Here is a 140,637-nt window from a genome sequence, read left to right as displayed (position 1 = left end):
CTCTTCTAGATGGAAACACTGCATCTTCTGACTGTAATTTCAGATCGAAAAATGCAAAACCATAATAGTAAAGAGTTGCTTGAGACATTCTGTGTCATAAATGCCTTCACTTGGAATAACAAGTCTTCCTTATTTGCCTACTTATTCCCAGGGTAGAACTAGTCATTTTTACAAACTATTGTTTTAAAGTCTTTTTTTTTAAGACAACTTTTATTCGATTCTTTGTGGGATTCACATCATACATGCAAATCCCACTTGTCATGCTGACCCTTCATGCCCACCCCCTGCCTTTACAACCTCCCCCGCCCAAAGAAAAAATAGATCTCATTGTGGAAGCTGTAGTGTGTCGCAGCGTTTTCTACAATATACCCTTTTTGCTTCAGGTTTTCATTACAAACTTCCATTGCAAGGAATCATTGGTCCGGTTTGAGGCTCTGGCTTTTGCTACATTATCAATAGTGAAGCCTTACTGGGACTCCTCCTGGATAGCCCGTTGTTGGCCCTGTGTCATGGAGATCCTATCGTTTCTTGGATCTGTAGAATCAGCCCCTTCGTGGAATCCAGCAGTTCATCAGTGGGGTAGATGTTGGGAGTTGGCCAACTCAAAACCCTGAATCTGGGCCTGAGAAGTGTCTGAGCAGGTCAGCCCAGCAGCTCTCCCACACCCACACCACTGGAGTGAACTTGTCGGTCCTGCCCAGGCTGTCATCACGTGCTGCAGCCGGCAAGGGGCAGTGCCAGCTCTTCAGTTCTCATGCCCTCTTGGCTGGCTCACCTGTAACCCCCACAACCAGGGCCAGCTCTACTGTGCTGCCCAAGCAAGGTGCGGGGCCATTCTCCCAAGTACTCCAGGCTGGTGAAGGGGCCAGCTCTCTTGCTCTCTTGGCCTTGAGGCCAGCTCACCAATGATGCCCAGGAAAGGGATTCTACACAGCCCTCAGACAATCAACATGGCCCCAGGTCAGCTTAGACCTGGCCTTTAGTGGTACCAAACCCCTGCTGCTGCAGGGCCACAGACTTAGACCTGGCCCCAGTGACAGCACAGGCCAGGACCTTACCATGGCCTTAGGTGGCATCACTGGCATCATATCGGGTTATTACTCAATACCCTCGAGTCTCCAGCTCTGCCTCGCTTCATTGTGCCCACATCCTTCTGCTTCTCCTTCTCTTCCATCTTGTCACCATTTGCTTGCTCATCTTAGTATTGCTGGGGGCCTCTGGGGGGCTGGGGTAATCTCAGAAGTGCTCTCAGAGTGTTGTTTCCTGCTGTGTGGCACCAGGCAGGGGTCATCTCTGGTGTGGTCTCCCACCCAGGGCCTGTGTAGCACCTAGAAAGGGTCATAAAAACCTATTTTTAAAAACTGTTGTTTTATATTTATTTATCTTATGTTTTGAAAGTAATATTTCTTAGGGGGGAAAAATGCAACCAGGAAGCTGTATTTTGTTCCATGACATTAATTGTCTCCAAGCTATTGATTTTAAACTTATTAACATTATACGATTAGTCTGGAAAGTCCTTCATTTTGAATGTTTACAGAGCTTCTGAGTGAAAACCTTAAGTCCTTCCTGGGGTGAGAACTTTCTGTGGTTAAAAATAGAGATCTTTTGTGCTATTTTGAGAATCTCCTTGGTTAAAGATGTCGAATGAGGTAAGAAAATCTATATACCTCAAACACTCCACTAACAAAGAAGGTCAAGTTAAGGTTACAGGAAGCGTTTCTCCAACCCATCAACCTGAAAACGCAAATATGCTCAAGTAAGAAGAGAAACAGCATTAAACACGAGTAACCAAGCCACCCATTAGGATTAGATTCAATGTGATGTCCTCAATGAACTTCTATGCACACACAGACACTTCCAGAACATAATATAAATATGCCTCTTCCTTGTAAGAACGTGTTTTGTCTGTCTGTTTCTCCTTCTGCATTTGGAAATTCCACCACGCTCTATCAAGAAGGTTTGGGATATTGGGTCAATTTTTACTTCCTCTTATCCCATTGTACACATGGGTCCTTTAGACTTATAATAACCTTTCACTAGCCCGTTCCTCTCCATGAGTTCCTACTGGTTCCAGTACACAGGGACTGCCTGTCCTTCTGTGGTGACTAGCCTTATGTATGGGTCCCTAGGCATATCTTTTCTCCATCCCACCATATATTATGTGCTGTCAAAACTGGCCTCTATGTAGCTGAAGATCACCTTCAATTTCTCATCCTCCTGCCTCCACCTCTCAAACTCTGGGGTTATAAGCAACCATCTACAGGATAGACCTCTCCCCTCAGGCTCTGTGCACTAAGCGAGTCCTCCACCATCTGCATCTCTGGTCTCAGATTAATATCCTCAATGAACAGCTGTGCTCTGCTCACCTCTTTGTTCAAATGCTTTAAAGATTACGAATAAAGTCTAGACTCCCCAAGCCTGGCACTGGAAACCCAGGATGTGACCACAATCTATATTCTCCATCTTCTTTTCCTCTAGTTTTGCAGTTTATTTTAACTTCAATTCCTCTCTAACTTCATGTTTTCCTGTCTCAGAAATGGCCTTGCTTCCTTCCTTGCCTTTGTAGATCTCACACTTCCTTCAAGGCTCAAGGTCTCACTCAGCACACATCCTCCTAAGTCTTCGGTTTATAGGGAAGGAACTGCTGCCTCCTGTGGGGACCTCTGCAGGGTGGTCTCTAAATGTCTTTCCTTTGCTCTACACTCATGCTCTGAGGAAACCCTGCACTTGGTTACTTTAAACCCTCTAATGGATTTCAAAGTAATATTCTGGTCAACTAAAAAAAAAAAAAGGAAGGAGGTAGAAGTGTATGTATCTAGTCAATGTGAAGGGACACCACATTCATTTTTACGTGAAAGAAAATATCGAACACAGAAAAAAATACCGTACTTGATTTTTTTTCACTAGACATTTCTAGCAGGAAAGAGAAAAACAATTTGAAAACCAGGAAATATTTATGTCCAAGCACTGTATAAAATAGAGTCTTTTCTGAGAAGTATCTCCTCGATTTTTTTTCTATATGTACTCAGTTACAGAGTTTATGAGCTGAGTTCTTTAAAATCTACATGTATATGTGTGTGGGTGGGTATGTATGACTGTCAGTGTACATAGACACATGTCGGTCCAGAGCACCCAAGGAGACCAGGAAGGAGCATCAGATTCTTTGGAGCTGGAGCTAGAGATGTTTCTGAGTCCCTTGATGTGGTTGCTAGGATCTGAACTCCCATCTTCTGACAGAGCAATAAACACTCTTAGCCACCGAACCATCTCCCCAGCCCCTCATCAGTGGTTTTTAATGGGAAAACATGCAAATTCTTTCATTTCTACTTCTGTACTCTTAATACAGGACAGTGCTGCTGAAATGGCTATAGGTAGTTCAAATATGAAATATCATCATCTCACAATATTTCCAAAATGATCCTTTCACCTGGTATGCCATTTCCTGAGAAAATAAATAAATTCTGTATTTCACTGTGGAACTCTGAGATCCTTTTTCAGATGTTCAAATTCATTTTCACGTGTTCCTCCTTGGTATATAAGAAAATACAACATATTGAATGAATGAGTTAACCAATCAGCCATCAAGAATGAGAGTGCTCATGGTACCAGTTAGAGAGTCCTATATCTGGGTGATAGACCTGTGCTAATAAACAGAGTTGCTAAAAAGCGGGATGGAAATATATATAAGCTGTTTAATAAATATAATCTTAGAACATAGATAAGATGTGCCTCTGGTCACTGCTCTCTTCTTTGAGTAGATGGTAGGTTTTGCATATAATTAGCAAGAACTTATTTAGTCTTCCTCAATGCTAATTCCTTAATGACAAAGACATCATAGTGACCCACCTTGCCTACCTTCATCCTGTGTGATGCTTAGAAGAAACTCAGATGCTTGCTGACTGAGTGAGTGATTGAGTCTGGGCCTCTGCAGTCTGGCAGGGTGATCATTGGCTACATGAACTAGAATGCGGTAAAAATGTCAATGCAATTCCTTTGTCACATCAGCCACGCTTCAGGTGACCAGTGACTGCTGTCGTCTACAGAGCAGAGACTTCTCCCATCGTTGCACAAGGCCCTACTGGACAGCACTGGTCTAGACGATTTCCTTCATTTTGCAGAACAGAATGAGCTCAAGGAAGCTCTCACTGGCTCATTCAGCCATCAGAAGCAGGGCCAGGACTCCAGCTGGGACCCTAACCCCATCCTGTCGCTCTTAGGTCACCTCCTGCTGAGTATTTCAGAATTCTGACTGGAGTGGAGTGACACAGGAAATAGTGTCCTTGTCTAAGGACTGCTACCGAAGCTATTTTATTATTAACTGAATATTTTAATCAAAAAGATATGTAAAAAGAAAAAATAAAGTACCTGAGAGTCCTGTACTGGTGATGATGAAGGAGACACTGATTTTAAAGACGCTTTGAAGGTATCTAGCTGAGCAACGTATCATGAGACTGGTTTGTGCCAATTTAGCTATAAAACCCATTCATAGAATAGGGGCTGGTGTGATGAGTGCCGTTTTGCCTCTGTTCAGTTTCGTTTAAATCGTTTCTTTATATCAATTTAACTTTTAAAAGAATCATCTGACTCTCATTCAACAAATCAATACAGTTTGCTAAGATTTGGAGTTCAGGGGCTGGAGAGACAGTCCAGCAGTGAAGACTTCCTGCTGCTCTTGCAAAGGACCTAAGTTTGTTGTCCAGCATTCACATCTGGCAGCTCACAACTCCTACCCCAGGGGATCTGACTCTCTCTTCTGGCCGCTGGGGGGCGTTCAAGTGCTCGAGCCTCTACACAGACATGCATGCGTACCTCTAAGAATAAACAATAAATCCTTTCACAAAAGCCCTGGAGTTCAAGGTTGGTTTGGAGAAAACAGCCTTTTCTGACAAAAGGTCTTTCTTTGTTTATGGAATTAGTGTTGAGTGTTCCCAGGAAGGAGAACACCAGTTCATTTGATGGGGCTGATACAATCACAGAGATGCTAAAACAGACTCGTTCCCTAGTCTTCTGCACCCACTGAACAGGAGACTGTGAAGGGGGCCAGAAAGCAAGAACCAAATGGAGATGAGATGATTCCCCAAATGCGCCTGGACTTCTTCCACTTTTTCCACTTACAGTCACTTTCAGCTGAGACATTTTTATACGACTCAGCATATATGGGTACATAAAAATGAGCACGCAAAGCAAGCATTGCTGATAATAAACCTTAAAGAAATGGATTGCCTTATTTTTAAATGCTTTTATTAGCTTATAGGTTTCATTATGAAATCCCCATTCCTCTCTTTCCAGTTTGTTGTTAGTTGCTCTGATAAAACACTGACCCAAAACTACTTGGAGAGGAAAGGGTTCATTTAGCTTACACATCCTAATCACAGTCCGTCATTGAGGGAAGTCAGGACTGGAACTCAAGCAGGGGCAGGGGCAGAGGCAGAGGCAGAAACTATAGAGGGACACTGCTTACTGGGTAGCTTCCAGGAACAGGGTCAGCTCTCTTGGACCTCCCAGGACCAACTGCTCAGGAGTGGCACTGCCCACAGACGGCCAGGCCCTGTCACACAAGAACCATGCCACACAAACATGTCATCCAGCCAATCACATGGTGGTAATTTCTCACTGAGTTTACCACCTCCAAGTGACTCTAGTTTGTGTTGAGTTGACAAAAACTAACCAACACACATGTGTATAATGTCATATGCACCTCCATTACCTTCTTTCACCCCCATTTCCACCGAAACCTTTGTTTGTTTTTTTCTCTCAAGAAGTCCTCCTACTTCTGTGTCTTTTGTGTGTGTGACCTACTGAGCTTTAATATGGCTGTTTGCATGAGTATGGGTGGGACTTTATTTACTGCCATATGGTCAACTTCTCAGTGCCTACACCATCGAAACAATTAGCACCCTTTCCCAAGAATCATTACCCGCCAACAATCCACAGGAATTGTGGCATCTCATAAGGCCCTCCACCATCCATGATAAACCATGGATGGACCCAATCTTGTGCTGGTCACAGCTGTAGTGAATTGATGAGTACAACAGCCATACCATACCCAGCAGATTTACTATTGTTGTTATTATTTATTTGTTTATCTATTTCTTTGTACATGAACATACACACACTTGTACGCTTGTGCTGGAGGTCAGAAGACAACTCAGGAACGTTAGCTCTCTTTGACCATGTGAATCCCGAGGATGGAATGTGGGTCAGCAGGCTGGGCTTGACAGCAAGCATTTTTACCCACCGAGCCATCTCAGCGGCCCCAGAAAACAATTTGAAAGTATCTGTTTTCACAGTTAAGTCACTCTTTCTACAAGAGCATAAAACTTTAATTATGTGTATATATAGTATATTATATAAAATAACACAGGCCATAACACACAATAACCTCAAATCTGAATGGGATGATTCAGGAAGCATCCCTTGGTGTTGTGTAGCATCTGACATGCAGAGTATATGCGTGTTGTGTTTAGAACCAAGGCTGTGAGGAGGGGAGAAATGTGGGTGAGGTACAAGAAACACGCTGGTTGCCTTACACGTCTTACTAGGGATCAACTTTGGTTGTTGCACATTCAGAAAGCTTACTGTTGCTAAATTATTCACAGCCCCCACATTAGTTACACAACCCTGTATGAGTCGCTGGCCACAGATGAAGAAGCTAGAGCCTAGGGCACTTTGGATGCTCCTAAGTGTTCAGTTGAACAACTTTGACACACTCTAGTTAGATCCTGACAGGAAAGAAGTTGAATAAACACTGCTGTTAGTGACAGAAAATTGTATAATTAAATGTCTGCTTTTAAGACCTACAAAGACAGCTTGCCACCTTTGCATAGAAACTTGAACATAGATTAAAACAAAACTACAACGAAAGAGATCAAGCTATAGACATCAGATAGGAACCTCAGAAAGAAACTGTGTGTCTTCCTTCAAAGAAATTGTCCTCCTATCAGGCAGACTAGGACTCAAGACAGTGCAGGGTCATTTCTCAGTCTCTGTGGATGCCTGGTCCACTCTGCAGCCAAACAAAGACAGGGTGTGTGCTGTTACTGTTTTAAAACTTTATTAATTCTCGTGTGTGGACGTGAGGGATGGCAGGGGAGAGCACACATCATAGTGTGCATGTGGAGGTCAGAGGTCAACATTAGGAGTCAGTTCTCTCATTCTACTTTTACCTGGAATCCAGTGACCAAACACAAAGCACCAGGCTCTGGAGCCAAGCACACCTTTCCCCATGAACCACCTTGTCGGCTCAAGACATACGGTTTTCGTAATAGAGTTATTTAAGCTCCTATAGTGTGTCTTTCTATCAAGGCCAAATAGTGCTCTCCCTCCCCTCTCTCTCTCTCCCACCCTCTCTCCCTCTCCTCCTCCCTCTGCCAGACCAGGCAGTCCTCTGCTATATATGTGCCCAGGGCCTTGGACAATTCCGTGTCTGTTTCCTGGTTGGTGGCTCAGTCTCTGGGAGCTCCCAGAGGTCCCGGTTAGTTGGGACTTCAGGTCTTCCTATGGGGTTGCCATCCCTTCAGATCCTTCACTCCTTCCCCTAATCCATTCATAGGGGTCCCCAACTTCAGTCCAATGGTTGGGTGTAAGTACTTGCATCTGTCTCAGTCAACTGCTAGTAGGGCCTCTCAGAGGACAGCCCTAGGCTCCTGTCTGTAAGTACATCATAGCATCAGTTATAGGGTCAGGCCTTGATGCCCTCCCCCCATAAGATGGATCCCAAGTTCGGCTGGTCACTGAAAAGCCTCTCCTTCAGTTTCTTCTTCAGTTTTGTCCCTGCAGTTCTTTAAGAGGGGAACAATTCTGGGTCAAAATTTTTGACTGTGGGTTAGTAACCCTGCCCCTCTACTTGGGGCCATATCTATCTACTGGAGGTGGATTCTTCAAGTTCCCTCTCCCCAGTGTTGGGCATTTTGGCTAAGTTCACCCCCATTGAGTCCTGAGAGTCCTCATCTCACAGGTTTCTGGGACTTTCTAAAGGATTCTCCAACCTCCCACCCCCCAGAAGCTGCATATTTCCATTTATTCTCCTGGTTCTCTGGAATTCTCTCCTGTTCCCCCTTTTCCCTCCCCTCCCCTCCCACCCAGGTCTCTCCCTCCCTGTCACCTGTGATTATTTTGTTCTCCCTTCTAAGTGGGATTGACGTATCCTCACTCGGGCCTTCCTGCTTGCTAAACTTCTGACCTGTGGGTTGTACCCTGGGTCAGCCTGCTTTCTTATAGAACTACCAGCCCCACCCACAATGGGTGGCCCCACCCACAGTGGACTCAGACTTCACACAGTAATCAGTAATTAAGAAAATGCCCTGAGATCTGCAACCCTATAGGTGGAACAACATTATGAACTAACCAGTATCCCGGAGCTCTTGACTCTAGCTGCATATGTATCAGAAGATGGCCTAGTCGGCCATCAGTGGAAAGAGAGGCCCATTGGACACGCAAACTTTATATGACCCAGTACAGGGGAACGCCAGGGCCAAAAAGGGGGAGTGGGTGGTTAGGGGAGTGGGGGTGGGTGGGTATGGGGGACTTTTGGTATAGCATTGGAAATGTAAATGAGCTAAATACCTAATAAAAAATGGAAAAAAAAATTGAATTTGCAAGATACCAAGTGCTAAAGGAGATATATATCACGTTATGAATAGACAATAAATCTGATACTATGTTGACTTTAAAAAAAAAAAAAGAAAAAAAAAAGAAAAGAAAATGCCCTGAGCTCTTGACTCTAGCTGCATATGTATCAGAAGATGGCCTAGTCGGCCATCACTGGAAAGAGGCCCATTGGACACGCAAACTTTATATGCCCCAGTACAGGGGAACGCCAGGGCCAAAAAGGGGGAGTGGGTGGGTAGGGGAGTCGGGGTGGGTGGCTATGGGGGACTTTTGGTATAGCATTGGAAATGTAAATGAGCTAAATACCTAATAAAAAATGGAAAAAAAATTGAATTTGCAAGATACCAAGTGCTAAAGGAGATATATATCACGTTATGAATAGACAATAAATCTGATACTATGTTGACTTTAAAAAAAAAAAAAAGAAAAAAAAAGAAAAGAAACTGCCCTGAGCTCTTGACTCTAGCTGCATATGTATCAAAAGATGGCCTAGTCGGCCATCACTGGAAAGAGGCCCATTGGACACGCAAACTTTATATGCCCCAGTACAGGGGAACGCCAGGGCCAAAAAGGGGGAGTGGGTGGGTAGGGGAGTGGGGGTGGGTGGCTATGGGGGACTTTTGGTATAGCATTGGAAATGTAAATGAGCTAAATACCTAATAAAAAATGGAAAAGAAAAAAAAAAAAAAAGAAGGGGAAAAGTGTCAAAAAAAAAAAAAAAAAAAAAAAAAAAGAAAAAAGAAAATGCCCTGTAGCCAGATCTTATGGGAGCATTTTCTCTATTGAGGTTCCCACCTCTCATGTGACTCTTGCTGTGTCAAGTTAACATAAAAATTAGCCGGCACAAGGGATATGAGAAGTTGCAATGCTCCTCGTTCCTTTTCCACTCCACCCTCCATCCCGACCCTAAGGCTGAGGCTCAGGAAGTCCTCTCCACCCCAGCACTACAAGCCCAGCTACTGCTTGTTCATCCCCAATGTTGTTTCTTTGGTTTACTTTTTAAATTTTTATTACTCTAAGACAAGGTCTTGCTGAATTTGTAATCCTCCTGCCTCAGCCTCCCCATGTAGCTGAGATTACAGGCCTGTGCCACCAAGCTCAGCTCGCCCTTGTTCCTATTGGCACTACAACCTCTCTGGCCTGATTCATGTTGCTTGAAACTGGCAACAGCAGGGATTCCACCTTCTACTGGAAGCACACAGTCAAGAGGAACGTCACACCTACCTCTGTTTCTTTGTTTCCTCCCAACCCCCCTTTCACCACAAGCTTTTTAATGGGGACCATGATGACCCAATGGTGGTTTAAATTATTAAAATTACTTTTTCTTATTTTAAAGATGTGTGTGTGTGTGTGTGTGTGTGTGTGTGTGTAAAAGGTGTCCATGGAGGCAAGAAGGGGGTGTCCAATCCCTTGGAGCTGAAGTTCCCCTGCATTTGTGAGCTGCCTTGTGGGAGTGCTGGTATCTGACTGCCAGCATTCTGATACTGCACCATGTCCTCAGCCTCTGTAATATGTTTTCTACAGTAATATTAAACTTAAACTGAAGTTAGTTGTATCAACTTACATATAACCATAAATCACTACAAAGTTGTAAATTAAATACAACATAAAACCTTAAACAAATATTATAAATTAACAACAACTGAAGGTTCACTTAAGAAATAAGCGTTTATTTGAGAAGTTACTACCCACTCCAGGCACACAATGCATATTTTAGTGGCTTGGAAATCTAAGCGACTCATGAGCATTTTGGACCTGTATACTGTAGAGGCTTTTAGAAGTTGTTCAGCCCACAACTTTGTGTGTGACTGTCCTCTGTTGTGGACACTTTCACCCTCTACCTGCTGCCTGTTAAAGCTGCTTCATGAGAAGGATCTAGAAGGATCTAGAAGTTCCGTGAGTCACCTTTCCTCTCCTTACCACCACTAGAAGAAGTGGTTGGTTCTGTATTTTTTGGTTAGGCTGTTAAACAAAACTCAGTTACATCCCTACCCGACTGTTTTTGTAGTTTGACCAGGGCAACACTGTACATTCCAGATCTTTGCTGAGGTCCTTTCTGGTTGTTCATGTGTTGTTACTGTTTTCAACTGACTATATGAAGAACATTAAAATCCTAAATCATCCAAAAAGAAAAAAGAAAAAGTGTTTAAGCACTGTGGTAGAGTATCATCCTAGCGTGAATGAAGCCCTGGGTTCAATCCCTAGGAAGACAAAAAGAACAAATAAACATTTGACAGAAATAAGCTAGTCACAAAAGGCCAAATACCATTATCCCATTTATATACGGTGGCTAGGTCAGTCAAATCTGTGGAGAAACAATAGAATGGTCCCAGGGGCTGTGGGAGGTACTTTGGTTACTGTTCAATGGATACAGATCCTCCATTCTTCAAGAGTTCTGGGAAGGAGAGTGGTGCAAAATGATGTACTTAGCATCATTGAACTATACATTTCAAAGATTTAAGATGGTATGTTTTATGTATATTTTACTCAATAATAATTAAAGGCCTGAGAATATTTTCAATGTAGACCCATTTTCTTAGCAAACAACCCTAGGTCCAACCTTCAGTACCATTAGTAATAACTTTATTACTATTACTTTAAATTAAATGATAATTAAGAATGATCCTTCCAAACTAATATTCTTGTCTATGGGATTGGGAAAGCAAGTAGGGTCTTTGGGGACCCATGTTGGTGGAGGCTTTATTACCTCGTCTTCCAAGAGTATCCTTGATAGCAGCATCTAACCATCAGATAAACAGAACGGAAGGATCACATGCAAGAGATTTGTGCAGGCCAAGCCCCAAACTGGAAAATGTTGTCAAACTATCTGCTAAAACAAGCATAGTTTATGAATACCCAGAAATGTATGCCATAGGCTATCCATTTGTTCACTAGAGGTAGTGGTTTGAATAGGTTTGACCCCCATAGACTTATGTGTTTCAATGCTTGGCCCACAGAGAGTAACACTATTAGAAGGGTTATCCTTGTTGGAAGAAGAGCATCACTCTGGGAGTGATACTTTTGAGGTCCTATGCTCAGGCTCCACCCACTACAAAAGAGAGACCCTCCTCCTAGCTGCCTGTGAGACAGTTCCTCCTGGCTGCCTTCAGATGAAGATCTCCCAACTCCTTCTCCAACACCGTGTCTGCCTGCATGCTGCCATGCTTCCTGCCATGGTGATAATGGACTGAACCTCTGAATCTGTAAGCCAGTTCCAATTAAATGTTGTCCTTTGTAAGAGCTGCCTTGGTCATGTGTCACAGCAATGGAAACAACAAACTAAGACATTTCATCCTCTTGGCAAAACAAATAATATGCTCATTCCCTCACCAAGTGAGATGGCCTAAACTCTCACATAGTCACTGCATTTAAGCTCAACAGTATAGAACACCCAGGTAATGCCCAAGAGTTTCTCTGAGGTCTCGATATAATCCCACAACATACTGTGGCCCACTTATTCTTGATGGGAGTGAGTTTGTCCCATAGCAGATATTAAGCAACATCTGGAGACACTTTTGACTGACACACTAAGAGTGAGGGGCATGCTTAGAGGCCAGGGATGTTTCTGAACATTCTACAATGCACGGGGCAGTCCCCACAACACGTTGCTCTGGTACAACATATCACTGGCTCATGAGCCATGAGCTAATGAAATACCTTTCCCTACTCCTAAGCAATGGGAGGACACATTATGCCTCTATGATGGCATAATGGCAAGGTGCCTTCTTTGTCCATGGCCCTGTATGGTCATTTTTCTATCCTCTGGATGTTTCTCTCTACTGCTGAATTTGAAGTGGGTGTGAGGAACCACAGCTTCCTTGGGGAAAGCACAGCTTTTAAAAACAGATCCATGGCACACCCAGCAGTGTAGTCCCCAAAACCTGAGACTGCTTATCATTTTGCTTCCAGTCAGTTACACAAGCCAGTGACATGAAAGTATCCCACAGATAATTCTTAGTCTTGATTTCTTCCTTTGCTACTTTGTTCCTAGGGCTTTCCCTTTTGGTTTAAGGTGGCTGCTTGGAGACCATTAGACTCTAATGTGGAGCCACACCCTAATCTAATCTTTACTGTGCGGCTGGGTCTTAATGGGCCTTCATTGCTCAAAAGCTTTTTCAATTTTATTTTCTATTCTTTGAAAAATAGAGCGGCCATTCTTTTTCCCGTCCCCTGAGGCTTCAGGTTTCCAGTACTTTGTTTCCTTTTTTTCTGTGCCTGGAAACCTGCTAATTATTGCATGAGTCCATCTTGTGTTTGTAGTATCTTGTTTAATGCAGCCAAGAAGCATAACCCACCAGCATTCTCATTTTTCCAACATTTTTATAGAGCTGTGGGATTTATAGGCATCATGTGTTCCTTCCAAATCATTGCAGGCAACTCTGGTCAAATGCCCTGTGTTGTGGTTTGAACTGTGTATTGAAATCTAAGCCTTATTATGAAATATTAAGAAGGGGGACCTTTCAGAGAGGATTAGAGCATTGCCCTCATGAATGGATTTATTCAATCATGTAATTAATGGATTGATGGGTTGATGGGCAATCTAGAGTGAGTCTGCTATAAAAGCCAATTTGGCTAGATCTCTTCCAAGTTTCTGGGCTCTTGCCAGGCAAAGGATGGCTTGTACTGCTTTGGTACCGTGTCAGCATTTGACCTTGGACCAGTACCATGAGCCAAAATGAAACTCTTTATAACTTAGCCAATCTGTGGTATTATGCTTTTAGCAACAACAACAACAACAAAAATGGACCAAGACACTTATCAAGGCTTCCTATTTTTCAGTCTTCAATAAGTTTCCTTGTTTCTGCCTAAGCAGTTTGAAATTTTTATAATTATACACTGCTTCTGTAACAGTTTTTGTATGAAGGTATTGCCAGCTGTTTGTTGCAAGAATACTTCAAACATCTTTAGTTAAAAAAAAAAAAAAAAAAAAAAAAAAAAGGTTCTTGTGTTAGTTAGGGTTTCCATCGCTATGAAGAGATACCATGACTAAGGGAACTCTTATAAGGGCAAACATTTAACTGAGGCTGGCTTACAATTTCAAAGGTTTAGTCTATTATCATCGTAGCAAGAAGCATGCAGATAGACATAGTGCTGGAGAAGGAGCTGAGAGTTCTGTATCTTGATCTGAAGGCAACCAGGAGAGACTGGCATCCTCAAGCAGCTAGGAAGAAGCTCTCTTCTGCAGTGGGTGGAGCCTGAGCCTAGGAGGAGATCTCCAAAGCCCACCCCCACAGTGCTGCACGTTCTCCAGCAAGGCCACACCCCCTAACAGTACCACTCCCTGTGGGCCAAGCATATTCAAACCACCACATTTCTTGCTCACATTACAGTTCAATGTAAGCATTAGGGATGGAAAGGGTAAGGTTAATTTCTGCTACACAGTCACCTAGGGACCTAGACTCTATGTAACTTCCAAGGGAAGTCAGTTTCCCTTGACTTCAAAATCCAACCAACAGATGCCAGAAGTAAAGGAAGAACACCTGTGGGAGGTTTCGGTGAAGCCTGGCATTGGTACTCGGATGGGATTTAAATAAGAACGGACTGTATCTTCCAGGAAGCGTTCTCAGGGGAAGAGAACATACCTCTCTTCCATCCACCTTCTTGTCACACTTAACCCACTGTTACTTTTGAGTTTTATTTAAAACAGAACCTAGCTTTAACTTCCATAATTTCCTTGGCTACAGCTACTTTTCTTCAGTCTATCTGTTTGCTTTGAATAGGGAATGTTCTCCTCGGGCTCATGTTGGTAAACACTAGGTCTCCAGCTGGTAGCACTATTTTAGGAGGTGGGGGAACCTAGGAGTTGGGTCTGAGAGGAGGAAATGAGTTTTGGGAAGAAGGGTAGCTTTGAGGCATCTTTTGTCTCTGTTCCCTTCCTGTTTCTTTCCTTCTGCTTCCTGGTCACTGTGAGGCGAGCGAGCAGCCTCCACCAGAAGCTCTCCTACCACAGTGTTCTGTCTTACCTAAGTCCCAAAGCAATGGGGCTGAAATCCCATCTGTGGACTGAAATCACAAGCAAAAATGAGTCTTTCCTTCTTTTAAAACTGTTCTTCTTGGGTATTGTCACAGAAACAGAATGTCTGACTAACACATCACCTCTACCTCCCCTTTCCAGTCACCACCACACCCACCTCATAGTAGAGAGTACTATGAAAACTGTCAACCCTGTAGAGATTGGACGGCCCTTCCGAGTCAATATAGAATACACCCAGACACCAAGTTCTCAGCACAGAAGATTTAGTGCCCTGGAAGGGCATTCGGGGGCGGGGACAGGAGCTACATCTGGATCAAATAAAGGCAGACAGCAAGCAGCAGTAGCAGCAAGGAGTGTTTTTGTTTGTTTGTTTGTTTGTTTTGTTGTTTGTTTGGGTTTTTTTGTTTTTGTTTTGCAGGAGTGGGTTTTTAAGGAAAAGTGAGAGTCTATGATAGGGTGAGTTGGTAAGCCTGATTGGATGTGTTAACCAAATAATGAATTTAATTGTTGAAACTTAATGTTTTGTCTCAGGAATGAGCCAGTGGCCAAATAAGGAACTGGACCTTGGGGACTAGCTTTAGGAATGTAACCTAACGGTTTTTATCCAAAGAGAGGGAAAGGGGGAGAAGAGCAAAGCCTGCTGGCTCTGTGTCATGCTCGAGTCTGTTAGAGAGCAGGCCACAACCTTTGGCAGCAAACAGTCTGGGAATGTATCTTGTAGCTCTGTTACTTCACCTAAGGAGAAACACAGCTTATGACTGGTTCATAAAGCCAAGAAATGTCAAGAAACACTTATTGGCTATCTATTAATATCAGATATACCATATTTTGCAGGAGATATGAAGATGACTAGCTGACCTAACCATCTCTGCCTTTGAGGAACCTGCACCACAGAGGCTGGAGTGCTCAGGCTTGTTACTTCCTAATCTACCGTGCTATTAGAAGAGTTTGGAAAGGTTTTTAAAAAAAATTACACCCTTGGGATTCCCTTGGCATTCAAAGTACAGGTTCAAATCAGTTCTGCAAATGAGATGATAAAAGATAAGATAAAAATGGGTGTAAGTAAGTATGGGCTATCTCCTGGTATTTGTGCCCACTTGCAAGCAAGTTATGATGACATGAATGTGATATGTAGACTCCTCTTAAGGTCCTCATGATGGGAGAGTCAGTAGGAGTTTCCTATTACCCGCTCCACATATGCCTTCTAATCAAAATAGACCTACCTTATGTTATAACACACACTCTCCAAATCTTGCTGGCCTGATACAAATCTCTTGCTCAACTCAAAATGTTTCCTGGAGGTGTGGCCAGTTTCTCTCTTTGTTCTTACTCAGAGGTCAGAGTTCTTATGATTGTGTGGCTCTTCCTTCTTAGGTCAAGGGCTCCTCCATAACTACTATGGCAGGGGAGAGACGGTCCAGGAAGCTGCTCAAATATTTGCTCCATCTCATCCTGGATGTGGTGCCTTACTTCTCATAGAGAAGAGGCTAAAACAGTGTTTCTCAACCTGTGGGTCGTGACCCCTTTGGCAAACTTCTCCAGAAATATTTATAACACAATCCACAACAGTAGCAGAACTACAGTTATGCAGTAGCAACAAAAATAAGTTTATGGTTTGAGGGAAACCACAGCATGAGAAACTATATTAAAGGGTCACATTAGGAAGGTTGGAAACCACTGGGTTAGAACAGGACACATAGCCATACCTGCCTACAAGCGAACTGAGAAATGCAAGCTTTGATAGGTCAGAAAATGAAGGTGGACCAAACAGGTGGTGTGTCTTGACATTCTATATCCTACAGATTTCCAAAAGAAATTTTATAGATTACACACACACACACACACACACACACACACACACACACACACACTTGTATTGGATTCCAGTAGGAAATGCTGGCTGGATCAATTGTGAGCTCACAGCTTTCTGGCCTTTTGCTTGGCTCTGTTCTCACCCCTGTATGCCCCACATGTCTGACACGTCTAAACCACATTTCTCAGGCTCCTTTACTCTCAGTGTGGGCTGGCTTGGGATCATGGGAAGCACCTGCAGGAGATCAGAACAGAGGAGGCGAGGGGTGGCGGGGCTGTTTCTCCCAGCCTCTCTGCCTGGGCTTGGCACAGTTCAGAATCCTTTCATAGAGCCTTCCTCTTGTAAATACTGGAGTACTGGACTGCTTCCTGCCTTCGTCCTGACTCATGCCAGGTGTTTAATCATCAAACTGTAGGCTGCCTTCCAGTGTCACTACAGCTGGAGATCCTTATAAAATGCAGATCTGAATATGCCACGCCTCTGGTTTAAGACAACAATGGCTCTCGATTATACCGGTTTCCAAGTAGGACTCTAAACTGCACACAGACAGAACTAATTTCGGTTCCCTCTGCAACATAGTATCTCTTCCTCTGAGCCTCTCAGCATGAGAATAGGATAGAAATTGAATTGTTCCCCACCCGTCAGGCCTCAACTCTAAGGTCACTAATCCCAGAAAGCCTTTCACAAGCTTACTTAACTCGGCTAGCAGGTGTTATCTTTCTTCTATCACAGCCGGCTCCCTTCTCCATCACTTACAGATCACTAGCTGTTACATTACACTACAACTCTGCTCATTTTTCCATGTCCTCCATAGGATGTAGCATCTGCGATGCACCTCAGATCTATTAGGTGTTCAACACGTAATAGGAGCTCAGTAAGTACTAGAAAGTTCCTGGATACTGCTAAAAGGTTTGAACCCTCCTTGGACTAATGTCAGCTCTCATTCAATGACAAAAATCAGAAAAACCCTTTTAATCATCCTTGCTCATAGCTACCTTCCGCTCACTTGCAGGACCATTTTAAAATCGCTTTGCTAAGATGATCTTTTATGGGAAATTCTCTTGCCAAGGTTACCAATGACCTATGAGCTCTTCAATTCTATAACTTCTTTTCAGGATTTGCAGTGCATGTGTGTGTGTGTGTGTAGGCCAGAGGTCAACATCTGGTGTTTATATCAATCGTTCTTCAATGCCTTTTTGAGACAGGATCTCTCATTCAACCTAGAGCTTGCTAATTTGGTTAAACTGGCTGCCAGCAAGCCCCAAGAATCCTCCTGTCTCTGCATCCAGTCCCCCAGCAGATCTTAACTAACGTTACAGGGTTTGAATTCTCTCTTGGCTTTCAGGCCATCTCTCTTGGTCTTTCTCTTTCTCAGGCTGCTTGTTCTTGGAAGCCTTCACAATCACCTCCCCCTCCATCTGCCCATTAAATATTCTCCAGGGCAGCTCACTCCTACCCGCCTTTTGGGCTTCCGCCATCAGTGACTACCACAATTCCCAAATGCATATTTTCAACCTTAACCTTTCACAGGCACGAAGGCTCAGCCTTGCTCCCTGTAAACAGCACAGATTCTCATTATTTCCCCTATCCCCAGCCTGCCCTCCTGATCGCAATGTTCAGGCCCTCTGCTTCTGCAAGCTACAGACATCAAAGTCCACTAACACTTCCCCCATCTCTTTCTGACCCACAAGGCAGCAAAATTCCCCTCGCCCAAGTAGTAGTCTGAATCTTTATTTCTCCTACTTCTTCACCTGGAACACCTCCTACTTTCTCCCAAATCCTAGGTAAAATCCATAAAGCCATCACTTTATTCATTCAGTTCATCACTTCTTATTCCAAGTTGTACTTCGTTTAAATTTAGGACTTTTTTCTGTCTTAGGTTTTGCCTTTTTTAAATTGTTATGTAGTGTTATTCTTGTGCGGGGTGTGAGAGGTGTGTGTATGTGTGTGTGTGTGTGTGTGTGTGTGTGTGTGTGGGTGTGTGTGTGTGTGTGAAAGCATGCATGCCATGGTGGTGTTCGGGCCTCAGAGGACAACTTTGTGAAGCTGGTTCTCTTTCCACTTTTCCATGGCTTCTCAGGATTGAAGTCACACTGTGGACGCTCCTGAGGTCCGGCTTGCACTGAGGCTCTTTACCCACCGACATTTCTCTGCAGTCCAGTTTTGTCTTTAAAAGGTCTAAAAAAATACATTTATTTATTTATTTATTTATATAATGCAAGTGTATTTGTAGGTGTGCATGCCTTACAGTGAACCTATGGATGGAGGTCAGAGGCCAATCTGCGGGATTAGCTAGTTGCTTCTTTCTGCCATGTGAATTCCAGGGATGAAACTCATGTCCTGCAAGTTCCTTTAACACTGATCCATCTTGGCCAGGCCAGGACTTTAAAATTATTACAAGCAGGTTTTGGGTTTTGGTCATGGAATCTATCTAGCCAGTAACTGGTGGTTTAGGCAATTAAAATATTTTATATGAATAAATAAATAAATGGGCTGGAGAGATGGCCCAGCAGCTCCAAAGGGACTTGGTTCACTTCTCAAATCCACAGGGCAGCTCACGACTGTCCCGTTTAAGAGTATCAGACACACTTTATGGTCTTTGCAATTACCAGACACACATGTAGTTCACAGGCCTGTAACACAGGCAAGAGACCCAGACACATCAATTGAATTTTTAAAAAACGTAAAGGAATGATCTACAAAGAGGATTCTTTTGAACTACACCTTTTCAAAAATTAAAAAGGCCAGATGCCAGGCTGGGGATGTAGCTCAGTTGTGAGGTAGCTTGCTAGCATGCATGAAAGTCCTGGGTTCGATTCCTAGAACTGCATAAACATGACATGGCGGCACATCCCTATCACCCTGACATGGGGATCACAAGTTCAACATCATCCTTGATTACATGGGGAGTTTGAAGCCAGCCTGAGCTAGAGACCTTGACTACAAACCAAACCAAACAACAGTACCTAAAAACACCACCACCCCTCAAAAACAGTACGCAATTAAATTGATAACATACGTTTTAACAGTAGATACTGTGTGGGGGGGGGGGGGACAATTGATATTCATCTAAAAAGAATTTTTTAAGTATGCCTTTAGAATCTGACTTCATGTGTTCACAGTATGTACAGATTTTAAAGGGGAAAGTATTTTAACTCCTCTGGTCCTTTTTCTTTCCTGGGTGACAGAAATTAAATAAACAAGCCATCAATGACGGGAAACACAAGGCACAGCCCCTTGCTTGGGCACTTGGTGTGGCCACAGCAAATTTTAATCTTTTCCTTTCTCCTAGCTGACTTTCATCTAATGTTTAAGAGCTAGTGGGGTTTAGAGACCCTACAGAAGATTTTTAGGTTTGGGATTCTATTTGTCTCTATTTATCTTCAAACCCAGAGGCCGTGAAATCACTGGAGGGGGAGGGGAAGAAAGGGGGGCGGTGCAAACCCAGAAAGGAAAGGCGCAGAGGAAGCTGCACAAGGAAGCTTTTTCGGCTGGGTTTGTCTTTTTTTAACCCCGGGGAGGCGTGCCGAGCTCGCTGCTGTCGCGTGTTAGCTTGCCCAGCTTCCCCGGCGGGGCGCGCGCCCGCCCGGAGCTCCTCCGCCCTCCGCGGACCGCCCGCTTCCGCGCTGGGTGCGCTTCCGGCTGCGGCCGCTGGGGGCGCCCCGGGCAGGGAGGCGGCAGCGACCGTTCTCCTAGCGGCGCCTCTCTCTCTGCTCGCGATCAGACGGGCGGCGGCGGCGGTACGGAAAGGGCGCCCACTCCCCGGGCGAGCTGCAAGGCGACCGCTCCTCGCGGGCGGCCGGGGTCCGCGCTGCAGCCGCCGGTGCTCTCAGGCCCGGGCTGCCGCGACAGGCGGCCCCGGCTCCCGCCGACTCGCGGCGCCCCCCGGCTGCGCCCCCACGCGCCGCTCGCGGCCCGGGCCATGGGGCTGGGCGGATCCGAGGCTCGGCCGAGCTGAGGCGGCGGCGCCCGTCCGCGCAGCCCGCTCGCCGGCGCCTGGCCCTCACGATGATGAAGAAGAAGAAGTTTAAGTTTAAGGTGGACTTCGAGCTCGAGGAGCTCTCCTCGGTGCCCTTCGTCAACGGGGTCCTCTTCTGCAAGATGCGGCTGCTGGACGGCGGCAGCTTCACCGCCGAGTCCTCCAGGTAAGGAGCCTCGGGAGCTGCTCTCCCGCGGCTGCCCGCAGGCAGGGGCTTCTTGCACGGCCAGCATCCCTTTCTATGCTTGGCCCCTTTGCTCTGTCGAGCTGCCAGCTCGGTGAGCTCATCGTCCTCCAGAGACGAGTCTGAAATCAGCCAGAGCATCGAACAAACGGCACCAAGTGCTTCGCAGTGGGCTGGGCTGGTTGTCCCGCGCGCCTATCTTCAGGTGGCCCCTGAGTCTGCTTTCCCCCCAGTTCTTCAGGAACGGTGGAGACACAGAAAGGATGCTTCTGGTTTGTCCAAAGACATTTCCCATATTTGCAAAATCCAAAGTAGACCGTAAACCTTAGAGAAGCGAAAATGACCCAAACTGTTACAGTCCAAGAGCTCCCACTCGGAACCGCCTGTGGTTGACGTAATTACTGAGACTTTACTGGGACTTAGGGTGGCCACGATAGAGCTTGGGATACGCCTGGTCGGGCTTGTCTTGAGTCAAGCGTTCCTGGCAGACGAGACTATGTAGTCTTTGGCTTGCCTTAGAGCTATGTCTCCAGTTAATGTGCTTATATTCTCAATTACCCATCTTCAAGTGGCCACTAGTGGGTCTCAGTGAAAGACTTAGAATCAAGAGAGCCCAGACCTTATCCTCCATGTCCTTTTAAAATGAGCACCTAGACACTGGGAAAGAATCTGACAGCAGGTGACAGAACGCAGCCATGTATGGCAGGATTCCTTGAGTAATTTAAGGGCAGGTTACACATTGATAGATTTGCTCTTAGATATTTTTCTCTACAGAAAAACAAGATACATGAAAGAAGTTTTGGAATGAACTTTTAAGTTCTTAAAGTCAAGGAGAAGGGGCTAGTCGTCAATATATGTTTTGTCTACGTAAACTTCATTTTTACCCTAAAAAATATTCTTTTTATCTGCTGTTCCATTAATAATGTAAAGGAAAAAATGTCAATGGGTTGTGGGACGGAAGCCAGAAAACTGCCCTCTCTGGCAATAATGAATCCCGTGGAAGCCAGGAAACGCCAAATTGCCTAAATGAACAGATGTACGCGGCACTATTGATCCTCAAATTTATTTTTAAAAATCCACTGAGGATAATTTTCAATATTTAACTGTGATGACAAACCTGTAGACATTCAGCTAATTGATTATACAACCATTTTAACACTGCTGTCAGAGAACAATGAACTGTGGAGAGGAAAAAACTACATGCATACATACATACACACACACACACGCGCGCGCGCGCGCGCGCGCGCGCGTGTGTATGTGTGTAAAACTTCCTAGCTCTTGCAATGGAAATCCTGAACACCATGCGGGGGTCAAGTGACAGCCTTACTCTGAGGCCTAGACAAAGTTTTCCTGGAGGGTTCTTTTCCCCCTCCCCCAAGTTGGAACAGATAGACGTAAGCCTCTGCCTCAATGGTGCCACCTGGTGGTCAGAACATGGGCCTACCTACCTTCTTTCTTTTCTACCTCCTTTTCTGCATGGAGTGTTGATTTGCCTCACAAGTCAGTCAGTCACAAGTCTGACCATTTCCCCCCCACACACACCTCACTCCCAGTACACATGTCCACTGGGCCGTTTAAACATATTGATTACTCTAGGTAGGGCTATGAGGTGGAGAGTTTTACTATGCTAGTAAGTGAATTGAGTCTTAGGAAGCATACCTTCCCAAGACCCCCTCCTGTCTGATCGCGTGATGCCAAGTTTCTGGCCCAAGTCTAACTTCAGACAGCGTGATGTCAGACAGAGAAAAAAGGTGTGTGCTGTTGAGGAGTTTCTGAGTCGGCAGCTGCCTAATAAGTTAAGGTATGAGGGCTATAATTGATTTCTCCACACAGGAAAAAATAAAAGTCAGGTTGCTTGTGTTAAACAAACCTTTCCTCCAACTAAAATCTGGATTTATGAAGAGAATTGAGGTTAATAGTGCCCTAACCAGGGCTTAGCAAACCTCAGTCCCACCGTGATGACCCTGCGTGGGTTTACTTAGGCATTCACAGCTAAAATTTGGAAAACTCAGCCAGTGATTTAAGGCCATCTTGAGGGTTTCCTCAGACAGTGTGCCTGAAACATTGAATGTATTTTGGCATTTGGTGATGAAGACGTTTGCTTAGATTTTTCTACCAATTCCTTTATCCTACCAAAGTGTGCCAGGTACAGTGGTGCAGATCTCAGTCTCAGAACTTAATGTAGAAGCAGAAGGATGCTAGCCTAGAGTACATGAGGCAGCCTTAAAACACACGTGTGTGTGCATACACACACTTCAATAAAAAGAACATACCTTCCTTTACAGGGAGAAATAGAAAACCTGAAATAATCAAAATTGTGTAGCCTGAGTAGCAGGTACCAATCTAAAGAATAGATCATCTCTGGCTGCTAAATTTTAATATAGAAAATTATTCTAGGGGACCGTTTTGAGTTGTAAGTGGTTGAGACTAACATTTCTCCCATAGCGATATGAAAAGACTTCTGCGTAAAAGGGTTAAAGCGGGCTCGTGACTGTCATCCTAGGAAGGCCTGATGTCAAGAGTGACCTTGATGAGTGTCCTGATCTTCTTGCCTGGATGACAAGCATGCCTTACAGTGCTTAGACTGTTTGTACACCTATGTGGTTCATGCTAAATGCCTTCTGAGAGCCTGGACTTTGCATCCTGCTGAGGAGAAGACAGCTGCCTAAGCAGCCAGTCCTAGTTAAACCTGATAAGTGTCCCTGTCAGACAGCACATCTCCCCCAATCCAATGTTGGTGTCGCTGTGAGCGGATGCTGCTGCGAATTCCGGAACCGTAGTGTCTTCAGCAATGAGTACAGCTGTATGCGGAGTCCATTGAGTTCTAAGGTGTCTTAGTCAGGGTTTCTATTCCTGCACAAACATCATGACCAAGAAGCAAATTGGGGAGGAAAGGGTTTATCCAGCTTACACTTCCATACTGTTGTTCATCACCAAGGAAGTCAGGACTGGAACTCAAGCAGGTCAGAGAGCAGAAGCTGATGCAGAGGCCATGGAGGGATGTTCTTTACTGGCTTCCTTTGCCTGCTCTCTTATAGAACCCAAGACTACCAGCCCAGAGATGGTCCCACCCACCAGGGGCCTTTCCCCCTTGATCACTAATTGAGAAAATGCCTTACAGCTGGATTTCGTAGAGGCATCTCCCCAACTGAAGCTCCTTTCTCTGTGATAACTCCAGCTGTGTCAAGTTGACACACAAAAGCAGCCAGTACATAAGGAATCACCAAACCTTAGGCACGGTCTGAGGGACCCCACACAAAATAATGTCTGTATTGTTGAAAAAGGGTCTTAATGGACACACATGTTACACACCACACACACACACACACACACACACACACACACACACACACACACATCCACACATCCCTTGCCTTTGTTCACAAACTAAACGTGCAGATGAGTCATTGCTCACCAGATATCACTTAAGCACTTAGCAAGTTTCTATCTCCCTGCCGAGGGATGTGGGAAGTAAAGCAAATACAAAGTCCATGAGGGAATTGACTCTAATTAATGAAATTAGATCATAGATGTCCAGTTGCTAGATGGTGGGAGACACATGGCTTACTGCTTCATCAGTGGGTCAGACGCTATGAGAGTTCTGAAAAGGAAAAGTCTTTTATTTACAGTTATGATGGTTGCTGAAATCTGCATTGGTATTCCAGCTGAACACACCTAGAGGATGGATTTGCACTGAGAAGAAAGAGGTGAGAGGAGAGCCCGCGCAAGCCATTAAGAGGGTTGGTGCTGCATCAGCCTGATGGGAGAGTTCCCACGAGCAGAAGCAGCAGATGATGTTAGAGAGGGGCTTTGAATGGCATTGTAGGGTTTGATTTCCCTACTCAAAGGATAGAATTCAATATTGTATTCTCGAACTGCACCGTAACGTGATTAAAGTGGAATTTGAGCCAGCTGGCTGGCTGGCAGTCTGCTGCTGTTTAGATTCAAGTGGCAAAAAATAGATAGATTAGCGATGGAGAGACAAATGAGAGGCTGTGAGAACCTGAATGCAGGCTTTTTCGCATCAGTAAATGGCAGGTGATAATGCAGTGGTCAATGCCTTATGTCATTGACAGAAGTCAGGAAGTTGAGGTAATGCCCTTTCAGTTCTGTTTGGGGTGGGGGAAAACATTGGACGTGGCTGTAAAGCAAAGGTTCTCAACCTGTGGGTCATGGCCAATATCCTGCACATCAGATATTTACATTATGACTCATAACAGTAGCAAAATTATAGTTATGAAGTAGCAACAAACATATATTTGTGTTTTGGTTTAGTTTTTGAGACAGGGTTTCTCTGTGTAGCCTTGCTGTCCCAGAACGTCACTCTGAAGGCCAGGCTCGACTCAAAGTCAGAGATCTACTTGGCTCTGCCTCCCAAGTGCTAGGATTCAATGCAGAAGGCATGCTCTCCACCACACCCAGCATAATGAATTAATCTTGTGGTTGGGTGGGGGGTGTCACTACACCATGAGGAACGGTATTAAAGTGTCATAGCATTAGGAAGGTTGAGAAGCACTGCTCTAGAGAAGAGTTAAGCTGTATGCTTAATATATTTCATCTAAGGGGACAGTGGACCTGACAATTGATCGAAGGCACAGTTATTTCAGTGCATGTATTTCTTATATTCTTGGCCTCTTGGGGCCATACAAGCCTGTTTATTCCCATTAGAAGGTCCATATACTGGTTTCCCTGTTTATAGATGATTAGTGAAAATGAATTTTAGAAGGATCTAGATTCTCCTGTGAAAGTTTAATCGGTAAAAAGAAGTTAGAAAAAAAAATATCCAACTCTTTATTTTGAGGAAGTGACATTAAAAAATGGTTAAGGCAAGTGGTTAGGTCTCACCACAGTTAACAAAACATTTAGAAAATACATTGCAATGTTACAATGGTCTACTCAACTGAAGCCAAGCGGCTGCCTAATAAAATATTTTTGAAGACCTTTCAGAAAAACAGAACATTGTATTATTTGAATCTTTCCAGAACTCCCCTTAATAAAGTATGTAAGTCACTTTTAAAGCTTACTGCAGTTATGAGGACATGTTTAATTCTGGTCTGTTTAAGCAAGGAATGATGGGAAGGGACTCTTCCTACATATCTGTGATTTCTCAGTTTGCCTTGCCTCTCTCTCTCTCCCTCCCTCCCTCCCTCCCTCCCTGTGTGTGTGTGTGTGTGTGTGTGTGTGTGTGTGTGTGTGTGGTGTTTGTGTTGGTAACTAATACGTTTCCAAGTTTCTCATGAACTTGTGGAAAAACCACATGTGAACTCAGGGAGTGTCCGGGAAGCGAGGCGCACATCTGTGTATTGTATCTCTGACTCTGTAAACAAGCTAAAAGGATTTCTTTTTTGTTTTTGCCAAAGAACATCTTTGTTTTCAGGATTTTAATTCACTGGACATCATGTACTTCTTTCCAGTTAATTTTTGCCATATTGCAAAAGTAAAAATGTTTTCATGTTAGAAAACTTAGAGAAGCAAAAATAGCAAATATTTTCAATAAATTAATCATGCAGAGCTTACCACCATTATTAATATTTTGGTATATAACCTAGCCTCCATTGGTCCCTATGCATACCTACCTACCTACATACATGCATACATGAATGCACACATATATACATACTACTGCCTCACAGTGATCAATGATACATATTTATTTGTTCATATATTTATTTATTTTTAGACAGGGTCTCACCATGTAATTCTGGCTGGCCTGCAACTCAATATGTAGACCAGACTCCACACAGATGCCTCTGTCTCCCAAAGGCTGTATTTAAAGGCATACACCACCAGACCTGGCCTTTTGAACCAAAATAGTATCATGCTGTATTTTCAGTTAATTTTTCATGTTAGTAAGTATTCAACTACAAAATATTTCAAATAACTACATATTATTCTTTTATGTTAATTCCAATGATTGAACTAAATCCCTTAGAAGTAATTTTCTTCCTGCCTTTTTAATTAATAAACTATAGTAAGCATCTTTGTTACCAAGATAGTACACATCTGTTCTTATTTAGGCTATTATATAGAAATAGTTATCAAATTTCATGAGTTTTTTTTTAAGATTCATTTCTTTTCATGTGCATTGATGTTTCCAACTTCCCTACCATTGCATTGAGCTGATTTTTAAGATGAAAAGGCACTAAGAAGCAGCACCTATAAAAAATAACCAATACTTATTGTTTGGTTTGGTCTGGTTTTTGAAACAGGGTCTCACTATGTAGTTTTGTCTGGCCTGGAACTCAAAGAGATGCCCTGCCTCCTAAACACTGGGATTAAAGTTGTGTGCCACCAAGCCTGGCTAAGGTTTTGATTTTTTTAAAAACTCCTCTTCCACACTGAGATCACAAAGTAACCAAAAGTCACCAATATTCTAACATACTATCTGCCTACAAGCTGGAAACTCTATGCTCTGAACCCAGCAGTCCCTCTTCTCAGTATATATCCCATGACAGTGAAAGCAATATGCTGAAAGATCCCTATACTTGGTAACCCAGATAGTGAAACAACATAAGCATCTACACACAGGTGACTGAATAAAAGAAATGTGGCGTATCCAATGGAGATTTATTCTGTCTTCAAAGGCAAAGAAATTCTGTGTTTGTGGCAAGGCTAATGAGACTGGAGGACATTATGCTAAGTTAAAGAAGCCCTGGGTAGAAAAACAAACGCTGTATAACATCACATCTGTGAGTGAGATAGAAAAGGGCAAGGTTGGTTTTTTTTTTTTGGAGGGGGTTGTTTGGTTGGTTTGTTTGTTTGTTTGTTTGTTTGTTTGTTTTATCTCCAATTGAGGCAGCCTGTTCTATATAGTAAGATCCTGTCTCAAAACAAAACAAATTGTGTTCATTCAAGGGTGTTCATTTAGCATCATTTAGGGGACACTACCAAATAGACACCCAGAGAGGATGCTGAATTCTGAGGAATCTGGAATATTCTAATAACAGAGGACTTGGGTTAGTCTTAAAGTTAGTGTCTTCAAAGACTAAAATTATGAGCGTGTATTTTTATATATCTTAGTTTCTTGTTTTTGTTTAATTCTTGCAAAACTACATCAATAGAGATGGGAAGTCTATGTTTCTCCTCTTGGCTCAGGAGATACGTGCAGTTTTGTTTTGTTTTGTTTTGTTTTGTTTTGTTTTGTTTTGTTTTAAATAAGTGACTTAAATAAAATGAGTTCTGTCTCGTATGAAGTCCAAGCTGCTAGTGTGGTTCTCCCCAGGCAAATTGTCAGGTACCTGGACTCACTTTATATTTCTGCTCCCGGGGTATTGGCTCATCCCTGGAGACAGTGGCTCACCCTGCATCCCAATCCCAGCCATGGGAGAAGAGAAAAGTGGGGAGGACCCGTCTGTTCAGTCTGTAGGCCTGATCTTAAACATGTCTGATTGTTAGGGAGGCTGGGAAATGTCATCTTTATAGGGTATCATTGTACCTGGCAATAAATAAGATAAATAAGTAGAAGGGCAGATATCAAGGGGTTAGGAATTTTCAACTAAAAGAGCACAATAGAGAAACGCTACCACACTACAGCTAACAATTAAATGGCCTTGTCTGTTTGTCAAAACTGGTGTTTTTATTTTTTAAGATTTCTTTTTTAAATATGTATTGATTTTATTTTTCATGTGTGAGTGTTTTGCTTGCACGTATACATGTGTACCGTGTGTGTGCATTGTACCTGCAGAGACCAGAAAAACAAAACAAAACAAAAAAGAGTATCAGGGTTCCCTCCCTGACCATCTTATATAGCCCAGGCTGGGCTGATCTTCCCGAGGTTCTGAGTTCAGTGCCGAACAACCACAACTCCCAGCAGCTCACAACCATCTGTAATGGGATCTGATTCCCTCTTCTGGTGGCCGTGAAGACAGAGCACTCATATACATAAAATACATGAATCAATAAATCTTTTTCTAAAACGTTTTCACGGAATGGGATGGGAGAGGAAGCTGAGCAGAGGCGAAGAGGCAGGATGTGAGAGCTTGTCAGCCGGGGTCAGGGGTTGGGGCAGAATGGCAGGATGAGTTAGGAAGGAGAATAGTACCTGGAGAATGGGTCACCGAGAAATGGTGAGCTGGAGGAGAAGTGACGAGGGTTTCACTGCCATCTTTTTCTGTGGCTTGTATGGGTGAAAGGTATAAGCAGAAATGGGCTGTGGGCCCTAAGATCCCTGGGGGGAGAGAGGGGAGAGATGTCATGCTTCACTGTGTCCCACCTCAGGCCCAGGATGTGCAAGGCAGTTAGTTCCTCCAGTTCCCAGTTCCTCCAGCCTCCTCATGGGTTTTGTGTGTATGAGTGCTCCATCTTCATGCACACCAGAAGAGGGCATCGGACCCCATTAGAGATGGTTGTAAGCCACCTTGGGGTTGCTTGGATTTGAACTCAGGACCTCTGGAAGAGCAGCCAAGTGCTCTTAACCAGGAGAACAAGTGAGGTCCCTCGGGCCCTGTCTACTTCCTAGGAGGTCTCGCCTCCTCTTATTGCTTTTGCTCTGAGGTCACCATCCTCAGCAGCAGTCTCATTTCCAAGGAAGGAATCTGCCTCCTCCTGTCTCTCTCCACATTCCTGCGCCTCTCACTCTGCCCATGCCTGGCTTCCAGCTCCTCTCTGTATACACTGCCAATCCGCACTTTGTAGGAAAAGAAGAATAATCCATTTGATCTGTCTTAAGCATTCCTCTTCTCCTCTCAACCCTGTAGTGTAAGTTATGCCCCACCACGTGACTGAAACTGACTTTCCTAATATCAGTCATAGACAAATTCTATGTTTTCTCATTTGTACTCCAACCAAAGCTGTGGTAAGTACCTGCCTCTTGAAAGTTGACTGTTTCTGTCTCCTTGAAACCCCCCAGCTTTTACCTCTCGGGTCTCTGACTTCCTTTATGAGTTCTCTGAGGGTCTCACTTATACCCATTTCATTAATAGCCTTTATTTTTAGAGCAAACTTGAGTAGGTAGTATAAAATTCCCATATGCCTCCTGTTGCTCACACAGCTTCCCCTCTGTTAGCCCCCAGCACAGTGGTACATTTGTTACAGAGAACCAGGAATCTACCTTTACACACCATTGCATCCAAGGTTCATAGACTATCAAGTTCACCTTGGTGTTGTGTATCATACGATGGCATATACCCACCATCGTAGTACCCTATGGGATACAGGATAATTGCACTGCTTTAAAAACATGAGCTCTGTCTATTCATCCTTCTTGCTTTAACCATTAATTTGCCAACTCTCTTCCCAATGTTGCCTTTTTCAAGCATGTGCCCAGCTAGAATTACAGTGGATAGCCTTCTAATTGGCTTCTTTCACTTAGTACAAAGAAGGCCTCTTCCATCTTAGCATAGATCCATGACGTTACAATTCCTTCCCTTTAAAAAGAAAAGCTTTTTTTTTTTTACTTTGTTTTAAGATGAAGCAGTCCTTTGTCTTTACACATTTTGATCAAGCAGTTTTCATTAGACAACCTTTTCAGTAGAAAACAGAGAGCATGGAAGGCAGCCTCCGCTGCTCTGCTCAGGGCTGGGGTTCCCCTTGCCCACATGGTAACGTAGAAGGCTGTACTTCTCCGCTTTGATTAGCACAGCCCATTGCCTCTTGATGTCTTAGGGTCAGTATTGCTGTCATGAAACACCATGGCCAAAGCAACTCGGGGAGAAAATGGTTTGTTTAATGTACACTTCATTCATTGTTGAAGAAGTGAGGGCAGGAACTCTAGCAGGGCAGGAAGCTGGAAACAGGACCTGATGGAGAGGCCATGGAGGGGTGCTGCATACTGGCTGAATTAATAGCCTCTCTTATCTTAAAGAAACTTCTTTTGTAAATGAGATTCCAGGGTGGTTTATAAAGGGTAGATTTTTAGATTTATTTTACATGTACGAGTGTATAGTCCCCATGTATGTACATGTACCCTGGGTGTGCCTGGTACCACAGAGGTCAAAATGGGGCACCAGATCCCCTTAATCAGATGGTTGTGAACTACCATGTGGGTGCTTAGAATCGAACTCGGGTCCTCTGCAAGAGCAACAAGTGTTCTTAACCACTGAGCCAACTCTAGAGCCCCGGGTTCTCTCACTCTTATTATCTTGTTTGTTTTGATTTTGGAGACAAGGTCTCACTGTGCTGCTCTGGCTGGCCTGGAACTCACTGTGGAAACCAGGCTCACTGATTGGCTAGACTGACTGGACAGGGAGCCCTGGGAGTCTTCCCATCACTTCTTCCCCAGTGCTGTGAAGAACACACACACCACCATGCCTAGTTTTTACACGAGTTCTGGGACCCCAGATTGAGGTCCTCACGTTTGCACAGCAAACCCTTTCCTGACTGAGCCATATCTCCCAGCCCCTAAACAGAGGCCGAATTCTTCAGGAGAATTCTTTAGGTTGTATAGCCAGAAACATTAAGTACCAACTTTCACTGCTAGTGGCACATCTATATATTAGGAATACAGAATTGATGGGTGTTAGAGGTTAACTAACATTTCATTGTGGCTGTATACTTTAGTTGTATAGAACGTGTTCCTCTATTGCTATGCTAAGGTTATTTCCACATCTTGGCTTCTGTGGGTGCAGAAACAATAAGGAGTGTACATGTTTACCAACTGTAGCTGACAATAAAGTAGTCTACACAGTAAGACATACGTAGATGAAAGTGGTTACTCATCAGTTCAGTGTGAAAAACGCAGGACCCAGCTCCACTGAGTCTAAAACTCATTACCTCTATTCATGACCTGGGAGAGGGTTCAGTGAGGACCACACTTGGCAACCCAAGCATCTAAGGGTGTGGGTTCAGATTCCTGGAACCTACATAAAGCTACACAGTAGCACACATCTGTAACATAGTGCTCCTGTGGCAAAATGGGAGGCAGAGACAAGGGAATCCTCTGTTAGGCTGGCACACACATCCTCAAACTCCAGAGACCCTGTCTCAAACAAGGTGGGAGGTGCACCTGAGGTTGTTCTCTTACCTCCACCCCTGCACTGTGACATCCTACACCTGTACTCACACGAACGTGCACACATGCACACTCGCACACATGCACACTCGCACACATGCACACTCGCACACAGTAGTGAAAAAAGAAAGCCTGCCTTCTCTCCTGTATACCATATGGATGAGGGTTACAGGCATCCTAATGAAAAGGAGGAACACGAGGGTAGACCTGCCGATGGATAAGGTACAGTGGATAATTCCATTAATGGAAGAATCAGAAATCAAATTTTTGAGATGGTGTGCAGAGCCAGACCTGGTGGTATAACTACTGTAGTACCAACTACTTGGGAGTTGAAGCAAAAAGATCATGAGTTCAAAATCAGCCTAGGCTATACAGAGAGGTTATAAGCAGATGAAGGTTTGACCCTTAGCCTACATAAAGGGTCATATATTTCTTTTATATGTGTGTGAAGAGGGGTATGGATATGTTTATATGTACACACATGCAAGTGGGGGTCAGAGGTCAGTGTTGGATGTCCTCCTTCACTGATCTCCACCTTAGTGTGTGAATGCACATGTTCATGTGAGTGTGTTTGTGAGTAGGTGTGTACCTGTGGAGGAAAGAGGTCACCACTGGGTGGCTTCTTCAGTCACCCTCCAGTTTGTTTTGAAGACGGGGTCTCTCAGTGAACCTGGAGCTCACCAATTAATTCATCTAGACTGGCTGGCCCCCAAGTCCTATGGACCCTGCTGTCTCTGCCTCCTCAATGCTGGGATTACAAGCATTGGCTGCTGCTACATGTAGCTTTACACATGTAATAGGAATCCAAACTCAAGTCCTCAAACTTTTGTAGCAAATACTGTTTACTGACTGAGCCAACTCTGTAGCCCTGAAGCCATAAACTTCTTGATCTAAAACTGGCTCATTGGATCTGTAACTTTAGAAGCTATTTGTAGCTATTTTTCTACATTTTTAGAATAGTCACAAACGGCAACAACAACAAAAAAAAACATCTTTTTTGTTTAAAAGTCATAGCCTAGCCAGGCGTGGTGGCACACACCTTTAATCCCAGCACTCGGGAAGCAGAGGCAGGTGGATTTCTGAATTTGAGGCCAGCCTGGTCTACAGAGTGAATTCCAGGATCAGCCAGGACTATACAGAGAAACCCTGTCTCGGAAAAAAAGAAAAAAAAAAAAAAAAGCATAGCCTAGTAATTCAGTTGCTACATTTTTATTCTTAAAAATCTAAGTTTTGTAACCATTCCCACATTTGCATTCAGAAAGATATTTGTGTGGTGAGGGTTATATTTAAGTGGTAGTCATATTTTTTTTCTCCATTTGTTTTGATCTCTGAAAGAGAGATTTCATCTTTTCATAGACAATGCAAAGTTTTGGCCGTATTTTGAATCTGTAGTTCACAGCAACTCCTAAATTCTGTAAAGTTATTATTCCTTTGTTTTAAGGGATATGGAAAATGTATTTTTGTTCCTATACATATTGTCAGGTTTTGATTAGACTTTAGTTTTAGAGCAGTTTTAGTTTCACAGCAGAATTGAGCAGAAGGCACAGACATTTGTCATGTGGCCTCTAGTCTCCACAGCATCGTCTGCTGTTCCCTCTGGACTACAATGCACTCATCTTAACTGATGCACCTATAGGCAGGCAAGTCACCACCCACAGTCCGTGGTTTGGTGCTGTGCATCCTTTGGAGTTTTACACATGTAATGGTGTCTACTCTATAGAATGTGTAGGATGCCTTGCACCCCAGTGATTTACCCCTTTCTCCTTCCCTCCAGCCCCGGGCTTTTTATGGTCTGCATACTTTTGCCATTTTCAGAACACCATAGTCTATGAGTGGATTTTCATTTCCTTCCATGATTTTTACTTTATTGAATTTGGGATTTCATATTAAGTTTTCCTAGACTATGATAATATATTCCCAAATTCTCAGTGTGGGATCTTTTCTTAGATTATTATTATTATAGAAATGTTTTCCTATTGTATTTTTTGTGTGTCATCTGTATCTATATTGTTCTATCTAGAGGTAAATGGAATTAATAGTTTCAGAAAAAGAAATGTACTTTCTTGAATGAATTTGACAAATTTTAGATTACACATGTAAAAGGTGTACAAGAAAGAGATGCATTTCTCTTTCTTGTCTGGGTATTTTCACTTAGCATACTATCTTTCAGGCCTCATTATAAATGGGTAAATTTCCTTTTTAAGAAATAGGTGTGTGTGTGTGTGTGTGTGTGTGTGTGTGTGTGTGTGTGACATTTTCTTTACTCTTTCATCTTCTTTAGGTTTTTTCCAAATCTTGGCTATTATTAATAACTCTGAAACAAACATGGGATTGCAAGCATCTCTTTAAAATACTAATTTGAAGCATTTGCCCATAATCCAAGCACTTGAAACCTGAGACAAGAGAATTAGGAGTTCAAGACCCAGCCTGAGCTACACAGCAAGACCCTGACTTCAAAACCCAAGCCAAACATAATCAACCAAACCAAAGCACTTGATTTTGTTTGCTTTGGATACATACCCAAAGGTATATATGGTTGCTGGACATGTCGTGGTTCTGTTTTTAATTTTTTTGAGGAACCTCCATACCATTTTTCATAATGGCTTTACCAAAACCACATCCCAGAGTTCTCTTTTTTCTACATCCTATCAACACTTGTTCTGTTTTAACTCTTTAGTGACAGCACTTTAGTTAGAGGGGGTCCATCTTGCTTGGGTTTATGTTAATAGCTCCCTGGCACTAATGGTAAGCACCTCTACATTAACTCACTGGCCAATTGTACAAACATTTCAGAAATGATCGCTCAAGCCTTTGGCCCAGTTTTAATCCAAAAGCTTTTTTTTTTGTTGTTGTTGCTATGATTGAGTTGTGACTTCTTTACATATTTTATATATTAACACCTGATTACATGCATGGGCTATAAATTTTCTTCCATTCCATACAAGCAATGTGTGTCCTCATATGTGTGTGTGTGTGCAGTGTGGACATGTGTATATATTTTCACATGTATAGGGAATGAATGTGTGTCTTCATCAGGATATCTGTCGGCCACTAAATGCAACTCTTACATGACACTGTTGAGCTCTTTGCAATATTTGTAGCAGATTTTAAATAAGCTAGTATTAGCAAACACCTACTATGTGCCAATGAACGCTACCTTTTATATGAAATTTCTCTCACTAGAACAATTTAGGACAATAAAGAATTATCTGATGACACCTTTGTCTCCATTCAGTCTCATTCTTTGTCTCTTGGTAAGAGGTGACCCCTTCTGCCAAGGGCCAGTCCCTAACTATAGTCTGGGTTCTATTATTTCTGATATCTCAGGGATCAGTCTTCTCTGATAACACTATTCATACCCAGCCAAATGCTCACTTTGGTCCCTACACTATTTCCCCCTATCAGTACTGAAGTGTGCTTATCTTTCCTTCGTGTAGAAGTGAAATCATCTCTCATGTCATGTGCTCGGCTGGATGCAGCCCTAAGTTTCCCTACTGACTACTTCATTCCTAACAGATCTGAAGCGAGTTGCCCACATCTCTGTATCTCTTCTCCATAGTAACATGCTTCAGGCCCTCCTCGTGACCAACACTGCACTCAGCAGCATCATGGGTGGCTTTTTGTTGCTAAACCCAGTGACCCCTTTTAGGTCTCTACCTTACCTGACCTCACTGCTGTAGCTGATGTTGCTGAATAGGCTTTCTTAAAACTTGTACGTTGCTGTTGCAGATACCCTGGTTCTTTTCTTGTCCTGTTGAGAGGCCACCTCCTTGCCTTTTTTAACCTCTCTCCTGCTCTGATATTGGTGGCCCTGCAGGCTGTCCCCTTCCCTTTCTCCTTTACCACTCTCCTCAACTCAACTGGCCTCATCCTTTCCGATGGTGAGGACTTTTGCTCATGTTTTCAGTCCTCACCATTCATTCTCATTCTCATTCTCTCTCTCTCTCTCTCTCTCTCTCTCTCTCTCTCTCTCTCTCTCTCTCTCTCTCATTCTCTCTACATATCTGTCTGCAAACTGAGCGTTTCCAAGGAGAAGAATCTGAACTGGGATTCTGAACAGCATTTAGTGGCTGACACATATCCTGATGAAGACACACGTCTATTCCCTATACATGTGAAAATATAGACACATGTCCACACTGTACACAAACTGCCTGACCCACTAGAAGAAATGAATCAGTGAATGAGTAAATAAAGCGAAGCCCACTGCACAGTTTTTCATGATGATGTTCCTGCCGAGCATTTACTTAGGTTAAAAATGCTGCTGGAGTTGGCAGATGCATGTATTCTTTGTGTTCTTTAAAAGTCAGTCTTATAGATCTAGCCAATCTTCACAGCCTTAAAATACTTGTTTTTGCTTGGATTCACAAAATCTCCTTCTTTGTCAGAATCTACGTGTCTTTTAAAATAGACAGATCTTCAGTATATCAGGGAAAAGATCTCTATAAAGTTGGCCATTCTTTCACTTTGTGAGCAAATTGAAACAGACTCACAGGTGCGTGTAGCCTTGAGTATAACATTTATTATCAAGCTACACTGTACCCCAGGCACTGTTTGGGGCCATGTGGAATGATTTACTTCATCTCCCTGGGTTCCCCTGAGGTGTAGATCTCATGAGAAGGCACCGTACAGATGACAAATGTACCAGAGTGGCAGCTGGCAGGTAGCTGAGGCAGGGTTTGAACTCAGAGACTAGCTACGGGATAAGCACCTAACCTGCACACTGTACTTCCTGGCCAAGAGCTCACACTCCTCAGAGCAGATTTTCTTATATCGCTGCTTCTGAACAGTCGAAAGTGTCTTGAATAATCAGGACATGGTGTAATTGTAAATACGTGCCCAGAGGACGCATTCGCTGGTCCTCAGGAAATTGGTGGCATTGATATACTACTCATCACAAAGACTGGCTCTGTCAACTTCCACTGCAGTTTATGTTTAAGTTTTCAACAGCATCCTAGATTCCTTTTGGTTCTCTAAAACATAAACAGTGGCCATAGCAACTTTATCTTCTTCTGAGTCCTCTGCTTGTTTTGTGTTCGTTGCAACAGCTTTATCATGTCATCTTTGAAATGTTTGGCTTTCCATAGTGGTAACACAAATCACATTCCTTAGTTTTCTTTCTAGACAGTGGTTAAGCAACCGTCCAAAACTCATAGGAAGTCAGTGACTCACCCAACAGAAAGCAGTTAGTAATGTGACTTTCGTCCCCGGTGCCAAGTAGTTTTGTGTGGGTTTCCACGGTAACCCATCAGTATAACAAATGTCACAAACTAACTTTGCAGCCTTTTGGATTTGTTTAATTTGGACAGCTTTTTCCCAAGGTCTATGTGTACACACAAAAGATTACCACAGAAAACTCTGACTAAAAGCTTTAGGGACATAATACACTTTTGTTTTGGTTTTTTGGGACAAGGTCTCTGTAGCCCAGACTGGCCTCAAAAATCTCACTTAAACTCTTTTTTTTTTTTTCCTGCCATGTTTACCCAAGTGCTGTGATTGCAGATTACAGATGTGAACCACACTCTCAGGTGGAGATCTGAGGGAGATAGATTTGAGCAGGAACCATTAAGGAGACTCTTGGCAATGATTCAAGGAAATGATGTTAAGAATCTGAATTGTGACCATGCACATAGGAAACGGCTTGATTTCTGAGTGGTTAGAAAGTGACGACCAGGAATTTATTTATACCTGGTACCAGGTGTTTTTGGACTGTTTATTAAATGCTTACTGGGGTTGGCAGGCTGGATTCATGGGATTATGACAGTGGTACTGTATCTATTTTATGGGGTTGTTTGTATGCTGTGTCATGTTTGTAGGCTTGTTTCAGTTTGGTTTTGTTTTTGGTGTTCAAGACAGGGTTTCTTTGTATAGCTTTGGCTTCCTGGAACTCACTTTGTAGACCATGCTGTCATCAAATTCACAGAGATCCACCTGCCTCTGCCTGCCAAGTGCTGAGTGGGGTTAAAGGCGTGCGCCACCACTATCCAACTTGGACTTTTTTTCTTTAATCATTTCTGGGTTTCTCCTCAATAAGGTGTCTTCGTTACCACAGCATGAAGTCGTTAATAGACAAATAAATACTGCACAAATCTAGTTCATCCCAGCCTGATCTCTTGGCTTAGTAAACTGTCCTATATAAGGACCTGTTTCAGTGTCCTTCACATAAGCTGTTGCTCTGATACTTAGGAGGCAGAATTCAGGCAACTGGATGAAGCCATCTGTAGGAAGTGAACCTGGCTTATGTGTGGGTGGGGCTTTCCTAAAAGGCAGTTTGTAAGATCAAAGCGTTGATCCATGCAGTAGTCTTGTTTCCTTTGTTTTTTTTTTTTTTTGGGGGGGGGGGGGAGGGATTGATGATTTTGGTTTTTGAGATAGAGTATTGATTGCTATGTAGCACAGACTGGCCTTCGGCTCATGCTCTTCTCGCTTAGCCTCCCAAGTGCTAGGACACAGTGACCCTGCATCTGGATTCTGAGAGCACACTCCACATGGGAAGGGTACCGGGACTCAGGTTTCTGAGTGTGGGAGTGATCAGACTTCGGGTGTGTTAGAGGTTAGCTCACCTACATAGATGAACCCTAAAACAAGCATTTTAAATATTAAAGTGTGAATGGGGACAGCCCAGGCTTCCATCTCTCTCTGTATTATCACCAGGCAGTTTTTCATGTAGGTAGCCTCAAGGTCCAACATGGCTTCTGACATTCAAAACCATTGTCATGACAGTTTTCAGACTGTCATGAAAGGAATAGAGAGAGGGTAAAAGGACAGTCCCCACATGCCCTCTCTTACTGTGCCTTTCTAGAAGGCCCAGACAGTGGTATCTAATGATATCACCGTAGCAGAAAATCAACCCCCTTCTCCCCCTAGCAGCAAAGAAGACTTGTAAAATAGGCTTAACTGGCTATGCATAAAGTTAGATATGTAAAAGAAGGAGAGAGACACTGGATAAGCAACTGACGGTCTCGTCATACGCTCCTCAACAAGTGGCTTGACTGGTTAAAAGACCTAGCTAATATGATGAGTTAGACCGCTGTTGAGTACCATGGTAAACAGATGCATGACTTAAGTCCTTCTAGGCCAGGGTACCAGGTGGGCCAACAGTTAACACATGATACTGTGCATCTAAAGAAAGAGGCTTAGCTGTATATGTGTGTGCGTATGTGTAAGTGTCTGCATAATACTTAAAACATTGCGGTAAAAAGATAAGCTTAGTGGGCACCAACACTTTAAGGAGACAGGAACATGAAATTAAGAACAAGTAGCCACAAAATTAGGAAAGGGCAGGACTCGTTCAAGAATGTATAGTAAGGGTGAAGGATGAAGTCAAGAAAGCCCATCACGGGCCAGCAAGATGGCTCAGCAGGTAAAGGTGCTTGCTGCCAAGGGGGACAGACAGCCTGAGTTCAAGCCCTGGAATCCACACAGTAGAAAAAGAACTGATGTAAGTTGTCCTCTGACCTCCACACGCGTACTAAGGCATGTTTATGCTGACATACATACACTCAAAGACACACACACAACTAAAAAAAAAAAAAAAAATTAAAGAGCCCATCAAAGTTGGCAATCCATTGCTCACTAGTGAGCAGTTTCAGGGGGTGCTGGGTAGAAACCTGCTTGAGATGCTGGAATGCATCTACTCTACACAGTGCCTTAAATTCAGTTTAACTCTTTTCACCATAGTGAAGTTCAACAAGCTACTTAATTTCTCTCAGTTCCTATACTAAGGAAATGGAGTGGCGTTTCTATGTGTAAAATGCATAGTATCTGTTGTATTGAAAGTACCTGGTAACTACTGCAATATTGTCACTAAAGCAGAAGTCAGCCAGTAGCGATAGAAACCAGAAGTGTGGTTTCCCCTGCAAGATGTAATACCATACTCTTTATTAAAACCCGTTCCTTATATGCTGCAGTCCCTGTCCAAGTTTATACTGCTATTATTAACCTGGTTTCTCCCCGAGTCTACCAGACTTCCTGTCGGTATCCTCCATTCTCTAGATAAACTAGGTAAGTATGAAATACTTCCCACTGAATTGCATTTAAGGATAACAGGTGCATGCAGAATCCACTTGGTATCTTTAATGCTGTAATTCGTGCCAAAGCTACACTCTATCTGTGCAAATGGTAGCATATATGATTTCGTACATGAATCATTATAAATATGCCACATTGTAAGAGTGTTTTCAAATAAATAAAAATATAGTATGTGTTTCTAATTAGTTTAGTTGGGGAATTACTGATATTTCATAAACAAATAAAAAACAATGTAAACCAAGGATTTGGGGCTTTGAAGTATTTGTGTTTTCTTCTTATTTCTGACGTAATTCCTAGAATAGTTAGCTTAGTGTCTTAGTCAGGGTTTCTATTCCTGCACAAACATCATGACCAAGAAGCAAGTTGGGGAGGAAAGGGTTTATTCGGCTTACACTTCCATACTGCAGTTTATCACCAAGGAAGTCAGGACTGGAACTCAAACAGGTCAGGAAGCAGGAGCTGATGCAGAGGCCATGGAGGGATGTTCTTTACTGGCTTGCTCAGCCTGCTCTCTTATAGAACCAAGACTACCAGCCCAGAGATGGTTCTACCCACCAGGGGCCTTTCCCCCTTGATCATTAATCAAGAAAATGCCTTACAGTTGGATCTCTTGGAGGCATTTTCTCAACTGAAGCTCCGTTCTCTGTGATAACTCCAGCTGTGTCAAGTTGACACACAAAACCAGCCAGTACACTTAGTAACATTTTAAGGTCCAGCTGTAAATTGGATCCAACGGACCATGTGGTGAAGGTCTATTCCTAGCTTGGCACCATTAGGAGGTAATGGAACCATTAAAAGGTAGGAGGGCTTTAGGTCGTTAGGACTCATGCTCCCAAAGGGATTGTGTAGCTCTGGCCTAGTCCCTCATTCTGCTTGCTAGCTGTGGAGACAGGGGCTTTCCCTCCAGCGCGTGCTTCCACTGTGATAGCCTTGCCACAGGCCCTGCACAACAAAACCAGTCAGCTGTGGACTGAAGCCCCCAAACAATGAACCAGAATCAACCCCTCCTCTTCACACGTTGATCTGACTCAGACATTGGTTATAGTGACAGAAAGTTGGCCAAAATGAGGTTATTTGGTTTTCATATATTAGACAATAAAGAATATTCACTGGGTGACTATTTAAAGCAACTGGAAAGTAGTGGCTTTCAACGTTAAATACTTTTTTTCTAAAAGGTGTTCTTGTAGTGCAGCCCAAACTGATATCAAAGTTGGATCCCTCCTCCTTCAGCCGCCTTCTCAGTACTGGGATGACAGGCACGGCTCTCCATGCTGGCTCTCCGGGATGTAACTTTGCTCCATTTTGAGATTTTTTTTTTCAGTGCTTAGTAATATTCTTAATTTTCCAGTTTTTACTTTAACAGAGGTTTACATGCACGTGTTTTAAAGTCTAAGCTTTGTCATTAAAGAGGAAGTCCGCAGGTAGGGGTGGGAAACCAGAGGCTCCTATCCACCTAGCAAGGATCCAGCCATCAGGATGGCGAGGCTGTCTTTGCTCCGCCCTCAGCCTTCTAGGGCTGCTCATTTTGCACAGTGAGAGGAAGGCTGCAGGAAGCCTGGTTTGCAGTCCATGAAGGCGGACCTCTGGGCTATGAACTGGTAGAATAAGTCCAAAATGGCAAATGAAAGGCTGAGCCCAGGACTTTTGTTCCCAGTAACATGTTTTAGGGGTTTATACCCTTCTTGTTTTTAAAGAGCATCTTAGTCCTGTAGAGTAGATGCGACTTCTTTTTGTTATTACATGTATCTGTGCATGTACGTGTGGTGGGAGGCTGGGGGCGGGGGAGGGGGGGCGGGGTTGTGCACATGCCTGAGTGTAAGAGATGAGGTCAAAGGCTAGTGTGGGGTTGGGCTATCGCTTGAGCCCATAATTTTTTATTTGAGAACTTCTCCTCCTCCAGCATCGGCTCTGCTTGGATGACGCTGTGTTTGATGCCATTCACTTTGGCCTGTTTTTCCCAGTAAGAGCTTCTCCCGGGGTGCCAGCTTAGATGTAACAGCAGCTCTGAAGCTCAGAGACGCTCTGTGCTGGTGCAGGGGCTTGGCATCATGGGTCTTTACTATACTTGAGATGGCTGATCCATTCGGTTGGGAGTCCTGAGTGTCCATCTCATTAGAGATTCCCTGATGAGAGCATCCCGGTCTCCAGGGTTGCCAGAACTAGCTAAGGAGGAAGGGTCAGCACTGACTCATCTTCCAGTACTGTGTCATCACCCTCCTGAGGCCTGCCCTGGGATCACAGGCCAGAGTGTCATCTGTCCTCCCCACCCCCACCCCCGGTCAGGAGAATAAGCTGAGCTTCCTGCAAGTCAAGGTCTGGCTGCTTCTAAAACAACGTTCCATCAGTCCTTCCACCCTTGGCCAGTCCTTCATTTTGTTTCAGAACCAATTTAAGATTCCACTCTTGGCTTTCCACATTACAGCGTCAGGTTCAGATTTCCTCGGTTGCTAAATTGGTTACCACTCGTGTCTGTCCCTGACTGCTTGGGTTTTGTCTTCCTATGAAATGATGCCTTTAAAACAAACAACAAAACAACAAACTTGGTAAGTTTGGGGGAGAAAGAAGTAGAAGCTAGCTTTACCTAGAAGCATATATGTTTTTCTAAGGACAGTAAACTATCTCATGGTTTTTAAAAGATACTGTTTTTGATACCTGATCCTACACCAGTGGTGTTAGTCCATGCCTTGAGGTATGTTCCTGAAGGTTCCAGGACCTCAGCGTGTCTGCATGCCTTCTTGGGCACTCCAAGCGCATGACTGATGCTGTGAGGAAAACAAGAACCAAAAATCAGGTGGCTTTTTTTTTCCCCTGAATCTTTCTGGGCTTCTGAAAGGTTTATCTACAGACCCAACTGCGGTGATCTTGATACACATCCGTTCTTGATACACATCTGTTTTCTTCCCAGAGGCAGCAACAAGTTGGTACACTGCTGTGTTCATCTCATTTGTCCTTACCTCATTTTATTTTTTTTTATCTGAAGTTATCTAAATTTATCTAAGTTCTTACCCATCAGCCTCTGTTGTGCCAGAGAAATGATCCCACTCTGTACTTCATTAGGAAAATCAACCTCATTAGACCTATGCTCTCGGGAACCAGCACAGGAGAGGGGGTGGGAAGACTGTAAGCCAGAGGTCAGGAAGGGCCGGACAGAAACAGTATCTTCTGGTCAGACAGGAATATTGCTCTCATGAGCTCATAGCATCTGTGATGGCCTGCACAAGATCAACCCTGTCAACGTTCCAGCATGGAGTAGGGAGGACCCAAGATCCTTCACACCTGACTGAGGAGCTAGGCCTGACACTTCTGGGATACAGGGTGCCAGGCTTTAGAGATGTGGCTCTATGGATGCTCGCATGAGTATATGGGCTGCACAAACTGGATTCAGTGAGTTGTGAGGAAGGGAAGGTGAAGAAGAGGAGGAGGGGGGGAGAGGAAGAGGATGATGACATGGTTACAAGGGAGTGGGAAGTGGGACTGGGCGTGGGAGGAGTTAGGGGGAGGAGTAGGAGTGATTGTGATCAAAATACATTTTATATGCTTCTATGAAATTCTTAATAATTAATAAAAATATTAAGGTCAGGTGGGATAGTACTTTGGAGGCAGAGGCAAGTTGATCTCTTTGAATTAGAGGCCAACATTGTCTACATGGTGAGTTCCAGCCAGCAGGACTATATAGTGAGACACCCCCCCCCAAAATCTCTCAAAAAAGGGATATATTAAATAATATACATATTAAAATGTTATGTCGCCAATATTAACTACACTGATGAGTAATACAGAGGACTTCCTTTTGCTTTATCCATTTTCCTCTGCACATAGCCACCCCCCTCCCCCATTTTCTATCTCCTTCCATGAGCAGAACAATTATCTTCCCTTTCTAAAGCAAAGTCCCTTGAACTACACGGAAGAGGAAAGAGAACATCCTGTACAAAAGTCAGGAAACTTGAAAGAGGAAAGTTGTTGGGAAAACAACTGATTTAGGGCTGTGGGCAAGGGGCTTCGGAGTTAAATGGGTGGCTTGAGTTAACTAATTTATCTTGAGATAACTCCAGTCCCGTGCTTAAGTTCCTGGTCTGTACAGTGAGGGAAATGCCAGCTACATTTCAGAGTTGCTGTGAGATTAAGTATCATGTTATAAACATGTAGTTCATGTTGCTGAAATAGCTAGAGAGAAGGTAGGGTATTTGTGAATATTTCTGTCTCTTTCACGAAGCCCTGCAGGGTTAGAAATGCTGTCCTTTATCTTGTATTTTAAACATTCAGAAGTATGCTCAACACAGAGAAAGTAAATGAACACTGAAGACTTATTTTAAACCGATTGATGAGTAAGTTAACTCCTTTGCATTTCGAATAGCCAACTATTCCTGTCCGACTGCTTGCAAATACTGACGGTTGCATTTGTATGTGTTCCTGTGTGTGCTTGAGTGTGGAAGCCCAACATGACGTCAGGTCGCACCTGAGGTGCTCTTCACCTTCGTTATGTGTCAGGGTCTCCAGCTGAACCCAGAGCTTGCCATTTCGGCCAGTTTGGCTAGTCAGCCTGCTCCAGGGGGTCCCTGTGTCTCGGATGCTGTGATTGCAGACACCTGGCTTTTATGTGGTCCCAACTCCACTCCTTGAGCGTGCAGCAGGCAGTTTTCTCACTGAGTTGAGTCTCCACACCTACGAATACTGACTTCTAACTTTGTAGACTTGAGTGAGAGCGTGAGTGTTTTTAACATAGTAATTAATTGGCATTTCGGTTTTTGTTTTTCTCCTATTCAGGGAGGTGGTGCAAGCAAATTGTGTTCACTGGAGAAAGAAGTTCTCGTTTATGTGCAAAATGAGCGCCAGCGCCTCCACCGGCATCCTGGATCCTTGTATCTACAGAGTGTCTGTACGGAAGGTACAGAAATAGCCTATTATTTCTCCCCTTTCAGAAACCATAATTAGCTACAGTCACCACCTCACCTCACCTAGATCTGCTTAACAGTAGAACTGTAACTTCACACCTACAGTAATAAATATCCTTGGAAGATATGGTAGAAAACCTGAGGTTATTCTAACTCGAGATTCAAAAAACCCTCAGAGTCACTGTACATGTGAGCATTAACCACACCTGTATTAGTTTGGGAAGTACCTGTCTATAATAGGAGTTTCTTAAACTCTCATTCTTTACTTTTTTACATATTTTAAAATTAATATTTTCATTAATTCTTTGAAAAATTCATACGGTGTATTTTGCTCAGACTTACTCTGCTCCCCCAACTCTTCCTACACATGCCCTCTGCGCCTTCACTGCCCCACCCACCTAACTTTGAGTTTTCTTAGGATTCTGATCCAGTGCAGTTTGTGTTGCCCAACTGCTTTTGGAGAGTGGGGCCTGCCCTGAAGTGTGGCACATCATTAGAGAAAACTTGACTCCCTCTCCCAGCAGCTGTCAAAGCCAATATCTCCTCAGCTAGGCAACTGGGACTTGGATTTTTTCCCCACGTGCCCCCCCGCCCCCGCACCCTCAGTGCTGGGATTTACCTGGATGGAGCTCATGCAGGTCTTGTGTGTGCTGCTCACAATTGCCGTGAGTCCTGTGTTCGTCTGTCCTATTGTACTTCCCTGAAACTTTCCACCACCTCTGGCTCCGGTCTGCCACCTCTTCCCCACACATGCCTGGGTCTCGTGAAGAGGGGTGTGATATAGACATGCCACTGAGTCACATACGGCTCAGCACTCCCAAGTTTCATATTTTCTGCATACTGACCAGTTGAAGGTCTTCATGTTAATTGCCATCTACTGCAAGGGGCAGCTTCTCTGAGGAGGGCTGCGCGAGGCTCTGATCTGGAGTTCAGGACCAGGTTCCAACAACCTCTGTTCTTTAATAAGTATTGTTCCAGGGACTTCAATCAGTTACCTAAAAGCGGCCTTGGAATTGGGTGTCCTTTTCTTTATATTCAGTAGAAACCAAGGCTCAGAGAAATGAAGTAACTTGCCCAAATTTTATTACATTGTTAATAAATGATAAAGGGAAGACTCAAACACAAACCTCTGCCCTGGTTTGTATGTATTTTATTTTTATGTATGAGGTTGGGGAAATGTACATGTAAGATCCTGACCTTTTTTTTTAATTTAAAAAGAACAATCCATTAATCACTGCTATTAGTGAATTAACTAACAGCTTTACAGTAGGAACTTCATGATAGTGGCAAGTCTATAATCATGGCAACTGGAAATGCAGAGACAGGAAGATTCCAAGTTCAAGGCTAGCCTGAGCTACAGTATAGCAAATTTCAAGCCAGCCTAGGCCATGTCATGACTTTGCCTTTATAAATGAAGACCCAACAGTGTGTTTTACATTTTGTACACATTTTTTTTGTTCTGGTTTTCTTTCAGAAACAAGGGCTCACTAGATAGCTAAGGCTGGCCTTGAACTCACACGTGGCTTGGACGTGTGTCAAATCATGATCCTCCTTTCCTCTGTCTCCTGAGTATTGGAACTGCAGGCAGGCCACCATGCCCAGCTTTATATGTATTCTAAGTTACCAAAGTCCATGTATGTGTTAGCAAAGATAAAGACTTAGAATGAGAAACTCGAGTCCCTTTGGTCTTTTCCACTCCGCCCTGTGTCTTTCTGTGTCACATAGAAAGCTATATTCTTAGATTGCTACCCCATGTTTTGAATGAATTGATAGCAGTATGATGGGGGTAGCCATATACCAGCCTTTTTATATTACTTGATACACTTGGTTAGAATATAATCAATGCATGTGCACAGAAATGATGCTACAACTTTTAAGACTTTATGGAAATGGCTGTGTTTGGAGCAATGGTAATTGAGCAGAGGCTTCTACAAAAGAAGTTTGGCACGGTGAAAGCTTACACCAACCTGACTTTGAGCCCCACGCATGCTGAAACGTACCAACCGGGAGACCTTGGGCAAGTCTGACTTGAGTTAGTCCTTGATTGTCTGTGAATGTAGGGATCAGCTGACAAAACAAAGCATCCCGCCTTCACCGTGCTGCTTTGACTGCCGCTCATTCATTGAAACCCTGTCTGAATAGACTTCTAATCACGATGCTTGAATGTGTTAGCCCTTGGATTTTAAGAAACACAAAACATATAACCAGCCGACAAATCAAATAAGCTCAAGCTCTAGTAAGACAAACAGAAACGATAAATGCCAATTAATGCCAGGACGCACCTCAAATAAACCCTGTTATAAGGGTTTGATATATCTGTTGGGACGTGTCTTAATTTGCTTCCCACTGCTGTGATAAATATTATGGTCAAAGAAACCTGAGGAGGGACAAGTTCATTTCATCGTACAGGTCCCGGCATGAAGAGAAGTCAAGGCAGGAACTAGATGCAGGAACGGAAGCAGAAGCCATGGAGTAACACTGCCTACCCACTTGCTCTGCACAGCTTGCTCTTTATACACCTCAGCCCAGGAATGGCACCACCCATCAATCACTAATCAAGAAAATGCCCCCTTAGGCCTGTCTACAGTCGATCTGATGGAGACATTTTCTCAGTTGAGGTTCCCCTCTTCCTGGGTGACCTGAGCTTGTGTCAAGATGACACAAGTCATATATGTTAAACAGTCCCAAAGAGTCAAGGGCTTAAACAAAACGGTGGAGAAGCTGTGTCAGAACTTGGGATAAGTGTAGTAGCTCCGCCACCTGCAGCATATGGTTCCAACTGTGGATCTAAGGGGCAGCTCAGTCTTGCTCTCCCTTAAATAGTGACATAGGGACAGACGTGATGCAAAAGTGGCGCCGCCTGTGACTTTTATAGGCATCCCTCTGGTTAGAACCTAGTCATGTGACCCACACCAAACTGAAAGGCTCCAACTGTCATCCATGGTTGGCTGACCAGTAAGTTCTAACGTTCCAGAAGAGAATCTGGTGAGTTGCCAATCATCTCTTGCTGTATTTGACTACTCAGGGTTATTCTGCATAACCTTTCCCAACTATTGTATAAAAGAAGCATCAGAGGACCCACCTATTTAAACATGTTGACCATTGTGTCCCCCCAAAAATGTCATAAGCAAAGTCACAAATTAGGGGAAAATATTTGTCAATCAGTCAAAAAAATTAATATAGAAAAAACCACTTTTACACTGTGTAAAAGAATCAACAGCATTTATAAGAATTTGACAGGTGTCAATATATTCCCTTCCCCAAAAGTATCATAAAAATACAAAATATACCCAATCTCACACAAATTAAAACTACAGAGAAGACACCATTTTATGAACAGATCTGATAAAGATTGGATTTGTTAGAGATCCCTGATGCCTAGACACAGGGAAGCCGCCACCAGTCAACCAGAGTTCTGGACCTCTTCCACTTTACTTTCTAGTGAGAATTGGGTGACAGGAAGCAAGTGTGTAACAAAATAAAATAAGTTCAGATAGCAGTAAATGTTACACACTTTACAAAATGGGATAATGGAGAATAATTTAGGGAAGAGTGTTGCTGTAGAACATTGAGGAGGCATCTCTCCTGCTCCTGCTCCTGCTCCTGCTCCTCCTCCTGCTCCTGCTCCTCCTCCTGCTCCTGCTCCTCCTCCTGCTCCTGCTCCTGCTCCTCCTGCTCCTGCTCCTGCTCCTGCTCCTGCTCCTCCTCCTGCTCCTGCTCCTGCTCCTGCTCCTCCTCCTCCTCCTGCTCCTGCTCCTGCTCCTCCTCCTGCTCCTGCTCCTGCTCCTGCTCCTGCTCCTGCTCCTGCTCTGCCCCTGCCCCTGCCCCTGCCCCTGCCCCTGCCCCTGTTCCTGCTCCAGCACTGCAGTAGAAGCAACCTGTGGCCACCTGACTTTTTAAATGGGTGCTGTACATCAGAACGAGGTTCTCATACAACAAACACTCTTAACAAGTGAGCTATCCCAACAGCACTCTGAGAGGTAGGCTGGTTCCCAGGTAGAGGGAGGACAGGCATGTGCCACCATCCCTGATTCATTTGGGAAATTTTAATAGGACAAGCAGTTATAACAGTGGTTCTCAACCTGTGGGTCATGACCCCTTTGGTGGGGATCAAATGCTGCTTTCACAGGGATTGCAAATCAGATATTCACATTACAGTTTATAACAGTGGTAAAATTAATGTTATGAAGTTGCAATGAGCTTTATTTGTTTGGTTGGGTTTTTGGTTGGGGGGGGGTTGTTTGTTTTTGGTTTTGAGGCAGGGTTTTTCTCTGTATGATACTCAAACTCCTGGAGTCCTGAAACTCTGTAGATCAGGCTGGCCTTGAACTCAGAGATCTACCTGACTATGCCTCCCAAGTGCCAGAATTAAAGGCATGCTCCACCACACCCAATGCAATGAAATAATTTATATAGTGGAGATCACTACACAAGGAACTTATTAAAAGGTCACAACACTGTTGCAGGAAATACTAGAAAAGCACCATCCAGTGCTATCCCTGGCTACTCTCCACCCTGGCGACCTCACTGCCCCCATGGCTAACCCCGTGCAGCGCCCGCCCATCTTGCGGTTCTCTTGCTGCAGATTCTGTTCACATTCCCAGCCATCCACCCCCTTTGGTCTTCAGTCCTAAATCCCAGTAACCCAGTAAAGTCAAAACTCTAGAGGCTTGTGATTTATAAGTCAGATTTATGTCATAACTCTCACCCCATGAAACGCCCACACAATGAACTCAGAGCCAATTGATATTGAACTAAACTGTCCACCTGGATTGGACAAATTGTCCTGTAATTATCCATCTCTTATATGATATTCATAGCTACCTGTAGCTATTTAAAGCCACATGGAATCTGGATCGTCTTTCTCTTCCTCCATCTTCCTTCATTCTCTCTGTCCTCTCTCTCCTGTCTCTAAAAATCTCTGTACTCCTTCCTTTTCCAATCACAGGCTTCTTGTTGTATTAATATTTAAACCAATTGAGGGAAATTCTGCTACACACCATTCATAAAGCTGAGAACCACTGTTTCATAAGATCATGCTGCTGTTTTGGTGGTGAATGAATTGGTTTTAATATCTCAAAGTAGAAATGCTTAGGTTCGGGGAAAGCAGTTTTTTACAGACATAGTCCATTATTTGGCACAACCGGATACCCAACTAAAAGTACAGGTTTCTATTGCATGGAGAGTGAGAGCAAATAACCAAGGTACAGCTAGCAATCTTTCTGTAGAAGCTACAGAAAGGAGGAAAGGAGAGGCAGGAGGAACAGCAGCCAGGGAAGCAGTAGATGTGGTATCGGGAGGTGTGGCATGGGGGTGTGGCATCATGGCATCAGGAAGGTCATTGGTCAAGCCGTCACTTGTGTAAGAGACTAAGATAAAAGCAGGGAGCTTTTAGCTTCTGCAAAATGAAGATCCTGAGCTACTAGAGAGGGAAAATGAGGTCAAATCCAGCTGAAGAGGGTTGACGAGAGTCAGGCAGAGGTTTAAGACTTTTGAGTTTTGACCATACATGACAGCACTGAAAATAAGCAAGTCGAGGAGCCATGGAACACCTAGAGGATGTTTCCTTTTGTTTGTTTAAGAATGGCACCATTAAAGGATGTGGGAATGACCCGATACTGAAAAAATGCCGATAGCACATTGGACTAGAAACAGTGGCAGGAAAGGGAAGAGTGACAGACGGTCCTAAGTAATGCCAGAGCTCGCTGCGGCCCGTCTGGGGTTCTCTAAATTCAATGTGTAAAAGATAGGCATGCTAGATAGTGTGTCAGTCACAAAAGGGAAGTGACAACTCTCCAGTAAACACGCTCTCAAAGTGGCTTTGGAGAAAGGAAGCTTTCTGTGGTAACAGAGGCAACAGTGCACAGTGTACTGGGCTTTGCTCCGAGTGCTTTACACTTGGCCCTCACAGCTGTGTGGCCAACGGTCCCACCATCCAGGAAGCTGAAGTGAGTCACTTGAGGTCCAGGAGTTCAAGGTCCGTCCGTGCAGCATACAGAGACTCCACATCAAAAACCAAATGAATAAAGTTACAAGCAAAGAGAAATTTTTGGTCATTTTTAAGATATTATTATTGATTTGAATAGCCAGGTTGAAAATAGTTCTATGTATATTGCCTGTGATATTTACTAGCATATAAATGTCTACTTAGGACTTGTTTGACACACATTTAGTCTTAAATTCTTCATTCTATAGTGACCTCACTTACAGTGCGTTCTGTGTTTGCAGGAATTAAAAGGTGGGAAAGCGTATGCAAAGGTAAGTAAATGTTCTTTAACTCTCTTTGAAGTTCATAATGTTGTTATTGCAAGCTATGGGTTTTTAATTGCTACTCAAGCGTGGCTCATTTTAAGTTCAGCACACTAGAGACTGAATAATTGGATCTAACACACTATTAGAATATTCTTTCTGGGGACTGGAGAAATGGCTCAGTGGTTAGGAACACTGCCAGTTCTCCAAAGGACCCAGGTTGGTTCTGTTCCCAGGACCCGAATGTGACTAGAACACTCTCTGTAACTCCGGTTCCAGAGGCCCCAACCCCTCTTCAGGCCTTGCATGCACATGGTGCCCAGACATACATGCAGGCAAAATGCCCATACTCATAATAAAAATAAATGAATTTTTTTTAAAAGGAGTATTTTGGGAGCTAATTGTGGGCTGGTACCCTTTAGTATTAGCCTCCCTACTAGACAATGTTCTCTGGTTTTCTTGAAATCGTAGCTTACTGCTACAATTACAGAATAATTAGATGTGAGTTATTGTTGCTCCAGGATTGGTTAATCCACTGACTAAAGAATGTGGTCAGGGATCCATTATCCTTCCCTCAGTGATGACCTTAATCTCGATAGCAATACCTTAACATCAGATGTTTAGTTGCTCAAACTTTTTGACATAATCCATATGCACAAAAACCTAGCTGGGCTCTTTATAGTATTTTTGTTGAATAAGTATGAATTTCCTTATGTTCTTAGAGGACTCTATCATATGTTTTATTGAGTGTAACTGGGCCTTATACCCACCCCTAACTATCTGTGGCCATAAAAATGGGTTGCTATTGTTAAATTAGACTAAGCACAATGTAGCAATGATAGGAGGATGGGTCCCTCTGTATGCACAAAGTACAGAGATGGAATCTCTGGGGGATTAATAGGGTACAGAGCATTAGCAGGCAGATAAGCAAGGACTACTGTTGCTGGGAACTGTTCATGAATTTATGTTCTCTTCTAAGAGCTCTTAAGACAACATTCTCTCACCTTTTATGGACTATTGCCTTAGACTATGCCCACATTATTTTCTATTGACAGCCCCTGTTGGCCACCTGCTTCGTCTGGTCCCTGTTGTCTAACTCCATCTTCCTTAATCCTGCCAGAGTGATCTTTCTAAAATTAAAACGTGATCATATCATTCCCCACTTTTAGTTTCTCAGTCATTATTCATTGACTGTAAAGGAAATTGGAAATTCTATAAGCTGGTAAAGAAGACCCATTGTGGTTTGCAAACCCCTTCTGCTACCTCATCTCTTCTACCTGCCACCTGTGTCCTCTGTCTCTCTCTTCTCTCCTGTCTCTCATCCTTGGGAGGCTTCTTGCTGTCGTACCCCTCAGAGAGTATCTATCTTTGCTATTTTAGCTTCTTTGCCTTGTGACTTGACACCATGCATGTCTTCCTCCCTCCCCTTATCCTGTCAACTCATGTATCATTAAAGATTCAGCTTAGTCATACCTTCCCACTGAGAACTTTTCTTCTCCTCTCTTGTGTGTCTCCCTTTTTACCACAGCATTTATCAGCACTGCAGGAATTTGCTTTCTGTTTTCCCATACCAAAGTATGAAAGTAAGAATAAAGGACTCGAGGATAGCTCAGGGCACAGCATGAGATAGGCCCTGGGTTCCATCCCAGCAGCAAAAATGGGGGAAACATTCTATATTCCCAGTTTATGCCTAATGTTACCTGAAATACGAATGTGAAGAATTCTGAATCAGTTAATGTCTATCACAAATGTGGTATATACGCATGACATATTTATGAGACTTATATGAAACCCATGTATAGATAGATAATTCATGTGACATTTATCTGTATGGAGCCAAAGTAAGTCAAAAGGAAATATGAGTCTGCAGCACATTGCTGTAATGTGTATAATGTGAGTTCTTTGAAGACAGAATATTTTTCATTTACCTCACTATTCTCCAGGGTCTAGATAAGACTAGCACATAAAAGGTTGCTTTCTTAAGAGCGACTGTCTTGCTTGGGTCTTGCCACTACACTGAAGTACAGCACACTGGATGACTTAAACAAAATACATTTAGTTCTCACTGTTGTAGATGCCGAGAAGTCTAAGGTTAAAATGCCACAGATTCATAGCAGAGACCCTTAGTGACCATATAAACAGTATTGGAACCATAGATGGCAAGTTATGGGCAGATAGTCTTTATTTAAGACTCCTTTATTAGCATTGGAACCTTCATGTGAATAGAACTGGAAAGTATTAGATTGTCTAAGAGAGTGAGTTCAAGAGCGTTAATGGCATTGAGTTGACTATGACACTTTATGGCCAGCAGAGGTAAGGGGTGAGGAGGGAAGGGGGAAGTTAATTTATCCAGATGGTCAGAGATAACATAGGCAACTCTTTCAAGAAGGGTTGTTCTTGTGGTTTTTCTTTGCTTTTGTTTCGATGGAGGATGAACTGAAAAGTGATCCAGTAATACAGAGAGATGTGGGACAAGTCTCAGTTTGTTCCTTATGATAGGAGAGGACCCAGCATGTTTGTGTGCTGGTGGGAATGAATGATCTAGTGGGGAGGGGTAAATTAGAGTGCCAAAGAGCAGGAGAAACTACAGAATAAACACAGAAAGCAAGAGGCCTCAGGAGCACAGCCACGTCATCTAAGGTATCTGAATGGGAAGGTAGCAGAGGCCCAGGTGCAGGCAGTTGAGTGGCTGTGGCTGTCAGAACGAGCTTCTGGAAGGATGATTAGTGCTCTCGGTCACCCTTAGTTTCCAAGTGAAATAGGCAGCAAGGCCAGCCAGAAGGACAAGAGCGGGAAGAAGCCCTGGAGCTTTGAAGGGGAGAGACGTAGGCAATAGATGATCAAGTAAGTTACACGTGTCTTCACATGCTCACACAAGTGTTGCTTTGCATGGACCTACCCTGGCCTTTTCTTCACTAAGAGGCAGTAAGACCAGACTAACCATGTGTAAGTTAAGCAGCTGTTGCCTGTGTCTTGAAGTGCGCCTGGTTTGCTGTATTGAGGGCTTACACGATTCTCTAGGCTCTTACTCTTTACTCTCTGTATACCAGTTCAAAACCAGTGAACTAGTGATCCAGTGTGCAACTAAAACCTTCCCATTGCATGACCCTGAAAGTGGGTCTAGGGAGATGGCTCATGGGGAACGTTCTTGCTGCACAAGTGTAAGAACTCGAATCTAGAGCCCCAAAACCAAGCACCATAGCACACAGCTGTGCTACAGTGAGATGGGAAAGTGGAGACAAGAAAATCCCTGCAGGCTAGCGGACCTGCCAGGCATAGCACAGTGGCAAACAGCAGAGACCCTGCCTCATCAGGTGGTAGAAGGTAAAGTCCAAAGCCTGAGGTTGTCCTCTGACCTCTGTACGTTCACTGTTGGATGTGCGTACCTACGTAGACATATATGTATACATACATTATACACACAGAAATCCTTGACACAAGCAACCTCAGCAATATTTGAAACATCTGGTGTAGTTTACTGCATGTGTGTAGAGATATGCACACTTTGTTCATCAAAATTGTGTACACTTAGTTATGTAGAAGTAGACTGCTAAGATAACAATGACAGAGGGGTACACTTGAGTCTGGGTTAAGCAACGTCACAGGGAAAACTAGAGCAAGCTTTGATAATGGCTGAAGGTGGCATCTCTGGGTAGCAATGTGGAGGCAGACAAGTTTAGACTGAGCCGGGTAGCAGCAGAGAGGATAGAGGTGGGACAGGATTGTGAGCATGGGAAGAAGAAATTTCCAGAGAGAGACTCAGCTGGAGATCGTTAGCAAGGCCCGAGTGGAAAAGGTGTCCCTGCTGAAGAAGGGACGAGCTTCGCTGGAGTCCTCTCGTGAGTGTGTGGACAATGAGAACTTTGTACCCTGTAACCACGGGCCCCAGCATAGAGTAGGATCCAGAACTGGAGTCTGAGAGCTTGTGGGTAGCTGCACCTGAGCACAACTGCTTGTTAGCTCCCACCGTGTGGCATGAGAGTCGGTGCTCCTGTCAGTGAGTGCTTGTCTGACAGGCCTTAGTGGGACTATCACAGTTACATGTTTATTTTCATGTGTACAGAAATGTCTTTAGCCCAGCACATCAAACCCATGGTAAAAGATGGATAGAATAGGGAACAGACTTTTATTAACAAGCAAGTATATTAAGGGCCCGCGTGAAGTAAATGCTAAAGCAGGTAGCAGCAAAACAGCAAAGAACCGGAAGGGCTGGGAAAACTCACGGGCTGGCCGTCTGTTTTAAGGAGATATGCCAGAGCATCCTAGATAGGCTATTAATATGATTCTCTTTCTTTTCATAGCTGGGCTTTGCAGATCTAAACCTGGCAGAGTTTGCTGGATCAGGAAATACCACCCGCCGCTGTTTACTGGAAGGCTATGATACCAAAAATACAAGACAGGACAATTCCATCCTTAAAGTAAGCACTCTTCTTCGAGATCTACATGCCGATAAGAGACTGCCTCGCACTAAACACGGGCATCTGTTGCCATCGATACGAAGGGAATCCATCCTGAGGTCATAAGCCACCACACCACTAGGGAAAGACCCTTCCACACCATAGAAGTGGTGAAAAGTAATGACCATCTTTACGGTCCAGTGTGTTTCTCATCAGTGCTGTGAACAAATAAATACACCACCACTGCCACAGAAGCGCTTGCTGAGAAGGACCATGACGATTAAACACATGGCTTAAATATAGATAGGTATCAAGGTCAGAAAAACGACTTAGTAGTTTAAGGTACTCGCTACACAACCATGAAGGGTTAAGTTCAGACCCAGTGCATGTAAGAAGGCAGGGGTGGTTTCAGTCATACCTGTCATTACGTGCTGTGGGGGGTGGAGACAGGAAGGATGTTAGTGCTTGTTGGTCATCAGCATAGCTATGAAATGCACACTCTGGGTTCAGGGAGAGACCTTGCCACAGAAGAATAAGGCTGAAAGTGACGGGAGGAATTCTGATGCACTCCTCTGGGGTTTGTATATGCATAGGCTCGTGCACTTACACAGACATTCCCCCACGCTGCATGCATGCATACACACACACACATACACACACACACACACACACACCTCAAGAGAACTTCCAAAGAAGCTGTGATGCATTCATAGGGCCTTGGGTTCTCTTGTAACTAGTGAAAATGACCGGCAACCTCACTCATGGGTCTTATTTCTCCAGGTCTCAACAGGTAATCACAGAGAATGGGCGCTTCCTAAGGTTGATGGAAGGATTGTGTGAGATCCATTGGGAAAATATTCAGAAAGTAGCTTGTACCTATGAGCATCTTTTTCCACTATATTTTGCTGAATTAATAAGTTACCTAATGAGAAGAAAGATAGATGGGTAAAAACCAAGTGGTTTTAATTCCAAAGTTGCTATAGTGGAGAATCACTTTATACTTACAGTTTAAGCTGTTTCCAGTGAACCTCTACCTCTGGCAATATAGAAATTCGTGAACTGGTTCTTATAGGTAGTCCTCCGTTGCACACACAGCAGCTTTAGGAAATGCAGGACGGACAGTTGATATGGAGAGGGAAATTATTTTAAAAGAAAAAAGATGAGGAAATGTCAGTCGTGGTGGTACACCCCTATAATTCCAGTACTCTGGGGGTGGAGACAGGGAAGACCAGGGGTTCAAGGCCAACCTTAGATACATGAGACCCTGTCTCAAAAACCAAGGTTGGGAAAGAGGACATTAGAAAAGCATCATGCTAGGAACTTGAAGTCTATTTGATTTTGTTGTCACTTGCACATACCCCATGAGATTGGCAGGTCTAGATAAATGGGGAACAGTTTTTATCCCTGATTTATAACAGAGGTGAGACTCAGACCGTGAGGTGCCTTCTGTAAGAGAAGCAGTTAGGGGCTGGTGGAGAGATGGCTCCATGGATAAGATCACTGACTGCTCTTCCAGAGGTCCTGAGTTCAATTCCCAGCAACCACATGGTGGTACACAACCATCTGTAATGAGATCTGATATTCTCTTCTGGTATCCCTGAAGGCAGCTAGTTATGTGTGTCTAAAGACTACTACTACTTATATACTTATATATTTACTTACATACCCCCACTACTAATATACATCAAGAGAGAGAGAGAGAGAGAGAGAGAGAGAGATAGAGTAAAGAAGCAGTTAGTGTCAGAGCTGAGCTCAGCATGCAGGTCTGATGTGTTTGGTGACCTTTTCCCATTCCCATGTCCTCCAACCCCTGTTCACAGAACCCACTGACCATACTGTTGGTTCTGAATGACCCCAAACAAGTTACTAAAACCAGCCTTTCTCATATATGCCTCACATTAAAAAGCATATAGCCCACCAGGTGGTGATGGTGAATGCCTTTAATCCCAGCACTTGGGAGGCAGAGGCAGGTGGATCTCTGTGAGTTTGAGGCCAGCCTGGGCTATGTATTGAGGTTCAGGATAGCTAGGGCTACACAGCAAAACCCTTTCTGGAAAAGAAAAAAAGGCACATAACTCCTCGCTGAACAGCACTGCTTTCAGGGTGTGTGACCTCCTCTCTGTGATAGGTGCTTTAGCCATCCAGTCATCTCCCCCACACTGAAGTTGCTGCCTAGTTTTAGGAAGGTTCCCCTCTCCTACCAACATCTCCTATGTCCCCAGCCCTTCCCGTCTACTCACACAACTGGTGTCTCCATCCCTACCCCTTTCTCATGATCGGTCAATCCCTCACTTACTTCCACTTCCCCATCTGTAGCCCAGAGTGCATAGTTCATGATTATCCCACTTAAACTAACACTCGGGTTCCTTTGCCCTTTGCTGACCCCGGGTATCTCCAGCTCTACCCGGTTTGACTGTGTGTCCTCCCTGAGTCTGTGTCCTGCTGCTGAACATTGCTGGAGGTCACACGGCCAAGTCAGCATTACTGAAATCAGGCTCACCTCCAGCTGGCACCCATACTCTGCCTTTTTTCCCAGTGTATTTTCATTCCCCGTGTTTTAGCTCCGCTCAGCTCCTCCTTTATTGGAAAGATAGAACTCATTAAATGTGTATCCCCTCGTCATCCCAGCATAGAGCTTATTCTTTTACCAGTCTCTCCACTCTGTTACAGTGCATGACTGTTGCCTTGCCTGTGGTTACGATGGCTGACACGACCCTCTTCCCGTTAGACATCAGTGCTTCCTCTTGGACTCTAGAATCCACACAGGCATAATCAAGAATTTTCTTTTCTCCTTGGCTCATCCATTCTATTAGTCATCTGTCCCTTTAATGACCTCTCCTTGTCAATATATAAAGAGAGAGTTGACGTGTACCGTATCTCAAGAACGAACCTCGGCCTCCCACCTCCCAGCACCCTCCCACTTCTCTGATGACTCCCCCATACAATTCCTTTCATCCTAAGACATTCAGATAGACACGGTGCTGTCCTATAGAGTTGGGAACCAGAATGAAGGACCGTATGAAAGAAGAGGCAATAAGAAAGTCAGGACAACAGGATAAGTCTGAGTCTTAAGGACAAAATCAAATAAGAAAGGGGCAGGAGTGGACGTCCTGGGTTGGGTAAAGAGGTGTGAATGAAATGAGGTTGTAGAAGACACATGTCAACCATTAGCTGGGAAGCATGCAGTAGTCTCTAAGTGTCCTGGACTCTGACCCCAGTATGTGTGGTCCTGGGTTCTGCCCTGTGCCAGTTCTGTGATTCAGAAAATATCCCCTCATCCCTATGGTCACAAAAAGACAATGTTACTTTCTCATGGAGTTGTTGAAGATGAAATGAGATGAAGTATATAGAACACAAAGTTTATATCTGGAACATAGATTCCTCACTCAAGCCAAGTATGTGTGTAATCCCAGCACTCGGGAGGCTGAGGCACAAGGATCATAAATTCGAGATTATCCTTGGCTTGTTCAAGGGTAGCCTGGAATACCGAAACACTCTCTAAGACCCAAAACAAAATAGATTCTCAAGTCATTATCATTGTGAATACCATCATCACTATTATCACTCGCGTTAGAATGTGAATTTCGGGTTGGGAATACGGTCTGGTTGGTAGAATGTTTGCCTAGCATGCAAGAAGCCCTGGGCTCAGTCCTCACCACCATATAAACTGGGTGTGGTGGGGCATGCCTGGGATTGAGGCAGCACCAGTATGGAGGAAAAGGAGAGGTTCAAGGCCACACTCTGATGCAGACTCAGTCCGAGGCCGCTCAGAATAAATAAGATTGTCCTGTGGTTGATTCTTAGAAGTTACTCAACATCCAGGGAATATCAACATCTCAAAAGGAAACAGCAAGGATTTCGCTCCAGCCCAAAGCTGGTGCAAAGACCAGAAGCTCTCTGCCCCTTAGAGCCTGGAGCAGCTATCCCATGAAGCCTCATCCTGTGGAGCAGGAGGGCGGGCTTATCCGCACAGGAGTCTGGAGTAAACACAGACAACCCAGACCCAGCCACACGTTCAGGAGGGATTATTACCAGGGAAGTGCTTTTCATTCTTACATTTTCAACAAGAGTTTTAGAATCACAAGGTTTTGGACACCAAAGATCATTTTTAATCCATCTCTACATAAAGCAGTAATTGAATCCTGGGTACACCTCATTACACACTTATTTCATATAATGCTTTCTGGATAGAAAACGTTAGACTAGGCGTTGTGGGAGAAACACCTATTAGCAGAAGCTGGCTTCTGGAGAAATTGTCCGTAACTGACATGTGTTGCTCTCTTGTTTAGGTTTTGATCAGTATGCAGCTGATGTCTGGTGACCCGTGTTTTAAAACGTAAGTTGATGACCAGTAAATGGACTGTTTTCTCTGAAAGCATGATACAAATTGAAGCACTTTTGTAGGTAAATGGTTCCTTTCATAGTAGGCTGGCCTGAACTTCATAGAAGTGACTGTCCCCTGGTATCAAGTAAGCCACTCTCAAAATGATACAAGTTAAGAGATCTTTCCCCATCTTGGGGGTTTCAGGTATAAGGAGGAATTAGACAAACGACAGTTTTAGTTTGCTTTCTGTTTTCTTACTTCTTCAACAAACGCCTGGTAATGTGTGTGGGATTGCATTCTAACCTGCAGTGAGCAAAAGAGACTGCGTTCTCCCATCGTAGACCTTATACTCAAAGAAACAACCAAGAAGCAATAAGCACAGAACCGATCCTGGGAATGGATGCTCTGATGGGGGGCGGGGGAGAGGAGCAGAGCTGGTGATGCCCTAAGGAGCTGGTGCTGTCTTATATGGAGTATCAGGGGAGGCTTTCCTGGATGAGATGACATTTGAGTAGAAACCTGAAGGAGGTGGGACACAGATATTTGAGGAAAGAGTATTCAGGGTGGAGGGAATATGGACAAAAGCCTTGAGGGGGCCTGTACCCAGTATGCTCAAGTAACTGCCTGGAGACCAACATATCTAGAGCAGAGGGAGCGAAGAGCTTGGTAACAGGAGGTGAGGTCAGATGGTCATCTTGTGAGCCACTCAGATGGCCCCACTTACCTTCTGAATAGGATAAAAAGCTACGGAGGTTTCAGGTGAAAAAGATTGCCCTAGTTTATGAAGCAAGGTAGAAAAGAGCCGTGAGAGGGAGCCGTGGAATGACAGTGGAAGAGGTAGACTGTGTGACCGACTCATGAGTTAATGTTTTCTCTCCTGAGAGGCCCCGGGAGGAACAACTCAGAGCTCAGATGTAAGACACAGTGAGACCCACATCTAAAAAAGGAATCTGTAAAACATCCCGGTGCGATCCTTATCTTATGTAGGAGGAAGCTAAGACAGAGCCATTGTCTTGGCCAAGTATGTCTGTGTGGAACCAGAGGGCCTGGCGAGATGCAGGCCCTGCTCTGCTGGACGCCTGGGAGATGTGCACACAGCACACAATACTACAGGGGTAGAGAGCAGTGGAGAGCCACTAATCGCCGCTGATTCTTGAAAGCCAGAAAGTCCTCCCTGAGGGGGCTGCACTGGGCTAAGCTGTGATGATGAATAAGAATGTATTAAGTGTGGAAGGTGAGGAGAGACACTCCAAGAAGAAAAATCAATTTGCACATACACCAGGCATTGTAATGGTACACGGAATATTTGTGGGATATCCAGGATAGAATGATGTCTTGTTAGAAGGTCACTTTTCACAGACTCTAAACATCACTATAAAACTAAAATAATCCCCATTTCTTTGCTCTGCAACCATGCTATATCAAGGAATCCTGACAAAGAATATAAAACATTTTTTGAACAAAAGAAGTAATAGAATGGAACCAACACACTGAAACTGTGTTGCCCTGGGCAACAGAGCTGCAGCAGCCTAGCTAAGATTTCAGATTCTCAGTCTGCTGTACCAACAGTCCCCACCTCCACCCCCCACCCCCTGCTGTGGTCAGCTTGCTCTGTCTGAATGCTAGCTGCCCCTGACTTAGAGCACTCAGCAGAAATGGCTCCTGATTTTTGAAGATAGCTGAACAGGAAATGTAAGAGAGTGTTAGATGTGTTGTGGCTGTAATCGCCTATGGATGGGAAGACAACTGACATTTAAGAATTGAGGCATGCCAGGTGGTGGTGGTGCATGCCTTTAATCCCAGCACTTGGGAGGCAGAGGCAGGCAGATTTCTGAGTTCGAGGCCAGCCTGGTCTACAAAGTGAGTTCCAGGACAGTCAGGACTACACAGAGAAACCCTGTCTTGAAAAACCAAAAGGAGGAGGAGGAGAAGAAAAGAAGAATTATTTTTGAGGCACAGTAAGGTCACTAGTGATTTATGACTGTCATTGTAGGCCCCATTCTTTGTGTGAAACATACACACACACACATATATGTATATATATATATATATATATATATATATATATATATATATATATATATATACACACATATATATTCATTCCTGTGAAATATTCAATGGATTTGTTACCAAGTTTTTTCGTGTTATGTAAACCTATAACTCAGCAGGGCATGGTAGTACAAGCCTATATGTATGTAATCCTAGCATTCAGAAAACTGAGACAGGAGAATTTTCATAAATTCAAAGCTAGTCTGAGCTACATACAGGTTACCAAGTCAGCCACAGCTATTGAGCAAGTTTTATGCCCTGTCCCCACAAAATCCCTAAAATATTACAACAAAAATTAAAATACAACTATTAAAGAGGTTGGTCCAAGTCAGACCATGAAGAGCTGTGAGTGTCATCCTCGGGGTTTGAGCTTTGATCCAAAGGTGCTATTGAATGATTTGCTTTGGCCTTCAGACAGGGCCTCATGTACCCCAGGTTGGTACCCAGCTTGCTACATGTCCTAGGATAATCTGGTCCTCCTGCCTCAACCGCCTAAGTGCTGAATACAGGGCTGTAGCACTATATTGGGTTCTCTCTCTTTACAGTGCAGTGAGACAGTATTCTTCCTATTCCAGAGGACCCAACACCCTCTTTTGGTCTCTGTAAGACCTGCACATGTGTGTACATACACACATGAACATAAATAAAAATAATATCTTTATATAAAAATATTTCCCACATTTATTATACAGGTTTTAAGGTTCTAAAAGATACTTATAGATTACTTAGTAAGGATATCCTAATAAAGAGCTTACTAAGGCCAGATGCTGACTACACAGTGAGTCTCTAACAGTAATTCGAACCTTCAGACTCACACACGGTTCAAGCTCTGATCCTTAGAATATCTATTTACAGGCCTCCTTCCACATCCATGTCAATACCAATCGCTGGGGAATCTGAGTCTCTGGAAGAGGACAGGAAAGGTGGCGAGACCCTCAAAGTACATCTTGGAATAGCAGGTATGGGTATATAGCATCCTGATCTTTCAATTTCTGAAAAACAGTACTATTTTATTTCCAAAAGAACAGTCTGAACCCTGAGGGGCTGGCAAGATGGCTCAGTGTGGCAGGGTGCTTGCGGCCAAGTCTGATGATCTGAGTTCAAGTCTTGGACTGAGTTCAGTATAAGAACAGGACTGCTCACTCCCTTAGATAATCTACTATTTTTCAGTTCTATTCACCTGTCAGTTCTGCCTTAGCGAAGCAGCCAATTTGGGGCTTTGGTAGATCCAAGTTGGTGCCTTGAAACTTTATAATGGTTTCAAGGTGCATGGTACTTAGCACAACTTTAAGATCTATTTCTCAATGGCGGTGCACACCTTTAATCCCAGCACTCAGGAGACAGAGGCAGGCAAATCTCTGTGAGTTCAAGGACAGCCTGGTTTACAAAGTGAGATCCACTTCCCCAGACAAATTTCCAACTAAGGTAGAATCTACCATAGTTGCTAAAAGCAGGGTGGGCAAGATGCCAACCCTGCTGCAGGAAAAGGACATGGGAGTCTTCTTCTATCTCCCAAATGATGGGAGCAGAATGTATTGTTGGAGAGAGAGGAAAGAAAAGTGAAGTGCTAGGATTGACATTTTCACTACCTTTGCAAATGTGCAGTGATGCAGTTTCTTACAAGTGATTGCAAATCGACTAATCGTATGGATACTGCCAATCTTTCCAGTAACTCCTCCCTTCAGCGCTTAAACATCCTGAACTGTTGTTTATACTGAGAAAATATAAAGTAAGCCTAGTACTCTTCCATCCTCCTCTATCTTCTGAGGTCCCAGTGTTGGGTAGATAGACAGACAGACAAGCAGACAGACAGCCATGGAGAAGTATCACCAAGAGAATACACATTTGATACACGCATCACAGTATATATGTAGACAAACTTCTAGAAACCAAGCCTGCTTGCCTCTGTTACTTTTCCTGTTGCTGTGACAAGAGAACTTGCAGGAGATTTGAGCTCACAGTTCCAGGGGTGCAGCCTGTGGCTGTGGGGAAGCCACAGTGGGAGGGGAGGCATCCAGTCACATTGCACCTGCAGTCGGGAAACACTAAGATAAGTGCTGGTGTTGATAACAGCGGGTTCCTCCTCCTCTTCACTCAGCCCAGGGCCTCAGTACAGGAAACGGTTCTGCTCACACATGGGGTAGGTTTTCACTCCTCAGCTAAACCCCACAGACAGGCCCAGTTAGGTGACCCTTAGTCAGACTTCCAGCGAGTTAACATTGCACTGCCCATTGGTAGTTAAACTCGACTGCAGTCTGGTTTGTGCTCTGTCTAGATGTCTACGGTTACCTGATTGCCAAAGCCTGTGGACACTTTTCCTGTTCCCATGACTCAGCCACTAATTCTTTCTTGAAGCCTTCTCTTCCCTTGTCTCCTACCTTCATGTCCTTTCCTCTTCTAGCTTCTTAGGGATTCCTTGAGCCAGCAAGATCCTCTGGTTGTTAAAGTTGCTTGCTGCCAATTCTGAAGACATGAGTTCAATCCCCAGGACCCTCTTGCTACTTAGCTAGTTGTCATCTGACCTCCATTTGTATGCTGTATGGCACACACACACGCACATACACACACGCTCAAATAAATAAGTAAATAAATAACCATAGTGATTTTTTTAAAGCTAAGAATTTGTTGGTAATTACTGTTGGTAATTGAGGGGAGGGAGAGAAAGTTTTCTTCAGGAGTGTAGTCCCTGAGAGGCTCCGGTAAATGGTCCTACAACTCACACACACAGGGGCAGCACTAAGTGGGTTCCCTGAGTTTAAGAACACAGCACATTAAGTGAGGGAAGAGAGAGAGAGAGAAGTACGAGAAGAATTGGAGAGGAAGGAATAGTGGCGAATTTGATCAAAACACATCATGTGCATGTATGAAATTCTCAAATAATAACAAAAAATTAAAAAGAAACTTCCTTAAGGTCCCACGGCTGTCGCTGGGTCCTTCGCTGTGTGCTTGAGGACCTGGCTTTAGTCCCCAGTCCTTCAAAACAGATACTAAGGCATAAAACCTTCCCTGTCTTCTTCAGCCTCCTCTCCAGTGTTGCTATTCCACAGGAGTTCCGTCCCCTCTTAGTTTTCTGAGCAATGTAATCTGTACCCCTGGATTCAACTGTCTCAGAAATGCAATTTACAAATACATGTTTCCAACGTCTCGGGGAAGGTCTCCTTCATGTCACATATCCTACTGAAATCCACATGCTCATCTTTCTCCCCAGCCAGGCTCTGGGTTCTCCGTGATCAGGGCCTCCTATCCCAGCACAAGGCTAGGGACAGGTCAGCATGTGATGAGTACCAATCGTCCTCCAATTCCACATGCCAGTGTAAATTCGCCTAAACTCTTCCTTCTGGTCAGGCAACCTGGCACAAGTTTCTGCTCGGTACCTGACTCTGGGCATCTGTGCTAAACACCTCGCACTCTTAGCTGGATTATAATGAAAACCTTCTCTCTTCAGCCCATCCTGCTTATCCATGTACTAAAGTGATCTTTACCCAGTACAGACTGCAGTGTCATGCCCTTGCTTAAGGTTATGACTTCATTCAGCTCCCAGACAGGTCTTCACAGCCGGCATCTTCCTGTGCCTTCAGCCTCTTTCCTGTCAGTCATCTCCCCGCCGCTCTGTATGCCAACTTCACCATTTGCTTCTCTACCAACAAGGCTTGTTGTGCCCTATGCCAGTCCCCGCTCAGCTAGCTGAGAGGCTCCTACATTGGCAGATCCTGGGCTAGCCTCCTCTACGAGGTCTCCTCCATGTGGTGTCAGGTGCACTGGCCTTTGGGGCCTTTAGTATCTTCTTTTCGGTTGATGCTGTGCACACGGTATTTTGCCTGCATGTGTTTTGCCTCATACTCTGTAGCCCCAGTGTTTGTTTCGTCTACACCAGGGACAACTGATTTGATAAGAGCTTAATACATTTTTATGTAGAATACATTTTGGGAACCAGAAGACAGATGACTGAGATCTGAGCCAGACACTGGGGTAGACCCTCTGGGTGTACGGGAATCTCTACAGTCACCCTGAGAGGGCTCCATTGGAGCTGATCTTTGGGTTTGGGACTGCTGTCGAGATAAACACTTGGGACCCTTGCAGTCTGTCCGGACATGAGAAGCCTTTGCAGAGGACCTGCAGCTTGCATGTTTGACAGCATCTGCTGGCCCAGCTGTGCAGCTGTTCAGTGACAGACCTGCTACTGTGGTAACTGTCACTCAAGTGCTTCCCTTCAGTTCCCACGTTAACAACAGTTCTTGTTTCCAAGTGTTTTACACTAATACTAAACACTAACAGCTCTGTTGTCTGTGGAGGATGGCTGGTACCGCCAGTGCGTAATTGCTATCTAGACTATGCAGGTGATCAGGGAGCTACTAGGAACAGTTTGTGCTCCCAAATAGTACATCAAAAACTAGGTACTATCCTGTTCCTTTTGTCACTTTATTTTTCAAAGTTTACTTATCATCTTATCTTTTTTAGTGTGTGGGTGTTTTGCCTATGTATATATCTGTTCACCATGTGCATGCCTGTAGAGGCCAAAAGAGAGTGTTGGGTCCCCTGGAACTGGAGTAACAGCTGAGTGTGAACTGTGTAGATAGATAGATAGATAGATAGATAGATAGATAGATAGATAGATAGATAGATAGATGAAACTATGTCTTATAGATAGAGATAGATAGATAGATAGATAGATAGATAGATAGATAGATAGATAGATAGATAGATAGGGAAATGACACCAAAGTCCAGCATTTTCCTGAGAATTATAAGAATAAGCCTGATTTATTAGAGAAATGTTGAGGAAAAAGAACTAATGGTTTTAAAACACACTGCTAGTAGACATGATGAAAGTACCCTAATTTTCCAATGAACTAAGATATTTAAGTATTCTTTCATTTCTTGCGATGTAGCTGTTTTCATTGTGCCAATTTGAAGGACTATCATGTTATCATTTATTTTCCTTGATTATGAATTTGCGAAGTAATAAAATCTACAAGTTAGAATACAAGTTGACTTGCTGGCAATAGTAACACCGAGTTGTGACTTATTGCAGATCTTTCAGCAAAGAGTGCCTCTGTTCCAGATGAACTTGGTGCCTGGGGACACTCTAGAACATCAAGCTATGCAAGCCAGCAGTCCAAAGTATCAGGTAGACCCTCGGTGGGATTCAGTGCCTTGTTCTTCTAAAGCAGTGGCTCTCAGTCAATAGGTCATGACCCCTTTAGGGGTCACATTATCAGATCTCCTGCATATCAGATATTTACATTATGATCCATAACAATTGCAAAATTAGACTTATGAAGTAGCAATGAAATAACTTTATGCTTAGGGATCACCACAACATGAGGAGCGGTATTAAAGGGTCGCAGCATTATGAAGGTTGAGAACCACTGTTCTAAAGGGATGTGAAGCCAGGTGTGGTGACACACAGCTGCTATCCTAGCAATGGGGAGGCTGAGATAGAAGGATGGCAAGTTCAAGGCCAGCCTCTGCTTGCTGTACAGCAAGTGCCTGTCTCCAGACAAAATAAAATCCAATAATACACTTGGAACTACTATAGTGGAACGGTTATTGTCGTGGGATAAAGAAATTACATCTCAGAGATGGTAGATGACTCAGTAAAAATGGTTGCCATGCAAGCATGAGATCCTGAGTTCGGTCACCATCACTCACATAAAAGTCCGACATGGACAGTTCATACCTGCAACCTAAGGGCTGGGAAGATAAAGACAGAAGGATGTCAGGGACTACTGTAGCTAAAACAGCAAGGTCAAGGCTCAGTGTCTCAAAGCACAAGATGGCCAGTGACAGAGGAGAATACCAGATCAACAACTGGCCTCTGTGCACACGTCCACCCACGTGCATCTGCACACACGTGTGCATGCATTCCTGTGAACCTGTACACACCTACAGAAAGAAAAGGTTAGATTGTAGTGTGTGTGTGTGTGTGTGTGTTTGATCATTGGCAGTATATCCGAAGTGATTTTTCCTCTGGCAGGCTATAGCACATGTCACTCCCGGTCATCCAGTTTCTCCGAGTTCTGCCACAGGAGAAATACCTCAGTGGGAAGCACGTCAACGGGGATTGAAAGCATTCTCGAGCCATGTGACGAGACTGAGCCAATCACAGCTGAACCAAGTCCAGACCCCACCGCTGCTGCCGCCACCGCCACCACCACCACCGCTAAGGAAGAGGAAGCTTCCGAGAAACTCGCCAGGTACCCTCCCACGTGATGTCATTACCCTCCCCCATGATGTCATTACCCTCCCCCGTGATGCCGTTATCCTCCCACGTGATGTCATTACCCTCCCCCGTGATGTCATTACCCTCCCCCGTGATGCCGTTACCCTCCCCCATGATGCCATTACCCTCCCATGTGATGCCGTTACCCTCCCACGTGATGTTGTTATGTTACAAAGCATCTTTATTCTCATGACATCATCAATACAAAAGGAGGAGACTCAGCTGTGGCTCTCTTCACAGATGTCCAGTGAAGCAAGATTCTGTTGAGTCGCAGCTGAAGCGGGTTGATGACACCAGAGTGGATGCTGATGACATCGTGGAGAAAATCCTACAGAGTCAGGACTTCAGCCTCGACTCCAGTGCAGAAGGTATGCGAAGAACGGATGTGCATACAGGCGCTGTGGCCCACCACTGTAGGGCCATGTGGTTGGGCTACTGCTGCAGACGGGTGAACGCAATTCCATGTCCACAAAAGCAATGGTAGTTTTGTAGCTTGTCTCTGACAAAGGCTGGTGATCCTGGAAAAAGAGCGAACCTCAGTGAAGGAGTCAATTGGAGGTGGTGTAGTTCAGTAGTACAGCAAATTCCCAGAATGTATGAGGCCCTGGGTTCAACCCCTAGAAATGGTATGGGTCCAGAGAAGCAGAGATCAATTTTAAAGAAAGCTTTCCTGTCCATGCATTTCACGAGTGCTGGCTCCATGACCCATGGGGGGGTGGGGGTTTGCAGCGTGGTGGTCTTGAAACCAGTCGTGAATAGAATTGTGCAGTCTCTCCCAGCAATTTCCACAGAAACTGAAATTTTATCTGCCACCGACTTGAAAGGTGCAATTACTCATGCTGGTGAGAACAGAGAACACTTAACAGTTGACTGTTTTGTTGTATAACTGGCTGGAAATAGAAATAATTAAACCTCCTGAAAAATTGTAGAAAGAGCTGTCATTAACCATTAAAAGGAAAAGAGCTTTGGGGAGGTCGGTGAGAAAGAACTGTTAGTTAGGCTGGCTTTGCAATTGTCTCTTATAAACTCTGATACACTTAATGAATGTAAAATTCGGGTCACTACAATATGCGTATTATTTGAGAGTGGTCTGGCAACTGTGCGCTTAGCAAACTTTCCAATTATGTGTTGCAGAAGAAGGGCTGAGGTTGTTCGTGGGACCTGGGGGAAGTACAACCTTTGGCAGCCACCACCTTCCAAACAGGTATGTCATGCACCCGGTCACTGGGCTGAAACATGAACAGCCTACTTCACGGGGAGAGGGAGTGTTGCCAGGAGGCTCGCTTAGCAATACGAAGCCCTCACTTCAGTCTCGAGAGGGAACAGAACACGGTAGCTCCCTCCTATAATCCCGGCGCCTGGGAAATAAGAGCAGGACGTTCATGAGTTCAGGGCTATCCTCTGCTACATAGTCTGAAGAGTCCCAGGCTAGCCTCGGCTCTGAGAAAAAGGAATAAGTAAAGGATGAGGGCTGCAGTTGTCATTATGTTGAGGCTAAAGTAACACGCATGCTGTACCTCCATGAGAGGAGCTGGTTGTGACTGGAATATTCTTTCCTGGATGTCTTCAACATTATATCTTATGTTAGTTACTTTATTTATATTTCTAGACTCTGTTAGACAAATAGAGCGCCTGGCCATTGGAACATAAAAAAAGAATTTTTAGAACAGAATTTGTAGCCTAATATTTTAGACAGAACAAAGCAAACATTTCCAGCCAGTGGCCCTACCTCTGCGAGCCAGCCGTGCGCCCACTCAGCAGCAGAGGCTGCTTGACCTTAAGAACATTTCTTTCTTTAAAAAAAAAAAAACAAGAAGGCTGTTTCCATTTCCATTTTTAATATAGTTTTTATATACGGCTGTTTTAAAGGTTTACAGGGTGGGAGTGGTGGGGTGCACAAACAGAGGCCAGAAGAGAGAGCGTTGGCTATCCAGGAGCCGAGTTACAGTTGTGAGACACCCGATATAAATGCTGGAAACTAAACTCGGGTCCTCAGGAAAATCGGGAATGACTCTTAAACTCCTGAGCCATCTTTCCAGCTGCTATCTAGGTGTTTTTTAAGGTTTTTTTCTGTTGAGGGTCACAGTGTATAGCTCTGACGTGTCTAGAGCTCTCTATGTACACCAGGCTATCCTCAAACTCAGAAACCCACCTGCCTCTGCCTCCTGAGTACTGGGACTCAAGGCATGAGCCAGCACACCGAACAAGATCTCCCCCTAGTGGCTGGTTTCTTAGAAGTTGGCATGTACTGTGACTGGGTGTGTTTCTCTGTCCTTATTCTGTTTGGGTTTCACTGAACTTCTTGGATGCCCGTACAGATACATTTCATCAGATTTGAGACTTCTCCATCCATTATTTCCCACACACACATGCTTCCTTCCGGTATTCTGATGTTCGAATGCCAATTCTTAGTTCCTATGAGCTAAGATAAAGCACCACCAACAGACCAAAGTAACCGATAACCGGTGACCTGATGAACCGGTGAGCGGCCTGGGCTTTACAAAACAGCCGAGTCACCAAGAAATCCTGCTGAGTCATGGTTGACAACTTTATAGAGACCTAATGTCAGTTAACCCTCCACCCCCATACACCCTAGCATCTTCCAGGAGCACATGCAGGAGGGAATGGTGGGTGAGAGGAGGGAATGGTGGGCGAGAGTCCGGTGGTCCTCCCCTCGTGCTTTCTACAAGTGGGAATTAAAAGCCCAACCCTGTTTCCATTTCTGTAGACCTTGCTGTCACTATTGGTTTATTTCGTTGCCATGACTACAGATGAAGCTCATGGGTTCATCAATTCACCAACTGTAGGAACGGGATAATCGTGTTATACCTAGAGATAAAGATATACCATAAACATAAACACCTCAGAAAAGGTCATTAAGGGGTAAAACCAGACATAGTAGTCTCCAGGATTACTAAACTATGCACTCCAGGCAAAACAGCCGATGTAGGGGAGGGGTTTCTGATACCTCAACAAATGAGGAAACGGCGACCTGCGGATAACTTTTTTTTTTTTTTTTTTTGGTTTTTCGAGACAGGGTTTCTCTGTGTAGCCCTGGCTGTCCTGGAACTCACTTTGTAGACCAGGCTGGCCTCAAACTCAGAAATCCGCCTGCCCCTGCCTCCCAAATGCTGGGATTAAAGGCGTGCGTCACCACGCCCGGCTTGCAGATAACTTTTACAGTAAGACCTTCACCTCCATGCAGCGCCAATATTGAAGTTCTCCTGATCACCCAGGATGCTTTGGGGAAAGGATAGAACTATGACCCTTTCGAAACGTAAAACTAGCTGCTGTCTAAAAGACATAGTGAGAACCTTTATTCTGCCAGACCAAGAAACAGTAGCAGGGAGAAGCATGCTCCTTCCTTGATGGCACAGAACCACAGTCCTAAGTCATCAGTTATAACAGCAGCAGCAGAAGATCTCCTGTTGGTGAGACCATTACCTAAATAGGCTGTCTCAGAATGGCTTTTTTCACAAAGCCTGCAAGTTATTTAGTATACTCCATCATTCTGTTAGTATATTTCATTTTCTTCCTTTCTTTCTGTTTTTTCTTGTCTCAATTTTTATCTTGTAAATTTTATTTTACTTTATTTTTATTAATCATTCCATTTGTTTACATCTCAAATGATATCCCCCCTTCCTGATTACCCCTCCATAATCCCCCAATCCCGTTCCCCCCTCCCCCCTCCCCTTTGCCTCTATGAGAATGCTCCCCCAACCCCCACCCACTCCCGCCCCACCACTCCAGCATCCTCCTACCCTGGAGCATCAAACCACCACAGAACCAGGGGCCTCCCCTCCCATTAATGTCGGATACATATGTATCTGGCCAGTTCATACCCAGCATATTACAGAGCTGTGATGCAGAAACCCAAGAATGCAATGGCCAGCTAACTATTCAACTCTATCCCCAAAACTTACATACTGCCATCTTATTCTTTCACTGGCCTGAACTGCTGGTGTAGCTGCCAACCCCGGACAAGGGTTTCTTATACACTAGAGATATGGACGTCAATATATCTCTTTGTGTTTTACGTGGGAAAATTAGTCACATGGCCACACCCACCTATAGGGGAGTTGAGAAGACAGTCTCCAGCAAGGTTCCCTGTCCCCAGCTAAATTATAAAGAAGAGAAGAGATTGGGGAGTGGGGGACATCAACCAAGAGTACTTTCCCTTTTGAACTACGTCACACATGTGTAGTTCACAATACTGGCCACATATCAAGCCATCTGTGTGTTGACCAAAGGAAATCTTGAGTCCTGTCATCACTCATAATCCCAGCACATGGGAGGTGGAGGCAGGAAGAACTGGACCCCAAAGCCAGAGAGGTGTAGACCAGCCTAGGCTACCTGAAACCCTATCTGAAAGGGGGGAAGGAGAGGAGAGAGAGAGTGAAAAGGGCTTTTCCCTTTCTAAAAAGATATATTAAGACCTACAGTATTATTAAGCCTCTCATCGCTCTCCAGGGAAATCCTATGTACTGCCCTGACTGACACTGATTTTAGGATTGGGTGGCGGTAGCACAGCCTTTAATCCCAGAAAGCCTAGGCCAGACTGGCTTTCCAAGACAGCCAGAACTACACAGAGAAACCATGTCTCAAAAGGGGGAAAGGAAACCAGCAGGCGTGCCTGGGAGGAGAGTTCTCTGGAGGTTGCCGCCTCTGCAGTTCAACTGAAGGTTTTCCTCTCACTACCGTTTCAGGGTAGGATCTGGAGCCTATGAACAGGTTGTGATCAAACGCTAGGAGCGAAGCCAGCAGCGGGCGGAAGCTTCCCTGTGTGGACAACAGGTGTTTCAAGGTGTGTTAGTCAAGCATGTAAGAAAAACACAGAGCCTGTTTTCAAAGTGAAGTTCATCTGCGAGGAGGGAGGCAGAGCTGACTCATTCTTAAAGCATCCTGTACCATCCTTTCCCACCTACTCACCCACTGGGGGAGCATGTGAACGGATGGAGGGCGGGGCAGTGAAGACCTGGCCTGCCTCAGCACCCAGAACGAAAGGTCTGCTTGCGCTTCTGAAGCACCCGGAGAAAAACCGTACTGGACACATCTGAGGGTGATTTTAGTACTCCAGCGTACATATCTAAGTTGGGGGTGCTCAATAGGTCTGGGCTCTGTTTTTAAATTTTATATTTAAGAGACAGGACTTGAGGTCAGTTTAAACCCTATAAATTCTATCAAGATAGTTGTAATTCCTATGAAGTAAGTCCTCCATGTCCTGTTACCTCCGGCATTGTACTAAGCGTATTAACTCCTTTTATGCAGCAGTTGGCAGGAAGAGAGGAGGCTCATGCTTTGGGGAAATATTATGCTATAGCTTAAACATTTTAAATACTTTATAATTCTGAGCATTTCAGACTTAAGTCAAATGGCAAATGCATCCAAGTCGGCAGCAGGTGGCCAGAAGGAAGGCTGTGATGGTGCAGGGTCTATTATTCTAGTCATTAATACTAGATGAGTCACAAAACCCCAGTGCCACTGTCTAAGCGTAATAATCAGTCTGTAAAAATCTATAGGCAAGCTACGAGAAGAGCTGTTTCATAATCCATTCAGTACTAAGACTTGCTCGTCTGGCGGTCAGAACAGACGCAAACTGTTAGCTGGTCAGAAAGATAGCATTGTATCACAGCCAGACTTCTGTGAACTGACACTTACCGTGCTGTGCTAATGGACAGACGTCTGAGCAGCTGAGTAGCGTCCATTTCCTATTTCAGCCTCTTTGACCAGAGACCGTTTCCTTCTTTACTGTGTCAGACAGAATTTAGCTGTTTGAAGCCAGAGTATAGACTATCACATATCTCTAAGACAGCTTTCCGGGTCCAGATATCTAATCTGGATCCATGCTAACAGTACAGCACACAAGCTGTAGCTTCTCTGCCCTCACTTGGCAGTACCCATGTAGAGAGAGCTAAACTTCCCTTTGCTGAAGAGAAGCGTGAGGTTATATAGAGCCATCAATGCCCGAGTCCTCACCTTCACAATCAAGCCCTAAAACACAATAGGTCAGAACAGAATTGCTCTGGCTAAGGTAATTTTATGTTGCAATGCTTGAATATTTGGATTGGAAAGTTTGGAAAAATTGGAATTGTTGGCATTAGAATTTTTATTTTAATATCTCAGGAATGAGGTAGTCTGCATTAATCCAAACTACTTTTACAAATAGATTCTGAATTTAAAAAAAAAAAAAGATGACACCCTGTTTTGGAATATTTTGAATACTAAAAGGAAGGATTATCTGAGTCAGGGTCAGACATACTTGGAGGGCAGCACACTAGCACACATCTTGAGCAGGTTGTCCTCATAGGTGAGGACGAGCTGTCTGTTTCCAGATGAGCAGATCCATTTTATGTTACAACAAGATCAAAGTAAGTTTCAGCTAGAGTTAATGAAGACGTTACTTAAAGAGGTTTAGTCTGACAATTTTAAAGGCATATTTTTCTATTTTTAAAATATAATTTCTAGGCTATATTTTTATTGGCGCTTGTGCAAATGATTTTGGATTCTAAAGACAATAATAACCCTAGGTTGTGGGCCTGGTTCAGTGAGGCCGCTCATCAGACACATTCAGGTGCTGTAGTCAGGGCAGAGCTTAGCCTTCCCTGGCTACCTTGGCCCCATATCTTACCATAGGATTAGGTCTTGGTATTTTAAATGGTACAGAAACTTATTTTTTAGAACAGTATAATGTGTGGGTCTGGGGAATATAGCTCAGTTGGTAGAGTGTTTGCCTAGACTACACAGTGTCCTGGGTTTAATCCCCACCTAGTACATAAACCAGGCATAGTGGTAGATGCCTGTAAGCCCAGCACTTGAGAGGTAGAGGCAGGAGGAACAGAGGTTTAGGGTCATTCTTGGCTCCATAGGAGTTGGGAGCCAAAGTAGGCCGTGGGGTACTCTATCTCAAAAAGGGAAATGTGAAGACATTTTGAAAAGTGTAAAAATTATGCCTTTTTATTTTAACAGCTACCAATAATCTTGATTCATATAGTTTCTTGATTCATAAATCGTTAAGTATTATAAAAATTCACTTACTGACTAGAAACAGGGAGTGAGAAGGGGAAAGGATAGCTGTGACTCTCGTCAGCTAAGTCTGGATTGTCCTGCCCTGCTGTTTGCGGGCATGTTCTGCATTCATGTGTCAACACAGTCCAATCAGGATGTGAAGCGTCGCCCGCCCAAGTGTCTGCATTTCTCTTCTTTCTACACGGCATAGACTGCCAGGCTGTCTGCCACAAGGCTACTTTGAAAGCTGTTTGCTAAGTAACAAGTCTAGTTTTAACTCTGCTTTGAGTTTAGAGAACAATAGACTTGGGAAAGTAGGCTCTTAAAAAAATTTTTTTTTTAATATTTAGTTCAAATTTTAAACAGACCAATCTTGGAGAACTTTTTAGCTGTGAGTTGATTTCTACTTCTGTCCTAGCGGAAAGACAGACAGCACCAGTTACAGCTAGGATCTGTGATGAGACGAAAGGGATGCCTTGTTCAGAAGGATGCACAGGCCAGTTCAATAGAGCCTCTCCTGCCACAAGCTGGTGACAAGACTGTACAGGATGTGAAAGGCAGAGAAGACCTAGCACCATTAGTATACACCTGAATGCTGGGCTCTATTTTGTGGCAGTGTTAGGCAGCTTCTGTATACAAACGTAGATTAACATTTTTGACATTAAAGTCTTGACCAACCACCCCAAATTCTACCATCTCATTCCAGCATAAAACCATGAGAATAATATCCAAGCTAGTTTCTTCTGTATATGTTTTTGGTTTTTAGTTTGTTTTTCTTCTTTTTTTTTTTTTGAACAAAACTGTGAGTCACAGAGGCAGACCACTTAACCCCTCTTTTTACAATTAGGAAAAGAAAATATCTTCAACTACCCTCTATTGTAAACATACTCAAATTCAGGTTCATACCTGTAATCCCAGCACTTGGGAGGCTGAGGCAGGAGGATCTATGAGTTCAAGGCTAGCCTGGGATACACGGTCTCCTTCAGTTTAAGGACAGTCTGGGCCCCATGGTAATCCTGAACCCAAAATGAAACCCTGACTCAAAAGGCAATTTTTTTTTTAATCAGTCAGCACTGAGTTTTGGTAAGTCAAAGCACTCAGAAGTAATTCTAGCATCTCATATTTCCATATTAAATAAATGATTTTTGACGTGTAAGCTGACAGTATCATTCACTAATTCACGGAAACACTTCTGAAACCTTAGGCTTCCATGTTTATATCAAATCTCTGAGAGAGACAGTGCGCTCATATGACGAGATTGTGCTATTTTTCTTCACAAGTCTTTCATGTGGACATTGCAGAAATCCAGTTCTCTTAGATGGTACGTCCTGTGAGTATAATCAAGTAGGGTAGCTGAGACTGCTAGGCCACTGTGCTTCTTGGCTTAGCTAGGTACTGAGCATACTCCTGTTAGTCGAGCTGTACAGATGAAATATTCCTGTAGTGCGCCTAAGTTAAGGCCTTATTCCCTTCTCCTTGAGATTTTTATCAGAAAATGTATAAATGGTAATATGAGTGGTCTCCCCATCTCACAAAGATGACAAAAAATTTGATTTACAATGTGTTCTGTATTTTGAAATGAGTATGTTTATCTTATATAATTCTTTGATTGCTATTCATCAGCCAGTTCAGTGCAAGGAAGGGCAGACTTATAGAAGACTTTTATTAACTTTGTCAATATGTCTTGAGGACTATCGTCCTCTGTGTTAGTTCAATCCTTTAGATGTTAGTACAGTGTTTATGAGAAAACTGTTACTAGAAGCTGAAGAACAGCTCAGTGGCAAGGAACCTTCCAGCATGTGCAAGACCCTGGGGTCGGTCCTTAGTGCTGAAAAAAAGAAAACGAAGTGACTCCGTCGGTGTTCTGTTCTAAGCCTTGGAGAATGACCTTCATATTTATAGATTCTATGTCTTATGTCTTAACCAGTCAGTGATAAAATCCAGGAAATGTTTTTTAACAAAATAAAATTTTGTTTGTAAAATGTTTATAATAATATAAACGTGGATCTTATACATGTTCAATAAAAAGCAGTATCTCAAAACTTTAGATGCTCTTAAGATTTTACTTTAACGCTTTTTATCTCCATGCATGGGGGTTGTGCACGTCAGTGTGGTACTCATGAAGGCCTGGAAGACTTGAATCTCCTGCTAACAGATCCTTAACCACTGAGCCATCTCTCCAACACTTTACTTTTTAAAACAAGAGGAAGCTAGGTACAGTGGCTCGTGCCTAAAATCCCAGCACCCAGAAGGCAAGCAGATCACTATGGGTTTGAGGACAGCCTGGGCTACGTATTGAGTTACAAGACAGCTAGGACTACAGAGTGAGATGGTACCCCCATCCCCCCAACCCCCCCCCCAAAAAAAAGGTCAAAAGAGCATTGCTGTGCCCTTAGGGCCCTTGGACTGGGGTTTGCAGCCATGGAAGATCTCTGCTATGTTAGGAGGACTCTGCTGATGGTCTGTAGCCTGTACTGCAGCCTGGCACCAGGCAAGAATCAGACAAGTGCCCACCACAACTACAGATAACCTGTAACTTCAGACAGTGGAACCTTCCTAGGGCTCCCTGCTGGGTTTATGAATGCCCCATAGCTATTCTCCGTGAAAATTAAATCAGGTTCAAGTACATTCCAGGCCAGTTAGATTTCACTGGCCACCAGCTGCTGACCACTGACATGCTGTCTTCAAAGACGCTTCCCAACCAACGTTGTCATGAGAAGAGAGGAGGAAATGGGCAGGAATTTAAAAGGCTGATGGGACAGAATTGTCCACTGTCACCTGACCTCAAACACATGGGAAACCAGTTAGTTCTTACCTAGGGACAGTCTATCATAGGTGGTGGACCATCAAAGTCTTACTCCTTCCTGTTCAACATAGAAGTGAAGCTACAAATTCAGGATGACGCAGTAGCCTTATAACCCAGTGCTCCAGCTAAGGCTATCACTGCCTCTCAGCAATGGGTTTCATGTCTGGACATTATCTTTTACCATTTCCAATGAGATCTTTTTAAATATTTATAAATGTTTTTGGCAAACTATCCATATTTGTAAATGCTTTGGGTGAAATCAAGGGCTCACGTAGACTTTAAATATGTCATAAAGTTGCTTCTTAAAGTTTTGCCAAGCTGGCGAGATGGCTCAGAGGGTAAGAGCATTGACTGCTTTTTTGAAGGTCCTGAGTTCAAATCCCATCAACCACATGGTGGCTCACAACCACCCGTAATGAGACCTGACACCCTCTTCTAGTGCATCTGAAGACAGCTTCAATGTACTTACTTAATAATAAATCTTAAAAAAAAAAAAAAGCTGGGCAGTGGTGGTGCACACCTTTAATCCCAGACTTGGGAGGCAGAGGCAGGCAGATTTCTGAGTTCGAGGCCAGCCTGGTCTACAGAGTGAGTTCCAGGACAGCCAGGGTTACACAGAGTAACCCTGTCTCGAAAAACCAAAAAAAAAAAAAAAAAGTTTTGCCAAAAATGTTAGGAATTAAGATTTTTAAACATTACATGCAGGGCAGCAGGTAAGAGCACTATCTGCTCTTCCAGAGGTCCTGAGTTCAATTCCCAGCAAGCACATGGTAGCTCACATCTATAATGGGATCTGATGCCCTTTTCTGGTGTGTCTGAAGATAGCAACAGTGTACTCATAGACATAAAATAATCTTTTGAAAAGTTACTTTGAGTCACCCATAATCTCCTACAGACCTTTCTTACCACTGGTCAGATCAACCTCTTAGAGTTAATAAAGAGATGTGGTTAGGAGTTTGAGACCAGATCCCTTTGCCTGTTATCAGGGCCCCTGGACAGCACAGCTCTTTTTTTTTTTAATGTTTATGGACATTTTTTATTAGATATTTTCTTCATTTACATTACAAATGCTCTCCTGAAAGTCCCCTATACTCTCCCCCTGCCCTGCTCCCCAACCCACCCACTCTCACTTCCTGGCCCTGGCATTCCCCTGTACTAGGGCATATAATCTTCACAAGACCAAGGACCTCTCCTCCCAATGATGGCCAACTAGGCCATCCTCTGCTACATATACAACTAGAGACACAAGCTCAGGGGGGTACTGGTTAGTTCATATTGTTGTTCCTCCTATAGGGCTGCAGACCCTTTAGCTCCTTGGGTACTTTCTCTAGCTCCTTCATTGGGGGTCCTGTGTTCCATCTTATAGATGACTGTGAGCATCCACTTTCTGTATTTGCCAGGCACTGGCATAGCCTCACAAGAGATAGCTATATCAGGGTCCTATCAGCAAAATCTTGTTGGCATATGCAATAGTGTCTGGGTTTGGTGGTTGTTTATGGGATGGATCTGGGGGGGGGGTAAGAGGAGCAGTCTCTAGACGGTCATTCCTTCTGTCTCAGCTCCTCACTTTGTCTCTGTAACTCCTTCCATGGGTATTTTGTTCCCCATAGAGTACTACTCAGCTATTAAAAACAATAAATTTATGAAATTCTTAAGCAAATGGATGGATCTGGAGGATATCCTCCTGAGCGAGGTAACCCAATCACAAAAGAACACACATGATATGCACTCACTGATAAGTGGATATTAGCCCAGAAACTTAGAATACCCAAAAATACAATTTGCAAAACACATGAAACTCAAGAAGGAAGACCAAAGTGTGGACAGCACAGCTCTTACAAGCTTTGACCACTGAGCATCTGACTTGTTGATGAAAGGGGATACAATATAGTAGGGAAGAGACCCCAAACCCACCCCCAGGACACAGGATAACTTGACCCCAGATCAAGGCAAAACCAGGCAGGACCTTTGACCTCTTTGCTACCTCTTCAGCCTGAAGCTCCGTCTTTTCTCCGCATCTAGTGGTTTTCTCCTTTTCCTACCTATTTCAGCCTGTCCACCACTGTGCTAGCTAGTTTTTTGATGTGACACAGGCTAGACTCCCCTGGGAAAGGGACCTCAGTTGAGAAAATGTCTCTTATCAGATTGGTCTGTGGCATGTTTACTTGGGAATGCCCAACCCATCTGGGCAGTGCCACCCCTGGAAAGGTGGTCCGGGGTTAGATAAAAGCAATCAGGCTGACCAAGCCAAGGGAAGCAAGCAAGTAAGCAGCATTTCTCCATGGCTTTTGTTTCTCTTCCTGCCTGGAGGTCCTGCCCTGACTTCCCTTGATGATGTGCTGTGCTGAGCGAACATAAGCCAAACAAACGCTTTATTACAGCAAAAAAAAAAAAAAAAGCAAACTAAGACGACCACTGATCAGTAGCAGATAATGAAAGTTTGCACTTGGATGAGGTAGAAAACCATTGATGAAATTAACCTAGCCTGTGATTATGTAACATAACATAACAGTTAGAAAGCAAACTGTGAAGGCTCACATTTAGAGATTTCCCGGGGTCTGTGAAATCCTGTAACAAGGGCATGCTGGTCAAAGGCACCCCTGATTGAACCACTTTAGACTCATTCCTATGCAATTCCAACTCTGCTAAATTGGAGCGGGCATCCTAAGGTTGGTTTTTGGTCAGTTGGTTTGACATTTGCTTTGCTTTCTACTCTATTAATAGGAGTCAAAGCTACAATGTATCCAGACACTTTAGGAAAAGTGTGACATTTTCTGGCATTGAACTTCAGCGACTCTCAAGTAATCCTCTGTCTGCACATATAATCCACGGAATGAAACCAAAGGGAAAACACATTGGATTTTTTTTTCAGTAGTAATTTCAAATTTTTTAAAATATCTGCCAAAAAAAAAAATTGTATCGTCTTGCCGATGCTGCTTAAATAAGGTGAAATGTTTCCTCTGGTGTGGGATTAATGAAAGGTCCTGGAAGTACAGGTCCATGAGGAGACCCAGGAAGCATGAGACCTAGACACTACAGTGAAAACACAAGAGTCATTCAGCAAATACCCAGGATCCCATCGGTCATGGTTAAGGTGTAGATGCAGGCTGCGGTGTTTCTAGGAGTGCAGGAACTGATTTAACTTCATCTGACTAATGTTAGCTTGAACCACAGCCCGCAGAGAGAAAAGGGTAGAAAAATGGTAATTCCAGTGTTGAAGGCAAAAGGGATTCAGGCAAAAATGTGTATTCAATTTGACAGATGTAAAAGCCCCTGACCTTCTTAGCATAACTGACTCCATGATGGAAGTGCTGTTGAGGCTGTAAAACTCAGCACCACCTGCCAAGAGGAAACAAAGACCTAATCCAACCAAGGCCATAGTTCTGGGAAATCTCTAAATAGACCAACCTTGCTCTTTGACTTCTGTAGTTCTGCTTCTGGCTAACTGTTCTTGTTAACTGAAGTTTGTCAACCCAGACTACGGGTTTTGTGCTTAAAAGTCCACCCTGAGGAAGGCTTGGTGCTACACTGGGATCCTGAACACCCAAATGTGGTCATCACCAGGCTAATACAGACTTTCTATAGGTTTAAACTCATGTCTGAGCAGCTTCTCTGGTGACTATCCCACAAAAGCAGGAACATTAAAAACCCAGCAGATACATGAAGTGTTAATTTTTGCATGTGGTAGAGGATATAACCAGCATGTAGGACTTCAAAATTAGTATTATTTACAGCACAGGTTTCTATCAACTCCCACCGGCTTGTTTATCATGTCTCCACATTGTGGCCAAGTGTTATTTTCCCTATTCACAAAGATACGCATCATATATACGTATGCATTGATAAACTGTGTTTGTGTAGCATCCTGTACAATGGGAAACACATTGTTCTTAGTGTCTTTGGAAGATCCTGATGCCACTGCTAGTGGCCATCAGCCCATGACTTCCTGAAAGTGCTGAACACAAACCACAGAGCCAGATGTGGTGAGAGTTGTCACTGCAACCCAATCCAGTGGTGGAAAACTACTTTTATTGGAATTGTTCCTGGGCCACTGCTCACAGAAGTGAGGGCTGAAGACACTGCATGGGAGCTGAGGTGCTGCTGGGGATGCTGTAGAGGGGAAGACTGGACATCAGAACAGACAGATGGGGAGGGTGCGGAGGAACAAGAAGGCCTGAGAAAGGATGTATGCTCCTGTGAGGAAAGGGGGTAGCGGGCTGTGGCGTCTCATGGAGAGACTAAAGGGGCCAGGTCTCAACGTGCAGATGATATGGAAATAATTTACACTCAAGGAATGCTGGGAAGACAAGCTTCTGTGAAGTAACAGAAATCTTTAAAAGTTCTTGCTATCATCATGTCTCCCGGAGAGCTCTAGGGAGGCACTTCTGGGAGGGCACAGAACCTTTAAGAGGTAGAAGAAAAATCATGGAAGATCTTAGGACACTGTGGGGGAAGGGTGTGGAGAGTGCTTCTGCAGAATCGAGACCATGGTCTCTTCCTCTGCTCCCTGGCTACAAAGGGAGTGGTCTTGTTGTACCGTGAGGTCTGACCAATGTGCACTGCCTTGCCACAAGTCTAAAACAACAGTGACAGTATCTCGGACAGGAATTTCCAAGACAGTAAGCCAAAACAAGACTTGTGTCCTTTTAGGATCCTCAGGTAATTTGTCATAATAGCAGAAAGCAAGTTTTAGAGCCATCCGGACCAGAAGTAGGAGTTGGAGGTTGTGGCTGGTAACACATTTCACATGCTGTCTGGGAATGGGGGCCCTGCTGAGCAGCATGAAAATTTACTAAGGTTAAGTGTTACAGTAAAATTCTGCCTCCTATGAAACCACATTATTCATTGACACACAGAGCAGTTTAACTCATATTAACATGTGGCCCAGGGGCCTGGAGAGATGGCTCAGTAGTTAAGAGTGCCAACTGCTCTCCCAGAGGATCGGGGTTCAATTCCTATCACCCACACGGTGGTTCACAGCTGTCTGCAACTCAGTTCCACGGGATTCCATGCCCTCTTCTGCCCCGCCCACACCAGCAACACAGCAAAACACCTATACACATACAAATTAAATAAGTAAATAATAAAAAACGATACTGTGTTGTCCATTCAAGTGAAATACCAGGGGGTTGGGGGTGGGGTGAATAACCTGTCCCACATTAGTCATTAGTCCTTGCCAGCCTGCAGTCTACACTTAAGTGAACTGTGAGCAAGGCATGTTTGCTAAGTCTTCTGCAGGGATGTATAAAAAGGATAAGCTGTTGAGGGGCATTTCTTTACATTCTTAATAATAAACAGGGGATCACTGGCTGTTCTTCCAGAGGATCCACATCCAATTCCTAGCACCCATGTGGCAGCTCACAACTGTCTGTAACTTCAGGTCCAGAGAATCCTACGCCCTCTTCTGGCCTCTGAGGGTACCACATACGCTTGGTTCACAGACAGGCAAACAGCCATACGCACAAAATCAAAAGAACAGTTGGGAATTTCCAGCATGAATTCCTATACACAACTACTAATGTTTTGCAAAAGAACATGTTGCTGATACAGAAGGAAGCACATCCAGTTGCATTTATAAACTGCCAATGACAACGCTGCATGAAAAAGATACAGTAGGAGCCAGAGAAAAGGTTCCGCAGTTAGGAGCGCCTGCTGCTCTTGTAAGGGACTGACATTCAGTTCCCAGCTCCAACACTGGGTGGCTCACAACAGCCTGGAACTCCAGCCCCAAAGGATCACTGTCCCCTTGTGACCTCCACAGACACAGACACACACAAATGTCCATATGACTTTAAAAGTAAATATTTAAAACATGTATTGGTAAAAGAACAAGGATAACAAGTGTGAAAAACCCGTGCCCTTATGCCATTTGTTGGAGATTGATATAAAACAGTTAACTGGACTATGTACAAAATGGGCAGAGCTGCTGTTCCAGAAACGATGAAAGGGAGAAGCCAGGAGTGCCCGCACCACCACCACCACCACCCAGAGGCTATGAGGTGGTGGGTATTACGGATAAAAAGAATTAAGGTATGACTAGCTTTACTCTAGATTATATCATTCTGAACTGTACTTTTTATTTCAAAACTTAAATTGTAAGATCATAAGAAAAATAATTTAACAGTCTTTGTTCCTTTGTTTCCTTGCTTGTTTGAGACAGGGTTTCATTATGTAGCCCCGGCTGTCCTGAAGCACACTGTGTAGAGCTGGTTGACCTCAAATTTGTCTCTGCCTCTGAGTGTTGAAACTGCAGGTGTGTGCCACCATATCTAGCTGAATCTTTTCTTTTATGCTACTAGTCGATCAAACTCAGGCCTTGGGCATGCTGGGAATAAGGAAGGAAGGGCCTTTGGGGTTCAGTTGCTGCTTTATGTTTTCAGGGAGGCTTAAAAATAACAACCACCTTCCTCATTAAGATCTCAAACATCGGAGGCCTAGGAATGTAGTTCAGTTGGTAAAGTGCCTGCCCACATGTATGAAGCCCTGGGGTCAGTTCCCAGCATTGCAGAAAATGGGATATGCTAACACAGGCCTGTAATCCCAGCACTTGGGAGGCAGAAGCAAGAAGTTCAAGGCCATATTCATCTATGAAGAGAGTCTGAGAAAAAAAAAAAAAAAAAAAAAGGTCTCCAACACTTGAAATTCAACCAGAATTTAAGCTTGAAAGAAAATATACTTCCTCTCCATTCACAACCTTCCTGGCACGAACCAGTGTGTAGGCCAGAAGAGATGGCAGCAGTGAATATACTTTACTTAAGATATCAGGGACAGTGTATTCCTAGGAGGAGCTCCCCAGCAGGAAAAGAGGAGAGGATTAAAAATACACAGAACACTCAAGGCTAGGATTGAGCTCAGCAAAGCCCCTGCTTAACATCTGCAGGGTCCTGGACTGGATCCCAGCACAGAGATAGTCTTACGTATCTCCAGACAATAAAGAAGCTAGGAAAGCCCCCTCGTTCCAAGGCTTGTAAAGTTTCAAGTACGAAGGTAGCATGAGACCTTAGGACCTCGAAGACTGCATCTCCCATGTCTGACTTTCCAGGAAGCTCCCTGAAAATTCCCACACTAAGGTGGAATAAGAAAGAAGAGATCTGTCACTCAACATCCTGGGGCAAGGCTCAAATGAGCTGTGCGGTGGTGTAAGAGAAAGCCAAGGGCTCACAGGCGATGGGTTGAGCAGGGGGCAAGGGTTGAAGCAGACACCGTTCCGTTCTGCGTGGGCACTCTCTATTCTGCAGGGGGGAGTGTGTGTGCGTGTGTGTGTGCGTGTGTGTGTGTGTGTGTGTGTGTGTGTGTGTGTATGTGTGTGCATGCTTGTGTCTGTGTACCTCTATGTGTGTTGAGTCTGATTAGCAGCAATGCAAAAGTCACTCTGTAGAGAGCAGAGGACTACACATGTGCTAGACTGCGTGCTTGCTTGTACTTCTCTACTTGTTTCTTGAAGGCTACTCAGGCTGAGAAACAATTTTAATAACACTGGCTCTCTAACTGGGTCAATACTACAACACTATCTCCCTAGCATTTATAAGAGCACATTCCCCTAGCAAACCTGATTGGTTGCTTTCTGTCTTTGGTTTTTATTGTATGTGTGGAGAGGATTTTTTCCCCTTGAGACAGAGCCTCACGTAACCCATGGTAGCTTCAGACTCACTGTGTAGACGAGGAAGGCTCTGAACCTCGGAACTTGTCTCCACTCCCCAACGCTGGGATCGTGGGCGTGCCCCTTCTTCATGAGGCCTGCGTTCTGAAGTCACAGCACTGGGAACTGCAATCTCTAGTTGTCCCAGCTCTTTGTGTGCTGCTAAAGGGTAAGACTGTGACTTCAGAACAAGGATCTGAGCTGGAGACAAGGCTCAATGGTAGAGCGCCTGCACTGTGCATACTGAGAGCCCCTAAGAGGAAAGAGCAGACTATGACAAACTAAATCCAACAGCTGCTTTGGACGATGCTTCCAAACTGGAAGTACTGCATGCTTATGTTAAACATAAAATTACGTTATGCCTCAGCTCAAGCAGAGTTGGAGAGCTATGATGCGGGGGTGGGGGGGGGGGGAGGTACTAAATGCTAAAGGTTCCCTACAAGAACTATGCTGATCCCTGGTTGGGAATGTTAAGAAACCTTCTAATGTGCAAAGAAATGTGTTTATCAAAGCTGGGAGGTGAACACAAACTCAAAATGTAAGTAAAAGCCAAGGGCTGGAAGTGGGGCTCGGTGGTAGAGCACTTGCCTAGCATGTACAAGCCCTGGGGAAGAGGAAGGGGTAGGTGCAGGAAATGAAAAAGCAGCCCTTGTCCCCGTAAGCTGTAAGCACATAGGGAGGGGTCTGTGGGTAAGGGATCAAGTCACTCGGCTTCAAGATAACTGATGGACTAACTTCAGAGATGTGATGAACAGCTTGACCCTGGCTAGAAAACATGGCTTCAGCAAAGAGCAAGGATGAGCAGGGAGCCCTAAGACAAACCTTGGGCAGATGTAGGGAAGTGAAGAGCTTGGGGAGGGGGAGGGGAACGCACCTTTCGAGCACACAAAGATCTGGCGGATTCAGCTAAGAGACTTAAGAGGGCAGCTGCTTGACACTGCTTATGTAATGAGGATTTTTCTCTCTGAAAACCCTCTGATTTCATAATCCACTGATTATGAACCCTTGAAGATTCAGTTTAAGAATAAGGGTTCACAGAGCGCTTGCCCAGGGAATGGCTCTGCAGCCCCGGAACACATCTCAGGGAAGCCAGACTCTGCCAGGCGGCTCAGGCGGTTTGTTCTGGTTCCTTAGGAGATGACCAAGTATGCATGCAGCCCCTCAGAACACAGACTATGTCTCAACTTCCCTCGCTGCCTTATGTGAGCCCAGGAAGGGTCAGTAGTGTTGCCTAGCAACAAGCAGCAAAGCACACTGGGCAGCTGGAACACTTCAGTGTAGGCTATGCCAGGTTAACCCTCTGTGTCTACCGTGGTTATGAAGATGGACACTCGTGGCTCTGACACTGCAGAGCATGCCTGGTTGAGTTGCCTCTGGACTCCCATGCCTCACACACGAATATCTCCTTGAAGCCCCTTTTTCATTAAACAAAGCCACATATCTCTCCCCTGCAGCTACTACCACCCCAACTCCAGTCAGAAAGCTCTAGGAGGGTGAGCACTTGCCTAGAACATGCAAAGCCCTAGGACTCAGATTTTTCTCTATGAAAAATCTGAATTTTTCAGATTTTTTTTCATGCACCATTTTATGCAAAGTATAATAGGTAAACTTTGACAAAAAAGATAATCCTAGATCTTAAACCTACATCACCCCTGGGAAAAATTGAGCGGAGGAACTGGTTTTTGTTTTTGAGATAGGGTCTTACCATGTAGCCCAGGCTGGCTTCAAACCCATAATCCTCATGTCACATCTATCCGTGTGCTAGGATTACAGGTGTGAGCCTCCGTGCCCAGCCCTGGGAAAGGTTCTCAAGTGGCTTTGATTACATTTAAATGTTTTAATGTCACATACAACATACGCTTGTTCTAACACCAAAATATGGGTGAAGACAAAATTAACACATTACCACATCCAATTTCTTCATTGTTGTAAACTCCAATTTTTTTAAAAAATAAAAATCTAATTTTAAAAGAAAGCAACTACTTTTAGTTAAGCCCTTTCTCAGGCAAAGAGCAGTCTATATGTCAGGCAGATCTGTCATCGAGATCAGGACCCAATTTGTGTTAAAACTCTCAAACTATTTCTTGAATTATGACTGTACAGAGTTTAAATTCTAGGGCTGAGGATGTAGCTGAGTGGTAGAGTGCTTGCTTAGCATGTGCAAGGGTTCGAGTCCTGGCACCACTAAAATGAAAGAAGTTTGAATTCTAAGCAAACCCAACTATCAGTGGGTCTCTGAGCTTCAAGAAATCCGGGTGGCTCAGTTCTCTTCCGGCCGATAATCCCAAGAATTATGCAGGTCAACCACGACTGCGGAGCCATCACTGCTTAAGCAAACCGAGTCAGCAATGAGGGACCGCACCCTGTCCTCATCAGCACACAGGCGGTGCAGTTTGGGGTAAGTGAGCAGTCTCTGCAGGGGTATGTAAAACTTCTCTCCTTCACAGAAGGGTTTGGGAGAACTTTCTATCCTGGCCTTTTCAGCCTCCGTGAAGACTGCTCCCAACAGTAGGTGTGGGGCTGGGCAGGAGTCCATGTCCCCTGGCTTAGGGCCCCGGTCCTTCTCCCGGTCCCGCAGCATTCTCTGGTATCTCAGCCTCAGTCGGTCCACTTGTATCAGGAGTTCCCCAACCAGAACAAACTTGAGCACCTTCTCCTGCTGTAAACTCGGGTAGGAGGTTGTATAAACCTGAAGGGCAGAAAGCCAAACAAAATACCAAAGCCTTTTAAATCATCAGCAATTCAGCCCCACAGGAACCATGAGTGCCTCCTGCGTATGTGTCAGAGCCTACTCATTGTAAAAAGCCTTGATTTTACTGGGAGCAAAATACATGCAGGCACTAGCTAGCTGGTTTGCTTCTAATTCTAATGCCAACGATTTCCCAGTCAGGTTTCTACCAGTAGGCACTAACTTTAATTTTTAAAAAAAAATTATTATTTTGTGTGTAAGTCTTTTGCCTGTGTGTATGTCTGTGCACCATATGCATGTCTGGCACCCACTGAGGCCAGAAGAGCTCACTGGATCTGGAGAGACTAGAGTTAAACAGATGGTTGTGGGCTAGATCGAACCCATAACCCAGTGTTTTTACTTGATATTGCATGGTGATCCGTGTAAAAAGGGAAAATGGTCCAATCGAGAAGCAGTGATGCTCACCTCTAACCCCAGCTCCCTGAGAGGCTCAGGCAGGACAGCTGCTGAGCCAAGAGAGCCAGGCCACTCCAGACAATGAAGTGAAACACAAGCAAAAGAAAAATTAAGAGTAAATGAAAATGATTCCACCAAATGAAGAATGTATTCTTTTGAAAGATAAGATGAGGGGCCAGGCACTCTGAAAGTGTGCCATAGGCCAACCCGGCCAACACTCATCCAGCCTGAAGGATCTTTCTATGAGGAACCTCAAAATTAGGTCATTTAGCCAGGTGTGGTGATGCACGATTTTAATCCTGGCACATGAGAAGTAGAGATAGGAGATCTGTATGTGTTCAAGGCCAGTCTGGTCTACATAGCAAGTCTAGGCCAGCTGGGGGTACAGAGTGAGACCCTGTCAAAAAAGAAAGACAGAAAGGGAGAGAAGACAGAGAGAAATAAAAATTAAAAACAAAACAAAACAACCATTTATACCCCTTTCTACTTTGTGAACCAGTACCAAAAGAAGAAGAAAGGGGGAGAAGAAGAAGGAAAGAGAAAAGGAGAAGTAGAGGAAAGGAATGAGGGAGGGAAGGAAGACGGAGGGAAGAAGGGAGGAGGGAGGGAAGGAGGGAAGGACGGAGGGAGGGAGGAGCAGTGGTAGTCTTCATAGAAGTTGCCCTCATCCCCACTGTCCGTCACACTGACCCACAGACTCCTCTCCCTGACAGCTAGCTCAGGAGAATACTCACAGGTTTATAAACGTGCTGGTCACACTGCTGGGAAACCGAAGGTTTAGAGAGCTTCCCGCCATTCTTTGTAAAGACACCTATCTGGGTACAATATCCAACATGCTCAGATCCAGCTGGCGGTGTCCCTACCCCAGTAAACTCCACACGGTAATTGTAGCAGTTTGCCACGTGTAAAGCCCTGAAATCAAACAACAGAGTGAAACCACTTCTCTGAACATACAGGTATGGCCAAACAGTTTATCAAACAAACGATTCCTAAGCGCCTTCTTGTCAGCGGTGTTAGGAAACACGGAAATATGACGAATCAGAGAATTTCTAAGCCAGGCATGGTGGTGGGTGCCTATCAGGCCACTCAGACTGAAGAAGCAGAGGGTTGGGAGTTTAAAGCTAGCCTGAGCTATATAAGGAGAGACCACCTCAAATAAAAAAAGATCTAAAGTTACAGATCCCTGTGCATGCACAGGATATTTCACTTTCTGTAGGGAACAAAGGCACATTTTCAGCTTCTGAGTCACTATAGGAAGAAGAAAGGGAAGCTATGGGTCAGACAGAGAGTAGGGGTGGGTGAGGAGATCTCAAAGACTTCAGCCTAAACTATGCACATTTGGAATTTACCAAAAAAAAAAAAAAAAAAAAAATAGTGCACAAACCAAGAAGTCACCCCTCACAGCCCAGACCTTCCCCATTTTGGCCCTCATCCTATGCCAACACTGCAGTGCCTCTTAAAGACATCTAGTAGGCACACACTCTCCTCCTGCGGCTTTCCTTGTGCTCTCACTACCTTGTAAGTCACACATGGAGACCTTGCTGGAATGAAGTAAGAAACAGCTTAGGTAAGACAGACATATCAAAGCTTATTTCCTATAACAGGGTTCCAACCAAAACAAACAAACAACCAAACAAACAAAAAACCTTCTGAACTTACCAGGTCTGAAACTCCATTCTGCTCCACTCAAATTTATGGTCGGCGTCCCTCAGGGTGACTGTAGGAAACAGGGGGTTGAATTCAGCATTTGGGGTGCTGATGACAACCATGGCTGGTGACAGGTATCCAAAAACCACATCAGGAAATCTGGCCAGATCATCTGAATCCAAGTGTTCTATTCTAAAGTGGTTAATAACAAAGATGAAATTAATGTGGCTTCACTTCCCTGGTTGAATATTAATGTAATGAGTAAAAATAATTCCTACCTGAATATTGATTTCTCAGTCCTTTGATAATGCAACAGTCCTGAACCCATGAACAATTGTTTTTATGTCTGAACCCTTCCCACTCCCAGCTCCGTTCAGGATGATCCGCCAACTAAGATTTCTGCTGCATTCTATAGAACTCATAGCAGTACTCCTTATTTATTTATTTATTTAAATAGTTTTTCGAGACAGGGTTTCTCTGTATAGCCCTGGCTGTCCTGGATCTCACTTTGTAGACCAGGCTGGCCTCGAACTCAAAAATCTGCCTGCCTCTGCCTCCTGAGGGCTGGGATTAAAGGCATGTGCCACCTTGCGCGGCTGGTATTCCTTTTTCAAAGCATCTGAGTTTGTATAGTCCTTGATTTGCCCCAAGAACACAACATTACTGCTATATGCGCTATTCAAAAATGCATTCCCAGGCAGCTGCAGAGAGAGTGCAGCAATTCTGAGCACATATCGCTCTTACAGGGGATCCGAGTTTGGTTTCTAGAACCCGTGTCAGGTGACAAACGGCCACCTGTAACTCCAGACCCAGGGTAGCTCACACCTTCTTCCAGCTTCCAGAGGCACCTGAACTCACACACACTTGTGGACATGCTTGGACCTCAGTTCAGATCCCCTGTCCTCACAGACACAATCTGGCCTTGGAACACACATCTGTAACCCCAACACTGGGAGGTGGAGATCAGAACAACTGGGCTGCGAGAGTGAGATGAGGGTTATACAACATGATCACATGCATCACTGTGAGACGAGGATTATAGAACATGACCATATATATCACTGTGAGATCTCTTAGTATTGCGTACTGTGGCTACACAAGAGGAAGAACTTTACCTTAATTTTTTTAATATTTACTTATTTTCTCTCTCTCTCTCTCTGTGTGTGTGTGTGTGTGTGTGTGTGTGAGAGAGAGAGAGAGAGAGAGAGAGAGAGAGAGAGAGAGAGAGAGAGAGAGATGTGTGTGGACATGCATGTGCCATATATAAAAGCTAGTGTATGACACTGATAACCCGCTCTCTCCTTCCACCTTTGTATGATTCTGGAATTTGAATACAGGTCTCTAGACTTACACAGCAAGGGCCTTTTCCTGCTGAGCCAGCTCATTGGCCCAAAGCATTCCTTCTTAGAAAATATGTTTAAAGGTCTATAATATGGCTAGCAAGTAAAGGTGCTTACCTCTAAACGTGGCAGCCTGAGTTCCCTGGAAACAAACACCCATACCCATACCCATACCCACACCCCCCTAATAAAAATTGCTAGAGGGCTGGAGCGATGGCTCAGTGGCTAAGCACATTGACTGTTCTAGAGGTCCTGAGTTCAATTCCCAGCAATCACATGGTGGCTCACAACCATCTGTAATGGGATCCGATGTCCTCTTCTTCTGTGTCTGAAGAGAGCTACTGTGTACTTACATATAAAAAATAAATAAATATTTTCTAATAAATAAATAAATTTAGACTATTTTTAGCATTTAGGAGCAAAAGGCCATTTACACCAATGTCCTCTCAAGTGGGTCATATGAAAACTGCATACAGGAAGTTATACTGAGAGGACAAGCCTGAGCGAGTAGGACCAGAGGTAAAGAATGAGTGGCCCTGGTTGAACCCAGCAGTGGGATTAGCTGCTAATCCCAACTGTCTGTAAATCTGTAACTACAGGTGATAAACTGTGACAGGGCTGGAGCAGTCACTGCTTTTAACCACTGATCTATCTTTCCTGTCTATCTGTCTGTCTTTTTTCCTTCCTTCCTTCCTTCCTTCCTTCCTTCCTTCCTTCCTTCCTTCCTTCCTCCCTTCCTTCCTTCCTCCCTTCCTCCCTCCCTCCCTCCCTCCCTTCCTTTGTTTAACATAGACCAGGATGGTCTCACACTTGCTGTGTATAATCACTGGCAAACCACACACACACACATACATACACAAACACACACACACACACACACACACACACACACACACACACACACCTCAGACAAACACCATTCATGGGAGGACTTGGAGAAATGAATGGAAGGGGAGCCGGCAGAATTATAATCTCAAAAGACAGCACAATAATTTAAAAAAAAAACCATTACCAATTACTACTACATGTGGCATCATAGATTAACCCCAGCACAGAAGCGAATCCATCAATACCCTACTCCTACCAACTGATAGGCTATCCCAACAAAAGAAATATCTGAATTAAATGAATCATAGGTCAAAGGGACTTAACATATAATCTATAGAATATTCTACCCAAACACATTCTCTCAGCAGCCCATGGAATATTGTCTAAGATATATTCTGCATTAGGGCCCAAAGCATGGCTTACCAAATACAGAAAAACTGATATGATTGCCCATATTCTGTACAATCACAATGTAACAAGACTACAAATCAACAGCAAGAGAAACTCTAAAGGGCATAAAGGCCCGGTTTCAATCCTTAGCACCACATAAAACTGAGCACGGTAGCTCACACCTATATTCCAACAGCTAGGGCAGTAGAGGCAGTCAGTAATTCAAGATTATACACAGCAAGTGTGAGACCATCCTGGTCTATGTTAAACAAAGGAAGGGAGGGAGGAAGGAAGGAAGGAAGGAAGGAAGGAAAAAAGACAGACAGATAGACAGGAAAGATAGATCAGTGGTTAAAAGCAGTGACTGCTCTTCCAGAGGAAGAGAATTCAATTCCCAGCACCTACATGGTGGCTCACAACTGTCAACTGTCTGTGACTCCAGTCCCAGGGGATCCAATCCTTCTTCTGGCCTCCTCAGGCGGTGTATGCACATGGTACAGAGACATACATCCAGGCTAACATTAACATATATAAAATTAAATTTAAAGTCTAATAAACATAATGCATTATAAAAAGGAAATTCAAACAAGTTCCTTTATTATTATGCGTGTAAGCGTTTGCTTGCACACCATATGCCCTCAGAGAGCCGAGGGGGAGCTGGAGCCTGTAGAATTGGGTTATGAATGGCTATAGTATAGTGTTGGCTATAGTGTGGGGGCTGGGAGAGCAAGTGCTCTTTTTGTCTGTTTGTTTGTTTTCGAGACAGGGTTTCTCTGTGTAGCCCTGGCTGTCCTGGGACTCACTCTGTAGACCAGGCTGGACTCGAACTCAGAAATCCTCCTGCCTCTGCCTCCCGAGTGCTGGGATTAAAGGCGTGCGCCACCACGCCCGGCTTTTTTTTTAAGCAAGTGTTCTTAATCACTGAGACATCTTTCTAGCCCCACAGATGAAATCTTTAAACAGGGGCAAAGGCACACACACACACACACACACACACACACACACACATATATGTATATATATAATTTTCCCTTAATTATCTCAAGGAAAAAACCCCACTGTGTAGAGGAAGAGAGTGCACATGTAACCTGATAAGCAAGAGAAGAGACTCGTTAACAGCTGGCTGTGTGGTGAGTATATGAATGTCTATTTTTGGAATTGTCTTCATATTTGGAATTCCCAAGTAAAATGCTAAAAGTAAAAAGATACATCCAAGTGACAAGCCATTTTTCTTTTCAAATAACCACATTGATTTCTAAGGCTAGTTCCTTCAGAGTTTCCAAAATGAACAGTTTCTACAGCTTTCGGACTTACAATTCAATGCATGTTATCAAATCGAATCCAAGCAAGCGGGAGTCTCTCTCCACAACAGAGCCATGATACAAGGTGACAGTCAAATCTAGATCTCGGGGTTTTACAAACTCCCCCAAATAGGGAGACAAGCGATGCCTGCAAAAGAACATTGTTGAGTTAGAGACAGTGGCAAATGCCCGATTTAGCAACCCTGGGGATGATTACAGTTCAGTGGCAAACGAGGGCTTACCCAGCTAAACGAGGAGAGGCTCTGACACTCAAAATCCTGCTGCGGTGGATCTGGAGTTACCATGATCCCCAACATCACGAAGAAAAAAAAAAAGAAAGAAAAGGAATTCTGACAGCTATAGCTATAGAACCCAGATTATCACCTTTTGCCTACACTGATGTGACTCTAACTTGACCTATTTTTCTCTTCTTGTACTAAACCCTAGGCCATCGGGCAACTTCCTTCCACAGTGGGAAGTTAGGCAGGATGAACAAGATCTTAACGTTCAATGTGGTTTCCACTGTGACGCTTTGCCTCTCTTTGGATCAGAGATATTTTGGCTCTCTGCTCTTTGGAAGAGCAGGTCTCAAAATTATCTAGAAATCTAGCATGTATCAAAGAGTAGAAAGGGGAGTGTGGTGTGAAAGGACCAAGCACATGCAGGCTTTACAGTCCTCCCTCAGAACCTCAGAATGACACAGTCGAGAGACCTAACCCACACCTTAGAGACAGGCTTTAAACCAGGCATGGTAGCACACTGCAAATTTAAAATAAGGGCACCCTGCACTATATCATAATATCGTGCTTGGAGAGAGAGAGAGAGACAGAGACAGAGAGACAGAGAGAGACACAGAGAGAGAGACAGAGAGAGAGAGAGAAACGAACTTATTATAGAAAAGACCCCATGACCTATGACTATACCTCATTTCTCCATAGCTCTACTACCACTCTGGGGACCAGGCTTCCAACACAAGCACTTAGGGAGACAAACCCCATCCAAACCATAGGACTAGAAGTATTACCCATTTGAATGCAATTTTTCTTCATTGATATCCACCCCAACAAGCAGTTGAATGCATGGGTAGATTTTTAGCAGCTTTAGGAGCTTGGCATCTCCACATCCCAGGTCGGCAACCTATAGATGAGACACAGCATCATTTGCAAGACATTCATAGCCAGAAAGGTGTGAGCTTTTAAAACAGGGGCAGGGGGGGTGAGGGTGAAGTGCTAGAATAAGGAGCCAAGTTCAGATCCCCAGCACCTAACTAAAGTCAGGTGACAGTATGTGCCTGTAATCCTACCTACATAGGATGGCCAAATCTGACATATCCAGGGTCAGTGAGAAACCTATCTCAAAAACATAACTAATTTGTGACAGAGGAAGACACTGTTAACCTTTTGGGGACCTCCATCCACGTGTGTGTGTGTGTGTGTGTGTGTGTGTGTGTGTGTGTGTGTGTGTGTGTGTCCTGCCTCCCTGGGAGACTGTGTATCAGTAGTGAAAACATAAAGTTATTATGTGGAAGGATGATACAGAACTATTGCTAATCAGAACAATTGCTACTTTCTCTATCTGACACAAGGAAGATTAAAAGGCATGGTAGTCTTCTGCCTATAACCCTAGCACTGGGGATGCTGAGACAGAAAATTATGTTTGAAGGCAGCTAGGATATGAGACCCTGCCTTAGGGGGAGTCGAGTTTTCCCATTCAGAATCACATGTTGGGCTGGAGTTGTAATTAGATTGCTAAAGTGCCTGCCTAGCATGCCTGAAGCCCTGGGTCCTGTTCCCAGCTCCCAGTGAACCAGGAGTGGTAGCACAGACCCAGAAACTTAGCACGCCGCACAGTAGAGGCAGGATGATAAGGAGTTCAAAGTTACCCTCAGCTACAAAGCACAAGTCGTAAGTTGAGTCTTTAAAAAAAAAAAAAAAAAGGTGGTTTGTTGCTTTTGGTTTGGTTTGTTTTAGATAGGATCTCAATGTGTACTCCTTACTGGCCTAGAACTCACTTTGCAGACCAGGCTGGCCTCAAACTCACAGCAATCCTCCTGCCTCTGCCTGAGTGTGTTGAGACTACAGGTCTGTGGCACCATGCCCAGCACAGGTTGGAGTTTTAGCATCATGCGTCAGAAACAAAGCTTGCTAAAAAAAAAAAAAAAAAACTCTGCTTGCTGAAACTCTGCTTCTGTTCCTTTCTTATAGAGTAATTTAATTTCTTAATTCCTTCTTTATGTTTTTTATGTATTAATTGATTTATTAAGACAGGGTCTCCTATGGTCTAATCTGACCTCAAACTTGATATGTAGCCAGAGCTGACCTTGAATTTCTAATCCTTTTGCCTCTACAACCTAAGTTCTAAAAGTCTTAGGTTTATTGGCTTAAACCATTACACCAAGATACTGGACATGGAACACAGGGCTTTGTGCATGCTAGGCCAGCATTCTACAAGCTGGGCTACATCTCCAGTCCCAATTTCTCAAATTGTTTAAGAAAACAATAACACTGAGCCATGTGGAATTCCATATTGAACTCTGAGCTGCCAAAAATAAGTCACTTCAGACTCTTCAAGTGACCAGATTTGCTTAAAAGGCCACCAAGGCAGGTGTGTGAACATTTGCAAACTAGGAGTATACCTAGAGAAAGTCTGTGAGAGAAGGCGCTTAACCCAGTCCTCCACACTGTAAAGAGAAAGAACCCTTCACCTTACTGGAATCTGATCTACGGCCACACCAGGCTCATTAGCATAATCACCAGGTACTTTATCTGTGAAACCACCACTTTGTTCCAAAGTGATGGACAGGATCATTATCATGCGACCGGCTGCAACTTTGGTTGGTCAGTTTTCGCTTTTGAGTTAGAATCCCACTATGTAGCTCAGGCTGGCCTCAAAACTCCAGCACTTAAGCAAACCTCCTGCCTCAGCCTGTAACCTTAAAGTACACCTGGGGTTAGACATGTGTGCCACCCTGGCCCACTTACCATCTACTATGTAAAGAACCACAGTACCTCTGACCACAATATTGCAATACTGCCTGATATTCCAACAGAAGATTCCAGAAATATGGAATCTATGACACTAAAACCAACTTCAAAAAACAAGACTTGTCTCACTTTAAATTTTAGCAAAGAGGTCTGGAGAAGTGGTTCAGAAGTTAGGAATGCTGACTGCTCTTTCAGAGGACCCAGGTTCAGTTCCCAGCATCTATACCAGGTAGCAAATAGTACCAGGGTATCTAATGTCTTCTGGCACACAGACATACAAACGTACACACACAGACAGATTTGGTTGGTTATTTGGTTTGGTTTGGTTTTGGAGACAGGGTTTCTCTGTGTAGCCCTGGCTGTCCTAGAATTCTATGGACCAGGCTGGCCTCGAACTCAGAGATCCACCTGCCTCTGCCTCTTGAGTGCTGGGATTAAAGATGTACACCACCACGCAAGGCTTCAAATAAACTTTTTTTTTCCAAAGGAAAAAAAAAAAAAACTTGGAGCTTCTGTGGCAGACCCTCCTGTTTCGAGCTCCAGACATCCGGGCACCTTCCCTGTCAGAGGAGAGGTGTCTGCCACGGAAGCCGTTGCCAGAACATCTGGCAGAGACATCTTGGTTCCCAGATCCTGCCAAGACTAGTCTGCACAGGTGAGAGTGTGGACTACAGAAGCTAACAGCTTCTGGGTCAGGCAGCAGGCCCCGCTTCGGGTTCCAGACGTCTGGGCACCTTCCCTGCCAGAGGAGAGGTGTCCACCCCACCCGGGAGGGCTTTGCTGGAGCATCCGCAGGAGCCATCTTCCATGCCGAATCCCGACAAGACTAATCTGCACAGGTGAGAGTGTGGACTACAGAAGCTAACAGCTTTGGGGACAGGCCCTGTTTCGGGCCTTCATCTTCTGCCAGGAGGCAAATCCGATCAACAGATATCTGTGCGCCTTCTCTGCAAGAGGAGAGCTTGCCTGCAGAGAGTGCTCTAACCACTGAAACTCAGGAGAGAGCTAGTCTCCCAGGTCTGCTGGTAGAGGCTAACAGAATCACGAAAGGAACAAGCTCTAACCAGAGACAACTATAGCAACTGACTCCAGAGATTACCAGATGAGAAAGGCAGACTTAAGAAATCTTACTAACAGAAACCAAGACCACTCACCATCATCAGAACCCAGCACTCCCACCTCAGCCAGTCCTGGGTATCCCAACACACCCGAAAAGCTAGACCCGGATTTAAAGGCATATCTCATGATGATGGTAGTGAACATCAAGAAGGACTTTGATAACTCACTTAAAGAAATACAGGAGAACACTGCTAAAGAGTTACAAGTCCTTAAAGAAAAAGAGGAAAACACATCCAAACAGGTGATGGAAATGAACAAAACCATACTAGACCTAAAAAGGGAAGTAGACACAATAAAGAAAACACAAAGTGAGGCAACACGAGATAGAAACCCTAGGAAAGAAATCTGGAACCATAGATGCAAGCATCAGCAACAGAATACAAGAGATGGAAGAAAGAATCTCAACTACAGAAGATTCCATAGAGAACATCTGCACAACAATCAAAGAAAATGCAAAATGCAAAAAGATCCTAACTCAAAACATCCAGGAAATCCAAGACACAATGAGAAGACCAAACCTATGGCTAGTAGGAGTAGATGAGAATGAAGATTTTTCAACTTAAAGGGCCAGCAAATATCTTCAACAAAATTCTAGAAGAAAACTTCCTAAACCTAAAGAAAGAGATGACCATGAACATACAAGAAGCCTACAGAACTCCAAATAGACTGGACCAGAAAAGAAATTCCTCCCAACACATAATAATCAGAACAACAAATGCACTAAATAAAGATAGAATATTAAAAGCAGTAAGGGAAAAGGGTCAAGTAACATAAAAAGGCAGGACTATCAAAATTATACCAGATTTTTCACCAGAGACTATGAAAGCCAGAAGAGCCTGGACAGATGTTATACAGACACTAAGAGAACACAAATGCCAGCCCAGGCTACTATACCCGGCCAAACTTTCAATTACCATAGATGGAGAAACCAAAGTATTCCACGACAAAACCAAATTCACACATTATCTTTCCACGAATCCAGCCCTTCAAAGGATAATAACAGAAAAAACAATACAAGGATGGAAACCACGTCCTAGAAAAAGCAAGAAAGTAATCCTTCAACAAACCTAAAAAAGACAGCCACAAGAACAGAATGCCAACTTTAACAACAAAAATAACAGGAAGCAACAATTACTTTTCCTTAATATCTCTTAATATCAATGGACTCAACTCCCCAATAAAAAGACATAGACTAACAGACTGGCTACACAAACAAGACCCAACATTCTGCTGCTTACAGGAAACCCATCTCAGGAAGACAGACACTACCTCAGGATGAAAGGCTAGAAAACAATTTTCCAAGCAAATGGTCTGAAGAAATAAGCTGGAGTAGCCATTCTAATATCTAATAAAATCAACTTCCAACCCAAAGTCATCAAAAAAGACAAGGAGGGGCACTTCATATTCAACAAAGGTAAAATCTTCCAAAGGAACTCTCAATTCTGAATATCTATGCTCCAAATACAAGGGCAGCCACATTCATTAAAGAAACTTTAGTAAATCTCAAAGCACACATTGCACCTCACACAATAATAGTGGGGGAATTCAACACATCACTTTCATCAATGGACAGATCATGGAAACAGAAACTAAACAGGGACACGGTGAAACTAACAGAAGTTATGAAACAAATGGATCTAACAGATATCTTCAGAACATTTTATCCTAAAACAAAAGGATATACCTTCTTATCAGCACCTCATGGTACCTTCTCCAAAATTGACCATATAATTGGTCACAAAACAGGCCTCAACAGATACAAAAATATTGAAATTGTCCCATGCATCCTATCAGATCACCATGGACTAAGGCTGATCTTCAATAACAACATAAATAATAGAAAGCCAACATTCACGTGGAAAATGAACAACACTCTTCTCAATCATACCTTGGTTAAGGAAGGAATAAAGAAAGAAATTAAGGACTTTTTAGAGTTTAATGAAAATGAGGCCACAACATACCCAAACTTATGGGACACAATGAAAGCATTTCTAAGAGGAAAACTCATAGCTCTGAGTTCCTCCAAAAAGAAACTAGAGAGAGCACACACTAGCAGCTTGACAACACACCTAAAAGCTCTAGAACAAAAGGAAGCAAATTCGCCCAAGAGGAGTAGACAGCAGGAAATAATCCAACTCAGGGGTGAAATCAACCAAGTGGAAACAAGAACTATTGAAAGAATCAACCAAACAAGGAGCTGGTTCTTTGAGAAAATCAACAAGATAGATAAACCCTTAGCCAGACTCACTAAAGGGCACAGGGACAGCATCCTAATTAACAAAATCAGAAATGAAAAGGGAGACATAACAACAGATCCTGAAAAAATCCAAAACACCATCAGATCCTTCTACAAAAGGCTATACTCAACAAAACTGGAGAACCCGGATGAAATGGACAAATTTCTAGACAGATACCAGGTACCAAAGTTAAATCGGGATCAGGTTAATGATCTAAACAGTCCTATATCCCCTAAAGAAATAGAAGCAGTCATTAATAGTCTCCCAGTCAAAAAAAGCCCGGGACCAGATAGATGGGTTTAGTGCAGAGTTCTATCAGACCTTCAAAGAAGATCTAATTCCAGTTCTTCACAAACTGTTCCACAAAATAGAAGCAGAATGTACCCTACCCAACTCATTCTATGAAGCCACAATTACTCTGATACCTAAACCACAGAAAGACACAACAAAGGTAGAGAACTTCAGACCAATTTCCCTTATGAATATCGATGCAAAAATACTCAATAAAATTCTCGCTAACCGAATCCAAGAACACATCAAAACAATCATCCATCCTGACCAAGTAGGTTTCATTCCAGGGATGCAGGGATGGTTTAATATACGGAAATCCATCAATGTAATCCATTATATAAACAACCTCAAAGACAAAAACCACATGATCATCTCCTCAGATGCTGAGAAAGCATTTGACAAAATCCAACACACATTCATGATAAAAGTCTTGGAAAGATCAGGAATTCAAGGCCCATACCTAAACATGATAAAAGCAATCTACAGCAAACCAGTAGCCAACATCAAAGTAAATGGTGAAAAGCTGGAAGCAACCCCACTAAAATCAGAGACTAGACAAGGCTATCCACTTTCTCCCTACCTATTCAACATTGTACTTGAAGTCCTAGCCAGAGCAATTCGACAACAAAAGGAGATCAAGGGGATACAAATTGGAAAGGAAGAAGTCAAAATATCACTTTTTGCAGATGATAAGATAGTATATATAAGTGACCCTAAAAATACCACCAGAGAACTCCTAAACCTGATAAACAGGTTCAATGAAGTATCTGGATATAAAATTAACTCAAACAAGTCAATGGCCTTTCTCTACACAAAGGATAAACAGGCTGAGAAAGAAATTAGGGGGAAAAAACCCTTCTCAATAGTCACAAATAATATAAAATATCTTGGCGTGACTCTAACTAAGGAAGTGAAAGATTTGTATGATAAGAACTTCAAGTCTCTAAAGAAAGAAATTAAAGAAGATCTCAGAAGATGGAAAGATCTCCCATGCTCCTGGATTGGCAGGATCAATATAGTAAAAAGCTACCTTGCCAAAAGCAATCTACAGATTCAATGCAATCCCCATCAAAATTCCAACTCAATTCTTCAAAGAATTCGAAAGGGCAATCTGCAAATTCATCTGGAATAACAAAAAACCTAGGATAGCAAAAACTCTTCTCAAAGATAAAAGAACCTCTGGTGGAGTCACCATGTCTGACCTAAAGCTGTACTACGGAGCAATTGTGATAAAAAAAAAACTGCATGGTACTGGTATAGTGACAAACAAGTAGATCAATGGAATAGAATTGAAGACCCAGAAATGAACCCACACACCTATGGTCACTTAATCTTTGACAAGGGAGCTAAAACCATCCAGAAAGGACAGCATTTTCAACAAATGGTGCTGGCACAATTGGCAGTTATCATGTAGAAGAATGCAAATTGATCCATTTCTATCTCCTTGTACTAAGGTCAAATCTAAGTGGATTAAGGAACTCCACATAAAACCAGAGACACTGAAACTTATAGAGGATAAAGTGGGGAAAAGCCTTGAAGATATGGGCACAGGGGGAAAATTCCTGAATAGAACAGTAATGATTTCTGCTGTAAGATCGAGAATCAACAAATGGGACCTCTAAAATTGCAAAGCTTCTGTAAGACAAAAGACACCGTCAATAAGACAAAAAGGCCACCAACAGATTGGGAAAGGATCTTTACCTATCCTAAATCAGATAGGGGGCTAATATCCAATATATATAAAGAACTCAAGAAGGTAGACTCCAGAAAATCAAATAACCCCAATAAAAAAGGGGGCTCAGAACTAAACCAAGAATTCTCACCTGAGGAATACCGAATGGCTGAGAAGCACCTGAAAAAAATGTTCAACATCCCTTAATCATCAGGGAAATGCAAATTAAAACAACCCTGAGATTCCACCTCACACCAGTCAGAATGGCTAAGATCAAAAATTCAGGTGACAGCAGATGCTGGTGAGGATGTGGAGAAAGAGGAACACCTCTCCATTGTTGGTGGGATTGCAAGCTTGTACAACCACTCTGGAAATCAGTCTGGCGGTTCCTCAAAAAATTGGACATAGTACTACCAGAGGATCCCGCAATACTTTTCCTGGGCATATATCCAGAAGATTTTCCAACCGGTAAAAAGGACACATGCTCCACTATGTTCGTAGCAGCCTTATTTATAATAGCCAGAAGCTGGAAAGAACCTAGATGCCCCTCAACAGAGGAATGGATACAGAAAATGTGGTACATTTACACAATGGAGTACTACTCAGCTATTAAAAAGAATGGGGGGGGGGGCTTTTGGGATAACATTGGAAATGTAATTGAGGAAAATAAGTAATAAAATTTTAAAAAAGGAAGTATCCTCAATAAATCATCTTCCTAATGGAAAAAAAAGAATGAATTTATGAAATTCTTAGGCAAATGGATGGACCTGGAAAGCATCATCCTGAGTGAGATAACTCAATCACAAAAGAACTCACATGATACGTACTCACTGATAAGTGGATATTAGCCCAGAAACTTAGAGTACCCAAGATATAAGATACAATTTGCGAAACACATGAAGCTTGGGAAGAACGAAGACCAAGGTGTGGATACTTTGCCCCTTCCTGGAATTGGGAGCAAGGCACCCATGGAAGGAGCTACAGAGACAGAGTTTGGAGCTGAGACGAAAGGATGGACCATCTAGAGGCTGCCAAACCCAGGGATCCATCCCATAATCAGCCTCCAAACGCTGACACCATTGCATACACTAGCAAGATTTTGCTGAAAGGACCCTGATATAGCTGTCTCTTGTGAGGCTATGCCGGGGCCTAGCAAACTCAGAAGTGGATGCTCACAGTGAGCTATTGGATGGATCACAGGTCCCCCAATGGAGGAGCTAGAGAAAGTACCCAAGGAGCTAAAGGGATCTGCAATCCTATAGGTGGAACAACAATATGAACTAACCAGTACCCCCCTGGAGCTCGTGTCTCTAGCTGCATATGAATGAGAAAATGGCCTAGTCGGCCATCAGTGGAAAGAGAGGCCCATTGGTCTTTTTATGCCTCAGTACAGGGGAACGCCAGGGCCAAGAGGTGGGAGTGGGGGCGGGGGGAGTCGGTGTGGGAGGGTGTGGGGAACTTTTGGGATAGCATTGAAATGTAAATGAAATAAATACCCAATAATAAAAAAAACTTATGGGAACTCTTTTTAATATTGGTCATTTCTATTGCTTACCACACTATACATATGGAGGTCAGAGGACCTGTGGAAATCAGTTCTCTCAGCTTCTACCAGGAGGATCCTGGGGATTTGAACTCAGGTCATAAGACTTGGCAGCAAATGCCTGCACTGGCTGAGCCATCTCACCTGCTAGCAAGGTGATTTCCACCTGAGCTCTGAGCACCGTGTACTGGGCTAAAGAGACTCATCTACACACTTCATGTTCCAGGAAAGGGGTCACTGCAGAGAATGGCCTTCCTCCATTAAGACTCAAGTAAGACTCTTTGTGTTTCCACTCTCAGCCTCAATGTTGAAAATTACTATTTGTTCCCAAAATTCCCCATAACCACACTTTCCTAAAACTTCTCTCCAACCCCCACCCCCCTCATGCCACTGAACCTTGCCTCCCCAAACTGAAGAAATAGTTTTTCCTCAATGATCCTTCCCAACTAGACTGGGAAATGCCTGGAGCCCCACTACTGTCAGGGGAAAGAATAAAGACTAAAATGGAAAGCAAGAAAGCAAGATCACTCTAGCCAGACCTTATATACAAAAACAGTCTGGTTGGAAGGGGTGTTCAGCAGGTGTCCTGGCAAACACTGCAATCACAAACTTGGGAGAGAGAGGCTGGAGAGTGGAATTGGAGCCAGTTTGAGCTATAAGACCCTGTATCCAAAAATAAATAACCATAATTAAGCTGCCCTCGATGTTAAAAATGCTGTTGCTGGCCCTTGGGATTATCATAATGACTTTCCCAATTTGTGACTTTGTTCATGTCTCCACGGTTTAAAAAAGAAATTAAAAAAATAAAATAAAACCTCCTTAACTCTGAAACACGTGGAGCTCCTCCTGCCCTTAAGGTTTTCTCCCTATTGCAATAACCATTTTGAAGTTTCTCCTGCGGGGCACACCAGGAGTCTATGCTTGAAGAAGTTGAGGCAAGAGGATTGTTTGAGCCTATAAGGTAGAAGTCAGACTATGCAACCTACAAAACCACATGTCTTTTTCTTTCTTTCTGACAGTTTTCTATTTGTATACAGGGTACTATAATCATATCCAACACCCTAAATCAATCAGGCTGGGAAAGTCACTAGTCAGCTCGCCTAGCACACCAGAGCCCTTGTTTGAAATCCCAAATACTTGGGTGAGAGGTGAGGGGGCAGGTATCTTACAGTATATTTGATAAACCACTTTAATAGGGGCAGTCTTAACAGATAATAATAATAACAATAATAATAATAATAATTACCTTCTTGGGTTCATGGCGATCCACTAAATCTCTAACAAACTGATACCGTTGTTTGTATAATGGTGGTTTGAACCGAATTACCTTCTCTGGACTAACTTCTTTAAAATTGCCACCAACCACACTATTGCACTGCAAGATTTTAAACAACAATACAAAGGTCTCAATCACACGTGACTTTAGACATAAGAAGAAAACAAAAGGATCAATCTGGGTAGCAGCAGCTCAGACTTAAGGCTGCTGAGCAGTATTCACTAAGTGGGCGTTTCTGCTGCCTGTAGGTAAACATCAGGGACCTCTTTACTTTGTAAACTGCCAAGGACGGTGGTCTAGACAGACCGAAGACTCTCTCAACCAACTCTCTTAACCTCCCAGGCTTCACTCAAACTACTGAGGTCTCTTCTCTAGCAGGCTTTGCTCTGAGTCTGGATCCCAGTCTTTGGACTGCATGGGCCAGTTTTAGCAAGAATTCTAACTTGGTTTAAATTCTAACTGGTTTCCCACCTTCATGCTTCTTCTTCATTTTCTAAGCACTCACCCTATCTTCCCATACACTACTCCTTGCCTGCATCTCTATCGGTATATCTCCATCTTCAGCTGTCCCCGCTTTACTGACCCAGAGTTAAGCACGACTGTTCTTGTTGCAACTGTCCTAAATCACAATACCCCTTTTTTTTTTCTTCAGCAGATCTAAGAGAAGAAGAAATTGTAAGCTGTGCCTGCAATAGCTGTCCCTACGATTCCTACAAGTACTATAAAGGACTAAACCAAGACAAACCTGAATCTAGAGTAATGCTATCCAATAAAAGCAAATTACACGTGGGGCTTGGATGTAGATTAGTGGCAGACCACTTGTCTTCCATGGGTGTGGCACTGGCCTGCATCCCTAGTGATGCAATAAAACACACCCCGCACATGCAACCAAGCCCCAGTCTCCTCTCCCCGTCTCTTGAGCTATGCTGGAGACTGAACCCAGAGTTTCACACTTGTTAATGCTAACATTAATCAAGGTAAAGTTCAGTTCCTTGCTCAGTTGCACTAGCCAAATTTCAAGTGCCCAGATGCTACACAGCAAGGAGATTCAGCCTAGGTCACCAAGTGTGGTCCCTCAACGAGTATAACATCCTCCTGGAAACTTAGAAATGCAAAGTCTTGGGTTTCAACGGATCTCAGATAAGACTCTACACTTTCAACTTTCTAGGTAAAGAAAAGGAAAAAGAAAATCTCCAGATGACCCATTTGCACTGTAGAGATATATTTTTAAGAAACTAACAACTGTGGTTTTACTTTCTATGCATCAAATGTGGGTATTTCACTGATGTCAATGTTATGTAGTTCAACACCCTGGGGAGAGATGCAAGGACCTAATAGGATGGCCTGTCATTTCTCCATAGTACACCCCTCTAAGACCCATGTGGGTGGGTAAGAAGGGTAGCATTTACCGGTATGCTTTCTGCCATTTCCATTTTGTTTCCGGCTTCTATTGTGACAAAAAAATAAGAATAATGCAGATTTATCCTCTGGGCTCTGGATCAGAATCAGCGGCAACTCAGCTGTAAATGCCAAGTAATTCCTTTTCACACGAGATGCCTGGAAGAAACAATGGCCCAGATGAAAGGGGTAGGCATTCTGCCGCCTTCTCCTCTGTTAACACTTGCCCACAGAGTTCTCCCTGCAAGTACTAAGATACTAACGGCGGGTTCTAAAACCATGCAACTGAGCAAAGTGTGATAATACTCATGTTTAACCATTACTAGTTCAGTGTGATTCACGCTATTGCTAAGATCCTCGGCCTTGTGTTATGGATGCTGCTCGGTTGGTAGAATGCTTACACAGCAAGCCTGAAGCATATCGGCTCTCCCCAACACCGCATAAAACCAGACTCAGTGGTGCTCGGCAGTAACTCAGCACACGGAAGGGTGGAGAGTCAGAAGTTCAACATCATTCTCAAAATCTCAACCTCATCCATTGTGCTTTCAGAAACTTCTCAAACATGGTCAAACGAATCCAGGGCACGGTGGATGCCCCTAATAAGCCAATGACGCTGCAACACGGATCCAATTCACTCGTGGACTTGAATGTTGTTACTCTATCACATAAATTCCTATCAACTAGAACTTAATCTCAAGTAAACAAGAGGTCGACTACCAGCTTTTCGGTGGTTTCCTGATGCATGTTATGAACCTCGGTTGGGGGGTTAGGGTGCAGGGGGTAACTAGGGGTGTTAGTGTTCCATCTCTAGTCCTCATCAACCCCCAGCATCACTCACCCATGGGCAAGAAGCAAACCCATCCGGGAAAGCAAGCGGCTCAGACAAAGCCCCGCCCAGAACCGTGTGGCTGCGGACCCCGCCCCTGACGCCCCCCCCCCCCCGACGCCCCCGCGACGCCCGCGCAGCCGCGCTGCTGCTCCACCCGGGCTCCGCACCTGGCTGGCCGCACCTGGCAGCTGGCTGGCCCTGCGCCTCGCGCCTGCGCTCTGCGCCCTCAGGGTCCTCGCTGGGCGTGCGAAGCCCGGCCATGCTCCGGCCCCATGCCTCCCGGCTGCCGCCTCCAAGGTGTCGGTTTTGGGTCATTTAACGGCCGCTGTGGCGCATGCCCTGAAGACATTTTCCCACCTATCTTCCGAACCCTGGGGAGGACCACGACCCTCAGCCCCACAGCATCCCAGACCCTCGCGCTGCGTTGACCTGCCCCTGCGGCGACTGTTGGATGCGACCCAGACTGGCGGCCAGACTGCGTGCTCGGCGGCTGTTAGGTCCGTGGCGTCCCGTGTGCGAGGCTCCTCGTGCGCGGAAGAGACGTGAACATCGTCCGGGCCAATGGCAGGCCACAGAAGAGGCAGGTGGGCTCAGCGCGAGCCTGCTGGCCCAGAATGGCACGAGGGCCTTTTAGAAACCATAAACTGGGTAAAGTTGAATCCCAACCACCTACGCTCTGAACTTTTTTTTTTTAAACCATATACACTTTAAGGGCTGTCTGATCTTAGAAAACGTGTAGTGTTTCCTTTCCGTCAAATTTACACTTGCTGTATGCAACCAGAGAAGCACCTGAGATGGGACCGTGGGAGAAAAGGGGGGGGGGGGAAGAAACCTGCTTTAAAAGCAAAACCTGAGCCAACTGGGCACATTCCTGTAATCCGAGCATAGTGGGGAGGTTGGGGCAGAATCAGGAACTCAGAGTCACAGTGTTGGAGGCCAGCTTAGTCAGCATGTCAGCATAAGACCCTTGTCTCAAATAAATATTCATTCATTCATTCATTCCAAAACTTGTGTTTACCATAAATAATCTGGACATGGTAATGCATGCCTTTAAGTGTCAGCGCTTGGAGTTAGGGTTCAGAAATGTAAGAAAAGCTTCCAGTGCTAAAGAATGCTGGTCTACACTTGCCTCTAAGAGAAAAAAAAAAAAAGCCACAAATGAAATAGTAAATATTCAAACAGTCACTGGCTACTCTGTGCAAAAGCATGATGCTGATAGGCTGATAGTTACCGCGTAGCACAAAGATAAATTGCATCTTGTTTCTAATACTTGAGAGTCTAGAGCTTATGGAAAAAAAAATGAGTGTAACTCTGGCATTTGAGATAAGATCATGTATAATTACAGTTTGAGAGTTTCCTGGTGGCTTTGCACACACGCAGTTCAAAGTGACTTTATGAAAGGGGTGTGTAAGACGACATAAATGCACTTCTAGGTACTAAAAAATAAAAACCTAAAAGAAGATGGCCTCTGCACTAGGGAGGTGTGCTGGATAATGGCGGTGTCAACTTGACACAATCTAGAATCCACAGAGCATTCTTCCTATGGTAGGGAATTGTCTTGATCCCCTAATTGTGATGGAAAGACCTGACCAGTGTGGGTGGTGCTCCTCCCTGCCTTCAGCGAGTGAGAAGGACAGAGCGCTGAGGCAAGCCTTCCCTCTGCCGCTTGACTGAACGCCATGTGACCAGCTGTTTCAAGTTCCAGCTCCTGTGACTTCCCCAAGAGGTGGGGTGGGGTTAGGAGGAGGATTGAAACCTGGAACTTTGAACCAGAATAATCCCTTCCTTCCCTCCCCCAATCACTTGTGTCGGGGTATTTTATCACAATGAGATGGCAGCAGTAAGGCCCATCCATTAAGGAAAAATTAGTTCCTCTGGCCTTCTCCAGGTGGACACCTAATGTTCCCTTTGGTCAATCCATCTGGCCATGGAAGGGACCACCTCTCCAGAAATGTCTCCCCCAGAAGGATCATATATTGAAGGACTGGTGTTGCTATTGAGAAGAAACTAGATGTGGGGGAGGGGAGGTTAATGACCATTAGTTGTTAGGAGCAGGTGTGGCGGCAGTCCTAAAGGCGCCAGGGACTGCAGCTAAGTCATATGACTTGCACCTGACTTCCTCATATAAACCACAAACATCTTGAGTGCTGCGCAGGTGTACCAGGATACAGGTGAATCCAATTTGGTGGAGATTTGCCCCTGCTGCCCTGATTAGCTGAAGCTGCATGCCTGGTGAGGTGGCGTGGCCTGCTGTGCGTGGATGGGAACTGAGAGTATAAAAGGAGTGAGAGGCCCAGGGTTCGGGGGAGATATAAAAACAAGGGAGATATAAAAACAAGGGAGATATAAAAACAGGGGAGATATAAACAGGGGAGATATAAACAGGGGAGATATAAACAGGGGAGATATGAACAAGGGAGATATAGAGAAAGAAGAAACAGGACTGAATAAACGTGTGCAGAAGGATCCTGTTGCAGCGTCGTTCTTCCTGGCCAGTTGGGCGCGCGCAAGAAGTGGTGCCGAAACCCGGGACAAGAAACATCTTCAGGCATGAGCGAAGACCCCCTGCTACAGGGAGGATTCAGAACTGCATCACTGGGAAGGAGCGGTTAATAAAGTGTTCCCGTAAAACAGACTGTTGAGAAGGATCTGGCGTGGATTCAGAACTCTTCAGCTGGGGAACGGTACTGATGAAGAGAAAGAAGAAAGATGAGGACTGAATAAACTGCTGTTAGAAGGACTGGTGGTCGCATCGTTCTTGCTGGTCGAGAGCAGGCGCGACAATTGGTGGCCCATACGGGGAACCGACTCCTCCGCCAGTTCAGAACTTTCAGCAGTCAGTGGTTGCCGGCAGGGTAAGTTCACGGTGAGTGAAACTTGCGACCCCAGGAGTTTGGGAAGGACCTCGGATAAAATAGAGGTGAGCATAAAGTTGCCAGGAAGTAGGCACAAAGTAACCCAGGAGTTTGGGAAGGACCTTGGATAAAATAGAGGCAAGCATAAAGTTGCCAGGAAGCAGGCACAAGGTAACAAAAGGTTCATGGCTTTGGGACAAGTTAAGGTTCCCGGTTTGGGGACAAGTTAAGGAACTATGATAACCTCAGTGTAGTGATCAAGAGATCCTCGCTGTGTAGTTATGCTTTTTTCTCCCGTTGACCCTTTGTGGGTAGGTCTGATAGTTTTGGTCTTGTTTGTTCTGATATATGGACTCTGTTACTGTTTGAAACGGTGTGTAGAGGCAGTCAAGACAGGTCAGAAAATCCTTACAGAGCAACAAGAAAGTATGTCGGAAGAGGAAAAGGGCTTAAAAAGAAAAAGGAAAAAGAAAGAAGACACAGTGTTATCAGGTGGACAGAAAGGACAAAATAAAAGAGCCGAGGCGGAGGAGGAAGGCGAATTAGCTTCTGTGCCTCCTCCCTATGCCTCCTCAGCAGTGAAAACTTGACTCTCATATTGACTCCCCAGATGAACACACAGGTGATTGAGGTTATGGTCTCATTACCACGAGGTATTGTGTCCATCTCCCCTGGGGATCGACAGGATCAGGTGTTGACGTGGGCGAGAGGGTCTGTTTGTGTGTTTCCACAGGACCAGATGGAACCTCTTTGGGTGCCGGAGAGATTGGTGAGACACTGCAAGAATGAGGCTCCTGATCCAGTTGCCCCTGTGGATGTGGTGGATGATCCCACAAGCACAAAGGATGGAGCCGAGATGAGAGATCCTTTCGGTATTCCAGAAGCCGATACCAGCTCGACATGACATTCAAATTTTTCCACGCTTTTTGATCCCTGAATTCCCCTTAAAGAGATAGCCCCGCTGGCTATCTATCCCTTGCTTCAGAGAAGATGAGTGGGGATGAGAGCCCTGGGATGTATGCTTGTTATAGTGTGTGTGTTTTTTGTGTTTGGCACAAGTGTTAGGTGCAGAGTGTGCGGCCCGCACTTTCGCCATGGTAGCGTAGGCTTTTGCTGCAGTGGAGGCGGGGCAATCTCCTCAGATTCGGTTTGCCGCTCTAAAAGAAATTATGCTGCATTATGCCGTGGGGTGCGAGGCTAAGCACTGCACAGAGGATAGCTTGCTGTTGGCATCCTGTGGAAGGTATGTCTGATCCATGAAGGTTCAGTGTCCTAGTTCCCTTCCCCCAGGAAAAACGACACGGGAGCTGGCCAAGACCTCTCTGGGTGATGAGCCTAAGGGATGGTTTTGTGTAGGGCCCCTATGCTTGCACACTGGGGATCAGACCTCTACCTTCACCCATGAGGCTTGCTTGCAGCAATTAAGATCTGGCCATAGGTTAATTAACATCCTGGCCTTTTGATGCACCTGCCGCAAGCAAAACACAATCTCCCCAGGAGTGGCTTGGCATGATTGAGAGGTAGTCAGTGATAAGACTCCCTGGGCATGTCACCAACCTAAGACAGGGATCAAACCAATGCTGTTTGTCTCCCAAGGACGGGTAAGGGGCATGGCTGCGGGGGGCTATCTACAGACATTCTCTCTGCCAGAAAAGAAAAAAGGGGGAGATGTTAGGAGCAGGTGTGGCGGCAGTCCCAAAGGCGCCAGGGACTGCAGCTAAGTCATATGACTTGCACCTGACTTCCTCATATAAACCACAAACATCTTGATTGCTGCGCAGGTGTACCAGGATACAGGTGAATCCAATTTGGTGGAGATTTGCCCCTGCTGCCCTGATTAGCTGAAGCTGCATGCCTGGTGAGGTGGCGTGGCCTGCTGTGCGTGGATGGGAACTGAGAGTATAAAAGGAGTGAGAGGCCCAGGGTTCGGGGGAGATATAAAAACAAGGGAGATATAAAAACAAGGGAGATATAAACAGGGGAGATATGAACAAGGGAGATATAGAGAAAGAAGAAACAGGACTGAATAAACGTGTGCAGAAGGATCCTGTTGCAGCGTCGTTCTTCCTGGCCAGTTGGGCGCGCGCAAGAATTAGTGAACTTAGAGTTGAATGTGATGAATAGGCTAAGAGGTGGGTCCTAATTGGGAGAAATGATGCACTGGAAATGACGCTCTCCCTCTCTGCCTTCTGGCTTTCTGGGGGTGAGCAGGCTCCTTTACAACATGGCTCTGTTGTCATAACATCCAACCTTCCCTCAGGCACAACACAATGAGACCATCAGAACTTGGGTTGACACCTCTGAATCATAAACCTAGATTCCTACTTTATTTTATCTCTGATGTTTTCTTTCTACAACAGACAGGTCCAGAATTTTTGCTGGTTGACCCGTTTATGGATATAAGTTCCTCATGACCAATTTCCTCTCCAAACTTGCCTAGTTCACCCTCACTTGGACCCCTGTGATGCTCAGAGCTGGGTCCCCAAGCCTGAAAATCATCTGTCCACTCTGCCCATCCCAAATCTGAACAATCACCAAATTGCAGGTGTCAGGCTGTGGGTGGCATCTGTTCCTGTCCACGGCCAGCCCCTTAGTGTAGCCATTTCTTTAATGGAGCCTCTGGCATCGGACCGCACCTTCCTCACCATACAGTGAGTCCTGGTGACATGGAGATCAGGTTGAGTTTGAAGTCAAGTAAATTAACCTCAAGTACTGTTTTTACTTTTACTCACTCAAAATGTCTTTTGAAAAAAAAATGATAACGAGCTGAGTGAGGCAGCATACCACGTTCATCCCAGCACCGAGAGACAGGTGATTCTCTGAGTACCAGAACAGCAAGTACCCAGACTGAGCCAGAATAGCCTAAGGCCTAGCATTGGGGCTTTGATAAATGTCACAGATGTGTGCTAATGGGGAGCTAGAAGCCCCATTGCCAGAGGTAAGAGGAGATAAAGGAAAAGGCTCTTCCTGGCTGACAGAAATCCATGTCATAGGTTCCTGAAAAATGCTGAGTGTAAGCTCTTTCTGTCCACCAGCAGTCCGTGAGCTGAGCCCAGGTGTTGTTTAGGACATGGGCAGTGGCACTGACTTTTTGGAGTGTTTGGGAAATGGGACCTAACATCACCCTGGGTCCAGGCAAAAGTAAACTGTAGTTGTTTATGCCATCTATTCTGGGAGGATTTGTTACAGCAGCCTGAGCAGACTACTTACGATGTTATATATAAAACTAGATAGTATTCTACATGGTAATGAGACAGCCTTCAAGCTGGCTGGTGGTGGCCCACAACTTTAATCCCAGCACTCAAGAGGCAGAGGCAGGCAGATCTCTTGAGGCAGGCAGATCTCTTGAGTTTGAGGTCAGCCTAGTCTACAGAGCAGCCAAAACTCTCAGAGAAACTCTGTCTGGAAAAGCAAACAAAAAAATTTCTTTTAATAAACATAAATTTAAAAAACAACCTTTGAAGTGTCTTGCCTACCAAACAAAAAAAAAAATAAATAAATAAAAACAGGAAATCCTGTCTTATCTATTGTCTTTCTCTTCATATAATATATTCTGATTAGTTTCACCTCCTTCTGCTTCTCCCATATCTCCCCACCCATCCAAATCCACACCTCTTCTTGCAGATCAAGTCATAGAACTCTCAGCTCCTTCTCCAGCACATATGGCTTGCATGCCACCCCACTCCCTGCCATGATGATAATGGACTAAACCTCTGAAACCGTAAGCCCAGTCCCAAATTAAATGTTCTCTGAGGTGGAAATTTCTGGTTGTGTCATGCAATTCAGAGTCACATGATGCTTTGCTGAAGCAAGACCCGGGAGGACACATGATGTTGGGAGAAAATATACGTAGGACCAACAGACAGTGACACGGTGTTTGCAACGCTTTGCTGGTCTCTGGTTGTCACTGATCTTCACTGAGAAAGGCATGACAGAGAACTCCTGGGTTTCTGGCTGGTTCTGGTCACTCCTGCTGACTCATGCCAATTGGGTGGTGGCCTGACTGTTTCCGCTGTGCCACCACTGCTGATTCATGTTTGGTGACACTATGAACTGGACTGCTTGTATCTTGACAGTGGAGATTGAATTCAGCCCAAAAACTACTTCTAAACAGGTCCACATCCCCTTGTCCTATTTCCCATCTTTTCTCCCCTACCTTTGCACCGTGGGCTAGAAAGATGGGTTGAAACATTTGAGAATCCTTATTAAAGTAGGCTTTGAAAAACCTAAGCCTACAGTTTTCCTTCATAAGGATTGCCATGGTCGTGGTGTCTCTTTACAGCAATAGAAACCTTAAATAAGACAATAACAAAGAGATAAGATTTGAAGTGGGTATCTCCCAGAGAATCTGGAGAATTCTGCCCATTGTCGACATACAAAACTGTGACTTTTTGTGAAATGTTTAGGAAAATGGATGGACTTGGGAAGTCATATTAACTGAGGTGACCCGAATCCAGGAAGGAAAACATATACACATACAACACATGCACACCCACGCTTTCCCTCATATGTGGCTTTAAAGTATACATGTATATATGAAAATATATACTCTCCATGCTGGAATGCTGACAGGCCTGATCGCCTTTCCTGCAGGCGCCCACAGCTGCTAGTAGTTCATTCAGCTGTCCTGTTGTGTCTGAAGACAACCTGTCCTGCCCTGCTCTGACTCCCATGATCTTTCTGCCCCTCTTCCACAGTGTTCCCTAAGACTGTGTGATATAGATGTCCATTTACAGCAGAGCACTTCATAGACACTTGCTTTCTACATTTGGACCTATGAGTCTCTGTATTAACCATGGTCTACTACAGTAAGAGCCTTCTCTAAGGGCTAAGGGCTGCACTAGTCTTTGGGTATAGAGATATGTAGTTAGAAGGCAATTTGAAACTATGTCCATTTAGCTAATAATAGTAATGTGTATTATGAATGGAAAGCAGGAGCTACCACCAAGATATTGCAAGATGTCGACTGTTTATTTACAGCCAAGCCAAGCTTACAGTCTCCCTTGGTAGGAGTATGAAGCATCTAAGACCAGAAGCAGAAAGGCCTTTTATGGCAAACGAGGTAGTGATTACAAAAGCAAACTTTTGCACTTATTTTTACAATCATGGGAAAGGTACATGTTATAGGTTCATGGTCAGACAGTTAACATACCATGAAACATTTTATGATCAATCAATTCTCAGAACAATGGAAATAGTTAATGTGTAATTCATAAGTTTACTAAGAAAGAATAAATCAAAAATCAAGTTGACTTCTAGCTAAGGGCACAATTAGGAGAAAAAGAAATAAAGTCTAACATTGTTTAGCTAAGAAGAAAATAGTCTCAGCTGTTCCTTGACAATATGTTCTTCTCTGAGGCCTGTTTGAGCTCCCCAGCAATGAATCCTTAGCTGTATTCACACTATCACAAATGAGTTGCCCCTCCTGAGGCCTTAAATCTAATCAGAAATTGCTTGTTTACCCCCATAACATCCGTGCCACCATTACACTCATGTCTTGTCAGACTAGTCATTGTAGCTTGCAGGGATCACAGCTGAATGGAACTATTGATGTCGTATCTTCCCACTCCACCCCCAGCAAAAGGAAAAAAACTAAGTCAGTTCCAGTTTGACTTCTCCGTGTCCTGTGACCAAAGTGTGTAACATCTTCTGCAATAGAGTGTAGAATATTACCATCAAGAACAGAACCAAAGTGTGTGTGTGTGTGTGTGTGTGTGTGTGTGTGTGTGTGTGTGTGTGTGTGGAGTCTTGATATGTAGGCTCTGCTAACTTTAAACCTGAGATCTTCCTTCCTGCATCACTGGTGGGATTATAAGAAGATACCATAAACGCCTTGATGATAGCTTCTAAGCCAGCAGCATCGGAGACAACTGAGTTGATTTCCAGATGGAGGGGAGTCCATCTGCTCTTGTCCTGGGTGGTGGTGTTTACCAGAGGCACTTGTTATAAGAAAGATTAGTATGCATGCTGCAGTCTCTCTTGCCTCTCCTTTTGTGCATCTTAAGAGATGGATTGCATAATTGTTGGTCTGGTGTGTTTGTTTTAAGCTTGCATGCCTAATAACTTTAATACAATCCAATAAACTTGTGTCCATGTGCTCCTGATGAAATTGTGTGTGTGTGTGTGTGTGTGTGTGTGTGTGTGTGTGTGTGTTGCTGGGGATCAAACTTGGAGCCTATGAATGCTAAGCAAACACTTGTGACAATATTCCTACAGAGATGTAGACTAAGATCTACTCACCCCAGATAGGGAATCCATGGGATACCTAACTAGTTAACACCAAAGTCCAATAGGTGAACCAATGAGTTTTATAAGAGTTATTTATGGGAATATGAGTGAGGAGTTACATACAGGGGCAGAAATAACTTAAAGACAGCTGCACCACCAAAGTTCATTTCAGCACAGATGACGGCTCACAAAAGCTGGAAACCTAGGATGCACTGTGCAACCTGAAGGCTGCTCAACAGAGTGGAGAGTGTCCTTTCTGGGGAGCTCAATTGGTCCAGCCTGTGGCAGGAGGCTCAGCTGGTCTCTGTCTAGGCTACTCAGCTTATCGGCATCTGCCTCTAGACAGTCTTACTGCTTAAAAATGTGATTGGTGGATGAGGGGTCTAATATATCTGGTCATTTTCAGGACCTTCCCTAAGCATTTGGGCTCTTCCCATTTAAACAGGCTTCCCTGCAGGATTGGATATTTCCCCTGCCCTTAAATTACCATATTATTTTCCCTCCTTTCTTACAGCCTGTGTGTTAAGGAGTTTCCCTCCAAGACGGAAGATTTCCATTTTGAGGAAACCGCTACACAAAAGCCACCTACCATTGAGCTACATCCTCAGCCCTCCTGATTTATTTACTCTGTTTCTGCCTATTACAAGCTAAAACATACCGTGACTGTAAACATGAGAGTGTCAGGAAATTACAGTTTAGAAATAAGAAAAGAGTAAGGTTGAACTCAAAGGGCACAGACGCCTCCACCTTAAGTAAGGTCACCTGTTGTTTTAATGCTTTCATTTGGAATGTCTATGAAATATTCTCTCAACGTCGTCGGCATTCTTCATAGCTTTTTATGTTGAAATCCTTGATTCTCTGGGGTGAGGGATTCTATGATGGTTAATAATGATTGCCAGGGCTGGAGGGATAGATAGCTCAGCAGTTAAGATCACTTGCTGATCTGGCAGAGAACCCAGGTTAGGTTCCCAGTACCCACATGGTGGCTCACAACTATCTGTAATTCCAGTTCCAGGAGATCCAGTGCCCTCTGCTGGCCTCCAGTGGCACTATTCAGATGCAAGCATGACAGCAAACAGTCATACACATAAATAAAAAGAATTCTGAAAAAAATGTTGATTGTTGTTCCACCCACAGTCTCAGAACTGAAGAAGCATTGGCCAACCAAGTTGTCCTCAGCTGTGAGTGGAGTAGCTCAGGGCCCTTAGACTGGAGCTGCCCAGTGTGTGACTGACTGTGAGGGCGGATCCCTCCATCTGTCCCAAGAGAAAGAAAGAAAGTACAAGGTATCCTGTGACTTTCTCAAGTGGCTTTTTTTATTTTGTTTTGTTTTGTGTTTTTTTTTTCCAAGACAAGGTTTCTCTGTGTAAAAGCTCTGGCTGTTCTGAAACCAGGCTGGTCTTGAACTTACAGAGATCTGCCAACCTCTTCCTCCCAGTGCTCGGATTAAAGATGTGTGTCACCATGCCCAGATCAAGTGTATATTAATAAGAAGTAGAAGCCCCACCTGGAGTCATCTGGAAATGCAGCAACTTACTGATTTATTTGAATTGCTAACTCTTTGTTCATTGACTGGCATAAGAGTCCAAGACAAGTGCTTGTGAGGATAAGTATAGAGTCATCAGGAAGGAGCATGTACTGACTGTAGCAAAGGTAGCAGTAAGGAAAAACAGAGGTTCGAAGTAGCACTCCTCGGGCTGGAGCAAGCGGGGCCGGAGAGAGCAAACATCTGTAATGAGATCTGACACCCTAAATAATCCTTAGAAAAAAGAAGAAGTAACACTCCTGGCCTGGAGAGACGGCTCAGAGGTTAAGAGCACTGACTGCTCTTCCAGAGGTTCTGAGTTCAAATCCCAGCAACCACATGGTGGCTCACAACCATCTGTAATGGGATCTGATGCCCTCTTCTGGTGTGCACTGAAGACAGCTATAGTGTCCTCATATAAATAAAAATAAATACATCTTTTTTAAAAAGAACTAGCACTCTTTCAGAAATGTATATGTTACTCTAACTCATAACAAGCCATAAGGGCACTTCTTATGTATCTGTTTATGATGTGGGTTATGAAAATATTAACTATACAAGGAATTGTATATTTTGGGTTTTTCCCCCCTTAGGAATTATATCTTATTTATTTTAAGTGGCCTCTCAGTTTACTTCTGTATTGTTGCTGTTGTAAATATTTAATTTATCAAAAGTGAAAACAAACTAAATTAAATAACTTGAAAATATATGCTCCTAAGATTTAAGTTTCTATATTTGGATTTAGCCAGAAGTATTTAGTGCATTGAATTGTTGAGAGAAAACAATATGCAGTCAAACACAGATGCATTTCAAACATATTAACTGTTTAACATACAGAGCATGTGGTCACACCAATAATAACAATACAATTTCTCAACCAGGAGATTATAAACATTGGCTGAGGGTTTTTTAAAAATATTTATTTATTTATTATATGTAAGTACACTGCAGCTGTCTTCAGACACACCAGTCAGATCTCCTTAAGGATGGTTGTGAGCCACCATGTGGTTGCTGGGACTTGAACTCAGGACCTTCAGAAGAGCAGTCGGGTGCTCTTACCCGCTGAGCCATCTCACCAGCCCGGGTGAGGTTTTAACAAACCTATTTTCCACCACAAAACAAAAACTAAAAATTCTAAAACCAAGGATTGTAATTTCTTCAAATTATGGGACTGAGTACTATCCCTGTCAGTAGCCATTTAGAAGTTTATTGTGTATCATCCAGTAATTACTTTTTCTCTATATTCTGAGATAATTACATATTACAGCATGAAGCTGCAAAGATAGTGTGAATATTCTGCATCCAGACACTCAGTTTTTCCGAGTAGTTACATCTGACATAATTGTAGTGTAGTATACCCAAAGCAGGAATTTATATATGCACAGTGTGTATCCAGCTCCATGCCATTTTACCCTGTGTGCAAGGAAACTGTCTCGAAAAAACAAGATGTGTATATGTGTGTGTGTGTGTGTGTGTGTGTGTGTGTGTGTGTGTGTGTGTGTGTAGATATATAGAGAGACAGACAGACAGACAGACAGACAGACAGACAGATAGAAGTTCCCTGGAAAAGCCACACATATTTGTTGAAGACTCTGTAGCCTGGTTAACTGATTAGATTTAATGATGATACCAAGTTGAAATGTTACAGATGGTGAATCAAAATGAGTTAGGCTGTCTTTAATCCCTTGTGACAGCCATTTGTCACACACTGATATATCCGACCTAACATCCTACATTTTCCTCACTTGTAGATAGAAATCTTGGAATTTGTTTTTAAGCTTGACACACCTAGTCACTACCAACTCAAAAGCAGGTGAGATCTAAAACCTGAGTGACACAGGAGCAGATATTCCCCAGCTTTGTTGCAGTCTGTCTGTCAGATGGCCCTGCCACTGTACTTGCATTGATGCCTGATTTCCTCTTATTCTGTGACTAATAAAAAGATCTCTTGTGACCATTTCACAGTGGAACTATCATTCAGGGCTCCCTGAATCTGTGTCTCCCAGCCATGCTCACTTTTATTTGGCTCTGATAAACTCCCTCTTAATTCCTTTGAAGGAAGAGGTATGCTTTGCCCCCGACACTTACTAGAATCCTTTCTTGTGGAGTAACTCAGGATGTGATCAATCCCTCCAGCAATAAGCCATGACAGCCCCTGGGAAATACTGCCAACCAGCAAAGTTCACTAGAAACTCAGTGCCCAGATTTTTCCTTTGAAGTCTCATCGTATAAACACCCATTATAGGCATTACCCAAATTCTCAGCTCCTATAGGGAAAAGTTATATTTATTGTAAAAGATATGATTTACATAATTAGTTTAAGAACAAGGTTATTTGACAAAGAATGCATCTTTTTCTTTGTCTCAAGTTACTGGGAACTAGCCTGTACATCTTTGGAATTTCCCGAGTGTAGGAGTATCTTTGTTATTCACAGTGGGCACAGTAGTTTATATTAATGAGGTGATTCAGGAGTTGCCCTTCGGATAGCTTAAAGTAATGAGCTGATTCGTGCTGGGGCAGTCCACTTCAGGAAGATTAGCCTTCTAATTAGAAGGTGAGGCTTTAGACCTTGAGATACCAGCCTTCTTAGAAAACAGTGTCAAGAGTGAGCTACATCAGAAACAGACAAACATGTTTGTGACTTCCCACTATATCAAATTTACTGAATAACAAATTTACAAGGCACAGTGGTTTCAATGACACAGTTTGCCACATCCTCCCACTCTGGTTGTGCTGGAAATACAGTTAAGGGTGTTTTCCATTCTTGCGGAGGACCTGGGTATGGTTCCCAGCACCCACAACTAACTGTTTCTTTAGTTCTAGGGAATCCAATGTCATCTTCTGGCATCCATAGGCACCAGACACACACACGATGCTCACACATGTAGACATTCACACATACACATAAAAATAAATGTTTAAAAAGTAAAATTCTCGCTGGGCAGTGGTGGCGCACGCCTTTAATCCCAGCACTCGGGAGGCAGAGGCAGGCGGATTTCTGAGTTCGAGGCCAGCCTGATCTACAAAGTGAGTTCCAGGACAGCCAGGGCTATACAGAGAAACCCTGTCTCGAAAAACCAAAAAAAAAAAAAAAAAAAAAAAGTAAAATTCTCACTTTTCCTGATAATGCTGGCTAAGGTCAATATGATTTCCTTTTCCAAACTTAATCACTAACATTAACCTTAAGAGTGTACATTATACATCACACAGTAAATATATGTATTCCTACACACACACACACACACACACACACACCTGTGCTAGAATAAACTGCAAAGGGTTGAAAAGGCAAAAAGGTTCAAAGTCTGAGAGGCTAAAAAATTGAAAGCTAATAGAGAGGTAAAACTTTCTTAATACAAAGTGAACAAGACAGTGAACCCCATTAAGCTGAAAGTCTTGCTGGAGAAGCCACTGTGACTTGGCTGTAAGTCAGGCTGCAAGGTCAGAGTTGAACTGCAGAGATTAAGGCAGACTCCAGAGGTAAAAGGGCGGGGCCAGGTCTAGATGAATGAACAGTTTGACAGACAGACAGCAGGTAGAGATGGGCAAACAGGACAGGCACAATTTGGGTAGGCTGCAGGATCCTGGCTAAGCAGAAATCCATAGGACACCTGAAAGTTCTCTCCCTGCCATTTCCTTGAATTCCTCTGACCAGTCAAATGGAAGGTTGGCTGGAACCATCATAGATAGCCAGAGAAATGCTAGAGGCCTACCTTTGTAGGGGTAGTGCCCAAATAATGAAGTTATACTCTTTCCCCAGGCTAGTATGCCCAGTATATTCTTAGACTTGGTATTCCTGATTTGTTTGTTTGGTTTGGTTTTTTGTGTGTGTGTGTGTGTGGTTTTTTTTTTTTTTTGGTTTGGTTTGTTTTTTTCTGAGACAGGTTTCTCTATATACTTCAGGCTGTCCTGAACTCAGAAATCTGCCTCCTGAGTCTTGGGCTTAAATGTGTGTGTCACTACCACCTGGCCCTGATATGATTTTAATATGTCCATGTTCCCTTAGAATCTTAATTCACCCCAATGGATTTGTAGAGTGGAACCCAAAGAGTTAATTATTAATTAGTCTATATCATGTATGAGGTGCCTCATAGACGGTGTTCTGCATACGTCCAAGGTTCATAGCTACCCTCCATCCATAAAACAATGTCGCTTGGAAATTGCAGTCCTTCAAGGCAGGGCACAGTCTGAAAAACAACTGTTTTATACAACATGGAGTATCTTATGGCCACAAAGAGGCTCTAGAGATTGGGTTCAATCACATGGCTGATGATTAAGTCAGTCGTATATATTTAATAAACCACAATGAAAAGTCTCAGTCAGGCATGGTGGTCCATGCCTGCAATCCCAGAGTTCAGGAAATAAGCAAGAAACTGCTACAATCTAGGGGCCAATTAGGTCTCTACAACAAGTTCAAGCCAGCCAGAAATGCCTAGAAAGGCCTTCTTTCAAACAAACACAAGTTTAAAAATGAAAAACAAACACACAAGACAGAAAGGAAGGGAGGGAGGGGAGAGGGAAGGAGGGAGGGGAGAGGGAGGGAGGGAGGGGAGAGGGAAGGAAGGAAGGAAGGAAGGAAGGAAGGAAGGAAATCTGTTGCTGTGAGCTCCGGTGAGTTTTCCTGGTTGGTAATTACATCCATGAGCTGGAAGGACAGGGGTTCCATACTGATCATATGGAAGCTTTGTATTGAAAATGCTCCACAGCTGTAGCCTTTCTCCACTTGGCTGGTCCCAATTTGTATACTCAATCTGTCTGTAATTATTGTGTTGTAAATCATTACAGCAAATTGATAAGCATCAGGGAATTATGGGAAAGCCAAGTTTCTAACCACTTGCTCATAAAAGCAAGTTGTCGTGTAGTCTGGAGGAATCCTTTTTGTCTGTACCAGGACCTCAATTTAAATGAGCAGTCTACCCTTGAGATACACTCCCACCCCCAAGGTAGTTACATAACCAGAGAATTCTAGATCTTGTGAAGGATTTTACCCTAACACTGTGAAGTCTGAGCTCAAATAAGGTCGTTAGCATCAGAATTCTGTGCAGCCAGCCTGTCATAGCATTTAGGGGTGGTAGGGATGTCAGGAGCAACCAGGTAGGGGCCCAGCTCCATTCTATTCTCTCCTCTACACACACACACACACACACACACACACACACACACTCACACTCACACTCACACACTCACACAGATACACACACACAGACACACACATACACATACACACACAAAGAGAGACACACTTATCACACTGCACTCTGTAGGAATCTCCATTCAGGCAATACTGGGATTTAGGGCTTCATACAGAAAAGAATTGCAGGGCAAGCCAGTATGAAGCAGAATTAAAGGGTTTATTAAAAGACATTTTTAATATTGATCTTAAGCACAATGGTTAATAGATAGAGACTCTCAGAGAAAGAATAAGGCATACCAAATGAGGATACAGGTTTCTCAAGGGACCCACAAAGGATTTCAGTGGCTCTCAACTTATAATTCTAAAAGTTGCTAAGAAACAGATGTGCCCCCATCACCCAGCCCTTTTTACCCATTGCTTAAAATGTGTAGTTGACAACCAGGTCAAAGGTTAAAGCATTTGCTTTTCTTTCTTTCTTTCTTTCTTTCTTTCTTTTCTTTTCTTTTCTTTTTTAAAGATTTATTTATTTATTTACTTATTTATTTATTTATTTATTTGTTTATTTATTATACATAAGTACACTGGAGCTGTCTTCAGATATACCAGAAGAGGGCATCAGATCTCATTACAGATGGTTGTGAGCCACCATGTGGCTGCTGGGATTTGAACTCAGGACCTCTAGAAGTCAGTGCTCTTAACCACTGAGCCGTCTCTCCAGCCCCAGCATTTGCTTTTCTAAGCAAAGTTGTGAATTTATTGTGAGAGGGGAGTGTAGAAAACTCAAGGTAACAGATTGTAAACATAGTTTTTGCCATTCCTGATTAGGGTGTCTCTAGGAAACACACTGTCCCGGTAAGTAACTTAGGTTTTCTCAATGGTCCCTGGCCCTTTCTAGTAGGGAAGGCAAAGCAGGTCTTCCCCTAGCTTTTCCTCCTGTGACCCCACAGTTCTGCATCTTTCTGTCCTGCCTCAGAAACTCTCCCCTAAGCTATGATCCCAGCTAAGGGACAAGGACAGTTTAGGCCTTCCATGTTAGCCTTCTTCTGAACAAGTAGTTTGGGGTTTGATTTGGTTTGTTTGTGGTGCTGGGAGTCAAACCTAGGACCTCAGCAATGCTAGGCAAGTGCTCTACCCACAGCCTAGTCTCAGCCCACAATAAGTCCTTAGAAATACAAAGGGAGGAGACATTGTTGTGAGGATTTATTCCTAGGGACATTCTTTGGGAAGAAGATTTGAGACTAGGTTATTTGGGAGCTAAAAAATGACACAAAAGGCTTGTCTCCCATGAGTTTGTGCTCTTCATTAGAAGTCAGCCACTATGCATATATTCCTTCAGTTCTTGTCAGACAAGATATAATTAATCTTAATCCAGGTTATGTCGATTTAATTTAGCTCAGCCAAAGAAGCCATTCCTCCATTCTCAGGACATGTTTACATCCACTTTTGGGCAACTATGAGGAAACCTGCTATATTTGGGGGAATTCCTCCTACTATAAAACACAAGTCAGGACAGGACCAAAACGGGAAACAGAATAAATATTCAAATTGACCCTGACTGCAGCAATAACCTACAACATAAACACAAATGTGGAGAAGTCCATTAGCAGCTATGCTATCTAACAAAGCAGCAGCAGTCACTTCCCTACTGGAACCTATGACTTATTCTGATCACAGGTTTTTGTCTAAGTTCACAGTACCATATGTGAATTCCCCCTGGTGGAGTGGGCTGAAAGTCCAAACAAAAAACTGGTTCTATCCATAACTGCTTTTGCTGCTATTGCAGCTCAGGCTGGCACATCCTGGCAACAGGTTTGATCATGATGCACGCGGGATCCACAGCTGCACACTCAGGTATGGGTTTCCCCTTTCTCTTTCAAGGCCAGACTCCAGGGCAATTACCTGTTGCCTCTAGTTCTCTCTTTCCTTTCTTGCCTCCCTGGCCTTTCTCTCGGGCATGGGTATCAGAACTCAGTCAAAAGGATGAAGCAGGTGAACAGTGCCTTGGGGAGCTAGCTGTGAGAGAGGCTCAAGACTAAAAGGCAGAGGGCCTTTTCCCTCACATGCATTTGGTTCCCTGGATTGTTCTTGGACATGATTTCATGCCTCCTGCAATAAGCATTTACAGTCAATATGAAAGACATGGATATTCTTGTTGGATGTCAGAACACAGCTATAGAGCCCAATTTGGCGAAAGGCTGTGCTGAGCGCTCTCCTCAGTGTGCCCTGGCCTCCTGCCTTGCTTTTGTGCTTTCCCAGATAAAATCTATAGTATATGCCAGGGAATTGTGTTTAAATTGGCCTGTCCTGAGAAAGTTCTGGGAAAAGGCTGTTCTGTTAATATTCAGCGTGAGCTTTCTGGCATTTATTTACATGATTTTCTGAATGACCCTTCTTGTATCATTGCTTTCTTTGTTTCAATCATATGTAAAAGAACACTGAAACTAAAGTAAACTTGTCTGCAGCATTAGACTAGAGTCTGCACCATTCTTGGAGGTCTTCAAATCCCAGGTCTTGCAAATAGATCTGCATAGGTCAATGAAAGTCAACATCATGGATTCCAGGTTTGGGGGTACCAAGAAGGGTTCTTTAATATAGATATGATTTGTGTTTTCTTTACCCTTTGGTCTCCCAGTTGTGAGAAGTGTCAAGCTAGCACCATTATTGTTCCTTCTTTTATCCAACTCATCCAATAGATTGGAGGCCAACAAAGGAAGTCAGCTCTTAGTCTCTTTCTTGTTGCAATTCCTCCCTCATAGCTTCCATCTCCCTATGTCCCACCACCCAAGCCTCAGATAGCTCTTATCATACATAACTGCAGCCAGGCTGCCTCTGCAGCTGCTAGCTGATACTCCACCTCCACTGCCACCACTGCCACTAGCGCCACCACCACCACTCCCAGAGCTTGTAATATCTGCTCTAGACCTTCAGCTGTTCTCAAAACACCTCCATACTCCCTTGCTTAATCCTACCATCAAGTAGGCATGTCACCCCATGCCACTCACCCCCCCCCAAGACTGTCATCCCCAACAAACATCCCCTCCCCTTAGTTACATATCTCACTACTTTCTGCATTACCCATGCCACTGCCACCACTGGCAAAAAGCACACTGCCACATCACATGGGGACATGTCAAAAAAGCATGTCAAAATTTCTTCTGCAAACATTCCACCATTAGGCTTCAGTTGGCTGTCTCATTCCTCATATCAAGACAACACCATGGTTCATCCCAAACTTATCCTCGGTTTTATCACATCTTGCCAAGTGTTGCTAATATTCCTAAACTGGGAGGAAACATCAACAATGTTTACCCTACCTGCTGGACAAAGGACAAATCAAAATATAATTCCACCAAAGTTTACTCTGGGGAAATTACAAAGTTCACTCTAGGCTTACTTACAGAACAATGGGTGAGGGGTTATGGGCAGAAGCATGGACGTCCTCAAAGCAAAATTTGCACCCAACATGAATGCGGTGATTTTAATAAGAAAGGCCTCCATAGGTACATATTTTTGAATGCTTAATCCCCAAAGGATTAGAGAGATTAGGAGGTGTGGTCTTATTGGAGGAGTGTGAAAACTTGGGGTGGGCTTTGAAGTTTCTAAAGTGCATGGGAGGCCCACTGTTCTTCCTCTTGGTCTGCAGATCAGTATGTAGCTCTCAGCTACTCCTCCAGCACCATGCTCCCTGCATGATAATAAGGGACTAAAACTCCGAAACTGTAAATAAGCCCCCAATTAAATTCTTTCTTTATAAGAGTTGTCTTGGTCATGTTGTCTCTTCACAGCAATAGAACAGCAACTATGTCAGAAATTAGTACCAGGGAGCAGGTTGTTTCAATACCGGCCTGACAGCTGCCTGTTGACAGGATGTGGACTTTGGATTAATGGGCCATACTTGTAGAAACAGGGAAGACAGTGGTGACAAGGAAGAGCAATGGAAAATTCAAAGGCCTGGTTCCAAAGGTTTCAGAGGGGAAAATATTAACAAGTAGCCTAGAAACCATTCTTGTGATATTTTGGCAAAGACTGTGGCTGCTTGTTGCTCTTGCCCTGAAGATGTGCCTGAGGTTAAACTGAAGAATTTTGATTTGATGGCTTTGGCAGAGGAGATTTCAATACAACTTGGTATTTATTAACTGTGTCATGTGGTTATTGGTGGTCACACTTGTTAGCTTGCAGGCATTTCCACCAGTCTTCTCATAGGAACCTAGCAACAGCTTACATCATCATCTACTATTGCCAGGTGTGCCAGGTATGGGCAGAGTATAAAAGGACTGCCGGCCACCACAGTTCTGTTTCTCTGTTCCAGTGCCCCACCCCATACCCTCATGGTTCTGCCCCTCTTTCTTCCGTGTCTACATGCCCACTTGTCTGCCTCTACCCCTGTCCAGGTCCTCACTCCTCTTCCCTTCCCCCAGTAAACCCCCTTTATACCAGATCTGTTGTGTAGCATAATTACCCGGGCATACCTAGCCTGGGCCCACCAGGTACCCCCTCACCACATTATACTCATAACAACTCTTATGCAGATCTATAACGAAAAGGACCAAGGTGAGCAAACACATACAAAATGTACAGTTTGCACAGAAATCCTTTTCTCCTGGAATTGTAATGGAGCTAAGTGATCAAGGAGATAAAAAAGTCTAAAGGAAAGCCTGATGCTAAATAGATTAAAAGGAGTGATGACCCCAGGGTAAGACCCCAACCAGCTAAGTTTCCAACCCGTAAAAAGGAACTAAAGAAAAACTTAAGTGTAGAGGAAGCCATCAACAACAGAAAGCTGATGCAAATTTAATTGTAGTCCTTTGCCCACCTAACTGAGAAAAGGGGCCGAATTCTAGCCCCAGCAAACAGCAGAACTTGGCAGCTTCAGTCATGTTCTGGCTTTAGAGTCAAGAATAGAAGAAAAGGGTAATGAAATCTCCATCTGAGACTAAGGAAAGCCACTGAAGCTGGGCACATGTCAGGGGTGTCCCTGTATGAAGGCCCAGAGATACTATTTCATAAAGCTATGAAGGCGAAGCCTGGATTGCATTGGAGACTCCCAAAATGTTGCAGAAGCCAGTCATGGAATACCTGCTGTGATGGTTTGTATATGCTCAGTCCAGAGAGTGTCACTATTAGGGGGTGTGGCCTTGTTGGAATAGGTGTGTCACTCTGGGCGTGGGTTTAAGACCCTAGCTGCCTGGAAGTCAGTCTTCCACTAGCAGTCTTCAGATGAAGATGTAGAACTCTCAGCTCCTCCTGCACCATGCCTGCCTGGATGTTGCCATGTTCCCCTTGGTGATAATGGACTGAACCTCTGAACCTGTAAGCCAGCCCCAATTAAATGTTATCTTTTATAAGACTTGCCTTGATATGATGTCTCTTCACAGCAGTAAAACCCTAAGACACCTGCCAATGAGAGTTGCAGACCAGGTATAGAGAAAGCTCAAAGGAGAAAAATGTGTTGCAGTCAAAGAGAGCTGAAGAGAGTTGGTGACCTGAAGAGGGCTTTGACATCAGACATGGAGATGGGAGTTTTGAGTTTGCCCCACTGGTTTTCCTCCTTACTTTGGTTCAACATTTCTTCACCATGTTCTCTGTTCTCCCTTCTGGAATCTTCAAATATATTCTGTGCCATTGTATGTTAAAAGTATGTGATCTTATCTTTTATTTTATTGGAGTGTTGCTATTAAAAGATTGTCTTGAGTTGCAGAAGAGACTTTGAACTTTAGGCATTTAAACAGTACTGAGACTGTGAAAGATTACGGTGATTTTTGAAGTAGGACTAAATGCCTTCTGCATTATGATATGGCTATAACCCCATGGGGGCCATATGAGAATACTGCCCCCTATAGGTGCACATATTTGAATGCTTAGTCACCAGGGAGTGGAACTCAAGAGGTACTTTGGTCATTGGTGTCTCTTTATAGCAGTAGGACAGTGACTGAGACAATGAATGATGATATCCCACTGAAGATTTAAAAAAAAAAACAAGCTTGTCTTGAGTACTGCCATTTTTGTTAGGGTCCAGGAGTCACCAGACGCTGATCTCAGTCAGATAGGGATGGTTAATAAACCTTATGTGTTCAATAGAACGTATATCCAAAGACTGATCGACCAGGGTAACAGCTAAAAGCTGTAAGCTGGACATTTATTTCTCAAAGCCAACTTATAAAGTCTAGAATGGCAAAAACCACAATGAGCTCATTCATACACAGATGCTGCAACTGCTGCCCAGTGGTCAGCCCTGCCTCAAGCCATTTTAGACATAAAAGTTCATGTTGGCCTTTAATTTGATGGGTCCTACATGAAGCTTATAGTCATGGAATTTCTTAAGATTAACAAACCTCATAACATACAGAACAGGTTATATGTTAGATATGCACACACTCAAATGGCAGGAAAGGTTTTCCTTGCCGTGGACTCCCTTTGTAAATTTTGTAAACCCTCAAAGTAGGAAAATGGCCAGAGCCCTCCCTGCCTGAGGAGCTCCAGAAGCAAGCCCCTTCCCAAGACCTCCCTAACTGCCAGAACTGTACAAAGGTTATCTCCTGCTCGCAATGGGATTCTCCCCAGGTTATGCTAATTTTAAGTGAAAAGTCTAAACAAAAGCCACCAATCCCTGAACTTCCCATAGAAACACACCAATCTCTGAGCACAAAACCCTGAACAGGAAAACCCACCAATTCCAGAGTTCCCCTAAGCTCAGGACTTGAAATCCCACCAATCCTTGCCCTGGAAATCTCCACCCTAGAAAGCTCCACCCCTTAAGGACCCCTCTATAAACACGGTGCTTTGTCCAATTCACTGCTGCTGTGTCTGTTCCCTCCCAGGTTAGAGTCAGCCACTCCTGAATTTGTCCCTCTTCTCTCAGGAGTCTAGCGAATCTCTTTTATGAGATTAGCTGCCTGGTGTGACTCTCTCATCGGAAGAAGACAAGAAAACAATGAAGAGAAAAAGGGAAGAATTGAAGGGAAGGAGTAAGGCTGAGGCTCCTGAGCTCCTCAGCTCAGCTGGGGATACCACCTTCCCCTGGGAGCTGCAGTGCCTCTGCTGAGGAGGTGTCCTCTCAGCTCTGGTTCCTGGGCTCCCAGTCTCAGGATACCCTTCCATTAGGATACCTTTTCCCCACAGAGCTGTGTGGTTCTGTGGCTTCAGTCCCAGGACACCTTCCCATTTGAACAGAAAGGCCGTCAGTATGTGGTCAGCATGACTCTGGTTTGAGTTAAATTATTTTTCTGTGTCAATGATTGGCAGGCATATTACAGTAACAATATGAAATAGCTGGCTGGCATGGAACAAAATGGCTACAGCTATCCTGGGGTTGTGGGGGAAGTCTTCAACAATTTTGACTTTAGACTCCATTTTATCTAAGCTGACCAACTCCTCTCTAAGCAACAATAGTTCCCCAGAAGATAATGCCCAAATCCTAACAACAGAAAGAACAATGAATTTGATTGCTTGGGCAAAAACACTCACATTCGATGTCAGCCAACAATGATGAAACGATGGAGTTGTCCCTAAACCCCAAGTTCTGATTGGTAAAACATTGTATCTGTTACTCAGCCCAGATGCTTGTGGGTTATGCTTATAAAGCTGCTTCGGTTCACACTCGGAGCTGCCAGCAAAAACGAGGTTCCTAAGTCCTTGTCTGGTGGCCCTGATCTATCAATGACTCTGCTTATGTGGTGGGAATAATAAAAGATTTTGCTGCTCCACAAGCCCACTAGTGTCTTCTCTCCCCTTCTCGTGGTGCACATGGTGTTCAATGAGAACTGCGTTTTTACTTAGCTACAGTCAGCCAACTGACATTTGTTTGTGTTGAGAATGAATGAAATGAAAGGCAAGCACTCTGTCACGGAGCTTTGTCATTTCTTGACTCCACCCACCCACCCCTTTTCTTTGCTTCTGTTTTTGCTTTCAAGACAGGGTTTCTCTGTATGGCCCTAGCTGTCCTGGAACTCCATTTGCAGACCAGGCTGATCTGCCTGCCTCTGCCTCTCTGCCTCTCTCCCTCTCTCTCTCTCTCTGCCTCTCTCTGTCTCTCTCTCTCTCTGTCTCTCTCTCTCTCTCTCTCTCTCTGTCTCTCTCTCTCTCTCTCTCTCCTGCCTCTGCCTCCACCTCCCTGCCTCCCTGCCCTTCTGCCTCTCTGCCTCTCCTCTGCCTCTCTGCCTCTCTGCCTCTCACCTCTCTGCCTCTCTCTGCCTCTCTCTGCCTCTCCTCTCTGCCTCTCTGCCTCTCTGCCTCTGCCTCTGGGATTAATCTGAGAGCTGGGATTAAAAGCATGTGCTACCACCACCAGGCTAAGTATTCTGTGCTTTTATAGAACACCTGCTTGGGAACTCTTCTCTGCCTCACTGATCCTACTTAGGTTACTGCTTCCTCAGAACCTGGGCATGAACTTGGGTGAATCCTTAGTGGAATTCCATTCCTTTGGCATTAGTGCCTGGTGCTAGCATCTTGATTCTCTCTGTGTTGTCCCCATCTAAAATTTCTAAGATGTTATGGAAGGATGATCCATTTGCAGGGATGTCACTGGCATGTGGATCAGCTCGGAGCTGATCATTCAGTATATATCCTGACCATACAGAGATCCTCAGCCAACAACACTGAATTAGAGACTTTAACCCCACAATATTCTTTTTCTGTACAACAGCTTAAAATAAATTCAGTATCAACAAATTCCTGAGCCATCTGCTGAGCAGATCACTCCCATCTGTAGCCTTGGCCCTGTTACCTGATTGGAAGCCTTGCAAAAAAAAAAAAAAAAAAAAAAAAAAAAAAAAAAGCCCTTGGCCAAACATTGTGTTACATCAGAATGTAGATTCCTAGCTGGGCATCTTTGACCCTAGCATTCAGATCCCTTCAGCCAGGGAGTTGGAGGCCAGTGCAGGCAACCAGCATAGGTGAAGTCTGTCTAGAAACAAAATGAAAAATCTCATAATCCTCACGGGAGATAAACTTAACTTTAAAAAAAAAAGAAGAAGAAGAAGAAGAAAAAAAAAGGAGGGCTGGTGAGATGGCTCAGCGGTTAAGAGCACTGACTACTCTTCCAAAGGTCCTGAGTTCAAATCCCAGCAATCACATGGTGGCTCACAACCATCTGTAATGAGATCTGATGCCCTCTTCTGGGGTGTCTGAAGACAAATACAGTGTACTTACATATAACAAATAAAAAACACGTTAAAAAAAAAAAAGCCAGGGTTAGTGACACATGCCCTTAAAGGCAGTGGCAGGCAGGTTTCTGTGAATGTCAGGCCAGCAATAGATACTTAGAGAGACCTAGTCTCAAACAAACAAACTAGATGCATGATGGACATGATGTCAGATGGCTTTGATCCCAGCACTCAGGAGGCAGAAGCAAGAGGATCTCTGAATTTAAGATTATCCTAGTCTACAGAGCATGTTTAAGGCCAGATATCTACACAGTGAGACCCTGTCCCCAACCCTATGCAAAAAAAAAAAAAAAAAAAAAAAAGTCATTTAGAAAAAAGTAACAGAGAAGTTGTTTGAAGATCGTCATAGTCTGCTTTTCCCAAATTCTAACTTAAAAAAAAGCAACCTAACTTTTTTTTCTCTTTCAGGGTATCAGCCAAGGCCTAAACATTCTTTCCTGGCGCTGTGTACCCTCTCACCATTTCTTTGAAGACTCCCCTCATTCCCATTAACCTCACCCTCTCCCCACATACCCTTCCTGCAGTTGCTTGCAAGCCTCTGTGTCTTAACATAAAGGCATGACTTTTCCTCGGCTCCCTCCTCCCAGCAGCTGCTGGGTTTTCAGTTGGCCTTCCCTTGTTTTTATCTCCATCTCAAAAAAAAAAAAGTCCTCAAATTCCAAGCACATATAACACTAATAACAAAGAAAAAAGGAAAGAGGGGAAGGAGTAAGGGAGAAACAAATAAATCAGCCAGACACTCAGGAGGTAGAGGCAAGAAGATCAGGAGTTCAAGGTTGTTCGTGGCTGCCCAGTAATTTTACTTTTAGGTTTGGTTTTTCGGGACAGAGTTCTCTATGTAAGAGCCCTGACTAACCTGGAACTCAGTTTTTAGACTATGCTGGCCTCAAAGTAAGAGATCCACCTGCCTTGGCCTCCCAAGTGCTAGGATCAAAAGTCTGCACCACAATGCCCAGCACTGCATAGCAATTTTAAGACCAATCTGGGCTATAAAAGGGACCCTGACCCACCCTATGTCGGAGATTGGCTTTAAAGCTTTAATTCAGTTGGGAATCTGTAATTCAGCGTTTGGCTGAAGATACTTGTCCCCAATTGGTTTTTGATCAATCAATAAAGACGCTAACAGTATATGGCTGGGCATAGGGTGGGACTCAGAGAGGAACAGAGGAGAATTGCATTGACTAGGGAGAGAAGGATGAGGCATAGGAGCTACAGGAGATAAAGCCAACAGCAGCCTAGAGAGAATTCGGCTAAGCGGCAACTGGCCGCTTCCTCCATTGGGCCTCGGGTACTAGGGGAGGGTTAAGAGTGCCCAGCCTTTGAGGTAGCCAAGGCATTTTAAAAATAAGTGTGCTCCTGGGTGGGTGTACACATTCGAACCGCTGGCAGCACAAAGCGGTACGGCACAAACTTACAGCTACAACCCTAAACAAAAAATACAAGAGAAACATAATGGCTCAATTACAAACAGCAGAGATCAGCTGAGCGCTGGTGATGGGGCCGCCTCCACTCCAGCACTAGGGAGGCAGGGGCAAGTGCATCTCTGAGTTCAAGGCCTGCCTGGTCTGCAGAGAAACCCTGCCTTGAAAAAACAACATAAAAGGAGAAAGAGGAAGGAGAAGGAAGAAGAAAAAGGAAAAAGGAAAAGGAAAAGGAAGGAAGGAAGAAGGAAGGAATGTGGAGGAGAAACACTTGCAGCAGCAGCTGTCAGTTGGCAAAGAGAGATTGGAATCCCTTCCCCTCCCCCACCAAGGGAACAGCAAAAGGAGCATGTGTGACAAAAGTCAGTCAAATAGAACCCCAAAATGACAGCTAGTATGTAATTGTCCTACAAAGTGTCACAGTCACTCATGGCCGAGCAATTTGGGAACTTTCTCTCAGCTCACCAGTCCACTCCCATTAAGAGAAAGGGCTTGCCCTTTCTAATATTCTATTTCTATTTCAACCACGTGTCAATGGTCAGATTCTTGGAGGTAGGATACAAGAACCTGGATACTTCAGCAAGGAGCCCTTCGTCACTTGCAAAATGCTGATTTTCGATTCCTATGCAGGACTGCATATGGAACTGACTTCCCTCTGAGGACTGATCAACAGGAGTCAGCATCAGGGTGAACTGGTTTCTACTCATTGCCCATCCCTCCCCCCCCCAGTGCCCCCCCCCCCCCCTCAGTCTCCCGTTTCAGTCTCTGTATGTGCTGCTGAAACTAAGATCTGCTCGGAAACTTCCGAACCCAAAAGTTTCCAGGAAAGGACGACAGTATGCGACCAACGATTGGAGTTTGGCGATTCGCACGGCAGGCTGCTCACCTCATGGCATTCAGGAGCAGAGGAGCACTAATGGAATTATTCTGGCCATTGCTGAAGAATGGACTGAAGCCAGAAATAATGCAAGCAATACAAAGTAGACGTCAAGGTCATATTTAAAATTATGCATATGAACTATTTTTCTTTTTTCCAGTGATAGGGCTGAAACTCTTGCTTGCTAATGAAGTCTCTACCTTTGAGGAACATCCTCAGCCCCTAATGCTCATATCCATGAATGAGCACAGGAAAACACGTTTCTGTTGGGATTAAACCAACGTTGCCCATGCTAGCTAGGCACCTCGTCTACCATTAAACTACACCAATAGCCTGATTTTTTTTTAAGTCAGATTATTATACCAGTCTAGTCTTGGCCTCTTGATTGTTCTGCCTCAGTCTCTGGAATGTAAATTTCCTTTCAGACGTAGCCATCAAAACCAACCTAGCCTGATTTAAATACACACACACTATAAGGATGTGGGGTAGCCTTTGGTAAGCATTAAGTTCCTAATGTTTCATCCACACATTACAGACATTTTATTGCCACTACTCCCCACGAAGCACAGCTCCCAGCTTCTTGCCAACTGTGCTATTTTCCATCTCTAAGCCTGATTTTGCTTTCTATGCTTAAGCCATTCTTTGCTCAAATCAGGCTTATTAGATGGTAAATAGTAGATGATGGTCAAAGGCTCCAGCAGCCTCTTAACTCTCAAACACTATTAATCTTAAATTATTAGTACCTTTGAGAACAGATACCCTGATTACTTTCCCACCTTTTCTCCATCTCCATTCCTCACTCCCTTTTCTAAGGCCTAGCCCAGTGCAGCGGTACCATAGAACTAGCATCTCACTACATGTGGTAGCTCAGGACCCAAAATCCCAGTATCTCGAAGGCTGTGGCGTAAAGATTGTCTTGTGTTTGAGGCCAGCCTGAGCTACATGCTAGCCTCAGCTATAGTGTGAGACCCTAATTGAAAATTAAAAAAAAAAAAAAAAAAAAAAAAAAGGTGAGTCAATGGAAGCACTCCACGTAGGGTAGCAGATTTTATGTTTTTTGTTATTTTGAGATTGGATGTCTATGGAACTTGGCTTCAGAATCACAGACCCGTCTGCCCCTTCCTCCCCAGCACTGGAAATAAAGCGGGCGCCACCACACCCAGTTGAGAGTACTTTCTTTAAAGCTCACAACCCAGTTAAAATATTATCCTAATCTTAGGAGAAAAAAAATTTGGGGCCGTCTACGACTTCCGGTAGGACACTATTACCTCTGCGAAAGCCTCAAGGACTCTATCGGAGTCAATTCCCTGACTCTAGTCCTTTCTGGAGAATCTAACAAAATTAACTCATGAGACTTCGACCGCTCCGCAGGAGCAGTCACGCATCCGTCCAGAACACAAGTGTCACGAGACCCTCTTCCTGCCTCGAGAAAAATCAAGCAACGGATGCAAACTCTAAAACATAGCAACTGTGTCCAGACCCCCTTCCCCCTGGGCCAAAGTCCCAGGAGGAAGCCACCAGCCCGGCACACAGACCACCGGAGCCGAGCCAACACGCAACGACCTCGCGCAACCAGGAAGAGGAATAGCCTGCACACACGGGCGGCTCTGATTGGCCACGGCCTTAGCTCGAACGCCCGGGCGTATGGCGTCACTTCCGCTGGCCCCGCCATCTTGTTCCCAGGGGCAGTTGGCGGAAGAGATCGAGCTCCTCTGCTGCCCGTTCTGCTTTGCGTCCGGAGTTCTCCCCGCCTCGTTTTTGGCGTCCGTCTCGGGCCCGGGCTCCCGTGTGTCGGCGTCCCAGTTGCAGTTTCCCGCTCGGCTGGGGCACAACGCGGCGGGCTCCTTGCCCCGACGGCCTTCCATGGAGTAGGTCCGGGACCGTTGTCCCGAAGAGCGCGATCGAGCTTGGCCTCCCTCCTCCCGCCCGCCCTCCTTCCTTCCTGCCGCGGCACCATGGCCAACAACAGCCCCGCGCTGACCGGCAACTCGCAACCGCAGCACCAGGCGGCCGCGGCCGTGACCCAGCAGCAGCAGCAATGTGGCGGCGGCGGCGGCGCCACCAAGCCGGCGGTGTCGGGCAAGCAGGGCAATGTGCTGCCGCTGTGGGGCAACGAGAAGACCATGAACCTCAACCCCATGATCCTCACCAACATCCTGTCGTCGCCTTACTTCAAAGTGCAGCTCTACGAGCTCAAGACCTACCACGAGGTGGTGGACGAGATCTACTTTAAGGTACGCATCCTCTAGGCCGCGTGTCGGGGGTAAGTTCGCCAGAGCGGGGTGTCGGATACCGTGGATGCACCCCCTTTCCCTCCCTCCTGAGACCCGCGGATTTGGGGGAGGGGGAAAGTTGGCGGAGGGAGAAGTGAAGCTTGGGGCTGGTTTGGGACGGGTCGGGCTAGGGCCGCCCTCTTTTTTTCCTTTTCAGGTTTTGTTTTTTTTGTTTTGTTTTAATAGCCGGGCGAGCCCGCCACAATCGATCTTTAACCTACCCCAACCTCCTGCCTATCCCTAGGGAGCTGTTGGGCAAGAACTCTAGGGGAGAGGAGAAAAGTAATACCAGAAGCCTGTCCAAGTTCACCATTTTTTAAAAAAATGACTCCTTTTTACCTGTGTCGACTAAGCACTAACTCGGTGCTTCTGCCGCTGCCCCCCGGGCCAGCGGAATTACTGAAGTAATTACTTCAATGTCGGCCTCGTGCTCTTCGTTAAGCTCTCCAATCCCGACAGAAATTGGCCAGTGAGTGTGTCGGGTGGGCCGGGAGGGTTGAGGGTGGCGTGGAGTGCCAGGGCAAAAGAGGTGTACAGAAGGCCTGGAAATTTTTCCCAGCAGGAAGTCAGGAGTCGAAGGTGTCAGCCACCTGTGCGTTGGGCATAATTAGAATGCTCTGGGCCCTGGGCTTCTTTCTGCGGCAGGGTCGGTGCTGGCTTGGCTGTGCTGGGGAGCTCACCTGGCGCCTCCTCACTGCACTCTTGTCTCAGTTCTTGTTTCGTTAGCAGGATTGACTCAGTCTTGCAGCGAGGCTCGGAGCAGCCCAGGGTCGCAGGTAGAGGTATGCACTATTAATCATGCTCAATCGCCAATAAATGCATTTCCCTGGTTAAATGAATGGCTAATTAGGTTTATTTTTACCGGTTTGGTGTTGGGCCATTGATTTTGGTCTCACTAACTAGAGTCTCCACTTCCCTACAAATTAGGTAGTTTAAAAAATAACCTTCCAGGCCTCCGAGGTTAATTTATATTTTAATGAGTATTAATAGTCTTCATGTCTTCAAGCATTTTCGCTAGAGCATGTAAAGTAAAACACATCCAATTTTTCTTGTCTTGACATACACGTGGAGATGTTAACGAAAAGAGATTCTGTATATTTTACCTACTTTTCTCCCAGCCACTTGTTCAGGTTAATGAGAGATTTTTGAGGTACTAATTGCTTTTTATAGACAAACCTTTTAACTTTGTATATATAAAATATACACGTACTCTTGGTGTTCTTTTACAAAAGCTATTAAGTAGGTGTAACTAATACTATGAAGTAGTTTTTTTAAACTAGCTTTTAAAAGGTAAGGCCTTTTCAGTGTGGATGCAGCATGGTGAGTGATGATTGTGGATGCAGTTAACTTTGAAAATTTGGGTCCCTGTACCTTTGTGACAGGTTGTTTTAAAATAGAGACTAATATTTCAACTTAATTTCAAATGTATTCTGAAAAACTTATTATATTAGAAAGTATGTTTAAATTCATTTTTAAAACTAAAATGGGGGGGTGGGAGATGCCCCATGGACTAAGCATTTTTTGCCTTTGCGGAGAACCTAAGTTCAGGTTCCACCATCCACATCAGGCAGCTAAAAACCACCAGACCCTCGGGGCTCCACAGACCCACACATACATGTAATTAAAAGTGAAATGTGACTGAAAACTTGCTAGGAAGTTTCTTTGGATCAAATAGTCTTTGAAATGTATAGGCTTCCAGTTTAACATGGTATGCCCTCTTTTGGGTACCCTTTAAGGAATAGAAGCCGGTTGTGGTTCAGTGGCAAGTCGGTTCAGCACGTATCCAACGTAGATGAGACCCTAGGTTCAGTCTCCATCCAGCACTGGGGGCTGGGTGGGATGTGACTTAGTCTGTTTGTTGGGAACAGGAAAAAACTCCATAAGGTGAGCAAAACAGTATTGTTTTCAATTGAAATGGTTGGTTGGTTGGTTGTTTTGCTTGTCTAAAGCCACTAAAAAAAAAAAGTATAAAGTATTGCCGTGTGTGGGCAGAAATAAAGAGCAGGGTTTATTTAAGAAACAAAAACAGGTCTAATATTTTTCACTTATCTCTAGTATCAAGCTTTTTGCTATTTGGGGGTAAAAGCTGTTTTCATAGGGTGTTCCCTTTAATAAAAATGATACTGTTATTCAATTTGGTAAATATTAATGACTTCACACTTAACCTTTTAACAGTTTATACTCTGGGTTTGCAGTTTGGCTAAAAATTAAGTTTAAGAATGATCTTTGTAGCTTTATCATTTTAATCTTTAAAATATTTAACTAGGAATTAATTGATCAAAATGAGAAATTAAAAAGTCCCAAAGTGGGTTTGATTTATAGTCCAAGCCAGCCTGATCTAAATGAGATCCAGGCTGGCCAGGGCTACAGAGTAAGACCCCCTTTTCACACCCACTACCCCAGGCTTTAAACAAGCCCTTCTTGCCCCTCCAGAGCCCTAGAAATAAACTTCATATTTTTTGTAATATGTATTTAACTTTACTGTAAAAGTGACCTGTCTGCTTTGAAAGCATGCCAGGGTTTTGTTGACTCCTCTAACTTTGTTGGTGTGGAGTCTGAGCAGCTTTCCCAGTGATGCTGTACTTAGTGTGTGAGTCCAGGATGATGGTGGAAGGCTCCCGCACAGTGGCTCGGCACTTGGGAGGAGTTGCTCTTAGGAACTGTGCTCACTGTAGTTTCAGAGTCCGAACGTTTGTTGTCTTCCTTTTTTTTATTTTCAGGTCACGCATGTTGAGCCATGGGAAAAGGGGAGTAGGAAAACTGCTGGCCAGACGGGGATGTGCGGAGGGGTAAGTAGAAGTACGTGCATTTTTTTTTCCAGTTTTTCTGTCTGCTAAGTTTATAGGAGAGCTAAGTGTCCTTAGATATCCAAATACTGACTCTTTTCAAAAGTGCAAAAGTCAGGTCTCCATTGAATCAGATTAGGAAAAGTATTAGTTTTTATGCCCTCCTTTTAATTGTAGATTATGGTTGTTGATAACAGCATCAATCAGTGGGTATTAAGTATCTGCTTATTTGTTCTTAACTGTTTCCCTTTAAAGGTTCGAGGTGTTGGAACAGGAGGCATTGTTTCTACAGCATTTTGCCTTCTATACAAATTATTTACCCTGAAGTTAACTCGAAAGCAAGTGATGGGTCTCATAACACATACAGACTCTCCATATATCAGAGCCCTTGGATTTATGTATATAAGGTATGTGTGTGTTTATCTACATATTTAAATAAATACTATATTTTAGTTCACATAAACTCAGTAGATTTCTTGTTATAATTGTAGGTATACCCAACCCCCTACAGACCTGTGGGACTGGTTTGAGTCCTTCCTTGATGATGAGGAGGTATGTCAGCAAGGGTAATCATCGCCTTTCTTCTGATTGCTCTGCTCTTGCCCTTTTCTTTTTTGGAAGTTTAATATCTTCAGAATTTCTGTACATTTGTTTCTGTACAGTCGTACTTTTGGGATTATTATCCATTTGCTAAGATTTGATGACTTTTCTGTGTTAGGTTAAAATTTTAAGTTATTTTAATATGCTTTAAGAGTTAGTATGTTTTAATAACTTCAATGATAACTTTTTCTCTCCCAAATTAACTCTGTATTGTGTTGATCCTAGCTCCTACAGCTGATAGTTGCTTTCCGAGGGGCTAGACATGAGAGGCAACATGCACTACTGTAACTGTAGGCATTTTAAATCTCCGAACGGTTTCTTGGCTTTACTATGACCTTTTTCAAACAGCAATATTTATATTTGCGTGTAAGTATAGGCTTAGAAAGACTAGCTTCAATAGCCTGACAATTATACCTATCCAAGTAAGAAAATAATAATTCTTTTCCATTTTTCTTTTGAGCCCGACACTCAGTGTTACTTGGGTCAGTCTCAAACCTGTAATCTTCCTACTTCAGCCTCCTGAGTAGCTAGGATTACACACAGGATTTACCACTATGCCTGGCTCCTTCTAGCTTTCTCAGTCACTATACAACACAGTGTTTTAAAGACCCAGGCTTAACATTGTAAAACTTGACCTCATAGTCACATA

General features: G+C 44.0%; 3 protein-coding genes and 1 long non-coding RNA gene across 12 annotated transcripts in view; 2 read left to right on the top strand and 2 right to left on the bottom strand.

Moving 5' to 3' along the window:
* Positions 1 to 20,119: 20,119 nt before the first annotated feature.
* Fam102b (family with sequence similarity 102, member B) lies at positions 20,120 to 76,730 on the top strand. The gene is made up of 11 exons (NM_001163567.1): positions 20,120 to 20,542; positions 44,307 to 44,427; positions 50,663 to 50,692; positions 54,985 to 55,101; positions 59,370 to 59,416; positions 62,312 to 62,415; positions 66,488 to 66,583; positions 67,433 to 67,652; positions 67,919 to 68,046; positions 68,813 to 68,882; positions 72,385 to 76,730. The coding sequence occupies exons 1-11, from the start codon at positions 20,406 to 20,408 to the stop codon at positions 72,425 to 72,427; spliced, it is 1,113 nt and encodes a 370-aa protein (NP_001157039.1). The 5' UTR covers positions 20,120 to 20,405; the 3' UTR covers positions 72,428 to 76,730.
* Gm43221 lies at positions 41,372 to 47,004 on the bottom strand. The gene is made up of 3 exons (XR_003954543.1): positions 46,717 to 47,004; positions 42,195 to 42,304; positions 41,372 to 42,054 (listed from the first exon to the last, which is right to left on the bottom strand). It is a non-coding gene; the product is annotated as a predicted gene 43221 (long non-coding RNA).
* On the bottom strand, positions 67,842 to 108,273 carry Henmt1 (HEN1 methyltransferase homolog 1 (Arabidopsis)). Of its 4 annotated transcripts, XR_003954369.1 has the most exons (9): positions 107,296 to 108,273; positions 106,311 to 106,458; positions 104,872 to 105,000; positions 94,804 to 94,916; positions 93,793 to 93,927; positions 89,933 to 90,112; positions 89,008 to 89,185; positions 85,141 to 87,817; positions 67,842 to 68,196 (listed from the first exon to the last, which is right to left on the bottom strand). XR_003954369.1 is itself a non-coding variant. In NM_025723.2 (8 exons), the coding sequence occupies exons 2-8, from the start codon at positions 106,332 to 106,334 to the stop codon at positions 87,389 to 87,391; spliced, it is 1,188 nt and encodes a 395-aa protein (NP_079999.2). In that variant the 5' UTR covers positions 106,335 to 106,458; positions 107,296 to 107,643; the 3' UTR covers positions 86,951 to 87,388. The 4 variants fall into 4 exon arrangements, 3 of the variants coding, with proteins under 3 accessions (NP_079999.2, NP_001072114.1, XP_006501961.1); NM_025723.2 differs by lacking the exon at positions 67,842 to 68,196 and having other exon boundaries at positions 86,951 to 87,817; positions 107,296 to 107,643; NM_001078646.1 differs by lacking the exons at positions 67,842 to 68,196; positions 107,296 to 108,273 and adding an exon at positions 107,138 to 107,170 and having other exon boundaries at positions 86,951 to 87,817.
* A 27,724-nt stretch (positions 108,274 to 135,997) lies between these two features.
* The window catches only part of Prpf38b (PRP38 pre-mRNA processing factor 38 (yeast) domain containing B), an 8,925-nt gene continuing 4,285 nt past the window's right edge, over positions 135,998 to 140,637 (top strand). For 2 of the 6 annotated variants that reach the window (NM_025845.3, NM_001356292.1), the window contains exons 1-4: positions 135,998 to 136,563; positions 139,323 to 139,391; positions 139,644 to 139,795; positions 139,880 to 139,940. In NM_025845.3, the coding sequence (NP_080121.1) occupies positions 136,285 to 136,563; positions 139,323 to 139,391; positions 139,644 to 139,795; positions 139,880 to 139,940 (561 nt within the window). In that variant the 5' untranslated portion in view covers positions 135,998 to 136,284. Of the gene's footprint in view, positions 136,564 to 137,331; positions 137,385 to 139,322; positions 139,402 to 139,643; positions 139,796 to 139,879 lie in introns of all 6 variants that reach the window. The other 4 variants (XM_006501914.2, XM_006501915.2, XM_011240199.3 and 1 more) reach the window with 4 other exon arrangements.

Source organism: Mus musculus, chromosome 3 (assembly GCF_000001635.26).
Source record: "Mus musculus strain C57BL/6J chromosome 3, GRCm38.p6 C57BL/6J".
Classification (NCBI taxonomy): domain Eukaryota; kingdom Metazoa; phylum Chordata; class Mammalia; order Rodentia; family Muridae; genus Mus; species Mus musculus.
This window is presented reverse-complemented; position numbering and strand designations above follow the sequence as displayed.

Coding starts and splice junctions, on each gene's coding strand:
- Fam102b (NM_001163567.1), top strand. CDS start 20,406: ATGATGAAGAAGAAGAAGTTTAAGTTTAAGGTGGACTTCGAGCTCGAG. Junction 59,417..62,311: donor GGTGACCCGTGTTTTAAAAC/GTAAGTTGATGA, acceptor ATCTATTTACAG/GCCTCCTTCCACATCCATGT. Junction 68,883..72,384: donor AGCCACCACCTTCCAAACAG/GTATGTCATGCA, acceptor CTACCGTTTCAG/GGTAGGATCTGGAGCCTATG.
- Henmt1 (NM_025723.2), bottom strand. CDS start 106,334: ATGGAAATGGCAGAAAGCATACCG. Junction 90,113..93,792: donor TTGATAACATGCATTGAATT/GTAAGTCCGAAA, acceptor TAACCACTTTAG/AATAGAACACTTGGATTCAG. Junction 87,818..89,007: donor ACCAGCACGTTTATAAACCT/GTGAGTATTCTC, acceptor TCTGCCCTTCAG/GTTTATACAACCTCCTACCC.